General features: G+C 42.6%; 5 protein-coding genes across 6 annotated transcripts; 1 reads left to right on the top strand and 4 right to left on the bottom strand.

The window, feature by feature from the left end:
• Nucleotides 1–40,880: 40,880 nt before the first annotated feature.
• On the bottom strand, nucleotides 40,881–78,965 carry LOC144721280 (endosome/lysosome-associated apoptosis and autophagy regulator family member 2-like). The gene is made up of 22 exons (XM_078598777.1): nucleotides 78,694–78,965; nucleotides 69,377–69,497; nucleotides 68,681–68,867; nucleotides 67,801–67,948; nucleotides 66,337–66,426; nucleotides 62,214–62,325; nucleotides 60,619–60,768; nucleotides 59,898–59,986; nucleotides 57,587–57,767; nucleotides 56,340–56,468; nucleotides 55,648–55,738; nucleotides 54,544–54,643; nucleotides 53,938–54,075; nucleotides 52,555–52,821; nucleotides 48,742–48,915; nucleotides 47,225–47,405; nucleotides 45,427–45,526; nucleotides 44,958–45,059; nucleotides 44,411–44,537; nucleotides 43,487–43,665; nucleotides 42,667–42,832; nucleotides 40,881–42,101 (listed from the first exon to the last, which is right to left on the bottom strand). Exons 1-22 carry the CDS (start codon nucleotides 78,808–78,810, stop codon nucleotides 42,051–42,053), a joined length of 3,000 nt encoding a protein of 999 aa, XP_078454903.1. The 5' UTR covers nucleotides 78,811–78,965; the 3' UTR covers nucleotides 40,881–42,050.
• Nucleotides 78,966–79,991: 1,026 nt separating this feature from the next.
• On the bottom strand, nucleotides 79,992–84,481 carry MEIG1 (meiosis/spermiogenesis associated 1). 2 transcript variants are annotated; one of them, XM_078598775.1, is made up of 4 exons: nucleotides 84,374–84,457; nucleotides 83,773–83,898; nucleotides 81,989–82,128; nucleotides 79,992–80,348 (listed from the first exon to the last, which is right to left on the bottom strand). In XM_078598775.1, the coding sequence occupies exons 3-4, from the start codon at nucleotides 82,109–82,111 to the stop codon at nucleotides 80,220–80,222; spliced, it is 252 nt and encodes an 83-aa protein (XP_078454901.1). In that variant the 5' UTR covers nucleotides 82,112–82,128; nucleotides 83,773–83,898; nucleotides 84,374–84,457; the 3' UTR covers nucleotides 79,992–80,219. The 2 variants fall into 2 exon arrangements, with proteins under 2 accessions (XP_078454901.1, XP_078454902.1); XM_078598776.1 differs by lacking the exon at nucleotides 83,773–83,898 and having other exon boundaries at nucleotides 84,374–84,481.
• A 251-nt stretch (nucleotides 84,482–84,732) lies between these two features.
• On the top strand, nucleotides 84,733–96,834 carry DCLRE1C (DNA cross-link repair 1C). Its single transcript, XM_078598773.1, has 14 exons — nucleotides 84,733–85,220; nucleotides 88,602–88,653; nucleotides 89,373–89,457; nucleotides 89,581–89,640; nucleotides 89,758–89,813; nucleotides 90,207–90,308; nucleotides 90,557–90,629; nucleotides 90,721–90,861; nucleotides 91,362–91,463; nucleotides 92,626–92,762; nucleotides 92,874–92,928; nucleotides 93,012–93,100; nucleotides 93,233–93,330; nucleotides 93,504–96,834. Exons 1-14 carry the CDS (start codon nucleotides 85,112–85,114, stop codon nucleotides 94,382–94,384), a joined length of 2,040 nt encoding a protein of 679 aa, XP_078454899.1. The 5' UTR covers nucleotides 84,733–85,111; the 3' UTR covers nucleotides 94,385–96,834.
• On the bottom strand, nucleotides 96,790–107,783 carry SUV39H2 (SUV39H2 histone lysine methyltransferase). Its single transcript, XM_078598774.1, has 6 exons — nucleotides 107,514–107,783; nucleotides 103,758–103,903; nucleotides 102,879–103,568; nucleotides 102,227–102,373; nucleotides 100,746–100,875; nucleotides 96,790–98,423 (listed from the first exon to the last, which is right to left on the bottom strand). The coding sequence occupies exons 1-6, from the start codon at nucleotides 107,533–107,535 to the stop codon at nucleotides 98,032–98,034; spliced, it is 1,527 nt and encodes a 508-aa protein (XP_078454900.1). The 5' UTR covers nucleotides 107,536–107,783; the 3' UTR covers nucleotides 96,790–98,031.
• A 4,064-nt stretch (nucleotides 107,784–111,847) lies between these two features.
• Nucleotides 111,848–124,191, bottom strand: HSPA14 (heat shock protein family A (Hsp70) member 14). The gene is made up of 15 exons (XM_078598772.1): nucleotides 124,090–124,191; nucleotides 121,880–121,960; nucleotides 121,508–121,590; nucleotides 120,887–120,935; nucleotides 120,483–120,588; nucleotides 120,285–120,375; nucleotides 120,067–120,171; nucleotides 119,190–119,351; nucleotides 118,446–118,601; nucleotides 117,957–118,059; nucleotides 116,601–116,666; nucleotides 115,817–115,966; nucleotides 115,307–115,480; nucleotides 114,356–114,426; nucleotides 111,848–113,026 (listed from the first exon to the last, which is right to left on the bottom strand). The coding sequence occupies exons 1-15, from the start codon at nucleotides 124,144–124,146 to the stop codon at nucleotides 112,948–112,950; spliced, it is 1,533 nt and encodes a 510-aa protein (XP_078454898.1). The 5' UTR covers nucleotides 124,147–124,191; the 3' UTR covers nucleotides 111,848–112,947.
• Nucleotides 124,192–124,790: the final 599 nt, after the last annotated feature.

Genomic DNA, 124,790 nt, shown 5'->3' with positions numbered 1-124,790 from the left:
AAAGATAACACGTGAGTGACACGAGGAGGGACCTCAAGGGCAGGGCCGGCTGAACTTGTGTGAGCGCGTCCATCAGAAGAGGATTAGTGGCTCCGTTGCCTCCAGTTGTTGCCCAAGCGCGAGTGTTTGCCGCGTCTGCTTTGAGGGCTCTCACTTTCTGTCTGCTCGCTGGCTCGCTCCCCTCTCTCTCTCGCTCGCTCGCTTGGCTCGCTGACGCGCGTCCTCCCCTTGTCCATCTCCGGGCTAAGTGCGTGCGTGTGGTGTCTCTCTGTTTGTCTGTTGGGCCTGTTGAGTGTTTACTGCGCACACTCGTGAAAAGCTTTTGAGTAGCCCGTGAGCTTATGGCAAAATGTTATCCTTGCTCAATGAATAATCAGTGTGTCCCGCCTCACCCCCATCTTCCTTTGACAAACATTTGGACAAAAGTATTTTCTTTCACATTTTATGTTTCGCAACATGTGGACTCTTGCGCACAATTATAATTCAATCCAGTTTCCTCCTCGGAGAGTGGCCAAGTGGGATTATCGTGATTCATTCAGTGCTATTTTGGCTTTTTCAAAATGACTTTTGGATTTTTTCGTACATTTGACTTGGCACAGCACATTCAAATCAGCTGATTTCTTTCTGCTTAACTATGTTTTTGCATCACAAACTAATAAAACGAATGACAAATGCATGCAATTGTTCACAATTTACATTCAACGTAAGAATGCAAGTGAAATTACTTAATGCGCTATTGAACGATTTGATAAGTGATGGATACGAACAAATACACATCATGAGATTAGACATAACTCAGCGTAAATTTAAACTATTCCATCACATTTTAGTTTAGTGCAATGTCATTGATAGCACAGCCGAAATATAATTTCCACGTGGTATTGCACACATTTACCCTTTTTATCAGTTTTTTTATTGGTTGCTGTTGCAAAAAAGAAAATGCGTAATTAAAGACAACAATAATACGCGTTGTCGTGATAGTTTTCACCTGGGTTTAAAGCACACAAAGCCTTCCATTCACGGGCGCAGGATACAGGTGTGCAATTCTACCTTCCCGTCCTTCAAATTTAACCCCTGAGTCAGAGATCTAAAAGTCAAAGGTTACTGCACGCTCCGGTGTACGTTTTACATTTCGCTCTAAATACTAACAGTCCAGCCCTTGAGTGCATTACTTGTGTAGCTACTGGTAGTTGGGTCGACTGGCGTTTGACATGCTACTTAGGGTAGCTCAGGTGAATTCGATTCTCAAAGTTATGAAGCAATGCTCTGGTATATTACCAATTTGTGTCATCTGTTGTAAAGTGGATACGATGCTATTGCCTGCAGAAACTCATTCTGGAATGATAGGATTTTTCAACTTAACATTATTAACATGTGAAAAATATGCACGTAAAGAATGTCTACAATATGTATCTTGCATTTGCATCTATAACACGAGTTTTTTTTATTCAAACCTCTTTTAGATTATACTCCAAATGTAAAGATTCAAACACACATGTGACAGCTATGAAAATATCCCTATTCGTACAATACTGTAAACAAAGCTTTCGTAAGAAAATGTTATATACACATGACTGTTTTTTTTTCAAACGAATAATATCAACACGTACACTTTAGTATACGTTGCATTGAGTAACGTGGTGCCTTATAAAAGCGATACATTAAATTTATGGAATATTTTGGTGGTGTATAATTTTTCCATATCCTCTCATATGCTTTAAATGTCTCTCCACTTCCTGAGCCAACGTCTACTCTTTTTTTAAATGGAATTTTTCTGAAACACAAATGGACACCAGAGGACATGATAATACAGCTATGCTAAATGGTCTATGAAAGCTGACAAAACAGTCATCACCATATGCCAAATGAAGGGCTCCCCTGCCATCACCAATGACTTGCCCTGACAGAATCCAGCTCACTCCTGCACGTCGGCTGATCTCATTGCTCCATCTCCATGGCAGAAGTCCTTTCGTGCACATTCATTCCCGTGGTTGCAATTCCCTAGCAAGTCTCATTGGAAACAGACGTAATTTCTTCCAGTAAAGTGTCCTGCTCAAGGCGACTAAAAACTTTCACTAACAGACGATATGATGTCTCAAATTTATATTTGTCCCATGCTCAACGCAACGTGCCTCCTCTTTCTGTCTCTCAATGTAATTTACAAGCATGCATCGCTCAATTCTTCTACAATATCTCTCAACTTGTCTGTGTCATGTTGCGATCTACACCTTATTGCAAATAATACATTTGTTGCTTGGCATGAATTTTATCAAGCCCAATGCCGCACTTCTGATTATCACGGTTGGCTACATACGGTGCAAAAGAAGTTCAACATGTATACGTAGCTGACAAGACGCAATGATTGAAAACTGTCCCCTGCAAGCACAATGATGACATGCTACTTTTTATTATGAAATTCAGTTTTCCCAAAAGAAAATCCATCGTGCTCCCATGCATCACTGTTTCTGTATTTATATATCTGGCTGTTATTAAAGGTATATGTGGATCAAGATGATGAAACGGAGACTAAACATTAATATGTCTACAATTAACAAAAGCCAGGTTCCTCAGCCACTGACTTATTGTTCACCCAGTTTATTAAGTGTCATCAATCATCTTAGATACTGCAATGAAAAAGTGTATTTTCGGTGGCTACACCGTAGATTTTCTTTCGTGTGTTTTCTTCAACCATTTTTCATCACCCCCCTCCCTCCTCCCACCCCGTCGACTGCACAATAGCCCAGGAACATATGCCGCATCATTTATGATCATCCATCAGCGAGCGACAGTGCGAGAATTCCCCTTCCCCTTTCCGTGGCAAGGTGAGGGATTGTTTCTCACTGGCCTGGGAAGGGAGGTCTCTGATTGGTGTCAATTGCATCTGTGTACACACAATACTGCCATCCCGATGCTATCTAGGGTACAGCAAGATCGTTAAGTGCTTTTAAACGCACGGGGGCTGTCTGTGGGATGCGGGAGGGGAAGACATCACGGTCACTGCCACATTTGAGATGATTCTGCGATTGCATTGCATCCTAGAACTTACATTGCATGCCCGGCACAGCAGATGCAGCTGCAAACACTATATAAGCTAATATGGTAATTGTATTGCAACTAAAGTGCACATCGTAAATGAATTCCTCGTACTCGAACAATGTATTTTACCTGTATGTAACAAGAGCATCACATTTTAGTTGTTTTTCTCGAACATTACATCAAATGAGTAATGTATTTAATTATTGCTTTTTAATTCATAATTTTCGAAACTGCACCGATCAGGTCCGTTTGTAGGTATTGCCTTTAAGAACTATTATCCAGACGTATACAGACTTAATTTAATGGGTGATTTACTCGTATAATAAACTTCTGATTTTGATTTCGCTGCGTTAATTTAATGTTTTCAATATTGGTGAAATTTACCTGTAATTGCGCTAAGGATGTTTTAAATAAACAAATTTGTGCAATGATATTATTTATACTGGGGCAATGTTGGTAAAGTGGTTAGCACACTATTCATTTGCCAGCTAAGGTTAACAAACGTCTGTGGCAAGTGATATCAGAACCAGGATTGAGCCCAATGTTTCCAAGCTGCACTCACCAGGATGGTGAAGTATGGTCAAACAAACCCCATGCTATGGGACAATATACACACATTCTCCTATACACATTGTAACGCAATCCCATTTCCACAGCGAGTAGTTTTGTGTCATGGAAACATAACTGCTGAAACATAACTGCACGGAATAGTTGATATGTATGTGAAATATAAGCGAGATTATATCTATGTGGAACCTGGACGCAGCATGTCATGGAACTGTGTACTCTATTGAAGATCAGTCAGCAAAGCCTGTCATGTTATGTGACAAAGTATTCGCTGTTGAGTAGTGAAAATAAACTTCTGTCGGCCTCTATCTTGTTACCAAAGTGCAATGTTGACCAAGAGGTTCTGTGCTCAACAACGAGGAAAAAAGTTGGACAGTGTCTCGTGAAAAATACGATAATCAAAATTCTAAAATGATTATTTACAGTCCTAACTGTGTCGGACATGGACGGTTGTTTGGCCATTCTTTCTGGTCAATGCAGGCGAGTAAACAGGAGGCTCCAGGACATTACAAAAACCACTTTGTCCTGGCCAGGAATCAAACTCAGGTTGCCAGGTTAATAGGTCCGCATGCTGACCGCTGCGCTACTGTTATTCTTTCCCTCCCCCCAACCGCACTATAAAAATACATTCACTATTTAAAGATATTCATTCATGAGATATGCAAAATTTTTGAGTAGCAATATTTAAGTGGAAAATAAGTTAATTCCATCATAATGAGAGTGAGTAAATATTTAAACAAAGCATTAATTTTGTATTTGATTAACTTGTTTATGATCCATGAAGCAGTCACATATTAATTTCCATTGTCAGCCACATGACACTCCATGCAAATCCTCGAGTAGAGACCTTTTCCTTTTACAAAGATAAAAATTCAAAACACGTGGAGGTCACTTCTATTCTGACATAGTTCAAGAAGCAGCAGAAAAACTGATTTTGATTGACAGTTCTTATTTCGGGTTCCTAACCCTTGTTCATTCGGGTCACGGACACGCGTGTATAACTGATATTCTGCAAACAGCAAGGGCTTGCCAGGTTATGGATGGATGAATGAATGTGCCTGTGTGTCTTGTCTGTTCAGATTGACGCATAAGTTCGAGAAGAGCATTTTAAATTATAGTTGCAAATTAAAAGCATCTGTCCGTATCAGTACAGGATGAAGCGGTGGCGCAGTTGTGAGTGCACCGTGGCTCTGAACAGTGACCTGAGTTTGATTCTTAGCCATGGCTAACATCAGTGGTGAGTGATATCTGTAATGGTTTTGTCCCTCGCATCCACCCCTGTCGCTACCCCTCCCTGCTTCATGAGCATATAGTATGGTCAAACAATCCCCATAACCAACACGGCGTGGAGAGGCCTTTATCCAGCAGTGGATTGACAAAGGGCTATAAATTAGTGATTACAATAATAATCCCAATTCCACCACTATTCGGACAACATGTCACGGGACAATATTTGTGTATATTATTTAATGACAATAACAACAGTTTAATCACTAACATGTGTGTAACGTCCACCTGAATTTCAAGGTGCTGCTGCGGAGAAAGGAGTCTAAAGCGAGGTATTGTAAGAACCACACGTAAGCGCTTGGCCATTGAGGGAGAGGAAAAAGTAACAAATATAAGTGAAAGTGCCAGCGGAAACATCAACGCTTGCCGAACAAATATATTAAAAGGTCGCGTTCATTACACACGAAGTGCTTGCCACAAATGAACCACAAAACCCTCGCTGCTGATCTCGTCAAGGACAACAAAACCCTCACGCGCACTCCGGGCATCTCGCAGTGGCTATCCGGCTGGCCATCGAACAAATGTTGCACACTCGAAATGAAGGACGTGGGCAGGTGCTCCAAATCGAGGGCAAGCACATTTATTTATTGTGGTTAATATTAATCTTGGGAAGAACAGCACCGTCACTCTGTAAAATGCAACAACACGTGTGTTACCACCAGCCTTGCTCCCGAGCCGCCATTAACCATGTGACTGGTATACATGTACGGTTATTCATTAACCCTTTCAGCCACCTACAGGCCCGACTCAGTCATCACATGCTGCTGTACACACATGCATTGATGCACTGCACAGCACATCAGGACTTTCACAGAACCACACTTTACTCCCTTGCTGCACAAGGACATGCTTAAAAGAGTGATCCATTCCTAATATGCCACACAAAGGCAATCACTGCATCCCATGGCCGTCTGGAACGCTCTTCCTTCCAATATTAGGAAGTGACTGGAGCTATGCACTTTTAAATCTAGATTGAAAACTCATTTCCTTAGAATTTCTTTTGTATTTAGTTGGCCATAAAAGACGTCACGCGATTTTGGACGATTTTTGACCCCCCCCCCCTCCTCGTCACACGGCGTCACAAAAAGTCTGACGTCACAAAGCTCAGACCCCCCCCCAAATATATATATAAAACATGCTTCAAATCGCTTTAAACTATTGTCATTGTAGTGCGTATTTAATGTGCCGCTGCACTCTGATGTTATAGGAGAAAACGTTTATTTTAAAAGTATATTTAATTAAGTAGAAAGTGTTGTCTATATTTATTTAAAGTTGCGCATTTTTACGTGACGTCACATTTCTCACCACCCCCGTCACACATCGTCACAAATGTCTGATGACCCCCCCCCCCCCCAGGTGCGTGACGTCATTTATGGGCGGCCCCTTACGCACGGTGTGAAAGAAGTTCAACATACACACGCGCCGGCGATATGCATTGTAAGCGACTGACAGCAGTTGGGAGACCGTGGAAGTTGGAAGTTCGCCAACCTTTAGCAGGCCTCGACAACAACCAGAAAGAGGCCCAGCAACAGCGAGAGGCAGGACAACTCTGCTCAAGCTGGTGTTCGGCTTGCGTCTATCACAATAACAAAATACAGAGATCACCAGTTAGTCTTAGGTTTTTTCGGTAAAGTCACGTAGGTAAAAAAAATAATAAAAGTAAAATAATAATAAATGAAAATAAAATTTACTTTTATTATTTTTTACCTACGTGACTTTACCGAATAAATCTAAGAGTATGAATCCTTGCAGTCACGAAAGCTTCAAATCTAGAATCACCAGTTAGATTTGATCTCACGGTGCAGAAGTTGAAACAGTGGACACGTTTTTATTTCATCCTCTTACTGTCCACCAGGCAGTATAAATGGATACATCACAATCTAGATTTGAAGTTTTCGTGACTGCAGGGATCCATACTCTTTGGTTCTTTCAGAAAAAAGTCACGTAGGTATACAATTATAAGAACCACACGTAAAATAAATAAATTTATTTTATTTTATACCTACCTGACTCTACCGAAAGGACCACAGCGTATGGATACAGCACAGTTAGTTGTGGTGTAATAAAGTGTGGCTAGTCCCACCTCTTCCAAGACATCTCGCCACTATGGAAGAGTTAGTGAAATAGCCTCTTGAGGGGCTGTCTGGAGCTCCCTCTAGCGGCAGTAAAATGAGCAATAAAATTCAGGACGGCACCCTCCCTACTGTTAAGAGGCAAGCGTCCAATGTTTGTCCATCGGTGAAGTTTCAAGTTTTTGTCTTTCTTGAAAGTGTCTTCAGTTTTTCTCTTTAGCTTTCTTGATTGTCTTACAATACAAGCTTGCTGTTGTCATTGTTTCCAATGTATTGTGTTTGTGCATATTTACAAATAATAACACCAACGTCAGACAAAACTGATCATTTTCATTTGGTGGCCGCAGATAAGTAATCATCTTACATCTGCCTATTTTAAGCCATTGTAGTTTGGGGGAATGAATTATTTTAGCAGAATGCATTACCCTACCGATGTAAGCGCTTCGCCACAGGTTTAATGGTTTTTAGGTCCATTCAATCAGAATACATCACATTCGACTTTTGCTTCAATTGCAGTAATATTGCGAGGGGGTATTACACAGCGGTGAAACGGCATTACGCAGGACATTTCGTGAAATGCTAATTTCAGGAATGGGCCACACGACTGATCCACTGTAATTTCCTGCTAAGGCCACAAACTCAAGCGAGAAACAATCTCGGCTGCAATGTTTGCGAGCGCTGTTGCGTCCAGCCAAATTAGAGCTTCCTGCATGCACTCATTACAATTCCACTGTGGATATTGTAATGATGGCCAGCAATGCTGGCACAAATGGCATGCCCTGTACACAGTGTGTACCTTCGTTTATATTTCCATTAGCTTGGGAAGCTAAACAGAGCACACGTGGGATTTGGAACTCTCCCTCTCTCTCTCTCTGGGGTATGTGTTCATTAGCACGTTCAATTTTAAACGTAATATTATCTTAACGTAATACGCCAGTTTATAACGTGCATTCTTTTGTGACAGTCACACGTTGTGTGTGTTTTCTCATTTTAAAGTGGTAGAATCTATTTGATGAACGCAGGTGAAGGTGCAGCTCGGGAAACATCTAAATTCAAAGGGCAACGCTAAGACGCGTAAGAGCCGCAGCAGAGGTTACCGTTAATAATGGTGGCCATGAAATGAGCAGCTGCTGAACAATAAAAAAATACATTCTGAGAGCTTGTTAATCCGTAGCATTAAGTGAGGGTATTAAGTGGAGAGAAAAGAAGGAAACCGAGAAAAAGACTCCAGGTCCTCGTAGTTTCAAATGCATTCTATGACAGATTTACCAACCGATGATCTCTGTTCTAACACGAATGCAAAGTCAGCGTAACACGTAGGCTTTCGCGACCAATATCATCCATAATAAAGGTGTTTTGGGTTAGATCGTGTAAATATATAAATGTGTCGTTAAACCCGCCACCACCCGAAACAGCCAACTAGTAAGGTTTGTCACGTAAGAAGAACGTGCCAATTCGTCACGAGTACAGCACACCGGTGTGTTGGAGAGCCAAGCCACAACATTCCCAATCTGAGTACGACGTTTCGCCAGTAATTACAACTAAACTTCATCAGGACGACAACCAGATATGTGTAGAAGTCTATCTGTTTCGTTCCCTATATATGCCTCTATAACTATATAAGGCAAGGGGCTTCAAACGGACTGTGAGCGAGATGTCCTTCAACAGCCACTCGAGCAGAATGAGATGCACGGATTCCACACTTGGCACGGATCCAACACAGGCCACCGGAGGTGCTGAGCGATGCCCCATCCCAGGACCGGGCTTGTCCTTTCCAAGGCATGCAGCCACAATTAAATAGATCACTCGTAGACGCCAACGAAATTAAACAGAGCCACCGAAACAGTTTACTCTAGCCCATGTTTGACTGCATTTAATTTCAAAACATTTATAACTGTTGTTATCATATGAACGTAGTGGTCCTGCTTTTTAATGATTTTTTTTTCTTCTCTCGCTTACATTTACATAAAACAGACACAAGGTTCACGATGAGAAGTGGGCTCAGTAGCTAAGCGCACATCTCTACAAACTCAGTGACCTGAGCGTTATTCCTGGACACGGCTAACATCAGTGGTGAATGATATCTGAACAAGGCTTAGCCCTTACCCGCTCTCCCCATTCACCAACCCGCACTGACCAGCATGGTGAAGTATGGTCAAACATCGTAATATTTTTATTTTATAGAATACTCTAAATTATGATTATTGTCTTTTGCTAAGAGTATGTACTCGATTGTTTTAATTAAAGTTAAACTTGTTCACAATGAAAAGGAGCACTCTTGTGGCAACATTTGTAAAAAAAAACTCCAAGTCCTTGATGCTTAATCTTCAGCGTAACTGAAAAGCAGGAATGTCAAGTACAAACCTTTCCTGCCAAGACTACATTGCAGACATACGGCCATGTAACTGCCTCCACTTCTAACATTGTCTGGCATTGTGTTTTCAGCCTGAACGCCACAATGACAAATAATGGTCTGCCCAAACCAAACACGCTCATAGCCCCATCTCTGAGTATTAAATTGCATCTCGTAAAGAATGGTCAGGCGTGGTGGAGTGTCGCGTCTCCTCTCAGGTGCCTTATCCCCCTCCCAACCCCTGCCGCTATTCGAGTGACTTGTCAAATATTTCTGAATTCGCCGAATGCTGCTCCCTCCGAAGCACTGCACACTTGTGACGATCCAGCTTCGTGCACACAGCGTCGTGTGGCCACCACGCCGTGGATTCAATACTGATAATTCACCGTGCAAGTTTGTGTAACCACATGCATATACAATGGGAAAGCAATAAGCAATGTACTTCATCTTCTTGGTTCTTTCGGTAAAGTCACGTAGAAGGGAAATAATAAAATAATAAAAACAAAACATAAAAAAATAATTCTCACGACGTTTCGGCCACAACGCAAGCAGCCGTCCTCAGGTGAAGAACAGGTCTGTCAATCAGACGCTGTCTTTCCGACAGACCTGTTCTTCACCTGAGGACGGCTGCTTGCGTTGTGGCCGAAACGTCGTGAGAATTAATTTATTATGTTTTATTTTTATTATTTTATTATTTCCCTTCTACGTGACTTTACCGAAAGAACCAAGAAGATGAATCCCTGCAGTCACGAAAGCTTTAAATCGAAATTCAATGTATTCAATTACAAATGCAGTTCTGTGGATTTCAGTTAAGAGTGTGGTTCTCCAACTTGACGACTCAAGTGATGCTCAGGCAAGCGTTCCCTGTATTGTTTTTTTTGTTCCCTACATGTTAATCGGTGTAAGTGGACAGCTTGAAAAGTGCAGTGATGCGTTATGTAGAGTGGAAGGGTGGTGCAGTGGGAACACTCGTGCCTCACATCAAGACGCGCCTGGGTTCGATTCCCAACTCGGATGCCTTTCTGTGTGGAGTTTGTGTGTTCCTCCTCTGTTCTGGATGGGTTTCCTCCAGGATCTCTGGTTTCATCCCGACACGTCTCCATTCATTGTGTTGAGCACTACGTGCAGTCTTTGATCACCGCTCCTCCTCCCTCCCGATACGTTTCCATTCATTGGCTACCACAGCCTGATAAGCTCTCCACCCCCCTCTCCACCTCCCTTCAACTTGCTTATAAGGGATTACATCTTGAATCATTGCTTCACTTGATGCAGCTAATTCGGCTGTGACGGTCCCACCTGATGACGGAGACTTGTGTTGCCTCCGAAACGTCGTGAATTTTATTTTTTTTGTTTTGTTTTATTTTACTTTCATTAATTTTAATGTTTTACCTACGTGACTTTACCGAAAAAACCTAAGAATATTCATCTCATAGCTAAACAAACAACCCCGGGTAATGTAACTGGTATTGGCCAAAAACATCCCAATGCTACAAATTACTCAATTGGGGTCACACGCAACAATATCGCCCCTCTACTGTCAAAACTTGGCAGGACTATAGACACAGTGAAGCTTTCTTGGCTAAACAAGTCTCGTAGTAGTAGTAATAATAATAATGGTTTCGCTTAAAAAGGAACTGCTCATATAATGAGTACAATCACTTTTAACTACGATACATGTTTTATTTATATATATATATATATTTATATATGTATATAACGTTATTTCATCTGCTGAACCACTATCTTCTTTGAGTAAAGCTGCTTATTTTTTTCAAAGTGCCACGATTTCCCGTTGCACAACTGTCCCCAGTGTGCAACACGGAGGGACAAGCGTGGCGCGACACACCCTGATTTGAGCAACAACAGAAAAAATAATTCTCACGATTTCAACCTTCTCACCACAGGGCTAATCAGGACTTCCATAAAGCAAGCAAACAAAACTAACACGGCTTCCATAACACGAACGGGAGGCATCTTCTTGGTTCTTTCGGTAAAGTCACGTAGAAGGGATGTAATAAAATAATAAAAATAAAACATAATAAAATAATTCTCACGACGTTTCGGCCACAACGCAAGCAGCCGTTGAGGCCGAAACGTCGTGAGAATTATTTTATTATGTTTTATTTTTATTATTCTATTACTTCCCTTCTACGTGACTTTACCGAAAGAACCAAGAAGATGAATCCCTACAGTCACGAAAGCTTTAAATCGAAATAAAACGAACGGGAGGCTTTTTGAAGTGGGTTTAGACACTCCCGTCGCAGCATGCAGAAGGTGAATTCTTGTGACATTGCGAGTGCAGTAACGTATATTCATTTTCAAGAAACATTCCGTAAATCAGAGCACATCTAACGTGCGGCATTTGTTTATCGCATTCCGCTTTGCTCACCATCTGCGCGCCCGTCGTATAAAGTCATTGTTTATGTAACTGTATAGCATAAGCTTGGTGTTACCAGGTGTTTTTATGCTCATGTTAAAGCACCATTGTAACAGCTGCAACCGTTAAATGTTCTCTTTATCTCTCTCTGCTTTCTGGTGATAAGGATAAGCTGGCCCACGTGCGTCTAATGTGGACACCGTGAACAAAATGCGGACTAAAAGTTGTAAACATATTCTCACTGCCATGGTAACGAGCGTACGTTTCAATGCAAACATATTCTTCTGTAAAACACGCTCCACAGATTATAAAACGAGCACACACACCCCCCCATTGCGATTCTGTTGACATTTTGAGTTTCTTACGATGGAGGTTTTCGCAGTTGTGCTGCACAACTGTCTTGTGTTTTGCGCGCTGTCCGTCATTCCCCTCCGCGTGCTGGGAGCTTCTTCGTGAACTGAAGAAGCCCCTGGCACGCGGACAAACATCGGACAAATCATACTAAACTGCATCATAACCAAAAGCCACTCGGCACAACGCGAAAACACACCAGAGCGCTGCAAAAATGTATTGTTTACAATCTCAGCAAAAGAGCATCCTTGCAATTATAAAACAAATTAAAATATTACGTGGCTGAACATGTGGGGGGACCGCAGTGTTGTTTGCAATCAAGTTTTGGTTTTCTGCAAAACACACGCAGACCCTGGAAATGTGGCCTTCCCCGATGCGCATCAGGCATCGCACTGGCGCCTGTACTGGGGCTCCTGCCCCACCCCGCCTGCGGAAACCGGCCTCTAGCTACTTGCAGACTGCCCTCCAGCCTTTGATGTGGCGAAAACAAGGATGGCTGACGTGTAATTGATATTCCACAAACAGAAATTTCCCATGCGCGTCACATTAGACCATTCCCCACCCCGCCCCACCGACCTCCACCATTCAGCACACCGCTTTGCCACGCTGCGTCGTAATGTTTGCGCAGTCGACCTCGGCGTATATAACCACAACGTAAGATTGTGGTAGCGTACGCTTACAAGGTGTGTCAACGATGAACCGGGGGAGATGTTGAGAGATTTTTTTCTTTTTAAAGAATGTAAAGCTTCCAAATGTTTTATTCAGATCTTACGCTTCCGCCGTGTGGCTAGAAGGTCGGGGGACTGCGTTGGAAATAAAAGTTGAGAACTGGGAAAAAATTGAGGGAATGAGAAGGAGCGGGAACAAACTAGAGAGGCCATGGTTAGAAGTTGACAACTAGGACATGAGGACATGTGGCGTGACCATGGAGGTGGCTATGGATCAAAGATCAACGTTTGGACAAAGAACAGGATAACTCCCCTAATTAATAGCAGTCTCATGATAGTTATCTATCCCCGTGTTACATAGAGGAGACGCAAAAGTACTGGATTGAATATGTTTTTTTTTTCTGAATAAAAACTTCGTGTCCGTAGAATGTGTAGTAGCATTGCCCAAACGAAGAAAATTGCACGCATTGCTGCAGGTAAATGAGCTGCTTGCCCAGCGTTTACATTTAAAAGGGTTGCATACATTTTTACCGGGTGCCTGGAAAAACAGAGTTGCACATTACTTTCATTTATGAGCCCACAATAAAATTCTGGCACCAATGTTGCGTCTGGCGTAAGTCAAATTTGGGCAATAACGGTGGAAAAATCAACACGGGATTGCAAGAAAAGAAATAACAAATGTCTAGAACCCAACTGAGTCAAAAATTATTCTTGCAAAATGAACACAAAATTGTTCATGATTATTTCCAAAATTGCAAGACAGTTACAAATTTGCAGGTTGCTTTTTATTCTGTGGGAAATACCAATTTCTATTTTAAACTACTTTCTTCATGAAATACTGTACTTAGTTTATCATCATGATATATATTTGCGAGCATCAAATATCAACGTAACTTAAGGCAATTTAGTCGCTTGTAAAGAGCAGTGAAAGGTTGTATAAAATGTTTAAAAGGCAGAATAAAAAATGAGGTACAGTGCAGTGAATAGCCAAACACTTTCCAGAGAACTACGTTATCAATATAGTTAGCACGTTTGAAACAATAATTAACTAATCAATGCTTTGGAGAGGGAGATAGAGACAAAAAAACCGCAGCCGCAACAAAAAAAAAATTCCTCTGAGATTTGTCCAAAGCTACGCGTCATGTCATTATCTCATGGAATGGTGTCGGCAGAGGGACAGTCGTAAATTCGTGACAGTGACACTGACCAGATTCCTGGGCACCTTTGCCAGGAAACTGGCCAATGGCGACGTTAAAACCTATCGCTGTGCGCGCAAGCTTCCGTCATATCGTACAAGACAAATATGGGGAAATTAGCTGGGCTGGGAACAGCAGTCATAGCCGGTTATTTCAACTTGCTTCTCTTCCTGTAATTAAACCGACAAATTACCACCCAACCCCCAGAGCACTTAAGATCAATTGATAAGAAGATAGCACCTTATAAGGGGTAATTTGTGTCCACTAGACAACTCTGGTGGTCTGGAAGAATGTACAGTAATTTTGTCTGTCTCTACTTTATGCCAACTATAACTAAAACGTTTTCGTATTTTGGTTAGTTCTATTTTCATATCAATTCTGAAAATATAAAATACATTTTGCGTTTCGCACACGACTGTCAAAAGGTGTCCCTTTCATGAATGGAGTTGCTGAATGTGTAAGTGGTTTAGACTTTGTGGCGTAGGCAAATATTTTTTTCAAACAATTTGCAATAATAAATAAATTAGTTAATAAAACCTCTCCCTGGCTCCTTGGGGAAGATAAGATTTTGTAGTTTTACTTGGTTGAATTCACACGTGGAAATAAACATAAGATGCTTAATTTCAAATGCAATCGAATACTCAAGTTGAATTGTTATTCCTCTTGTATTTTTTATTTGTACAATGTGTTGCACGTTAAGTGACGCATGGAAGTCGTTATGTAGGCAGTGTCTCGCGTCTCGCACCGTCTGCCAGAAAATGAGTTCATACGGTTTATTGGACCACACCATCGAGATATCGAATAGAAAAATGCTTCTATAACAAAACCTAGACACTTAAAACAATGAAAATAAAAAAACAGGCTGTACACATTTCAGAAATGCGGCAAATGCTATAATAATTATGATTGTTTTGACAGCCCTTTGTTAATCCACTGCTAGACTTAAGGCCTCTTCTATGGCATACCGGCCGCGGTAGTTGTCCTCAGGTGAAGAACAGATCTGTCGGAAATACAGCATCTGACAGACCTGTTCTTCACCTGAGGACGGCTGCTTGCGTTGTGGCCGAAACGTCGTGAGAATTGTATTTTATTACGTGTTATTTATTTTATTTTATTATTTCCCTTCTACGTAACTTTACCGAAAGAATCAAGAAGATGAATCCCAGCAGTCACGAAAGCTTTAAATCTAAATTTAAGTATGTAGACACATGCATAGGTATAAAGTTAAAGGCGCAACCCTGCATTTGCTTGCTCGAGGTAGAACCCCTCTAGGAAGGTATTTGGTCTACTCTTCCACGCTAGCCAGCATTCATTGTCGACAAAAACGAGCCGAAATTTGACGGCATTAATAACAATAGCAATGTCAATAGCGGCATAAAGTCGCAAGCCAATACAGCACGAGGGCGTTACGGACCAGTGTGCATCTTCGCAGCCACCGTGGCTCAACAAAGCAGGTCAACAAAGCAGGTCAATGTCTCTACAGGGCGCTCCTGGCCGCACTCCAGGCTCGGGGAAAGGGGATGCCACTCCCCTTGATAGAGCCTCCCTCCATCGGTGCGATATGTGTTTCTGCGCCTCGCTGGCTCTGATGTACTTACTGAAGCGTTGCAGGTCCCCGGGCAGTTAGCCAAGCGGGGAGGATGGCTGTAGCCAAGAAAACAAGTAACAACGACAATGATAAAAAAAAATATCCAACCTTCAAAACACAGCGAGATTTTGGCTCTTTGCATGGCCCCTAATATGGATTTGTCATTTCATATTGAAAGTATATTGTTTTATTTTAAACAGATGTTATACACACGCGCATTTGATGTATTATGTTGAAATCGCTTGTTTATGTATGCTAAGTGTATTGCTGAGAAAGTCTGTGTTTAGATTGCTGAATTGGCAAGGTGTATGCAAGATAAGTCTAACGACTGCGTCTCAGACAGTACAGCTTCGCAACATAGTATTGTAAAAATAACATTTGATGTCTAACGATCGCTATCATCATCATCACCATTATAAATATCATCAATCACACTAATCAAGATTTGCACACCAATTCCAAGCCCATAAAAGTTCAACCGTAAAAAGGCCAAAGTGACTGAACATTGCCGCGTTCACTTATTATGTCTTCATTGCTTATAAGTGCATGTGTACGCTTTTGTCAACGCACTGTTGGACGAAGGTCGCGGGGGTTATTCCATTGTGTGGCTTCACTACGCTGGTCAGTGCGGCTTGGTGAAGGTGGGAACACATACACAGGAGCATATGAATACAGTACAACAATGCATTTTGCTGCACTGGCCTCTGCTGCCCTTATTATACACCGACAGCCAATTAACAACCTACTATGCATCCAAGCACTATCTAAGCTCAACGCTGCCAAGCGTTCCACGATCCAACGAGATCGGGCACATTCCAGGGGGTATTTGGTCATAATGCATAACCTATATCATCATAATCATCAGCAATGATTAATCCATTTGCCGGATGAATGCCTCCCCAAGTCGCCATCATCTCGCATGATTCATCCAGCAATTGTACGTGAATTGATCTTATCGCTCCATCTCCTCTGTTGATGTCCTCTCGGTCTACATTCCTTGACTGCCACTCCATCACTGTTCTTGACCATCCTTCATAACCCCTTCAAGCAGACGTGTATGACTCAAGTCCACATACATGATTTTTTCTTCTTTGGGTCTTTAGGTATTCCCCCTGATGACGATCGAAACGTCGTAGTTTTTATTATTATTTTTTTGTTATTTTCTTTGAACCTATCTACGCGACTTTACCGTAAGACCCAAAGAATATGAATTCCTGCAGTCACGAAAGCTTTAAGTCAACATTTTTTTCCGTTTCGGATGATGTTCTTATCCTGCATATGTTCTCTAATGTGCAACATTTTGATGATGCGAGATTTGTGGAAATTCTTATGGAAGAGTACGACTGCATGCGAAAGGCACTTTAGTTGTTTGGACCATCATTTTATAACAGAACTGGAAAATCGCTCATGGAAACCACCACTGTTTTAAACGTAAATTTAAATTACCACAGATCACAAGTTGCTGACCATTTAACAGCCATATGGTGCCTGTGCTTAACCAAGCCGTTAGAACGACAAAAAAAGAACGCATAATAAAGCAGCATTAATGCCAGCGTGTCTTGATGTGGATTGAATCTCACTGATCTCTTTAAAGAGGCCTGCCTGAAAGAGACTGCAATTATTATAAAGCAAACACCACATAATGAGCCGATGATTAGCAGGGCCCCCATTTGATATACACCATCTATTTACCTATTGTCTGTATTATAAAACGCTACCGGAAAAGTAGGATACGAATTTCTCTCACTTGATACAGCTATCGTGCTGTGACGGTTCCACCTGAAGACGGAAGCTTGTGTTGCCTCCGAAACGTCGTGATTTTTATTTTATTTTACTTTTATTAATTTAAATTTTTTACCTACGTGACTTTACCGAAATAATCTAAGAATATGAATCCTTGCAGTCACGAAAGCTTCAAATCTAGAATTAAAACCCGATGTGTTGTATAATTGGGACAATGGAGTACAATGGCGAGCCGTCTTTCAGAAGACGATTAAGAACGGCCAACTATTATATTCTTGCATTTGCCAACGTGTTCAGGAGTTAAATCCCAGTGTCGAGGTCTGCTAGATACGAGAGGGCCTTGAGGTGAGTGAGCTCTTGTGGCGTGGGAAGGACGATGTCTTGTGGAAGGTTACTCCGAATGCCTGGTGGTGGTCGTCTTCTGTTCTCTGCAGGGTAGTAATGTATTGCTATCGAGAAATGTTTTGCCAGAAAATGTTCTTATAAACAACAAGATTAAAACACGTCATTCGAAATACAATGCATTCTCTGGATCATGAAGCACACCCCCAACGCTTGCTTGAAAATACTGTGAGAAAAAAAGTGTGTCTTATGATCTGGAGAATACAGTATTATTTTGCTACTTCTGAAAGATAAACGAAGGGAAAGCTTAGCTCGATGTTATCCAGCGCAGCATATCACCTGCTTACAATTACGGCGGCGCTAACACAAGGCTAGCACACACACATCAGTGTGTCCCATTTGGGTTATTTACTGGGAGCTCCACTGGAATGTCTTCTGCTCATAAACAGCACGAGGTGGTGATCATGAGCAGATCGGCAGCCCCGTTTCCGCTGTGCAAGACACGTTTCCTGCAATGTCGAAATGCAGGGCGGTACGAAGGTGCAGCTTCCAGCATTCAATGAAGACGTAGGGGAGATTTTTTTGTTCTTTACAAAAAAAGTCGCAGATGATAAATTACAAGTTTAATTTAAAAGATAAAGTAATTTACTTCTTTATTTTTTAATAATAGGTTTTACCCTTTCGGGTAATAAAACAGGTATTAAGATATTCTTGGTTCTTTCGTTAAAGTCACCAAGAATATGAATCCCTGCAGTCACGAAAGCTTTAAATCGAAAGGTATTAAGATGCTCAAACACCAAATGGATAGCCTTTGCAGTGAATCAAGTTGCTGCGTTAACCACACTGGGTACTTGTGGTGAACATGCAAACAAACACGCTCTGATATGATGCATTGTCTGTGAAACCGATTGGCCACCCTTCTTTGTTATAATGATAAGGCATATACTGTAGTAATACCTCACACAAAGAGAATAGTAAGCACATTCATATTAATCCACAGGAGGGTATTTTTGCCGACATTTAGATTGTCGTTAAATACGGATGGTGGTTTTTTTTTGTTAATTTAAATCGGTAGGCTCTATTTTTTTTTTCACAGGAGAATAATAATTTCACCTGGGGTGAAGTACTGTCAAAATGCTATAAATGCTAGGAACTACCACAGGAACTGCTTATAACATTTCTGCAGTGTGGGGAAACATGATATTTTGGCAAACATTCATTAGTTTCTTTTATTTATTTTTCTCCTGCTTGTTACTTTTCAGGTTGGCCCTATTAAAATATGCTCGTGAACGATGGGAAGAGCCTCGAGCCAAATATAATGTTCAAATGAGCCACCCGTGGCTTGTAAGCTGCATAAGCAGGGACAGATCTGACTTCGGTGATCTGAGATAATTGAACTCAAACTTGTGAGCTGATGTACCGACCAGAAGTTGTTTCTCCACAGTGTGCGTGCATTTATGTTCTTCAGGAGTTTCTGTGCATGCGAGAACCCGAACAAAGCAGTCAGTAAAGTCACGTAGGTAAAAAATGAACAAATGAAAAAACAAATAAATTAAATCACAGTGAGTTTGGCTGTAACGGTTCCACCTGCAGACAGAAGCTTGTGTTGCCTCCGAAACGTCGTGATTTCATTTAGGTTGTTTTTTTCATTTATTTTTCACCTACGTGACTTTACCGAAAAAACCCAAAGAGTATGAATCCTTGCAGTCACGAAAACATCAAATCTAGAATTCATAGCAGTCAGATTGTCACTTCGGTATAACGTCGCGTATTCGCCCTGACCGATTAATCGCCCACACCCAGTGCAGTATTCTGTAGATGTTCACAAATCCAGCCTTTTCGCATTAAGCAACGTGTTATTCATCTGGCGTAAATTCGCTCTCTTTTAAAGCACAGTGAAGAACTTTCCAAGGTTTGCACTGTATTTGTTTCCAGTAACCTATTTGTGCACGGTATGCGCAAAAGTCATGCTCGCTAGATGTTCACATATCTGACCTTTTCACATATAGGCCAACACTTCAGTCCCCAGCAAGTCAGATATGCGGCGTTGTACTGCACTTTGATGCCCGTGCATATATAACGAACTTCCTTTGGCCGATTTTCACGAGGTAATACATTAACTTTTATTACGTTTTTTTAGGACTACTTCCTAAAGCAACCCAACGGTCTGGGAAGGAGCAACTTAAACTGTAAAAAATGTGACACTTAAAGAAATTACACACGGTTGCAACTCTTCACAGAAGACAAAAAACGAAACATTAATTTTAAATCTAGTCTTTACACTAGCTAACAGCGTAAAATATGCACGCACGCATGAAAAGAAGATTCTAATCTAGGATAAGAGGTGAAACTAAATAAGGTTTCTCTGCAGTAAATGTGCGTAAATTCAGTAGGGACAAGTGAAGAAATGCATGGTGGGTTTTTTTTTACTTTATCAGAGTCAAATCGCCACGACAATGAATGCGTTCATTCATTTGTGGCGCGGCGCTGTGGTGACGCAATCGACTTAACGGCAACGCAAATATGGCGATCGTGTGACTCCTCATCTCCATCTTCGCCCTCGTAATCTACCCCACGGGGACCGAGATGTTATAGCTAACAGGAGCCCGCGAGCCCCCGTCGTGCCATCGAGAAGTACTTTTATCTCTCGACGTTCGACTGGAATTACATGCCGAGGAATAGGCAGTGCCGTTTAAAAGCCACGGCCAAATGGATTGCACGGTGCGGAATTTATGAGTGGAATTCTACAGTTGTCAGGGGCCACACAAAAAATGCGCGTAATTTAGTTCGTCGCTTAGCACTTCCAGCAAACTTTAGAAATCGTGGACGCACGTTAAGGAGGGTGTTGAAACGCGACCGTTGGTGCATTTCAGCCGCCAGGTGCTTCTCTTCCTCTTGCGAATGGCAATCTGGTCGAGGGCTAAATGCCAGTGTCGAGGTCTACTAGCCACGAGATACAGTAAATCTGGCTGTGACGGTCCCACCTGATAACGGAGACTTGTGTTGCCTCCGAAACGTCGTGATTTTTATTATTTTATTTCTATTATTACTTTTATTAATTTTACATTTTATTTTTTACCTACGTGACTTTACCGAAAAAACCTAAGAGTAGCCACGAGAGGGCTTCAGACGACATTTATATTTACGGCGGTGTCACAGGGTGTCTTGACTCTTAAAATATGTCTTGACTTAAAGCTTTCGTAACTGCATTAATTCATATTCTTTGGGTCTTTCGGTAAAGCCACGTGGGCTATAATTCTGCTCACCTGCAATCTGGCCGCACACATGGATAAGGATGTGCATTTGTAGTGGCGCTTTGTTTAAACGCCTCAGCAACTCAAGGCGCCTTACATCATCACACCTCGTCTCAAACATTCCAGACGCCCTGTTGTAGTGTAGCCATGCGGTAGCTCAGTGGCAGCAGTCCCTGTGCGGCACAAGGTGTTCACAGCGCCGGTCTGCAAATGGCGATATTTCTACATGGTATTCCACAGTGAAGTAATTTGTCAGTAATCTATCAAATTTGACAAACGTGGATCATAAACAGACATATTAGCAGACAGATATTACCAAGATACATAGCGAGAGCAACACAAGTAACAGAGAGGGGTGATCGTCTCTGTGTGGTGGCCTTAAATAGACAGAGGGGGGGCGGAGGCAGAGAGGGAGGGGGGTTAGAGAAAAAATTAGCATATCAATATGGTGCTGCAAGAACGATTACACGGCAAGCAAGCCTGAAAATCAGGAGAAAGACACACTAAAATTAAATAACCTAGTAAAATATCGAAATGTAATGTAATACAACACAGAGGGTCGGTCAACACACAATTGTTGACCGACCCTCTGTGTTGTATTACATTACATTTCGATATTTTACTAGGTTATTTAATTTTAGTGTGTCTTTCTCCTGATTTTCAGGCTTGCTTGCCGTGTAATCGTTCTTGCAGCACCAATTGATATGCTATTTTTTTCTCTAACCCCCCTCCCTCTCTGCCTCCGCCCCCCCTCTGTCTATTTAAGGCCACCACACAGAGACGATCACCCCTCTCTGTTACTTGTGTTGCTCTCGCTATGTATCTTGGTAATATCTGTCTGCTAATATGTCTGTCTATAGTTTTCTGGTTAGATTTTATGTCGCTATTTCATTATACCTGATGATGATTGCTTGTGTTGCAATCGAAACGTCGTATTATATTATTTAATTTAATTTATTATTTTATCTTTAGACGTGACTTAACCGAAAGAACCAAATAATAATTCCTGCAGTCACGAAAGTTCTAAAATTAAGAGTGGATCATAAAGCCAGCGCACATCGCCTACTTCTTGGTTCTTTCGGTAAAGTCAGACCTGTTCTCCACCTAAAGACGGCTGCTTGCGTTGTGGCCGAAACGTCGTAAGAATTATTTTATTATGTTTTATTTTTATTATTTTATTATTTTCCTTCTACGTGACTTTACCGAAAGAACCAAGAAGATGAATCCCTGCAGTCACGAAAGCTTGAAATCGAGACATCGCCTACTCTTTTTCGACTAAAGTTATAGGATCTTTAACGTCCACTGTGTAGCAGAGAGCGTGCACATTTGGTTCATACACCTGGAGCATATGAATCATATTAACCAAGGCAGCTATAGCCGCTTGGCTGGAGCTGAAAACCTCTGCAACAAGCACGAACGGAGGGACACAGTTCAATAATCTCACGAACAAGCTAGGTACTACCGAGTCGCCGGTCCCACGTGCAAGACTCATCAGTTCCATGCCCATTGAGTGGAGCAACAGCTACGACTGGTGATGTTAAGATTCCATCACTATGGATTTTTTTATTTTACCAGGTAAGGCCCACTGAGCTGTATAGCTGTTTTTTTCAGAAGTGACCTGGCCACAAATGATAGCTCAACGAAGTGGCTTATCACGTGGAAATTGATTGGAGCCAAATACTCTAAACGCACGAATCTAAATGTGGAGGAAAAACTCGGAGGATCCCGATAACAAAAAATACACACGACCACTGGGAGAACATGCAAACACCAAATAGACAGGCATCAGGGTCGGGATCGAACCAACAAACCTCCTGTATACCAGGAGAGGTATTTAACATCTCGCCACTTGATGATCAAAAATCATCTCGCCAGTTTATGATCAAAAATAATATTTAAAAAATCATTTCTATTAATGCAGAGAAGTTTTGGTTTTTAATGTCATTGAGATTTACAGATTTAAGTTGGTTATGTCTTTTAAACTGTGAAACAGTATTTCTAACCTGCTTAACTACTCTTACCAATGCAACAGTGCGTACACATTCCTAATTCCCATCAGTCACAGGAGTAATATATTTGCATAGCACGTGCATGGTTGGACCAGCAAGAAGTACTGGCAAAAGTAAGACATGCATTCACAAACTTTTAAATAAGCATACCGAGTGGAGTATCTAAAAAGGCCACGTTTTAACAGGTGGGTGAAAACCGTTATCTTCCATTGGCGAAAACTAAATATTAAAAGTAGGAGGCAGTATAACGAAAATAAACTGCACTTGAGTACGATGACTAACATATGTCCCAGGAAAGAGCCGTGACCTTTTGAACCTTTTATAGCTTCTCCAAAACTACTGTATACAAGTTGAACAAAATATATAAGTAACCCGTTGCGACCCACAATGCCACTCTTAACACGTATAATTGGCCATGAAATTAGAATTTCATGCCATAACACTAACGGGGACGTAAGGAATTCAAAGAAAAGCGTGCCTTCATTTGGCCGCTATAACTTGGCTAAACACACATAATGTTGAACATATGGACATTGAGTCTGACAAGCCTTTCAGCTGGGGCAACAGACTCTCCAAGTTGATTGGTGACCCACTGACCGGCACGGACACATGCAGATGTCATGACCCCCCCCCCCCCCCCCGAAAACGTGGGCACGGCAAGTTTCCACAATAATGGTCATAATTGAGCTCCAAAATGTGAAATAACAAGCACGTGTGGATCATTTAAATATATACAATAGCGTACAAAGAACAAGCTCTCGCTGTTCTGATTCAGTTGCTGAAGCTGCTTGTTAATTCAAAACATTCATAAAGGGTTTTCACAGTTTAGCATGTTGTCTTTACATTGTTTTGTGGAGATCGTCACATTATTTGAATGGAATTTAGGTGGACTGGTGTGTTATTAAAAAGTGCGCAAAACTATTGGGCAAGTCACGACAATGCTAAACAATAACGATATTTCTCACAATGAAAATATGTTTGAATACTTAAAAGCTATACAATGATTTTAAATATTCTTTTGGTGTTTTGGTAAAGCCACGTAGATAGAACAAATAATACAAAATAATAAAAATAGCAGCGCTCCCACCTTAGCAGCTCCCACCATATATTTGTTCCTGCCCCAGCAGTTATCCCGCTATATTTTTCACCTGATGACGATTGCTTGTGTTGCGATCGAAACCTCGTGATATTGTTATTATTTTCATTATTTGTTCCATCTACGTGGCTTTACCGAAAGACCCAAAGAATATGAATTCCTGCAGTCACGAAAGCTTTAAGTCAAGATTGAATTATTTGTAAATCCCATCCAAGAAGAGCACCAGATGTGACAAATATATACGCAATAGAAGCACGTGATTAAATATTAAATTAGGAATGCAGTTTAATAAAGCTTCAAGCGGGGCATTGCACTCAAATTAATGAAATATTTTCCGAAGTAAAACCTGGGGAAAGTAACGGCGGGAGACCACCAACCATCCTTCCACAAACAGGAACAAACAGATTTGGATTTTAAGCTACGCTGACATACTCTGGACACCTGCTTCCTAATATAAGTTACATGCGTTAACAGTGGGGTTAGTCCACAGGGTGTTCCTGTGCCTAAATGTTTGATGTAAGCTAATTTTTCACTTCTTTTCACAACCTTGGAAAATACTCATTGGGCTTCCAAGCTGCCTCCAAGTGGGGCGAACCTTTTCAAGTGGTCTAAAGCCAAGGTCATTGTTGCTTTTGCCTTTAACTCTTACTGCTAAGTTTAGTGTATTAAAATGTCTTGCAATGACATTAAAATATCACGCTTCTGTATCAACGCTAGTTTTTTATTTCCTTACGAATTTATAAAAAACTAATATTTTTTGTAGATGTCCCACCCAAAGTTAACATTCTATGGCGTTCCCTTTGTACTCACCTACAAACGAGCAGTAGATACGTGGGTAGTTTAAACTTAAACTAATTTTCCTAGACCTGCCCGAGTTTGTTTATCACCTATCTCATACTCAGGATGCAATAAATACGTCTTTCACAGACAAGGCAGTAAAAATTGTTTCCCGTGAATGTATTCACTGTCAGGGAACTTCAAGGAACTAAGCCAATACATTTAGTAAATGACAAGAGCTTCAAAATATTTAGACTTTTTTCATTTTTGTTATCATCATTTAAGACAAAAATCAATTCCGCCTTAACATTCTAACTCCAGTTACCAGACTATAGCATGTGCAATAGATGTACGAATGTTTAAGCCTTTACTGTTTATTTATGCAGTTATCGGTTACTGGGTCACCTTTGGGTGGCTGGGTGGTCCAGAACTCAAGCTCCCTTGCTCCCAAGAATGTTGGGTTTACCGGTTCAATCTCAATATCAGTGTCACCAAGAAGCCCGCCCCCCCCCCCCCTCCATGTACAAAATAATATATTACAAAGTGACTTTAACACGTAGGCTTTTGCAACCGATATTATCCATAAGAGGTTTTTGGATTAGATCGCATAAATATAAATGTGTCGTTAAACCCGCCACCATCCGACACAGCCAATTGGCAAGGTTTGTCACTTAAGCAAAATATGCCAATTCGTTACTAGTTCAGCGCACCGGTGTGTTGGAGAGTAAACCCACAACATTTACAATTCGAGTACAACGTTTCGCCGGTGATTACAACCAGCCTCATCAGGCGACAGCCAGAGTTGATGAGAAATCTTTCTGTCTCGTTCTTAAATAGAGGGATAAATGTGATGTCGTCACTTGTGAGCCAATGTTTGTTGTAGTACAGAGTTAGACTGATGGCCTTCATCTAAGTTGTCTTGTGGTTGTTGTTGGTTGTTTGACTTGCATCCCACTGGGATTTTTGCACACGGCGTTGGTGTACGGTGATTTTTTTCTGCAATGTTTTGAGGTCTTTTCTTGGATTTCTGTTTGCACTTAGTCACATATTCACTTTAAGATGTTTTTTGTTAATTTTTTTGTTTTTTGTTTGTTGCGTTTGCACCCGATTCAAGAGCCGAATGGCTCACAGGGCTATACCTAATAAATGAACTTGAACTTGAATCAGGTGCGAAGACCAAATGTGACTTGTGTAGGTTGTCGCGGTTGTGCTGTATAGCTCGCTGGAGTAATTTTGGGCTGTAACGGGTGTTGTTTGGCATGATGTCCGACGTTTCGCTCCACATATCTGGGAGCTTTATCAGGAATATAATTCAAATACATAGTTCTCCAATGTGTTTTTTTTATTGTATTCCTGGTTGTTCAGAAAGATTTCCAACGTTTTGGATAAGTTTCACATGCTGGAAGCTTACTCAGAAACGGAATTGTGTTCTTGCAGTGGACCGAAACATCAAACAAGATATGGTACATCCCGAAAACAAATTAGAGAGCTGCATTAAAGTGGTGGTTTACAGGACAAGGCACTCAGATGAATGCAAATGAAAACACCTACTCAAACTCGTTTACACACTATATAAATAAAACCTCACAAATTAGTTATTTGATATAATATGTGTGTATGTAAGTTGAGCTTCTTTCACACCGTATGTAGCCAACTGCGCCTATCAGAGATGATGGTAAGGATAACAAACACAAACATTTTTTCTAAAGAAATGAGGTTTCCATCTAGATTTAAAAGTGCATCGCTCCAGTGGCTTCTTAATGTCGGAAGGAAGAGCGTTCCAGACGGCCGCAGAAGCGCATCTGAAAGCAGCCGAGGCATTGAAAATGCTTATATAAGACAAAAAAATACCATTCGGATTTAAAATAATCTCAATACGACTGCATTTCAAGATCCTGCAGGAAGTTGGGGGTGGGGGGGAGATGTGTGTATTGAGATTGAGATATCTTTTATTTTCAGAGAGGAGGCATTAAGTGGTGCAGTAGTACGGGGCAGAGCGGAAAATGAGAATACAGTCTGCTAAAGTGGAACAATTAAGGCACTTAATAGCGAGGGAGAAAGACGGAAGAAAAAATAAAGTCCTTGAGCCTGTACTTGAACAATGCAAGGGAATTAGTAGTATGAATGGCCGGAGGGAGGGAATTCCAAGTGACAAGGGCATCAGCAGAGAAGCAGTGACCTCCTCTTGAGTAGCAGTTGACTGGAGGCTTTTACAGAAAACCTTGGGTTGCTGGAGCAGAGAGCATGTGGAGTGGAGTCGACTGAGACGAGAGGGGGGATGGAGGAGGAGAAGGTGAGTTTAATTAAAAGTAACTGCAGCATTCTTAACTGATTTCATACGAGTGTGATATACGAATTGAAATTATCATGCAGCTTGCAATTGTTGTCCCATATCATTGAGTCTGAACTTTTAATTCAGTCACTTTAATTAGAGTTTTAATTGAAAACGGAAAAATGCAATCTGTAAGTGCCACAAATTTACACGAAAAAAGTAAAGTAATTTAACCTCGAAAACAATAAAGCTTCCTCTTTATTTTCCCAACAAAGTCTTACTCACTCTCAGAATCCATTTGCAGGAGGGTCCTGTCTTTGGGACCCAGTGGGACGAATTTGAGTGCCGTGAATCCCGCCGACGCGTTGTGCCGTGGATTAAGAGACGAATTCACCGCTCCCGAAAGCGATCCCGAAATCCGCAACTTTTTTCGTAGACTTCAAGATCGACGGTCCCGTGGATTTCCGGAGGAGCCGCAAATCCGAGGGGCAATCTGCGAATTACGTGGTCGTGGAGGTTATTGGATCGCGGACTTTTGGAGTCGTGCTGTGTTAGGACGTTTAATGAGTGCGTGTTAAATGAGTGTAAATTTGAGTACCAGAAACAAAGTACCATCCATACGAAAGGATACATCAAAGCTCCGCACATATAGCATCCATTGTTGTATTACCATATCCCAGAGGTCGTAATCGGGTACCCGATACCCGTACCCTACCCGATACCCGGCTACCCGTACCCGGCCGGGTATGGGTACCCGTTTGCGACCCTGGTGCGGCCGGGTACGGGTACGGGTAGACCGTGAGTCACTGGTGAGTCACCGTTTGTCACTCATTTCCCAACGTCTTGTCTCCTCACAATTCAAGTTCCTAGAATCAACCCACCCGCGCCTGCAACATGGCTTCATCCCAGAGGTCGCAATCGGGTACCCGTACCCTACCCGATACCCAGCCGGGTACGGGTAGCCGGGTATCGGGTAGGGTACGGGTACGGGTTCCCGATTGCGACCCTGATGCGGCGGGGTACGGGTAAGGAATCAAAACCCGATTGCGACCTCTGCTGTATCCTGACCAACTTCGCAGCCCAGGCAGTCTCCCATTCGAGTACTGACATTAAAGTACGGTACTTGTTTAGACCTCTCAAGTGGATTCACATTCCATAACTGCACATCTCCTCATATTGACACGTATATGAATGGACATGCACACTACATTTAGTGCTCTATGTAAAGGACTAACAAGAAGAGAGATATAAATTCAACGCCAATACTGAAACAGCAAGTGGTACACTATAACAAGGTAAAAAAAATCCTCGTGACGACATTACTACCGCGTTTGGTGATATTGAAATGTCTCAATTTCACTTTCAAATAACAAGTCTACCTCCGATTTATAGCTTTCGTGACTGCAGGGATTCATATTCTTGGATCTTTCGGTAAAGTCACGTAGAAGGTAGTAGGTAGTAGGGTAGAAGCTGTTCTTTAGCGTCAATATGCTAAATTCCTCTGTTGATATGTAAACTCCTTTGTCAAGGCTCTCTGCTCCTCCCACCAAGCTTAAAATACGCTGCCAAGCTTAGCAGTGTTCATTGGGACGCTGTCTTTCCGACAGCTTTGTTGTTCACATGAGGACGGCTGCTTGTGTTGTGGCCGAAACGTCGTGAGAATTTTATTGTTTTATTTTTATTATTTCAATATTTCCCTTCTACGTGACTTTACCGAAAGATCCAAGATTAAGTCTACCTCCATTGCAAAAATGAGCAGAGTATAATTTCCTAACTGTACACCACAATAAATTATTACGTGCGTATATTAACAATAATGCTATTTACACAAAAATAACAAAGTTTATTTGTATTCTCATGGCACGAACAAAAATAATGAGGCGCGTGTTTGTGTGGCTACCCTATGGGCACAGTACAGAGTCAAAGGACTCATTTGTCATATCTGAAGCTGGCAGAGTTTCGTGAAAGAAATTGGCACAATTAAAATGGCTATAAATTGGAAGCATTACTTTCATCAAAAGGCCACTGTTTCGTCCACACTGTGTTTCAATCCCAAAACAATGCTGGTCTGTACTGTGCAAAATCAAGTTCACACAACCCATATCAACATAGACAGGCACATATGTTGTATTTACTCACCTCCGTGAACCTACAGTATTACACAACTGTCCACGAATATACAACTTATCATAAATGTTTTTAAACAGCCACAGTAGCTCAGTTGCTAGATCGTTGCAACGCAATTAAGATGTTGTGGAATCAAAATCCTGCTTGGGTTAATTTGGCCAATTATTGTTCATGTGGAGGAGGCCATTGGCTCCCAATCGGAAGTCACAGACTGACAATAACAACAACAAACCAACAACAATGCAGTTATAGGGCGAATAAAATAGGTACCACCTGGTGAGTAATACTTGCAGGCAGCTAGGCAGTGTTTTTGTCCTCAGCAAAGATTGCATGTATGTTTGTTTAACTTCTTTCGCACCATACGTAGTCAACCGTACTAATCGGAAGTGTGATTAGTTGCGCAACTGCCAGTCAGTTCGTGTTAAATGGAAAGTCAGATGAATACACAGGACTCGAATTCCAATAAATAGTTCAACACATTCAGCAATAACACTGCCTTAAAAGGAACAAAAATTCTACAATGGGCCACATTTTGGGAAATGTCCATATACATAACGGCCATTACCCAAAACGTCACCTATTATATACACCAATGTGTTGTTTTTTTATTATTTGTGCTTATGTACCACTGCCAATGTAGCATCACCAAATGATTTACGTCGTCTTAAAGATCCTTTCAAACAAAGCGTGTTACTATTGAAAAACAATGTACTACTGTATGGACATCTGTTTGTGTCAAAAATGGCAGCCGAATTTAAAACAGTTTAGAAAGATGCCGGCAGTCAGGGTTTATCAGCCAACAAATGCGAAACAATCTCCATACATTGTGACACATTGAGACTTGGCAATAGCATCCCTGTAAAGTTGCCACAGTTGTGATCGTTGCCGTTCATAATATCTCTTCGGGGATGTGGTGACCAGCCTGCGTCTTACTCAATCAAACGCAAGAGCAATGAAAATCCGTGAGAGGATGGCATTTGCACAACAGTGCACACAACGAACGGGAGTAGAATGGAGCAAAAATCCCCCACAATGTACCGCTTCCACACAGGACCATATTGCCTAAATTAATCAGTCCCTTTATTTACTGATTTATTCATTTTTAAAGACTCCATTCATAGAGTGAAATCAACTGACAGAGGTTGTCATTGGGGAGTGCTGCAGTGGCGAGATGTTAACTCCCTCGCCTGGTATACAGGGAGGCTGTGGGTTCGATCCTAATCGTGGCACCTGCATATCCGGAGTTTGCATGTTCTCCCCGTGGTCGTGTGGATTTTTCTCCGGGTCCTCCACGTTCTTTTCCCTCCACATTTAGAAACATGCGTTGACAGTATCTGGCTGCGATACATTTCCATGTGATAAGCCACTTCGTTGAGCTATCATTTGTGGTGAGGTCGCTTCTGATAAAGAGCTACATAGCTCAGTGGGCCTTAGCTGGTAAAATAAAACAAAATAACAACAAAAATCGTGGTATAATTGTCATGAACACAAACGCAGATGATAATAACATTGCAAGTCCTTCGCTGCTACAAACTCAAACAAAAAATTAACCGCGAGTAAAATAAATAAAAAGAAGCGCATATTACACAATGGAACGTACAGTTATAGTCTTTACGAGGATATGAAGTCCAGATCAGTGTTGGAAACTCGGCACCATCGTAGTTGCGATGAAAGAGACAAAGCAGAGGTTATTGGAACCCCTAAGGAAGCCTCGCACGGCTTTGATGCCATGTGCAGCGCTGGAACCTGCAGCCGAGCAGCCTGGCAGTGACTGATGGTGCATTTCACAGATGGGTGTTTGCTTATTTTACATGAATCTCGTTGGATTTAAAGCACTGATCTATGGGGGCACTTTCAGAAATTCCTCAAGCGTGCTCGCTCATCTGCTGTTATTGCACATTGCATTCCCACCGAAAAAGAAAAAAAAACAGGGGTCATTTAATTTACGTAACTCTCTTAGCGCCAATTGGTCACGTTATTTGAAATGCAATATCCATCACGAATTAAGCCGTTCCAACGGCAAGTTCTGCAGCAGAGCCCCCCCCCCCCCCAATAATATTGTTCTCAACATCCGTGCACCTCTTACGTAACTTGAAACATGTGCGGCAACTTTAATAAATAAAGTCGAAGGCCATGTCCTGCTTAAATGAGCATTGATGTGGTGGTCATCTCTTCTTTACAGCCCTGAGCCAGTGGTGGAAATTCAACGTTCCTATGGTTGAGGCAAGTCTATCCATAGAGAATAACATTGTGATGTCCCCACAAAAGTGGTACCCACTTGATCAATTCCAGTGGGGTGATGGGGCCAAGTCAACCCCCAGACAGGATTTCAACTCGTAAGCTTCCACCTGCAAGATGTTCCCGCCACCGATCAGTCACCGGGCCGGATAATAACACATTCTTGAGACGAGTAGTCTCCGTTCAAGCAATATTATTCAAAGGCACCAAAATGTTGTTTTAATCATAGTGCAAACACCTGCAATGAATATACTTGCATATATGATATGCTCTCCCTCGACGGTAAAAAAAAATGGTTCACTTATAAGTTTGGAATGCCCTGCACTGCCGATTCTCATGCGGCTTCAAAGCTTTTAACGGTGCGTACAGGTGAAGTCAATAAGTATACAGCTATGAACGATCTCCCTACTTGAGGGGCCAGGGCATTATGCCATGCAGGTGACTATAATATTTGAGGAAGAGGGCGATGAGCCATATGCAGATGGAAAGCAGTGCATCGCATGCACATGTTTATCATGACACACGTGTTATGAAAACAAATAAAATACAGTGGCTTGATGGGTATTTTCTGTGAAGGTATTCATGCTATGTATTGACACGTTGACGACTGTTGAGCCAGAAATGAAGCTATGCAGACGACTTGAAAAACATTCATCAATCGGATTAAGTGGAACCATAGCACGCTTCGGATTAATGAATATGCCTGGTAATGCAATTTGGTTTTGTTTACTGAAATTATTTTGAAGCCTCAATAATTTAGCTAGTCAAATAAAAAACAACTTAATGGCCATATTAACGTGGGGTTTTCTATGCCACGTTCTTAATATTCCAGAGCAGAGTACACCTATTGTGTGGTCCTCAATTGTATGTTGCCTCCTGTATAATGTGCCACACGTAACTGGTATAAGTTCTTTATTTTTTTTTTAAATGGCAAGACAAGTCAAGTTTTGTTGAAGATTTTCATCAAGTTTGAGGTAGCCAGCTGGTTCGAAGGTCAGAGCATTGAGACGGTACGACCGATATCCTGCATTTGAAACCGGGGCAGCCACCCGTGATAAAATCTGGCTCTGAAGTTTAGTGACCTGGTCTCAGCCCAGTCACCAAGGACTGTACTAAAAAAAAGGCCATCGTATTAAATTCGGTTTGCCACTTAAATTGGCAAAAAAATCCCGCTGTGATAATGAAGCATATCATTTTCACCATCGTGCAACGTCCTCATGATAGAGATGAAAAGTGTAACTCCTACTGTGTAAAAAAAAAGTGGCACGGATCAAATGGTTTGGGAGAAGTCCTGGGAACAAAAAAAATATATATTATGCAATCATGACACATGAGGCACAACACTAATATTTACAAGTGGAACCTTCAACTCGTGACATGACGCTGATAGTGCAGTTGGAATAATTTGTTGCGGGGAGAGAAGACAACGATTTAATAAAGTCTGAATGAAAGGGAGCATCTTTAAATATTGACTTTTCCTGTGGAGGAATAAAATGTAATCGCAATACTTCAAGGGTATTTATTTTAATCTAAAGCAACATCCCATGGGTACACATTATCCTGAATGGGAGCAATGGGACACATATGAAGAACCTGTGGACTATACTTCGGGGTTTAAATTAATGTTAGAGACAGATGGCTGCTTCAACAATGCAGCAAATTATACAGCACCTTCTTTAAATTGCACTGGCATGCGCAGCACTTCACAGTCTATCCCAGTACCGAAGGCATCTCAGGGTGAGGGGCAGTGTCAGGCATTTCAGATGTCAGCACGCCAAGGAGCAGCGTCGATAATGGTGCCACTCTGCATCACTGTGAACAAGCTCGCGTTTCGGATAAACATTTCAGCCCAACCAGACAGAAGTGATGATCACTGGATCATTAATTTTAGAAGGAAGATAAACACGGCTAGAACTGCAACGGTCATATTATCTGCCCTGAAGTTAGACAATAGTTTACATTTTGCTGTGCCGTGATGAACACATTCCGGTCCTATTTTTACTCCATTATTTGTAAAGCTGCATAAAATATGACACAATAAAAGTAACTGCATTGTTTGAAATGACCTAATGTGATGGCATGCGCAAATTGTTAAGAAAAAAATACAATTTAAACCAATACACGCATCAACCAAAGACGATGCGGCCAAATGCATCACAATGCACTCAATTGTGTTTCTTCGTTGTTTTTTTTATTTGTTAGCACGATTAAAGTAACACAAAAAAATTACGTGTTAAAACAGGTGGCCAATTTTCCGCCGATGCCTGTCCCTCCGAAGAGTACGGCAATAAAATCCTTCACAGCTGTAATCGCTCGGGACGACAAGCTCGACGTCCCGTGAAGGCAGAGGTGTCACGCAGCGTCCATGCCTCGAGCAAAGCTCCAACAAAACAAGTCGTCTCGCACGCACGCACGCACGCTCGCTCGCTCTACCTCCGAGGCCTTTCGCCGCCACTAACCCATGTCGGCCAAACGATTATGTCGGCAGCATGTGCGCAGCCGACGAGAAAATATACGAAGCTGGCATCCGATCAAAGGTGCGCTCTTCGAAGCATTGCAAAATCAGTTCGGCGTGCGCAGGGCAGGTCAAGGGTCCAGCACTCATCTTGGGTCAGCAGCGTACTTAATGAGCTGCTCTCGAATGAAATTATTCAGAAAGGTAAGTGTGACCGTGCAACTACTTACGGCAGCGACGACAACCCAGGGCTAGCGATCGTACACGTTTTTATTGAATAGCATCTCTCTATCTCTCTGTCAATAAGTTTTCAAATGCATATACAACGGTTGGTTTTGAACTACAAAACTACGGATGAAAAATAGATTTATAGCTCATCGGATTCCTCTTGTCTCAATAAAGATTCTGATTCTGTGGTTTCATTCACCATTATGAGAAGTTAATTAAAAGTATTACATCAAACACCTATTATACCAACGGGTAGAGTATAAATTGCCATTTAAGTCATGTATATTTCTATCAAACTGTATGTTGATTTAGTTTTTTCCAAAGACAGATATGAAAAGCAAAACAATGCTCATGAAAATAGTTTTTTTTTCCAATGACAACAAACTCCAGATTATCACGTGTTATTAAAACCAAGTGAGATCCTACTGACAAAGCTCGTCTCTCTTCTGGGAAATGTGAAATAAATACAAGATGTGTGCATAGTAAATGGGTAGTAGACATTGCACAATTTTGCAAACATTACAAGTACACATGCATCGAGATACTAATGCAACCAATGGGCATAAATTCACGATGTCAATTACTAATATTCAGTATTGCAGAGGATGAAGGTGCGGCCACCAAATGTCTTGATAATGTGACTGCTGGCAGAAGGGCCTTCAACTACAAGGCGCTCCAGAGAGCCCCACGAAAGGACATTTGATCTACACTTCCACACTGTCCGGACGTCTTGGAAGAATGTTGTTGGAAGTACCCACACCTTCCCCCATCACAACCAGCCTGCCGATCGATTCACAGTGGTGTATCCCATTTATACTACTGGCTGGACAGAGTTGTCGAGGGAGGGGGGTTGGGAATTTAATGCATTTGTCAATTTTTTTCAACTGCTCCGCTGGAAGAATTGCACAAAATATGAGGACATTCATGGTATTTATGTCTATATGAGGTAAACAACACAGCAGTTCTCAATTCAAATAAAATAATGTAATGTACTAAATCATGGGTAACTCCATGGTGCTGCTTACAAAAAAAATCCAAGTTTTAAATGTGAATAAGTTAATGACAAGAATATTTGGACAAATTAATATGCCGATCAAGTACCGTGAGATTTTGAGGCGAAAAAAACAAAGACATTGGCAGGAATTGTCCTGGACACACTCCATCAAGTTGTTTTTTTCTTTTTCCCCAAACTCAGAAAATGGCCACAATGAGCAGAGATAAGAAATGAATGAATTCCAAACCAATGAACCAGTAGGTATCACTGTAAGTTTATTTGAATTAATTTAATAGACATCTGTTAAATGTATATAACTAAATCAGACCGGTTGAAATGAAATTCCAGAATGAACACTACTGTAGCATTTCACCGCTATTAAATTTCATGAAGGTTTTACATGTTCCTTATCACAACCAAGCAGTCTTGATTGGCAGTAAGTGGCCCTATATAATCCAGAAGCTTAAATAATCTGAGCCAATTCACAAAATAAAGCGCAAACATGTCGAGGCTTAGCTACCATGCAACCCGAGCAGGAATTTGTAAACACCTGGCCCCATTACCTGCGTTTCAGATTCAAACTACGTGCAGGTTTTTTGCTACACATTTGAAACAGCCACATTTATATCCGTGGGAAGAGGGATTTAATTGGGACCATTATAAAATTGGTGTTATACAAAACCTGTTTGGAGAATGCTTGTGGAGGTTTTAAAGTCTCCACATGGCCAAAGCCAATAATGTATGCACATACCCAGCATGTATTTTAGGAGAAACTGATGTAACAGAATTGAGAAAATCTTCTTGGTTCTTTCGGTAAAGTCGCGTAGAAGAGATGTAATAAAATAATAAAAATAAAACATAATAAAATAATTCTCACGACGTTTCGGCCACAACGCAAGCAGCCGTCCTCAGGTGAAGACCAGGTCTGTCGGGGAGACAGCGTCGTCGTGAGAATTATTTTATTATGTTAAATTTTTATTATTTTATTACTTCCCTTCTACGTGACTTTACCGAAAGAACCAAGAAGATGAATCCCTGCAGTCACGAAAGCTTTAAATCAGAATTGAGAAAACTTTCGGGAAAATTCTGTTCGGTTTTCCGCCCCCAAATCAAATGATGCATACCATCTGAAGTCAGCAGCAGTTTAAAGGGACTTGTAAAAAAAAACCCTGAGCAGGAATTCTGGAAAGCACAAAACAATACGCCAGTGTGGCGGCATGTCTCCCTCTTATCCTGCCGATTGACCCCAACTTCTCACCAGAAGAGAGAGCTCAACAAACGCGGCCTCTCCCGTCAACACCAGCTCAAGGCTTAAGACTTGCTTTTTGTCCAAACCGTTTTGTGCAAAAAATATAAATATATGCCCATGCACTGGGGTCCCTTTGGATCCCCCGTGCGCGATGAAGGGCCGAGATTATGAGTGTGGGACGCTGATAAATATCGCTCCTCTGTGAAGCTTTGCCCTGGTGGCCACCAGCCGATTGTTTTATTTTCTTCCTACGGCTTTTTTGAGACGAACAGAAGGCATGTGAACGTACGAACGTGCTGTTTCAGGCATTGCAAAACGCACAGCAACTTTTAAAGCACATTTACTGCTCACAAAAAGAAAAAAACACACACGCAAAAACGTATGTTCCTGTCTTCAATCTTAACAAGGGTGGACAGCCCTATGAGAATAGGAAGCACAAAGCTTGCTTATAATTTACGATGTGAAATAAAATGAATCATTTGAATGCATGGGGCAGCATATAATCCAGCGTGTGGGAAAACAGTTTGACAGAGATTACAATCCATTTGGGTTTGAGAGTCATCTTTTGCGCTTAAATAAGACTTGGCAATATCTCATGCGGAATTTCACAATCTATTGAAACAACACTAACATATTTCATTGAAAATATAACTATACTAAACACATTGCCGAATTAGTAAAATACAAAACTGTAAGTAAAATTACTAGACTAAAAACAATGCTAAATACAGTTTTTTTAAATATTTAATTCTACCAAAAGAGGGAGGAGGAGCACAGTGATTAGTGCACTGCGCTATGAACCTGCCTGAGTTGGATTCCTGGCTCCGTCTAACATCAGTGGGGGCCTCTCCTTCACCAATCTGCAAAGACTCGCGCAGTGACGTTTGTTCAAACTATTTCATACGATTGACACAATGTGGGTAGGCCCTCAGCAAACAGTAGACTGACAACACTACTGTAACTCTACAACAACATCTAATGCGGGTTTCTTTTTAAAGCACGTTCCCACAGTTTAACAAATTTTTGAAAAACAAACAAAACAACAACGAATTTAAATGAAAAATAAACAACGTAAACGATGACTTCCAATTGAAGCGAGCTGTTTTGAAAACAAACATAATCTAAATAAGCCTGACAGTAATGTACAGAAAAAAACGGAGCAGTTTAGAATATTTGAGTTATAAATTAACGCGCATCAGACCAACAATGGCGCTAAAATGCTTTTACAATTATCTGCAAAAATAAACTCGATCACAGACGGGTGCCAGGATAAACAATACGTATAATTGTGTCCCGATAATTACAGAGAAAGACACGGACATCTACAGACAGCACAGTTTGTCCACATTGCTTTTATTGTTAAGTAAACAGAACGTTTAATGACGTGGAAAAAGGCGCTCACACATTTATTATGAAAACCAGACAGGGGTGGTGGGGTCAAAGGTAGATGTTGAATGACGAGCATTGTTTGGATAATGAGACGGTGCCAAAAAACATTAATCTGTCGGAAATTTTTAACAGCGAAATATTGTACGACATTAATCATGCATTAAAATGTTTCACAATAACATATATTGTATCATCCTCCATAGACCACAAATATTAATTGTAAATGCATAACTACATTACAACGATATGAAATACCAACATTGCTAAAAACAGCATTTGCTGCAACATGCTTTTATGTATTTATATAAAATATACCTTTACCAGGATTTTTGTATGACATATCTGCGAGGTAGGGGCTTAAAAAAACACGTGTATTTGAGTGTTCCATGATGACGCAGTGCCGCTTGCTGGCTACTTTGCAGAAGTGCACAAAAGTTGGTGCTTCAGGGAGTCGGGGCGGGATGAATGATGGGGCACATCTTTGCAACTCAGCAGTGGCATAGCCATTCAGTGTGCCCCACAGACTGGAGGGGGCCCAACGTCGCTGAGATTCAGGATATGAATGGGAAAGGGGGCCCCGATTGAACCCCTTGCACCAGGGCCCATGCCAAACAAGCTACGTCACTCAGTCACGATTTGATGCAATAATCTAATCTGTTTTGTTTTACATTGTTTGTGTAATGGTGGCCTCTCTCTAGTGGCTGCAGGTGTGATGTGAATCCGCTCATCACAACACGTACCAATCGAAAAGATTCGATCCGCACGTCGTTAGATTAACAATCAGATGCAATCATTCTTCGATGCAATAGCTTGATTGCTATGCACGTTGTTTCACTGCGATATGCTCAGCAAGCAATGCAGACTGACAAGCCAAACTAGCTTGCTAGCCTTACTGCATTCCAAATTTTCCTTCAAATTAATGTCCGGGGTCTTGGGGATTCCCATAAAATATTATATGGGCAACGAAGCCCTGATTTGAGTCATATAACCTGGACAGGTGTGGCAACACCTGGTATGGAAACATTGATTCGTATTAAAACTGCAAATATAAATGAATGTGTGAACTAACATTAACTAATTCAACCCGCAGTAGGCTTTCGCAACCAATGTTATGATTCATTGTTGAATTTTGGCTCAGATCGCCGCATAAGTGTAAAGTGTGTTGTCATAAACCCTCCCCCATCCGATACAGCCAGTTAATATCGTCACGTGATGACCAACGTCCGTGTATAGGAGCCATATCCCTGTTGTAGGTACGCAAAAATCTGTCCAAACTTGACCCCCCTCCCTCCCCCACCTGCGTACGAACGATTGACCCCCACCCTCAAATCCTATAGAACGGCCGATATTTAATCCACGCTGTAACGATCAAGAATTAATCATATTAATTATCAAACAGTCCACCGCCGGCTGCATTCAATAATTAAGTTGCGTAAGTTTAAAACATTTGTCTGGTGTCTGCTCGGTTCACCTGTCTGACTGAACCCAGTGAATGAATGTGTGAACTAACATTAACCATCTTCTTGGTTCTTTTGGTAAAGTCACGTAGAAGGGAAATAATAAAATAATACAAATGTAACAATAAAATAATTCTCACGACGTTTCGGCCACAACGCAAGCAGCCGTCCCTTCTACGTGACTTTACTGAAAGAACCAAGAAGATGAATCCCTGCAGTCACGAAAGCTTTAAATCGAAATTTAACATTAACCAATTCAGTCGGATAGGTGACGCGTTATAGGGGCTTCGCCAACAGGCATTAGCAATATAATAATAAGTGATTTATTACTTTATTTCTATTTTTACTTTTATTATTTTTAATTTTATTTTTTACTTACGTGACTTTACCGAAAAAACCGGAAGATGTTGGCAAGTTGGTAGAGGTCTTCCGGAAGATGTTGGCAAGTTGCTAGAGGTCTTCCGGAAGTGTTGGCAAGTTGGTAGAGGTCTTCCGGAAGATGTTGGCAAGTTGGTAGAGATCTTCCGGAAGATGTTGGCAAGTTGGTAGAGGTCTTCCGGAAGATGTCGGCAAGTTGGTAGAGGTCTTCCGAAAGATGTTGGCAAGTTGGTAGAGGTCTTCTGGAAGATGTTGGCAAGTAGAGTGGCACCAAAACTGACACCTTTATACAAGGGATCATGTTTGCAAGGGATCATGTGGCAAGGGAGGTCTCAATGTAAATGCTTACCCCGAGCTCTCAATACTCTGATCGTGCGCTGTTTTTGAGTTGTGCGCCTTTTGGCGTCATCTGGTCCAACACCATGTGAGACGAGGCTCTAAGAAAATCCGTCTCTCGGGTGTGGACCAATCAATTTCAAGGACAGTGCATACATTATCAGAGTTGTCTCTTTTTGTTTGCATTTTGACTGCAGGTGTTGTGGTTATTGCAAACATGATCCCTTGTATAAAGGTGTCAGTTTTGGTGCCAGATAAAAGGGTAAACACATATTACAATATTAAACCTGTGCAGGTATATTAATTTTTAATATTCACATTGTCTATTACAGGTACCACAGAAATATCCCCAATGTATGTGAAAATTTACCTTGTGGGGGAACCATTCTTGACTTACACCACGTATGATGAACAGCCTTTCCTGATTATAGCCAAACAATGCTCAGCAATACATAGTGAACTTGGCTTACAAGCTCACACGTACAATGTTAGTTCAATATCTTAACTTCCTTGTATCATACCCCAACAAAATCCACGGTACCTTGAGTGTAAAAGTATAATAAGGACCATAACAATAATGTTTTAATTCATGGTAAGGCAGCAAGGATGTTTTGGGGAAAAAATAAACTCTCTCATGACTTTATACCAGATGGGTGTTAATCCCACCGTAACATTTTACTGGGAAATGCACTTATCCTATATTCCTAGTATTGTTCGGCATATGTCAATTTGTTTCATATGCCAAGCAATTACGTTCCACAACCCGGTCGTATTGGAGTGGAGCGGTGGTGCAGCGGTTAGCGCACTGCACCGCTAACGCAGTGACCCTGCGCACTGCACCGCTAACCCAGCGGTTAGCGCACTGCACCGCTAACCCAGTGACCCGAGTTTGATTTCCAGCTGCGGCGAACGTCACCGGCGATTGAAATGTCAACCAGTCTCGAGTCCCCGCTTCACGAACCCTCACTGACCGCCGAGGGTGAAGTATAGTCAAACAGTCCCGATGACTGACATGGCACAGAGAAGTCATCCAGATGCGTATTGACAAAGGGCTGAATTTTTTTATTAATTTAACCAAGCATTAATTAACATTACGCCCATAAAATATGCAAACACAATCCCACAGTAGAGTCAGTAGTTACCACCACACCCCACCCCACATTCTTTACAATGGCTTAACATTTGCAATAACACATGTTATAATATGTGTTATTTATCATAAACACCACTGTTTCGTACAGACTTAACAAGGGTTTGTACAGACTATGATACAAATAAAAACAGTGCAACTTGTCCATCAGCAAACCATATAATATATCCTCAGGACTGACCATGCTTGATCTTGGCTATAGATCTAATTTATTTATTTGTTAAAGGGGTGCCACGGTGGCTAGGAGATGTGAGCTTCCTCGCCTGGTATGCAGGAGGTCGGGGGTTCAATCCAGACCCTGACGCCTGCTGATGTATATTTGGAGTTTCCGTGTCTCTCTCCCCGTGGTCGCGGGAATTTTTCTCCGGATCCTGTCCGTTTTCCCTCCACGTTTACAAACGTGCATTGCGATTCTTTTGATTATTTTGGGGCTATAAATGTCCAAATGATGGGCAACTTTGTTGAGTTATCATTTGTGGCCAGGTCGCTTCTGAAAAATAAGTTAATACCTCACTGGGCTTTGCCTGGTAGGATGGGGATGGTTTAGTATTGTATGTTTGGGTTGATTTGTTTATTATTCTTGTACTTTGCACTACTAAAATGTTTTTGTACTGTTTGTTGTTGTAACGTTCGTATCCGCCCCTACCGGACATCTGTGAAAAAGAGCTTTATAGGTCATCGGATTCCTCCAGTCTAAATAAATATTCGGATTCTGATATTCTGTGTGTTATTTATACACAATTAAAATACAGCAAACTTTGCACGTATGAAACACACCAACAATATACAGCTTACAAACCACCCTACATTATTCTCTAAATCGTTTAATGGAATTATAAAGTCCCACCTGATGCATATATCTAGTAACTCGATTGACCGTGAACATCAACCTTTGATTGTGTAAAAAAATCTGCTGTTAAGAGTTTTCACGCTGCAAGGCATGACATGACAACGTTTAACAAGGCAAACATTCCGATGCCGTGTACTGCAATGGACGAACCAATGGCAACTGACAAATACAAATTGCACACCTTTATGTAAACTTGCAAAGCACCTATGACTCAAGACTTCAGTTGCAGTTGCACAGACTGAAACTCCACCTCTTCTGGATCCTGTAAAGAAACAAAAAGTTGTGCATGTTAGGCCCACGATTCTGGAACGGAAATGTGTTTTTGATCCGTAAAACTGAGAAAATCACAACGGCGAGCCCAAGATGATGCTCAGCTCCCATACAAGAGGTTGTGGTGGTGAATTTGTGGTGGTGGTGGTGGTCAGTGATAGTGAATTTCACATTGTGATTCAAAGTACAATTTTAACCACAATTTATGAATCACCAACCACATGAAATTATACCCTAAATAAATAAATTTGAAATAATATCCTTTATCCAGAAAAGTGTCAATGAGTCACAAAGCTTTTAACAAAGGGGCTGCATTGAGTCTTTGGCCAATTGGATTTGCGAGTACACAAACTAACAACATAATAAGCTATTTAAATGGGACGACACAAGCAAGTATTTTGTGTAAAACATTATCCGCTTAAAGAATGAAAACACAAGTATTTTGGACTTGCCACACAAAGCGCACACTTCTAAGCTACGGTGAGAGTATTTACTTTCGCAATGCTTACGAACATATCAACGCTAAGTTTGTGAATTTTCTGGTGGTTAAAAGGCACCTTCTTCTTGTTCATTAATTTCCCAAAGAAGGATTTGCTTTTCTTCTTCGCGAAGATGACGTCCTCCTCCTCGCCCTCCATGATGGCGCAGCTGTCCACAGCAGGCAGCTCCCCGCCGTCCTTGACACTGCCGTTCATCAGCAGACTCGAGTACTTGTACTCCAGCCTGCGCGGGACGGACAGCACGGACGTGCCATGCACGGTCTTGCGTTCATCACGTCCACTCAAGTGAAATTCTGTGAGAATAGTCAATCGACCCTTTTCCGTTTCGATGACGTATGCGTACGTCATCAGTTTTTCTTCCGATTACGTTCCGAGGACGTGCGTGTACATCATCAAAACTAAACCGGAAGGAAAATTTTAATAAATCACTTTATCGGTACCGAGGCTCCCACAAGGCCATGTGGGAGGGCGTGTTGTGCAGGCTATCATAGAGTGCGGTCGTGTCACTGCAGTTCTCTGCAGAGAGGAGAATATCTTTTTTTAAACGGCACTACGCTTGCGTGTTCCGAGATTCGTACCACGGGTACCCGTTTGCGATCCTGGTGCGGCCGGGTACGGGTAGGCCGTGAGTCACTGGTGAGTAACCGTTTGTCACTCATTTCGGGTAGGGTACGGGTATGGGTAGTGTACGGGTACCCATACCCAGCCGGGTACGGGTACCCATACCCAGCCGGGTACGGGTACGGGTACCCATTTGCGACCCTGGTGCGGCCAGATACCGGTATGGGTAAGGAATAAAAACCCGTTTGCGACCTCTGGCGGACGCCCTATCGTACGTGGGCCGCGACGGCGTCTCCCCCTGAATCGGAGCACTCACTTCTTGTTCTTCTTCCAGAAGAGGCAGGTGAGGAATACGAGGGCAACAGCCACGAGGATGGAGCCCCCAATGCCCACCTTGAGCCACAGGCTCAGGTCCATACACACGTTTCTCGTCTCGGGCGGAAGTGACACTCCGCCCGTGCAGCGGCCTGGTGCCTTCCACTCGTAACGTGTTCTCTGCAAAGACGAGGGTGAGGGTGAGGGTGCGAGATTGAGGTTTCCTGAGTCACGAATTGAAGTCACACGGATCGAGGTTAGCGCCTCCCATTAGCACGGTTGGCTACGTACGGTGTACAAATTCAACATACATTGACACGCGGCCATAACACGCAACGTTATGACCGCGTGTCTATGCGTGTTAGATTTGCCGCGAGCTTTTCTGATGACTTCACTATATTGGAAGTTATTCAAATGTTTGATGTTCAGTATGTGATAACTGCATTCGAACTACAGATGGTAGAAAAAATTACAGCCTTTCGAACCAGTGAATTATTCATTGTTTTATATAAATCGGATATAAAATTAATGATTTAAAAAACACTCCTCTTCACAGTCTAGAGACCTTTGCCGTGGTTTTTAACAACCTAGTGTGAACTTGATGATGAATACCTCAAATCATACATTTGCAAATTAGCCCATCAATCTAGATTCATGTTCTGCAATTGTTATACAAAATAAAATATATTTTTCAGCAAGTAATAAAATACGATCATAACAAAGCACAAGCGTTCTTGCATATCTGCTTCATTTTAGATAGTTCCCCTTTATGGCTTATTTTGCACTCTCAAAACTAAATGAGCCTGGTTGTTGACACTGCAAGCATCCTAGGCACACTTCAATAGAGTGTATGGAGACGGAGGGTTTGAGACGGCCCTCCCAGAGCACAGGGGTATTGCTTTAAGCAGTGCTAATGTCGCTTTACCTCTGTGCCGCCCTGGCAAGACTCGGTGACCTTCTTGTAGTCAACCTCTCTGCAGAGCGGGCAAACTTTTGGAGTGGTCCACAAGAAGTGGAATGTACATCCGTCACAGGTTCCTTCAGGGCATTTGCTGAAATACACAACAATGCAAAATAAGAACCAAATATCGATGCAAAAACTGCCCTGCCCCCCCCCTCTCCCCCCCAGGGATATAATCTGCAATTGCACTTTGTTTGTTAGGCATGGAATGATCCATCGATCCATTGATTACGTTAATTCATGTGCTCACAATACGTACATGGAATCGCGCATGTGAGAATCAGTTATTTACGGTTCATGCAAACGAGATTCAAGTGAAATGGTAATCGAAAATATAGCCTAATGGATTGGGCAAACCTGTCTTAAGCAAGGAATAAAACAAAACACAAAAATTTTACAAAAATGTATTAATGTTTGAATGTACTAGCTACGTCAATTATGTCACAATTCATAACATTGCTGAGATGGGGAGGGGAGGCTAATTTATAATGTGCCCATGTTTTGTTTCTACCTTGGCACAGCGATGTCATCAATCTGTCCGCTTTCCGGGCTGCATCGTAGCCGGAAGGTGGTGACGCGTCCATCCGGACAGGAGTTTGTGGTGTCCGACGACCTGCAGGAAAACAGCTCTAGGTCATCATGGCCCCCACCCCAATCTGTCTCGTAGGCCGCACTTCTAATTGTGGCTTAAAGAGAAACACGCAGACCGTCGGCTTTGCAAAATTTCCCTTGCAAACTACATCGCACTTGAAGCGTCACAGCCTCCATGCCGGCAGACCGCCTCGGTTGTTGTTTTTTTGGTTTCTCGCTTGTCAGCCTGGTGACCCGGGTCACTCTTGCAAATTAAACTATTCTGGTCTCGAGGTGAACTATCCACCTGGTGAAACAAAACAACTTTTTTTTTAAACATCTAACCCAATGCAACCCATCAGTATAGCCATGAGACACAGCAGAGAGGACATAATCCAAGTGTCTGTCACCTGTAGTAATGTATGATGTCCGGGATGGAGGGGTAGTCACTGGGGGGAAACAACTCCAGAGGCACATTTATTCCGTCAAGTGTAGTCTCTGTTCTTGCCCCTGCATGACAATAAAATGGTAGATACAAGACCTTGGATTACACTGTTAGGTTTCAAAACAATTAATTATCAGCAGCCATCGTATCTTATCTTATACAGATTTTCATCGTGCCCTATTCCAAGGCTCTTTCCAGCAGATGATAGTGGTTGAGATAAAGGGCGGGGTTATTAAAAGTGGTGGTGGTGTTGTTATGGTGAACAGGTGGGAGAGGTTAAGGAGGGGTGGACGAGTGATATTGGTAGTGATACGAATAGTGATAGTAGGGTAGTGATAGTGATATTGGTAGTGATCGGGGTCGGGGTAGTGATAGGGGTCGGGGTAGTGATAGTGGTAGTGTGGCACATTCGAATGAAGGACGTGGGCAGGTGCTCCAAATCGAGGACAAACACATTAATTGTGGTAATCTGTAAAATGCATGTATGTCACACAGCCATTTTCAATCGAGTCGCCATTAACCACGTGACTGGTATACAGGTCAGGTTACTCAATAACCCTGCCAGCCACCTACAGGCCCGACTCAGTATCGCATGCTGGTGTACACAACGTGCATTGATGTACTGCACAGCACATAAGGACCTTCACAAAACCACACTTTGCTCCATTGCTGCACGAGGATATAATTAAAGGGGTGGTCCATTCCTAATGTGCCACAGTAGTGATCAAGGTAGTGATTGGGGGGTCGTAGGCCAGGTTGGAGCTGAGGGGTGGGGGCAGGGAGCAGTTATTGCCACATCTCACTGTGACAATAATCCATCAAGCTATCGGCACACAAGCTGATATCATTACTCGATCTCCATGATGGATATACTTCCAAGTGTGTTCAAAACAGTGGTATTCGTATTATCATCATTATCGTCATAAAATACGTAGCCCCAGTAGCAAGTAGTTATTTTTCATTTGGAAGCTTTACTTTGCCATAAAAATTTTGAAAACCAAGTGATCTGCCTGGGTTACGGTGGGAAAAATTGCATCCTCATAGTTGCGATCTTAGCCAATGGTCAACTGATCCTATTAACCCTCTGCGGCTAAAAAAATAGGAACCATTTTGTGGGGAAATCTCCTATGGACAGAATTGGTCCCACAGTAAGAATGCAGAATTTCTACCACCGGCTCAGAACTAAAGGAGATGAACACCACTCCAAAGCTCAGTTTAGCAGAAAACCACACGATGATAAAAAACATTTAAATTGAAGGATGACTTTCATTGTGTTTAGATACAATATTCAGAAGATATCACTATTAAAAAACCTTAACCTGTGTTTTAGTCCTCAAAACAGGTGTCAAAAGAACAAAACCTATTACCAATTGCAATTTTCTGGTAATAAAAATCCCACACACGTGTGTGACCATATCACACTGAATTTGCCTGATCTAATTAAATGCATGACACAGGCAGAATAGGCTGCTGTGAAGCTAAAGGGTAGGTAGTGCCGGACAGTGCAACAAAATCTATGTACTTCTATGCTTCCACATATATGCTCCCCGCTTTCACCAACCTTCACTGACCACCAAGGTGAAGTATGGTCGAATAACTCCCACACCCTGTACGGAGTGGCCTGGCCCTCATCCAGCAGTGGATCAACAAAAGGCCCATTACATGCGCAACTAGCATACCCGTTTCAATTTTTAACAACTGTAAAATAGTGGTGAAGATGGATGTGTTTAGCATACCTATGCTGAGCGTGTGTGCACGCGTACCTATGAAGCGGTCGGCCAGGTTGAGTATCTGCGAGGATACCGTAGCCCCGATGCCGCGCGCCTCCGACGTGATGATGGTCGACCGGCACACGAACGCCTCCATCTGCGTCCTCTGACTCTGGTCCTTCTGCGATAGCTGGGCGTTCGTCACGTTGTCCACGCACTGTGCCTTCATCGCGCCCTTGGGAGGCACAGCACACCGAACGCTCAGCGAGTGGCCCCAAAAACTTCAAAGTGTTCGTCGAAGCCTCCACCGGTACAACAGAGCCGCACCAGGGCGGCTGTGCCATGCTAGCCCCCTCGGGCGGCGCCACTTTGTTCTTTCCACTGCAGCAGCCCGGCGGTGTTGGTGCTATCATGTGCGACCGAACGAGTCGAGCTGCATAAAGATGATGCAGCGGAGTTTCCGTTTGAATTGCACCGACTGATGTCACGCGCGCGATGACTGCATCGTTAAACCGCGTCACTGGCCCTGCTTGGCCCCAGGCCGTATTCAGATATTCTTGTGAGGCCAGTGTATCACGTTCTGTTTTCTCCGGCTCGGCTAAGAGTCACTGGAAAAGAAGCACCGGTAACGCGAGGGCCCTGCGTTTGCCGAGCCAGTGGGGTACGAGTCTCGTGCGGCTGAGAGCTCACTCATGTTAGCGTCTAGCTTAGTGAGAAAGCTTGTTTCTCACCACTTGAAACAGCACTGCGCTACACAAGTTAAGTAAAATGCAACCCAAAAATAAACAATTCTTGTCAATATGCAACAAGGTTTAGTGTCCTAGGCTGTCCAAAACATGTGCGAAGTAAAATTTTTAATTGAAACCCCCTCTTCCTCGGCCTCTGTCCACCCAGCAATACAATGAGTACACCACAGTTAGTCCATCGGTAAATTGCGTGTGGTGGGGTAGAGTGTGGGTTCTGCCACCTCTCTCAAGATGTGAAAGAGTAGGCCAAAATACCCTCGAGAGGAGCTCTCGAGCTTCCCCTAATGGAGGCCCTTCCACCAGCAGTGGCACGAGCAAGAAATTGCAAGGCCACACATTTTACATTATCATCGCACTCCTCTTACATCACTGCCCTAACGTTGCATTCAATCATATGGGAGTAGGGCCACTAACGTGCCATAGTGGCGTGCTTGCTCATAACCTTACCATCTATTTTTCCATTAACTAATCATCGAGCTCACGTCGAACAACATTGGTTTGTGCATACAAGATGGCAGCTGTTTGGTTTTCGGGTTCCTCCTCCTTTAAAACGGCTCGGCGATGTGTTTCCGGGTCGTACGTCATGTTGTTCGCAATGATGTCCAACGTTTCATTCCACGTCCTGCAAGCTAATTCTGGAGCTGAATTCAGTTGCTGAAGAAGCTCCAAGCATGTCAGGCATCGTGCAAAACGACATGTTGTACAAATAGAATCCGCATCGGATAGCTGTACAGCACAACTGAAAAAGACCTCATTCAATAGTATTATTTTTAACAAATCATATGGGGATTCAATGTCTATGAGAGGCACTGTGGTGGCGTATACCTCATTGCCGCAGAGGCTGATGTTGTAAACCAGGTTGTACATCGTCCCTTTGGCCGTGAAGCTGGGCCCAGTCACCTTGCTCGTGGTACCATTCAGACCGCCGTAGTTGAACTCGAGCACGCCGCTCTCAGTTTCGTATGTGAACGTGCAGTCACTGTAGCATGCCGAGTGGCTCTGATAACAATACAAAAAAAGCATAGACAATTACATTTTCCATATGCTACCTTGTGACAGTCCGGGCATCAGGATCTGTGCTGCGAGGGACTCATCAGGGCCTGAAGTTAAATCTTTTCATGGGATGAGATTTTAAAGTTTTGTTAATTTGTACCTACTGTTCGTACTTTAAAATAAAAAGCATACTATGACTAAGCATATTTAAAATAGATTTTTACTTTTTTTTATGATGCTCCAATTGTGCTATCGGTATCGTATCGTGAGATGAGCAAGTTTCCAGTCAAAACTCTCGCGGCTGGAATTGCATGACCCTGTGTCGGGGAACAGTCCAAAAGATGATACACCTCTAAATCCACAATAGAGGCACACCTTTTAATACCCCGATTACTTGTTGCACGTCAATCAAGCCTCAATGTTTCATTCTTAAGAGTTGAAATGAATAAAATCAATGGCAAAACAATGTAATGTTTATTTTTGTGTGTGCGTGCGGTCGTTGGTGACCAAATGGAGACCATTAACTCGCTACACTTGAGAATCAGGTTTAATCACAAGTTCCTGCCGGTATTTTAACCCATGATCTCAGCGGTGTTGGATCAGCACTCAGACTTCCGTGTCATCTAGCCATCTCAAATTAAGCTTGTGTAATTATATGCCACGTCTAGTATTTTCACATATTCCGATTACTAATTTGCAAATATCTCATCATTACAAGAAAACACATGAAGTAATATTAGAAAAGTTAAGATCAAGACAGTGTCTTTTGAAAGGAAGTCCTGGGGGGAAGAAACCATGAAAATATGAACATCTACTTAAATGCCTGCATTTTGACTCACGCAACAATACATTCATCTATCTATTCGCGATGGAACAGTTAGCACACTGAATGCAGAACCCGGCGACCTAAATTAAATTCCTGGCCACAGAAAACACCAGTGGTGAGTGATGTCTTAACCAGTCCTGCGCTCCCCCACAGTCACCAACATGCACCGATCAGCATTGTTCAATACAGTCAAACGCATATGACCTACATGACGTAGTGAGGCCTTTGTGCAGCAGTGGATTTACAAAAGGCTGATGATGTATGTATGTTGAACTTATTTTGCATCGTACGTAGTTAACTGCACTAATGGGAGGTACAGGGGAACGACAGCAAACTAAACACAAAAAAACAGTTCGGGAGAAATTCGTTTTCAATCTAGATTTTTAAAAGTACGTAACTCCAGTGGCTTCCTAATATCGGGGGGAAGAGCATTCCAGACAGCCGCAGAAGCGCATCTGAAGCTCGCGATCCAGTGACCGTCTTCATTTCTACATTTATATACAACATAAAACCTGTGCCTCAAACACAGCCTTGGAGCATCTTCTCCCATCAACGGCGGACAGGATGGCTGCGCTGCCCCCATTACGTTCACACGCGCGTGACTGCTGTACGGATCATGGAGCCGTCCTCATTCCGCCGGCCCAGCAGGTGCAGCGGGGAGAGAAGACGCCGACCGGCTGACCCCGCGGGCACTCGAGACTCCCCACGTGACTCCCCACGCGACTCCACAAACGACTCCACAAACGACTCTCCACGCGACCGTGTCGCCGGGCCCAGTGGTCTAACTCTCTCTCGCTGTCATATCGCCACGGTCATCGTGCACACTAACGTTGCCAGCAGCACGCGTTTCCAACCGATTACATCATTCCAATTTGTTAATTTCAGCCCAGTGATGTTATCGCCGACTCGTGCATCAGAGATGATTTTTGCTGACGCGCGTAGCATGGCATTAGTTTAGTGTCTAGTTTGTTTTCCTTCCCCCCGCACCTCTGATTAGCTTGGTTGGCTACGTATGGTGCGATAAAAGTTCAACATACATAGATACATGGCATTGGGCTTGATAAATTGTCTGTCATGCAATGTTAGAAGTTTCAATAAGTTTGCCTACTACAGTATGGAAACGTTAAGATTAAGGGTCATAATTTGATTTAGTAATATAATCAATATTTTTTCTTGTAATATCGTGAATGTAGCACCTCAAGTGGCTGGAGGTTGTGCATGTCCTCATCAAGTATAAAGTGCAGCTCTTTATCATCCCACTCCTGGATGAAGGCCTTCCCACACCGTGTTGCTCTTGGGGGGTGGTTTTACCGTATTTCACCGTGGTGGTCAGTGCAGGTTGGTGAAAGGGTGGGGGGTCAAGACCGGTTCAGATATCGCTCGCCACTACGAATTAACCTTGGCTGGGAATTAAACTCAGATGTCTGCGTTCATCGCGCAGTGCGCTCACCTGTGCACCACCGCTCTACCCCCAATAACAGATCAAAATCAAAACCATTTCCTGCTCCAATGAGCATTCAGCATTGAGGTGCTCATTGGAGCCCCTCAATGCTAATTTTATTGACTCCCAAGAGATAATGGGCCGAGGTAACCCCCTAAACCAGGACTTTAACTCCCAGCCACCTGGCCGGATTTTCTCAACACAAAGTGCAGACATACACACACATGATCGATTATCACGCTGGTATCCTAGATTGAAATTAAATCGAGACTGAAAACTCATTTCTTTCGAACTGCTTTTTGTGTTTAGTTTGTTGTCCTTCCCCCGCAACTCCGAGAAGCACGATTGACTACGTATGGTGTGAAAGAAGTTCAACATAGACCCACATCTGTACATTATTATACGCAAAAATGTCCTTTTTTATAGTTTAGATCGCGTAAATATATGTTACGTTAAACCCGCCACCACCCGACACAGCCAATAAGTAAGGTTTGTCACGTAAACAGAACATGGCCATTCGTTACTAGTGTTGAGGAGTGGAGTGCTGACGTCAGGTCACACTCGCCTCGGGGGGAATGCCGTCAAGCAAAAGTGACGTCATGCCACCCGGGGTATTTGAGGGGAGACCCGTGACGTAGACGGGGGTCTTCGCGGTGAGCCAGAGGAGTGAGTGTTAGGGGAGTAGGGGGCTCCGGGATAGAGGGTAGAGAGCCAGGCTAAAGGGGCTGCTTTACCCGGCTGGCCGAGTTGGCTGAACCCTCGGTCAGTGCTGTGGGAAGAGCCCGATAGCCTGGTGGGGTGTAGGGAACTCCCAGTACCCTTCCCCTGGGGAGATTAGTTACTAACTCCGTGTTAACCCCTTCCTCCGAGTTAGGCGCAAGCCCTTAAATAAACAGTTTGGCGTCAGTCCCTACACGGCTGGCTTCAGCGTCTTTCTTACCACACAACACTAGTACAGCACACTGGTGTGTTGGAGATCTGGTTGTCGCCTGATGAAGCTCGTTGCGATTACTGCCGAATAGTCGTACTCAGATTGTAAATTTCATGGCTTGGCTCTCCAACCCACCAGTGTGCTGTACTAGTGACGTATTGGCACATTCTGTTTACGTGACAAACCTTACTAATTGGCTGTGTCGGGTGGTGGCGGGTTTAACGACACATTTATATTTACGCGATCTAACCCCAAAAAAACCTGTATTATGGATGATATTGGTCACGAAAGCCTACTACGCGTTAAACCGTCCCTTGAATCGATGAACCGTCCCACTCATGACACCACTTGTGTAACCGCGGCCGCACGGACGCCGCGACCGCAGCCGCCTGCCACGCCGCCGTTGCTGCAAGCGGGTGGCGTCACTGGCGGCGGTGGCCCACCCACCGGGTTGCTCCTGGCCGCGGGGCCGCAGGGCTGGCAGGAGTCACGGCCAAGCGCGTGGCGGTCGGCCACCACGGTGTTGTCGGGGCACTCGACGCAGGCGCGCCAGGAGTCCTCGGTGATGTAGAAGCCCGCGGGGCACGGCACGCAGTCGGCGTCGCCGGAGCCGCCGCCCTGCGCGCAAGGCCGGCAGTGCGACGACACGCTGCTCAGCGCGTTGGTCACGTTGATGGCGTAGATCTTGGCGATGTCGGTGACGAACTCGCGGCCCTGGACACGAGTAAAAAAGGATACGGCGTCACTTTAAGCAGCACGTCAATATTACCGGCGCACGATATTACCGGCACAGAATGTTACCGGCACACGATATTGCCGGCACAAAATATTACCGGCACAGAAAATTACCGGCACAGAATGTTACTGGGACACGATATTACCGGCACACAATATTATCGGTACAGAATATGAAATGTTACTGGCACACGACATTACCGCCAAAAGATAATTACTGGCACACAACATTAGTAGCACACAATATTACCAGTACATTCCGGACAACACAGAAATCCACCCAATATCCACAGAGAAAATTACTTCCCCTTTCTAAAATGCAATTTTAATTTGAGAGGCATGACCTGAACTGGAGAGTGGGCACAATGTTTAATGGAGTGATCAGTTGGTTGTGATTTCTCATGATCGATGGTTATTGACAGATTGCTGAATTACAATATTTTTAATCATCACACAGCTATTGTTAAAGTGCAAGATGTTGGTGAATCAATTCCACTTTTATGACCGATGAGCTTCTGTTGTATACTGTGGTTCTCATGTGACATTTGTTTGTTGTGGTGAGATGTCGTCAAAGCTATAACAACTATTATGGTGGAATAAAATTAGGTAATTAGATCATCAGCCTTCCAGAAATATTACTACTATTAATACGTGGACACACGATTGAAAGAAAAGCCACGAAAGAATATGTTTAGCTCCCTAAATAACCTTGCATGCTTAATCTAGAAGAAGTTAAAAATTTGATGGACCCTTGATATATAAATCAAAATAATTACTTGCACAAGTTTCCAGCATTCTCAATTCTCATTATACAGTTATTTTGGTGCCAAAATTAACTTTCTTTTCTTTGACGATGGAATACAAGCTTGGCGCATTCAAATCTCCCTCTGGACCTTCTCTTGCTGTTCATGCATCTGTCCCCAAAAAAGGGGATTTCAGCTCAAGCAGCTGACGAAAAGCAAGAAAAACGTCGTCAGGGGAAAGGCAACAGCGTGGCCGAGTGCACTGCAGCCACGATGTCATAGGGACCCCATTGCACGTGGTTGACACTCGCACAAATAATGAGTGGGGCGGGGGGGGGAACACGAGGCTCACCGCCTTGGGGTTTGAACTTCTCTGGAAGGCCCACGTGAAGGTGGTGGTGAAATTTTCCGGCACTATGTACGTGTACACCTGCTTCTCCTGATTGCCCTGCCATGAGTTCTTCACCCTGGTCGCCTTCCTGTTGGTGTCCTGCAATGATCCCGAACACGCACAGACACCAGCTAAGGGAACAGCCGTTCAGCGATCACACATTTTATTTAAGGAGGAAAATTAACTGACTGAGAAGCAAAATGACTCTCCCTATTATTATATTTTATATTTTGAAGCCGTAGTTTTTTTTGTCAGACATTGAACTTGTGAGTTAGCCAGAAGATGGCTTTATAACAATTGAGTAAATCTGTCTGTGCACGATGTTAAATGTTATCCCGCTCATTATGGAATCCTCGCACGTGCCAAACATTTTTGTTATGGATTTGACCAAACAACCCAATGCATGCGACTCAGTGAATCTTTCTTGAGACAAATAAAGAGTACAATTATTAATATACTTTCATGTAAGAGTATGTGTACTAGAGAGCAAAGCAATTTGTAATTGTAAATATACCATCGAAGTTTTCCATTGTAACTGTTAATGTTGTTTGCTTGTAGCACACTTACCACCATGAAGAAGAGCTCACATTGAGAAACACAGTCCAACTCGAAGGCAAAAGTGACCCTGGAAACCTCAATGGACTTGCTATCATTCTTGGTCTGGTAGCTGAGGAGGAAAAAGATTAAGGCCGGATAGACCAGAAGTCAGACCACACAGAGATTATACAAATTGCAATGTGAATAACATATATGCTAAACGATCTTGGTATTGTGATCAAAAGTGAGCCATTTCATGCTAAAAAATAACAAATGGTCAACGTATATGAGTTAATGATAATTTACAAACATCTCACAGGCAACCATATCTCAAAATACCCTACAAAGTAATCACACACAGTATAGAAAACTATAAGAAAGAAAGATAAAACGAAACTAAAAGCTGGGCAGATTGAGCAGCGGTGTGACTCTGTATAGACTTCCCCATCTCCCGCAGTCCCACATTGATGGCGATTGTACACTGCAGTATGAAATGATCGAGTGAAGCAGAAACAACTTTGTTTGTTTTGCAAAGTGGAGGGACATGAACCGGGGGAAAGGGGAATGGGTAAAGATGTGGACATAGAAGGGAAGGTGCAGGGGAAACATTGGTGAGAAAACTTATCAGTAGGAAAGTCGGTCAATAGCAGAAAACAGAGGTGATCTCAAGTCTGGACTTACATGTGGGGAGGGAATCAATTGAGTGGATAACAAGAAGAAAAAAACTTCCAGAAAATAGTGAAAACAAAGGAGAAGTAGGGACCTCCCACAGTTTAAAAGTTTATCGTGGCTTTCACCTGGCTTCAGCTACTAGGCCACGAGAATGAAATCCACAAACAAGGGAATAGAGGAATAAGAGAGGAGAGAGGTAGGCCAGAGCAAAACCATTAAGGATATTAAAAATTGTGAAGGCATTCTTAATACTCGTTCTTGACAGAAGGGATTTGAGAACTGTTCCGACAATAATTGTCAGCTAGCTAATAAATATGCAGTGCCTCGAATCAGCCAGGGAGTGCTCCCCATTGGCCAAACCAGCGCAACGTTGTTGTAAACGACAAAACAGAAGAGATGAATACAAATGATTATGGATGACAAGTTGCTTCGTGGAGAGGCGTGCTGTGATCGGTGGGCTACCTGTAACCAGGCACAGAGAGAGAGAGGATGAGGTAGTCATTGTCCGAGGCTCCCGTGCCAGTGACGATGTGGTCCTGTGCCATCAACCAGCCTGTGACAAGAAGGACATTCTTACTGCCACCTTCACTCGCGTCACATCGACTGGCCAAAATCGGCATCTTTACCCACGCAGCAGCAAAGCAGAACAGATACTCTCCTGTTTTTTGTCTCTACACCTTAACTATGCCCACTGTGTAGCATATTTAGATGTGGTCACATTTAGACGCTATCTAAATTCACGATGTCAAATATTCAGCTATTTTCCCCCATATAGGACTCTAGAGAAAGCAGAGGTGAGCATTACCTACATTATACAGCACAGGACATTTAACAGTAAACTGCACCCAACATCCTGTCCACGGGGTGGCCCTATAGCCAAGGTTCCGCATTTTCCAATATTTGGCGAAATTATATTTGAGTGTTTGGCTTTTCAGTGGGAATCCGGAGTCACCTGCAAAAAAAGCAACCCCGCGCATATGAACGCAGGTGTCGACCCTACTAATTAAACATAAGCAAAGGTGTTTTTTGTTTACGATCAACATTGTTTTTTATTTCCAGCGTCGTTACTTTTCTTGATTTCTGCCTAATCGCTCATTTTGGCTTGCGGGCCAAAGCCGTGGGAGGGGGGTGTGTGGAGGAGGGGGGTAGGGCACCTTTCATCTGGTCGCAGTTGGTGTTGTCCACGTTGAAGCACGACGACTTCATCCCCTGCGGGAGGCTGCTCCACCACTTGTACTCCAGCCCCAGCACGGGCTCCGTGCCGGCGGGGCACTGGCTGCACTCTGCCACAGGGCGGCGCACGGTAAACGTTACGGCGGTGGTTGTCAACCTGGGGTGCACGCAACCCCCTGGGAGTGACAGATGCCCTTTCTGAGAACCAAAGGGGTTGCAAGGCTGCAGTAATGGTTAAGAACCACTGCATTACGGACTTCCATTACTCACCGGCCTTCTTCGCCGGCAACACTCCTGTTTTATCTTTGTTTCGAGTGGACCAGGACCGTGGGCCAAAAATTGCCCGAAGACGAACACCGCCCGGGCAAAATGAAACCTTGGGAGTCCCCAAAACCAAGTGGCGGGAGACCGTAAAGAACGAGCTGGCAGCAGCGATCGACCTCTCTTTGGGCGAGGCTCAACACGTTGCCGAGGACAGGATGAAGTGGAGGGAACTCATTGAGCCGTCGTGTCCCATAGGGGATGAAGAGGATTAACTAACTCACTAACTCTAATTATAATGATTATCTTCGAGCACATTGTATATTTGTGCCAGGCTATCAGAAAGGATCACACCGCCGGTGAGTACGGTTGGCTACGTACAGCGCCAAAGAAGTTAAACGTACATGCGTACGTAGGATCGCATTATGTTTCAGAGTATGCCAGCAAGGGGGCAATGTTACTTTGTGGTTGAACCCCCTTAATGAATTAATTGTCTCTAAACTATATCACCCAGAATGCACCCAATTCAAGAACATAGTTTGTTAGGCATGTAACAATGCCCGCCACCCTCCCTCACTTCGTACCACACCACCCAGCGATTTAATAAATTATAAATTTAGGGTCATGATTCAATTCAACAATCCATTATTTTCTCTCGTCTCTGTCACCTCGTTTGTATTGTTTGTCATTGTTGGCGTCTCGTTTGCACAGCCAGTGTGGCCTTCATGTAATTAGAGCATAATGTCCCAATATAATGGCACCAATCATAATGAATAGTTTCTCACACGCAAAACAACAACAAAGCAGTCTTTTTAATTTATTCATGACCGATAAACCAATTAATGTTTCGTTACACGCTCCAATTTACTTGCCCGTCCACGGGCGGAAGGCTCCACAAACGGGTGCGTCTGCTCGCCTGGGCAGGCATGGCTTTGCTTGTAGACGTGGCTGTTTGTGCTGCGTGTACCGGTCGTGCCGTTGGAGAATGTGCCCTGGGGACAAGGCAGGCACTTGGAGCCGTCGCTGCTGAAGTGGCCCGGGTTGCAGGGCGCGCACTGCTGTTTCTTGCCCGGCTGCGGTAGGCTCACCGCACCCTCCAAGTCCTCCCGGCACACCATCGGCTCCACCCAGCTGTACTGCAGCTGTGTCTGAGGCCGAAAGGACACACACACAAACAAGAGGAGCAATCAACTACTGTTAAAATACAAATGGTAAAAAAAAAGGTGGCTTGTGCCATTGGTGGTGGAAGGGTCTTTCCCGAGTTCGATTCCCGCTCACGGCCAACGCCAGTGACGATCATCTGGACAGGTCCTGGGCCTCCCTTAGGTTGACTCAGCCTCAAATGAGTACCCGATGTGGTGTGTAAACATCGCCACTGGGGAGACAAAGGCGGCTGCCCATGGTGCTGGTCACCCCACCCCCTCGTGTCTGCCTTCATAGGTGTTCGCAAACAGCAATTGCCCCAAAAGTCTGTTCAAGCTATACGGGGGATCTTTGTCTTTGGAAGGGTCGTCACTAGAGGGAGCTCTATAGAGAGCCCCTATAGAAGGTATTTTGGCAGACCCTTTCACACCGACCAGACGCCTTCTTCGAAGAGGAGGGAGTACCCACACTTTACCCCATCACACATGACCTGTCGATCGACTGTGGTGAACCCATATATAGGTCCAGGTGGACGGCAGTGGCGTGGGGGATTTAAGAAACTCGCACCATTGTTTCAGCTGCCTACGCGGGAGATCGAATCAGTGGTCCAATGTACTCTCTGCAACATCGTGACAGTATCGCTTTTAGAGCTGTAGGCACAAGCGTTAATGACGTGTTTTTTTTTTTGCGAATGCTAAAGTTCCGGACGTGTGGCAACCATCCTCGATATGACACGCAAGTCGGTTTATTGCATGTGGTGTAAAGTTCAGTGTGCAATCACTGCTACCCAGTGAAATGGCACGCAAAAGAGCTGCGGGCATCACTTATCGTCGTGAGAAACAAACAAGAAAGGAAAGCAACGCTATTATGCATAAACTGCGGCGAATGCGATGGCGCAGTGGATTGCGAACTGCGCTGTGAAAGCGGCAACTCGAGTTCGATTCCCAGTCATCACACACATCAGTGGCGAGCGCTATCTGAACTGGTTTTGGGCCTCCCCCATTCACCAACCGGAATAAACTAAACGGGGGGAAGTATGTTCAGACCCGCAATGTATTTTCAACCTTACGTGTGAAGATATTTCGAAAACCCAGATCTAGAATCTGTAAACACGAGTTAGTGCATCACTGTATTACAATTCCAGTGTGCAACCTCGTCCACTCGCCAGAAGCCTGCAGCCTCCATGTGTGGTGTGGCAACGTACCCTCATCTATGTGTTAAGTAAAAGCCCTTATGAAACAATGTGCACACATTGAGGTGGCCGGGTGGTTGAGGATTCAGAACACTGAGTCAGCACTGCTGAGGCCCTTGATCTGAATCCAGGCAGTCACCAATGACTTGAACGGGTTTTCAAGTTCAGCGAGTTGATGGTCACAACTCAGCGCCAATGGCCACACTATAAAAGCATAAAATTCAGTTTTTTTCATTTAATCTGCTGCAAAAAAAATGTATCTGTCAGTTAAAAATTAAATGTCAACAAATACCTACAGCACGGCACGTGAGAAAGTGCAGTGCCACCTCGTGTGGATATGAGGTCACTTTTATATATCTCACAAGTAGTTCTGTGATGTTAACTTTCCTTGGGTTATTCTCAAACAGAGTTCCAAAATACACTGTCTCACTGCATGACACAAAAGGATCAAATTTTTATTGGAATAAAAAAAAATAAAGTAAAATTACCAATCAATAATAAACAACGTAGAACAATTTAGTATTTGAGCAAAAAACGTATTACCCTTTGCAACATTTTCACCTGATTCTTGTAAACAGCTGTCTAATGGAGAAAAGGAATGAATGTACAGCAATGAGATCTAACCCAAAATACCTCTATTGTGGATGACACAAATTATTAAGGGACTGAATTTGCAATGCTGCACAGGTGTGAATTATAAGCCCTGGCCACATTCGTCATTGACACTGCTTTGTAATACAAACATATTTCGTGCAACTCAAACTCTCCGGCTTCTCTGCGTGCTGTGAAAAATGTCCATTGCCAGAATGGTCACCACTTATATATTTTTCTTTGTAAGGTAGTGTTATTTTAAGAATGCGTTGAATATTTAGTAGGCTGATGTTTCGGTCAATGGACCCTGTCAAGAGCAAGAGGCCTGAAGCACTTTCTACTTTTTTTTTACCTGTCCTTCCTCATCACAAGCAGAGTGCGTGAAGATGTAGTCATCTGCAGTGCATGGCTCCTTTGGCTTGCAATCACTTGACCCAGGATCTGCGGTGTGTGGATGAAAATAGAAACTGAACGTGACACTTTTTCGTCAGGTGTCAAATGGAAACTTTGATATAATTCACTGTATGAAGCCACAATTATTGCATGCAGCTTTTTCCGAAGTTAAAACAGCATTAGCTGATTGAATTGCTATATTAGGCAGGGTTACCCCCATGGGTTAATGTACAGTGAAACAATACGTGACAATTAACATATTTTATATAAAGCATACCAAACAACAATGTTAAGTGAATTCGCTGCTAAGTATCTCTTGGCCCTGGTTAAACGCTGCATTTTTGTTATTTACATTTTAAACTTCTCAACTGGTTTACTAAGAAATTCGGTGGCACCCCTACATGAGAACTGGTGTTTTGAACGTGGCTTAATCGAACAAATCATTAGATAAAGGCATATAAATGTATATGCAGAAAAATAGTGACCACATCTTAAGTCCAACCAAGAACAAAAAGCATGATTGGAAAGAAACTAAGCAATCAAAGCATTCGATGAAGTTTTCCAAAAAACTGAACCAGATAAATCACAGCAAAAATATTAATATAAATGTAGATATATGGTGCAGCCAAAAACGAAACAAAAAGCATGGCTATAAAGAAAATTACAAAATGAGGGCATACCTGAGTAGTAGTCACGCTCACAGAAGGAGCACATGTATGAGCCTTTCGCTGCGTAGGTGTTCTTGGGACAGAGCTGGCAGGAGCTCGCCCCCTCGTCCTGACTAAACGTGCCCGCCTTACACGGGAAACACTTAGACGTGTAGGAAATTCCTGCAATACAAGGGGGCGGCATACACCAGTCGTACACACTTTTAATTCATGTGCCGCCCGTGGCAAAAACATCACACAAAGTATTCAGCAGATGACAGCCCACGGAGGGTTGCCAGCTGTCCTGATTTTCCCAGGATGTCCTCTTCTTGACTTAGCTTCGCAGGACTTTGAAAGTTTACAATTTGTGTCAGTTGTGCAAAAATACACCACTGAAGACAGTGCACTGACACGTCGTTCTCCCCTCTTACAGTATTTTTAAATCCTTTATATTAAGTTCACTTGCTTGCTTGCTTGCGCGCTTACGACCGTGCAAATCTTTCGGTCGTTTTTTAACCCACTTCCCGTGATCCAATCGAGCTGACATTTTGCACACAGACTCGTTGTGCGTGACAATTTATTTTCGTGAAATTCTTTTTCAAAAATTTTACACTTTTTAGGAAAAAATAAATTATATTTAATTACCAATTGCTTAATGGTGGCAGGCAATCATCTGACCCATAGGTGGCAGCCATCTCAGGCCAGAGGACGAGAGGACTCTAGCCGCCATGCATATAAAGGATTTATAGTGAAAACTTTGTTTTTACGGGTTAATTTTTGAGTCATTCTTCTTACAATTAAAAAGAAAATCCTGGTTTTATTGTACCACAGTTGGCAATCAAGAAATTTCCTGCACCTTCAATTCACACGATTGGCTACGTACGGTGAGAGAGAAGTTAAACACTCACTTACATACATACGAGTCCACTGACGTTACCTTTCAACCGAGTCCCACTTTACGGGAAAAGATTTTGGCTTTACAATGGTTTTTTTTTTGTCCAGGTAATGTCCAAATTTTGCATTGGGATTTAGGCTCCGATAAAGTTAAAGACTATTGAATATCCAACGTGATCCAGACGGTGATTCTTGACTCCATGCAGACAAGCCAAGCGTTTAGCCAGGCAGTGATGACATACTCCTGCAGTCCAGCACTGCGAATACGAGTGCTAGATTGCAGTTTTACAACATTTGCGGACGGCACAAATGTTGTAAAACGCTCTTCCTGTGGACATCGAGTTGCCCTACTCTGGCTCACCAGGTGACGCAATACAACAATAACGTGGACTCCACTTGTTCCATCCGAATAGGATAGAGCGTTGACCCCTCAGATGCGTGGATTTTTTTCCGGGTGGTCCGTTTGTCTTCCACACGTATTCATTAATTGGGCAATAACACCTTAACATATAGAGGACCGCTGAGCTTGGGAAGGAATTTGGTGGCAGCTCACTGCCTGGCAACCGCCTTTCCCGCTTGTCTGTGGTTCGTCGCGCCACCGAGTGGTTCTCTCACGAAGGAGAGAGCACACACTGTGCGGAGCATTGCAAGCCGAACTTATTATCGTCATTGTTGTTCCATTCGTGCCGTTGAACAATGGAGAGTGCGGCCGTTGGAGCTGCTGCTGCAAACACCTGTGATGTGAATGCTGCGCATGCGCACGGGCTTGGGATCTTCATTGTCCTTGTGCATGACCATGCCCGTTGTCCTCCAGTACAGCACATTGCTCCCTTTCGGCAGTTTTACCTGTGCAAATAAACACAAGACACACGTGACAATTCGCTCCCCACCGGTCATTCGATGAACTGTCACAAGTAGAGGTCAAGATGCGATTACTTTGTTCTGCCCCTTGTGGTAAACGTAGAATCGATACAGTTTAACACGTATGCTTTCGCAAGCAATATCATCCATAACAGGTTTTTTTGGGGTTAGGTCGCGTATATATTTAACTGCGTCATTAATCCCGCCACCACCCCGGCACAGCCGATTCGTAAGGTTTGTCACATACCTGATGTGCTTTTGTTTGTGCTTTTACAGCACTGCAAATGCAGCATCACCAAATAATTCACCATCGAAGCATTTCCCAGAATTCCAGTTATTACCACCGACCAGTCCAGGAAAATTGCGTAGGTCAGAAGGTGCAAGTGATGTGAGTGGAAGGAAAGAGATCAAAAGGAAGGCAGAAGAAGAGGTGGGGGGGCGATGTGGTGCGACCGGAGACGGTGGGTGGCCCGAAGAGTGGAAAGAGAGATGGCGCAGGACAGGGCAGCGTGGAGAAGGTTGGCAAGGAGAGCGGAACACCCCACACATGAGTGGGACAAACGCGTGTGGAAGAAGAAGAAGACCACCGACTCGTCCAAAGAAAATTAATCTGTGACACATTGAGGCATTTGACAACCGGTAAACATGTCCACATGGTTTAACACGTAGGCTTTCGCGACCAATATTATTCATAATCAACGTTTTTGGGTTTAGATCGCGTTATTTATAAATGTGTCGTAACCCTCCACCACCCGACACGGCCAATCAGTAAAAAAAGTGTCACATTGACAAAAGACAAATAGTTCACTACTTTAGCCCACCAGTGTGTTGAAGCGTGATACCACAACATTTACAGTTATTGTAAATGTTGTGGTTTCATGCTTGTTGTGGTTTCACGCTTCAACACACCGGTGGGCTAAAGTAGTGAACTATTTGTCTTTTGTCAACGTGACACTTTTGTTACTGATTGGCCGTGTCGGGTGGTGGAGGGTTACGACACATTTATAAATAATGCGATCTAAACCCAAAAACGTTGATTATGAATATCCACGTGGACAATGGTGGTGTGTGGTAATTACATTAGGGTTTCTCAAATTCCACTCCTAGCACCCCACCATAGTCTCCCTTTCCAAGCGTTTTCAACTTCTATGTTCTATTTAAAATTGCGTACGGTAATTCGTTACACGCTAACAGACCCGATGATCTTGAACACATTCCCTAGCCATCCAATGTCTTTGTTTAAATCGGCACTGTCTCCATCACGTGTGGGGGGGGGGGGTGCCAAGAATCAGGTGTGTGCAGCGTGCGACAACTTAATTTGTACTTGAATGGGGATGATTGATTAACGTGAAAAGGCGGATCGAGGTGGGGTGTGAGGAATGGAGTTTGGGAAACCCCGAGCTCAGGATTGTGAATTCCCGTCCCACAGATATGTTGAAGATATAGAATACAGTACACCTTGTGTTTACATAGCATTCAAATGAAACGACATCTCCAAAAAGTCGCACGAAACAGGGACGACGACAAACAACACCAATTAGGAGATGAAACTATCCAGGGCGGAGAACGAGGTACACTAGCCCCTCATGATAGAAGAGTGTAATTGTCATCAACGCTTGAAGATCATCAAGCGATATTTACACCGCGATTCCCATGCAGTGCATCTCAAGGTGCCCTGTGGCAGTCTACGGGACAAGGTGAAAACAGCACTGGCCTTTTGAAGTGGGCCTCGATCTGCCAGAAGGGGGAGATGATCCTACGTGGATTTTCCAAATCAAGTCATGCGCAAGTACTGGTCTTGCTCAAATTTTTGGGACATGATGCCAGCATACATTTCCCGTTCGTTTTCGAATATCAACGGGATCTTTAATGTCCACCGAGAAGCAGATGGCGAATATTTACTTGTTAATACGCGGGCAGTTATAACTAGACAGCTGCTGCTGGAACAGCAAACCTCTGTAACAATCGCAAACGCCGCATCATTTGGGCCCTGTCAGCGCCAATGGACAGGAACTGCCCAAGGTGACCTTTATTTTTCCTCTATCGTGTATAAACACACGCACTCTACAATTGTATTAAACACATTCGTACTCTATGATGGCATTGTGCTGTATACAGTGTAACCACAAGGAAGTCGTTTTTCCCCCATTGTAAACTATCCATGAACACTATGGGAACCTCATTTGCCAGTAAAAAATATGATAATTGGTTCTTTACCCTTCTATCTGGCAACAAAACTGACACCTTTTTACAAGGAGTCATGTTTGCATAGACCGCAATACCTGCAGTCATAATACAAACAAAAGAACATAACTCTGATAATGTGCACTGTCCTTAAAGTTGATTGATCCACACCCGAGACAGCTTTCCTTAGAGCCTAGTCTCATATGGGTTGGACCAGATGACGCCAAAAGGCTCATACTCTGATGGTGCATTGTCTTTGAGTTGCGCGCCTTTTGGCGTCATCTGGTCCAACCCATATGAGACTATGCTCTAAGGAAAGCTGTCTCGGGTGTGGATCAATCAACTTTAAGGACAGTGCACATTATCAGAGTTATGTTCTTTTGTTTGTATTATGACTGCAGGTATTGCGGTCTATGCAAACATGACTCCTTGTAAAAAGGTGTCAGTTTTGTTGCCAGATAGAAGGGTAAAGAACCAATTATCATATCCATGAACATTCAGCATAAAGACAAGGCCAATGACATTAATTGCATTGAATAGTAATCTACTGCCCTTTGCCAATCCACTGCTGTATGAACGTTTATCCACGTGGTGTTGTTGGTCATGGAGGTTGTTTTAACCATACAGTACTTCACCATGCAGCTCAGTGCAGGGGGTGTGGGGGGGGATGAACAGGATAATTCAGATATCACTTGCCACTGATACTGGCTGTGGCGGAGAATCAAAGTCACGTCGCCGGGCTCATTGCTCAGCGTGTTAACCACAGAATGATTGCTCCACCTCCCGCATTACATTTGTATTCAAACGTGTACATTATTGCATATCAATGCTTGGCTTTATTTTCGAAGGGAGGTAATAGATACACACGTAATATTTAAAGTATCAAAGGGTACATAACAGCATACATTATAACCTTGGCATCATATTTGAACACTAAGAAGTGCAGTGCTTGTGGTTTAGCCTGCATTTAAGAAGTGCATGTATGTGGGGAGATGATATTCACCAATTACATTTCATACAATCCTAGATTATTCCTTTACCAGATTCAAGCCAAGGTACCAATATCGCACCTCGATTAGCACCGTTAGCTACGCACGGTGGAAAATAAGTTCAACATACACACATTCATTGTCTCTACGTCACACTCACATTACTCTCAACCGCAATAGCTCTATTAACGTATAACCCATCTTCAACCATTGACAAATTGTGTCCACATTCTACATCTGGTTACAAACATGAAACCTCATATGCATTGCAAATCCATTGTAATTGGAATGAGAGAAGAAAATAAATTAATTCGCCCCAATCTCCCCCCCCCCCCATTCTCAGAAGTATTTTATTTTTATTTTCGCAATTCAAGCGAACATTCAATTAACGGATTATTATTTTAGTTTTGTTTTCAACGTTTTTTTTTTGTATTGTTGCTTGTTTATATTATATCTTGTCCGTGCAGGGGTTGTAGGCTCCATTTGTCTTGTTGTTACATTAGCATATCATTGTGATATCATTTACATTAAAGAAACACACTAAAAAAACCTTACACGTACTATTTACGATGTGTATTCAGCATTGTATACTTAAGAATCGATTTTAAATCAATGCATCGATGCAGATTTTCACCCCTAACCACATTACAAAAAAATTATTTTACAAACGAATTGGATGTCCCAGAGCCAATCAAATTGTACCAAACATAATTAAGATATATCCAATAACGTGTTCCTATGTGAATGTAGTTCTACTGCAGTATAAGTTCATACATGAATAACTAAGAATCATTACTAGCAATGAAGAAAAAACAATACTTACTTCGTGTGAGACCCACTTGCCAGTTTCAGATATTGGCATGTATTTAACATTGCCTTTGAAGTCTGTCATTTGACACTGATCATTTTGTACCTGAAGAGGACATTGACATTTCATTAAATGCACATTAAATGGCTAAAGCATTAAGGGCTACCACAACTGATGTACAATAAAATACAACTTCCAATTTTCGATTTAAAGCTTTTGTGACTGCAGGGATTCATCTTCTTGGTTCTTTCGGTAAAGTCACGTAGAAGGGAAATAATAAAATAATTTTAAAAAAACATACAAAAAAAGACAGACGCTGTCTTTCCGGCAGCTCTGTTCTTCACCTGAGGACGGCTGCTTGCGTTGTGGCCGAAACGTCGTGAGAATTTTATTTTATTATGTTTTATTTTTATTATTTTGTTATTTCCCTTCTACGTGACTTTACCGAAAGAACCAAGAAGACGACTTCCAATCACAATCGGCAAACAACTTGAAACCTGGCTTACCTGTGTTCACCATGCAATCTAATGACCAAGTCACATTAAATGCATCTCAGCTCATCAGCTCTTGTAAGCTAAGCAGCGTTGGATCTGGCTGTTTACTTGGATGGGTGACCACCAGCTCTTGGCAGGTGTTGTAAGCCGTGGGGTTACATGTTGTGGCTCGGTGATGGCAGTGCTCAGGGTCACATGCCAAACACTCAAATAATTGCAATAGCAAAACATCCCAATGCAGGGCCCTCTTGAATACGAGTCTTTAGGCTCAAGTGAGGCTTTCCTGGTTAATCATTAATATTATTACGGATGCAACTATGAAATGTAGCAGAATAATCAGCCCACCAGTTCCATCACAGTCACTTTCCATATCAAAACAATTTCACACAATTTATACTAGTAGTTAAATAAGTTTTAAGATTCCTGCACTTGTATTAAAAGTGTATGCATAGCCATGTAAAAACAAATGCATTTTAAGTAGTAAGGGTATTGCAGTCAACAATACATTAAAAAACCGCATCAGTATTTTTTTTCCTGCATTGTTCAATGACACCATCTCAAAGAATGTTTAATCGCACTTGTGGGTTTACATCTTCCTTGTGAGCCAGGCACACTGTCTGGTTAATATGAAAATAAAGCATTCCGTTTTTAGAACGCATGTTTTACAAGAATATGTTTGAAAATATTTGAAGAAAAAAAAATACCATCACAAATTATTATGAACTGTGGTCCTATTGCCTGGCGTGCATGTAACCTTATATAACCTTGAATTAAAGACCACAGTGCAATTGTGGACATGCAACCCAAACTATGGATCATATAGAAAACCACTGTCATCTGTATTCCTTCAACGGAGGAGGAATAGGAAAACTCCACAATCTCTCTCGCGCTCCTGAAACCCTCTTTGTCGTGGCTAGCAGATCCTCAACATTTTAATGTAGCTCCCGAACACATATCGCCGTACGCAAGAGCAGAATATGCTTACAAAGAATTCAAAGAACATGTTGGAGTCGGTGTATTGGTACTCGAACGCAATGGTTCCCTCCGTCTTGAGATTCACTCGGTAGATGAGCGAAGCAGAGCAGTCATCTCTGTTTGACTCAATATACTGATCCTTTGGAGTCCAAAGTGACCTGAAAATAAAGTTAAGCATCAATTTAAACCTGCTGTTAGATGATAATAACTTTAGAAAAATATTATTGTGGTTCTACAAAGGATGTACGGAGTTTAAAAAGATGATATATTAACTGCTCGGGTATGTGTATAAATGAAAGAGCAAAATTTGATATATCATCAGTGTCTGGAAATATACAGCACTTTCCCTTACATTTGTTCTCTTAGATCGTAAATGTAACTTTTTCTAAATCAGTTGCTTGAAAATATTACATGTATAATGTACACTGAGTGACCAAACAGTTTTGACCTTTAACGATGTTATATAAACACTTTCATTATTGGATGGATTCGTCTATAAATTATTTTAAAATGCATAACTGTGCCCTAAATTGCATTGCCTTTAATTCAATTAAGTAGAATATGGATATGCGCACACCCCTTGGGATCGCTTGTATCAGATGCTGCTCCTTTGCCTTTCTCTCGCCAGTATAAAGTAGCTGCACTATACTGCATTGGTTACACATTGTACTCGGTTCAACATGAGAGAATGAACACATGTATACATTATCAGAGTTATGTTTTTTGTTTGCATTCCGACTGCAGATATTGAGGTCAATGCAAACATGACTCCTTGTAAAAAAGGTGTCAGTTTTGTTGCCAGATAAAAGGGTAAAAAACCAATTATCATATTGTGCTACTGGCAAATGAGGTTCCAATGGTGGAATGAACACATCGACGCGACGACTCACTGGTTGCAGCTGTTGACATCCGATTGGGGGTTTACGGTCTGGCTGCTGGATGCAGCCAAGAACCCAGTGGGAAGGGCATCCCACTCGTCAAAGCGAACCCCAGAGCCGAGGGAGTAGGTCCCAGGTGTACACTTGATGCAGGTCTCCGTGGGGATGTTCAGGAACTCTCCCGACCCACATGAGAAAGCTAAGTCCAGGAAGCGTCATTGGGTGTCAGAAACCAACATTATGGTGGCATGAAGATGAATAAATGCTGTACCGGTGGAGCAATAATAATTTTAAAAAATGTAAGCGCTCTTCTGCGTGGGTTATCACGGGGGCGCGTGCTGTACAACTCTCCGATGGGTTTTCGCTTTGTACTGCGTGATGGCCGGCAAGATGTCCGACGTTTTAATCCACGTGCTGAGAGCAATTTCAGTTACAGAGTTCCTGAAAAAGCTCACAGCACTTTGGAGTGAAACGTTGGACATCATGCGGAACAGCACGCGGTACAACCAGAAAACAGATTGATGAGCAATTAAACTGCTTATCGTGCAGTGCACACATCACTACGCCACTACCCTCCCGGTATAATTTCAGCAACTCTGTCTTTATGTACGCTTCCGCCAACTTCGCACGGATGTGTTTTGCCACCACTTGCACACCCGTCGTCTCATTGCGCATAACGATGAGTGCGAGAGCGTGATGCTTGCTCACAGCATTCTTTTCCTTGCGTGGGTTCTGGAAATCCTAGGCAGCTGCCGGGTATGTTGGGTATAGCCACCCTCCATCGCGAGTTGGTGCTGTCGCACTCTGTGTACTCAAAGTGGTAATCCACCTGTAAAAGACAAACAGAAGCATTAAGTACCGTAATACTTCTTTGGTTCTTTCGGTAAAGTCACGTATAAAGATAAAATAATAAATTAAATAATAGCATACTACGACGTTTCTATTGCAACACAAGCAATCATCATCAGGTATAAAAGAAATAGCAACACAAATCTAACCAGAAAACTATAGACAGACATATAAGCAGACAGATATCACAAAGATACACAGAGAGAGAACACAATCGGCACAAAGAGAGAGGGATCGTCTCTGTGACAAGGCCTTAAATATAGAGAGGGGGCTGAGAGAGGGAGGGGGCAGAGAAAAAATTAGCATGTCAATGAGTGGACGACGACGTGGTACGGTACGCAAGCTTGAAAATTAGGAGAAAGACACACTAAAATTAAATAACCTAGCAAAATATCGAAATGTAATGCTCTTCCACCTGCAGCAGTGCCAATTACTGCAGTGCATTACGTGTACGATTTTGCATTCGTAAATATCAACAAGGAAGCTATGTAGTGCACCCTTTGACGTTTCTCCTCCTGCACTTAAGGATCATCATGAAATTGCTTTAGTTTCGCTATTAGAGCCTCTGGCATCTATACTGAAATTTGGTGTAATTTAGGCAACGTGCAGAGATCCACATTTTTGATACACAGCTTACGAAGGCGTTTCTATTCAATTTTCTTAACTAATAATTGTCAGTAGGAGTAGTTGTATTTGCATGCCCATATCTCATTGTGTGTACAAGTTGCCCCAATGCTCCAGGTCTTGGGTAAATCTCTACACAAGCACCACCAGTACATGTGTGGTTGTCAGACGACATACTCTGGTGTATAATGGAATTTTTTAATAGCTCATTTTATTTTTTCAAAGGTACATGTTACGGGTTTTTTTTTTAGTACATTGACATAATGAAGAGGTAAAGCACTTACATTTTATATAAACCTTATAGAGTGCATATATATAGATGCTTTTTCAATGTCAAAGGTTACACACGTCTGGGCTAAAAGCGAGGACAAAATGTGGAAAATGGGGCAGCAAAAATAAGAAACAATACAATTAACATTGTAAAAAAATTAACCCGCAAAAACAAAGTTTTTCACTCTAAATCCTTTATATGCGTGGCGGCTAGAGGCATCTCATCCTCTGGCTTGAGATGGCTGCCACCTATGGGTCAGATGATTGTCTGCCAGCATTAAGCAATTGGTAATAAAATATTTTTAAAAAAATTCCCTAAACAGTGTAACATTTTGGAAAAATTTTTTCACGAAAATTAATTGTCACGCACAACGAGTCTGTGTGGAAAATGTCAGCTCGATTGGATCACGGGAAGTGGGTTAAAAAACGACCGAAAGATTTGCACGGTCGTAAGCAAGCAAGCAAGCACGCAAGCACGCAAGCAAGCGAACTTAATATAAAAGATTTAAAAAAATAGCTGGCCACGTGGATGAGAGCTCAGAAAGCCGAGCTTGCACTGCTGAGATCCTGGGTATGAAAGGGGGAAGCTACCTGTGGTGAAAAGCGTCATATCAAGAGTAGCAAGTTTATGGTGTCTGCCCGGTCAGCACAAAAAAACATCCATCACATTCGAATTTTTTTTAGCTAAATTCTATCCCTGAGGATTTTAAAAGTACTATATTTCGTTTGTCGTGCGGCTAAGAATCTCATAGCAGAGCTTTATGTGAATATGAGCTCCTGAATGTGCTTAGAATAAAATTGTCACTCGAAGTATGTATATATTTTTTATAAGTCTTGCTGAAAATGTATTCCACGTGCCTTTCTCCCATGCACGTGGCACAATGCTCTGTGAGATGTACAAATGTATTCTTCACGTCACATCATGCCACTCATAGTGAAGTTGTAGTAAATTGGTGCAAACGCCTATATGTTATTTGACGAAACAAACCGATTCGCTAATCGAATGATTGTGCCAATCATCAAATCACTATGGGGTGTATCCTTACAAATCCATAGTGGGGACTCACCCAGACGCTCTTTAAAAGTCAAAGGAATTTGCCTTCGCAGCACTTGAAGATACATTAAACTCTACCTTTTAAATATGTCTCCTTTGACAGTGTTTAGCCGCCAGCTATATAGCAGATGTGTTGAATGTTACAACTTATAACCAAATCAGTGGCATTGCCCTCTTTTATAGTTTGGAGGAGTTCTATTGTAGCCTTTTCTGTCTGTGCTTTGTTGCAAATGAAAAATGTTCAATTTCCTCCAATCCTTCATTGTTTATGGCTCATAAACCTAAAACTTGGTATCACAGTCCCTATTCTTTGCGGGCTTTGTAAGCCGTATTATCACATACGGCGGCCACCGAGACTAATCTCGCGTGGAACGCATTACAATGCTTCGATTCGTGTCGCAGCTTTCGTTCAGCGTCTCAATTTGACGGCAGAGATCACCATGGGGGCTCTCAGGGGTTTCCTGACAGAGCACATCCCTCCCCAATAAAGTATAGGCTAAACGATGATGCACTTGATATGTTTGTATTTTAATTAACTGCGTCACTTATTTTAAGTCAAACGCTATAGTGAGTGTAAAGTGAATGTTTGAAAAGAAACCGAAGTTTTCTGTTGCCTAGACAGGATTTGAGGCAAGGCTAGTGCTCCCTTTCAAGATAAAATGTCCTGCTGTGCAGCTCAACATTCAGACTCCTGGCAACTTCTAAAGCTGATAAATACCACGATGAAGTTAAGAGGATTGGATGTCTAAAAAAAAACCACCTCTTTTGTCAGCCTGATGATGGTTGAGCTAAAACGAAACAAGACCACAACACTGTGCTGCATTATTCTGCAAGTACTGTCAAACACAAATTAAACCACGTCACCACATCACCATTGAGAATTTGCGAGCACACCACGCATACAAAATACCCAGGAAACTTTTCACCGAGTCTCAGACTTTATTCAGGGCAGTACTGCGTTGAAATGTTTTGGGTTATTTCATTCACGGTGTCGTATGCGAGGAAAGTGCAGAACCTGGATAAATGTTACACATATGACGGTTTGAAACTCAGAACTTCCATCTTCAAACCACCTCACAGCCCCACTCCTACAATACAAAGCAATGCATTGCTGCACCTGAAAAGTCCTGGTGGTCACATGTCTACTCACAAGGCTCCAGTCTGGGTAGCTTCCAAAATCTGATGAGTTTGAGTGCGTTCATGATGATCATGTCTTTATTTCCAAATCACATCCGGAATTTAGTTTTTCTCCCAAGATCAACTTGGCAAGCTTCATGGCCCAATTTAAAACAAAGATTTAGTGAACAGTGGCCGATATACTGTACTGTTTATGTGGAGGTGATAGTCGAGTGGTTTTAATCTTGCAAAAGCATTCATTCTCTTCGTGAGGAATGTGAATGGCTCAACAGGTAAGACCAGTTCTCTCCACGAACAGCTTTTGGCGAGTTTTGCTCTTGTGTTGAGGTGTGTGCTTGCATGCGAGGCGTTTTTAACTCGTGCAGAATTTCTCTCTCTTCATTTAACTTTTCCTGCGATGACAGAATCGTGGCAAAGCATGCCTACCTTTCTCCCGCCCACAGTGCCACACTGTTTGCTGTCTCTGCCTGGGCAGAGCATGACAAGTGTAGGTTCTACGAAATCATCAAAATGGTAAAACATTTACTTGAGCAAACAAAGCCTCACTGAGTCACAGGACACCTTTTCAGGAAGGTCTCGCATCGGAGCCGAATCCATGTAAGTGTTTGTGGCATTTCAGAGGAAACTGGAGTATCCTGTAAAAATAACCTCTTGTTACAAGCAGCTCTTTTGCCTACTTCAGCAATTGTTTCTTGCTGTGGTTGTCCCACCTGATGACGGACGCTTGTGTTGCGCCCGAAACGTCGTGATTTAATTTATTTTGTTTTATATCGACGTGACTTTACCGAAAGAACCAAAGAGAATGGATCCCTGCAGTCACGAAAACTTCAAATCTAGATTGAACTTTGTATTCACTCCAGCGGGCACATCACAAATGCCAAAGTACGTTGGCGAATAGCAAATCAGCCGGTATCTGAAATAGCCAAGAGCCAGGAGGCTTCGGATCTTTGAGCACATTGACCGTGCTGATGTGTTGGCAGATCACACGAGAGCTCTGCGTCCGATCATCGACGGCCTTCCTGAGGATCAGGAGGACCTGCTACGCATCGGCTGGGGGCCTGCGACTGAGATCCCATCGACAATGTCTCTTGTGACATGGGAGACTAATATTGGGGGAATTATTATCCACGGGGTTATCCACGAATTCACTCCTCTTATCCGTAATAAAAATTGCGGGTTATCGGACACCGTTCCGCATCGGTTTATGGGTAAAGTCGTGGCTAACGGTGGATAATTGGAAGAATAGGGCCGTGGGTATATAAAGTGCATGGACCCTAAAGCTTCTGTGCTTAACAGGAGTCGCAAGTAATAGGGTGTCCAAAAATAGATGTTCTCCTGTACAGTGCAGTAAAAAACCGTACATTTTCAATGTGGAAACAAAGCCATGCAGGAAAGACTAAAGAAAACATTTGAGTACTGCGCTTGAGAAATGTTATAAAATAACTTTAGAGTAAATATTACTGTATATAATGTAAAATAAAACTTTAAAAAAATAAAACCCCCAATGTATGAACATCCAATTAAATCTAAACAAATGCTGTATTCAATATAATATGCACAAAATCACCATGCTCACTTAGATATTGACAACTGTATAATAATGTAATTGTGTTCTCAATATGAATGCTGAATGAATGCAAAAATGAATTGATGAAAAATGAAAGCGTGTTTGTGTGTATATTTTATGAAACAAAAAAATATAATCATTATATAAGTGTTAAAAAAGAATGATAATTCCATTATGAGCAACTCAGAGCTGTTTGAAGACAATGAGCTCCGGACAAAACAGCTTAAACAAGGGGAAAGGACTTCACAGATATTTTGACTGCAGGTCACATTCGAGGCCATTGTAAATATCCGCAAGTGGAAATGGAAGGGCGGGCTACTGGGTTGGTGAAGGAGTGGGGGGGGGGCAACTCTGCTTCACATCGGCAGCTCGGTGGACTCTTTATGGAAAGACAAGGCCCACTTCGTGGCAGTAGAAAGACGCAGTTGCACTTTTGCTAGCCAATTCCCGCTCACAAATCCATGAAAGCCTCGATCAATCTCACGACTTTTTTTTTCTCTTTGAGCAGGGCCCGGAGCATTGTTTGGCCAATTTAATGAGTGATTTTGCTCGTAGGAGGAAATCAGACTATTGTCACAGTACCGTATGAAGAGACAGAGCCCAAGCAAATCATGGGATAACTAAATTCAAGGTCCACATACCGACAGGTTCACAACCCTGTTTTGGTTTATTTGCTAGGAATTGCAGTGAATCATGAAATTTAAGTAATGCACTGTTGTTTTAACTACCATATAAATCAAGTCGGTGGTATATACTCTTGGTGGATTTGTATTTGGGTCTTAGAATTGTAGGGTTCCAACAATGATGTATTCATTTACAGTACTGTAACCTGTGACGTTTAAGCTGTAGTATTTTACTTTCATTTTCCATAACATGGACATCGGCACGGTATCACATCTTTTAAAATGAATGACATCTCAATTCAGAAACTATCTATGGGATATTTTGGTCTACTCCGCGCTGGCCAGAAGTTTTGGAAGAGGTAGGAGTACCGACACTTTACCCCACCATACACAGCCTGCCCGATCGAAGGCAGTTTTCCCATTTACACTTCCGGTGGACAGAGTTGTAGGGGCGGTAAAAAAAACATTTCCCATTGTTTAAACTTCCACGTCGAGATACCGAACGGGTGACCTCTGGATTGCAAGTTAAGTCTGCTAATTATTACACCCCGGTAGCATCCATATATTCTATGATTCACTGTACAGTACTGTAAACGTAAGTAAACAATTGATTTGCAGCACAATTTGGGTGACAATTATTAAACCGTGGATAGATGTCCATCTATTTCACAGCACAGCACTGTATACGGTTGTCGTGTTCTGGAATAATGTACCGGGCGGTCCAGATGTCTTGTGACACCCATATCATTCTCTAAAACGTAATATTTGTTTTAAGCTAGCTTAATTTAAAATACAAATTTATGTACAAAGGGGAAACTAAAATGAGGGGTCAATTCATTGGGGGGTCACAAGACATCTGGACCACCGTGTACAACTCATACTTGCAAAGCAAGTCTTCTGGGTTTTAGGCCACGTCAGTATTGCACAAGAATGTCCTCCTTGAGCAAGTTGTCATCTCCCTACGGCAAGTTCCGAGGTTTAAAATATCCCACTCCACTGACAGATTTTCAAGTAAAAAAACCCCAGAGGTCCACATAAACTTCACACTTTTAATAATTTATTACAAACCAAAATCAGCAAACCTGTTCCGTGCATATTTTCACTCCAGCCACGTTGGTTGACCTTTACACGCAAACTCGGGTTGCCACCTCTTCCACAGACCAAAGCCCGACATATTTCTTAGTCAGCTAAGGTCTTTCAGAACTATGCAGGACATTGCAATAAAGTTTTACATAATACAGTACCGTCAGATATGTGATACAAATCAGTTCCTGCCTCCGAAAAAGAGATTCCAGGGGTGGTAACCCCAAAGTAAAGGGAATTGTTTACAGTAAAGCAATTGTGCCATTGCATATTGTCGTAAACGGTAAATCGGCACGTAGATGCACACTGTATAGTCCATAGTACATGCCGAACAGTGTGTTTAACATCCAATGCAGAGCATTCATGACTGCAGTAAAACATAATTAAATGCAATTGTTGGGAGCTATGCTAAAATGTTCTCTTACAGAAACAAAGCGCCTGATGCCAGTGACATGATTACTTTTTGGACATCTGTGAAAAAATAGCTTTATCGCCCATTGGATTCCTCCAGTAAAAATAAAGATTCTGAGGAGGTAACTTAAATCTAGATGGCAATACTTAAATTGCATATGTTAAATAAGGCGAATTAAATAACTCGAGTACACCAAGTGAAGTATTTATGGTTTTCTGACTGCCTGCCTGATTGAAGCGAGCTTTGTAGACATAGGACGGGCATCACTCTTTCTTGAGCCACGCACTCTTAGTAACAAAGACTCGTGTTGTGTAAATCCCAACGCAAACGTCGAAATAAGAAGCTAATATTGACTATGTGTAGATTAAATTTCGATTTAAAGCTTTCGTGACTGCAGGGATTCATCTTCTTGGTTCTTTCGGTAAAGTCACGTAGAAGGGAAATAATAAAATAATAAAAATAAAACATAATAAAATGCTTATTTTATGATAATAAAATATGTTTTATTTATTTATTTCCCTTCTACGTGACTTTACCGAAAGAACCAAGAAGATATGTGTAGATTGTTTGTGTGCGTCTCTGGAGCTATGCACTTTTAAATCGAGATTGAAAACTCATTTGTTTAGAACAGCTTTTGTGTTTAGCTTCGGATGCGCTTTTGCGGCCGTCTGGAATGCTCTTCCGATATTAGGAGCCACTGGAGCTGTGCACCTTTAAATCATTTAATATTGAAATCTCATTTCTTTACAACTGCTTTTTGTGTTTAGTTTGTTGTCCTTCCCCCCCTGCACCTCCGATCAGCACGGTTGGCCACGTACGGTGTGAAATAAGTTCAACATACATCATCGACCATTTTCCATCTACTGCTGGATAAAGGCCTCCTCGTGCTGCCACTATCTATTATCTCCCTCCTGGCACAATGCGCTGATCTCATCGGTGATTGAACTCTTCGGTGTCCTTGGATTGTCACTCCATCGGTGACACTATGTAACACAATTTTTGTTCCTGGGTACTAAGTGTTATTTTTTAATTGTTTATGCCTAAAAGTATAGAAAATGTCTATTATTCCCCACAAACTTTGCTTTTGTGACCAAGACTTTATGTGAACGAAAGACACAAATGCACACGTTTGCTCATTGCAAATATGTAAATATAAAAATATCACTGTCCTGGTCACAAAAGCAAAGTTTGTGGGGAATAACAGAAATTTTCTGTACTTTTGAGGCATAAGCAATTTGGAAATAACACTACCCAGGAACAACATTTTGTTCCACAGTGATAATCATTCCTTACACCAATATGTTCTGCACAATCCCAGCTACATTGTGCACTTGTTTTCGTTATTGTTGCATTTCACTTGTCAGTGACCATGTTTCAGTCCCACATCATATTACGCAATATGCACACATTGAAAATGTTCTTCCTTAGACGCACTGTTTTGCTGCTTTTCGTGATTATAAAAATACAACAAAGCGTATATACGTACTACTCGTATTGCAAGACCTCGCTCGTTTATCAAATTAATATTTATTTAAAAAATTTGCTTGTCTTGCAAAACACTCGCAGACCAAGTTACTCGCAATCCAAGGTTTTACTGTATATGGCTTTCGAACAGTACTTCAAACTGCACTTGCTTTGCCTTCATAGTAGTGCATCGTCTTGATCCCAGCTCGCTTTTAATGGTGTTCTACGTTATCCCTACTCTGCTTTGGTTTAGTTCTGTTCCTCTAACATATACCGCATAGTAATTTATTTCGCGAACTTGTGCATGGCTTTACTATTTTAATCATATTAATTCCGAGTCCAACTTCGCAGCCGTCTTCACGAACTTAAATAATTTCCTGCAGTTCATTTACATTTGCTGCACTCGAGTAAACGTAATCACACGTCTTGATGTGTGTCATGTGCAATATACCGCAGTGCACGTTACATAATGTAACACTTTTAAATAACGTGTAAGCTGTATCAAAGCATTACAATATAAATCCACGTTGTGTTGATACGTCGTCCAGAGTGTTTAAGGAATTCATTTCCTGTAGTTCCTGTTCTAAGGAACTGAACGCATTGTTACATTTGCCTAGCGCCACAATTCATAAGTAAAACTCAAGCAATGTAGCGTCAAAACTGATTAAACTAGGCTTGAAGATTTAAAAGTAAATATACATTCATTTGATGATAGTGAAACGTAACCAACCACCTTTCTTATTAGCACACACAATACATAACATTGACATTGATACATTTAAATGTGCTGCATTTTAAATGTAAATGTGTATGTTCCGTAGTACAGATCAAGACTGATAAATCGGTGAGACGACGTGAAAGACACAAATAATCACACGTCTTCATTACACAAATTCGAAAGTGACATCAACAACTAAAAACACGAGTTCCTTTGCATCTTACCGGTGAACACACGGACTGTGCTGAGGCCAGCAGTAAACGTGAAGTTAATAAGAAGGCTCCAACAAAAAGTCCTCTTTTCAGACCACAGCAAGTGGAGGCAGCCTGTTTCGTCCACATGTTGGTGGGACCATTCACTTCCCGGCGTATCACACGAGTGGTCGGTCTTCAGTCAAGTCAGCTGTTTCATTCAACGTTTAAACGAACACGCGTACCACCAACGCGGACCCTTCTTTCACGTGTTACTGCGCCTCTTCCGTGGGGCGAGGCTCTTCTGTAAGTGGCTGGAGGTGGAGTTTGCTCCACCGAAGCCAACTTTTCTCAGCCAAATTTTCTCAATGAACACCCCGCCCCCCTTTTCACGCTTAACAATTGCCATAGTGGCCACCGTGTAGTACGCTATCTAAAGTCCTAAACCTAGACAAGTTATTTGGTGATGCTGCTGCGCTGGCAGTGGTTCCCCTGGCACAAATAAAAAAAAACATTCGTCGACAACAGTGGCCTTAAAATCGTAAATGGAAGACTTATAGCAGCTGACGTTTTGGTCAACGGCCCTTATTCATAGCATAACATGGTTTATATTCCTGAGCCTTGCAAGCAGGGTAGAGGAATTTATGGGAGCCAATTTAAAATTAGTTTGAGTGTCCTTTTAACATTTGCTGTCCAATATTACTGAGAAATCAAATGTTACGTACATTCATGTGTTCCATATATTAAACAAAAATGATAAGGTTTGTCCAGCAGTTATTTATTCAACTATGTATTAAGTTAATGTGAGGCATTCATCCCGTCTTTCTGGCTGAACGGTATTCAGTTTGAATGAGATGGCCTTCTGTCCTTTTGTTGCTGTCATTTCCACCATAGAAAAAGACATTCACCATGCACGGACATGCTACTGCAGTTATGGTCCCCACTGTTGAAGTGACACGCCACTGCTTTGGGCATATTTCCATGGCTAGTTGATAGAAGATGTTGGACACATCGAACGCCAATTTTGCAAAGGCCACAGTGGGGTTTTCACGTGATGATGCAATAAGCCAGATTGGTGCATGTAAACGTAGAGTGTCATAAATTATGCCATGGGTGTTTTGGTCCATATATCAGTTGATGTGAAGATACACATGTTGCATCTTCTATGGTTACATGGGGAGGTGCCAGGTATGCTGTTGTTATTGCTATTTTGCATAGTGGTGTGTACTGTACTAGTAGATCGCTGTAACCACAAATGTTTTTTTTATTGGTGGAGCGCACATGGATTGATGATAGATATCATCACGTGTCGATGAAAAATACACATTCAATAACATTTAAGTATGAATTTATTAACAAGTCACCATTAGTACATGCATTATTTATATCAATGAGGTCAACATAATCTGTAATCCACATTTTAAAAAAAAGCAAGTGAGATTCGCTAAGGCAGTTCTACCAATGATTCTAATAAAAGCATTTCACATTTACATTACTTCAAAGTAGATGTAGAGGCAATCAATATGATACATGGAGCTGTCATGAAAGTAGACCCATTCTCAGTAGGCATACACCTTGACTTTGTGAACCTCCTTGTCCTCACACTCCCTCTGGCGGTTGTAGTAATAGAACGTGTTGTCACGCCTCTGAAGTTTTTTCACGTAGCCTGTGTCTGGCCAGCGGTCCACCTGCAAATATTAACACAAGCGTGAACCACACGTTACACGAATGCGTCTCCATTGTTCAGCACCTGGTGATGGTACCAGTGAAGACGTGCATCTCTTTTATACCGGAATCTTTCATTTATGGAAAATGCAATGTAAATGACGTCTTAAATTGTATGTGAAATATGACACAGTACTGTATAATTTAATACAACTGTGTTGTATGGCATTCGTAGTGCAGTTGCAACTAATGTATTAGTAATCAGAGGAAGACACAACACATGGTTTGTATCTTGTAAATACTTACTGGGTGTTTGACATAGGTATGAAGCTTCGAAAATTAGGTAAAACGACTTAAGTCATAGTCAAGTGCTCCAGTGAGGTCATTCAGTTGGCGCATACAATTTAAGTGATGAATTATTCAATGGTGCGACTGACAGCCAGTTATACTTTTTACTAATTAACGAAGCTTACAATTGTGTCAGCCCAGCACACACACCAATGATACGCACATACTAAATAACAGCGATTAGTTTTTTTTTGCCTATTTAATGACAATAAAAACACAGCACATCAGTCGGCCGGAAAAGGTGGGTGTAAGCCAAACTTGAAAAACACATGGAAAAGTCTATTATAAATCGCCCTCACCTTACTCAAAAACCTCCCAAAGGCTTGCTCCAGCTAACTTCTCTGCTTGCGTCTCGCTCTACCACGCTTAACGTGCTCTTCACTTCAGCAAGCAAGACCCTTTCACGAAAAAATAACTTCAACCACAGTTAGATGAGTGGCTGGTGCTTCTCTGCTGCTGCCATCATGACCTAGAATTCCCTTCTCTGGCAATCCGTGCTTCTGACTCACACTGCCTGCCTCTGTTCAAGTCCTTGTTATTGTGTTCCCAAATGTCATATTGCGCTTCGTCATCTATGACTGGTTGTGTTATATAAAAGTGTCGTCATTTATACCTTAACTTAGAAATATATACCATGAACCTGCTTCATCAGTTGGCCCTATGCCCCACGATAACTGTATATCGTTTTCAGATGCAGTGTGTACTGTAATGCATACCTGTCAACCCCTTATAGCAGTGCCTACTTTATTGATAATTATCAGTGCCTACTTTATTACAGACCAATTCAGACCTTATTGGTCACCCCGTGCCCTTATAAATCTCAACGTTCATCCTCCAAAGTCCCATCACAAGGCAGAAACACAAATACACTAAAATAAGAATAAAATAATAAAAATAAAACATAATAAAATCATTCTCACGACGTTTCGGCCACAACGCAAGCAGCCGTCCTCAGGTGAAGACCAGGTCTGTCGGGGAGACAGCATCTGAATGGTCTTCACCTGAGGACGGCTGCTTGCGTTGTGGCCGAAACGTCGTGAGAATTATTTTATTATGTTTTATTTTTATTATTTTATTATTTCCTTTCTATGTGACTTTACCGAAAGAACCAAGAAGATGAATCCCTGCAGTCACGAAAGCTTTAAATCCAAATTTAAGACGAAAATAAATTTCCCGTATTGAAATGGCTGTACACCGTATGGACCTGGACACTAAATTTCCCTGCACAAGAATACGGGGGGGGTAACCCGTGTGGGTTTTCACAGCAATGGTAATGTATGTGGCAGCTTGGCTTGAGTGTGCCATTGCAGTTGACCTCGGCCACATTCCTGACGAGGCGGTACTCCGTCTCGTCACGGTAGCCCGCCTGCTGGAAGCGGTAAAGATCCTCCACCACCTCGCTCCACGACCTTGCCCGGCTCATTGTCTTCGGATTCATCACGGAACGACTTCCGCCTACAGAATATTCCAACATTCACACAAATATACACGATTACATTTAAACATAAAGAAAGAGCGATAACATATTCTAACATTTTCGTCGTAGTTCGTGAAGCTCACATTTAATTCTCCGTTCAATTCTGGGCCTCATAAAGCACCAATATGGTCCTAAGTACTATAGTATAGGAACCTATTTTGGGAATCACTAGATCGACTCAGTTAAACATCGGCACTGAGAAGCCAAGACCGGTAGGTTGTGGAGCTGAATACATAACCCCCTTCAATTCAGTTTCGTAGGTGATTGCAAACAGCACTTGCCCTGACAGGTTATAAGGGGGGTCTTTGTATTTGTATTTGGTGTTTTTAAAGGTATCTATATAGGTATCTATATAAAAGTAAAAAAAAAATTGTGGGTTTTTTGTGGGTTCATGTGTTTGCGCGCTTGCAAATGATTTGCCTCTACAACGGTGGGGTTACGTAAAACAAAAATAGCCAGGTACCACGCCGTAAGCCCTGCGGTAAGCAAGCGTTATTCCTTTTTCACATCCGTCAACATTAAATTAGTTTAATTAGCGATTTAGTGCGATTTTTGTGCGCTTACCTTTTATTTATTTATGACGCGTGCACGACCATACCAACTCACGCGCCTTTGGTGTGGGGGACGGTCCATGCCAAGTCGTACGCCTTCGGTGGGAGTGAGGGGGACATTTTCTTTCGCGTAAAAAATGCTATAAAAATACACTAAACGCTCACGTTAATTCTTCAGTGTGTGATGTCCCCCCCACCCCGATGCGTGCAGTTATTACTACTACACAGTCGCTACAGGCTACCACTATAGGCCCTAGATATTACTGCAGAGCGGCCGGGGAGATCGTGGCTGGGTGGGGGGGGGAGTCAGGGGTAGCAGCCCAGCCCCAGCCTGACAAGGTGCCACCTCGGCCGGCTGGACAATCTAGGCGAGGCCGGAGGCTCTGCATGGGACTAGGCCTCACCACGCCACTCTGTCAGGTCAGTACTTTGTGCTATAGAGTCGATAAATACTGCTATAGTCAGCATGTACTGCTGTAGTGATAACAGGTACTACCACAGTCGGTATGCACTGCTGTAATCATAGCAGGTACCACCACAGTCAGTACGCACTGCTGTTAGATTTTTAAGAGTACTTTTGAAATATTTTTTTTGGCCTGGGCAACGCCGGGTATTACATCTAAATACGGAATGTTATTATGATTGTTCTGGAATCTATATATATATAAAAGGCAAATTTGTGAATATGTGTCCGTTCGAAATGTTTAGCATACTTCCCGACATGCAACAAACTTTAAATTTGCCATGTGGGTACTTTCCAGACTGTACACCATGCTAAAATTATAAAAATAGACTTGTATTTTTTTTTTGGGGGGGGGAGCACAATTATGCATATATTTTGCACGGCAAATGATCTGTGACGTCACATCTGTCATGTGACCCATATGCGGAAGCGTCACGCAATGTGCCTGCTCATGTAACGCATTGGTTTATTTTTACAGTCGTTTACTGCCGTACGCACCCTGAAAGTTGTGAGTGTCTGCAGCAAGCGCGTGTATGTGTACCTATAGACGCGCGCACGTGTGTGTGGGGGCAGCAGGTGTGTAGTGATTAGCGCGCTGCGCTACGAACCCGGCGACCCGAGTTCGACTCCCGCTCACGGCCACCACCGGTGACGATTATTTGAACCGGTCCTGGGCCACCCCTAGGTCGACTCAGCCTCAAACGAGTAACTGGTGTGGTGTGTGAACATCGCCACTGGGGAGACAAAGGCGGCCGGGCGTGGTGAATCCAAGTCCCGGGCGAAGCCGGGTAGTTAAAGCTAGAATATATATGACAATGAATGATTACATATATTGTGAATCCGCAATTAAATGAATGCCCCTTTGCCACGCCTTGTCGATCACTGGGACATGTGAAGAAGAGCTTTATCGCTTATCGGATTCATCCAGTATAAATATTCTGACTCTTGTTTGAACATTCCAGCTTCACCAGCCACTGATGTTATCCGTGGCCTCGGATCGATCTCTGGTTCATTGCACAGAGTGTGTGTTGCTAACCACTGCGCCACCGCTCGAGTTTATTGACTTTATTACAGAGAGCGACAGTCAAACGCCATTGCGCGTTCAAAACTTAGCGAGTATAAACACGCGAGACAAACCAGCAACTACCACCGAGACATTATGAAGCTGTTCAATCAATCCAACATCCTTTTAATCCGAACAATGAATACCTTCCTTGACGTTGCAAGCGGCCAAATCCACTCGGGGAAGAGGGTCGCCGGTCGATAGGAAGCGCCGTTGTCAAGTTGTTTACGAAGCCGTTGCTAGGCGATGGCGGTAACCAGGGGCAACCTTCGCGCTTCGCCAATCGGGAGTCGCGTTGCTAGGCGGATTGGTACCAACATCAACCAATCGGCGTCGTCAGTACTTACGAGAGGACGGGGGGAGAGGGGAGGAGGGGCGGTTGTGACGCCGCCTTTGATTGGCTGACGAGCCCGCGCGAGCGGGTCGACGTTTTTGATTGGCTGACGAGCCGCGCGAGCGAGCCGATGTGTTTGATTGGCTGACGAGCCGCGCGAGCCGATGTTCTGATTGGCTAACGAGCCGCGCGAGCTGTGTGCTACCAAGGGGGCCCTACCAAATAATTGCCCGAAACTTCGTCGATTTCATACAAATTTTAATGCGATTTCACTTTAATATAAATTTAACGCAATATAATTCCGTTTTTAGATAGTCCACTTAGCAGCGTTCTCCATTGCAAGGCCCACGGGCCCTGCTCGCCTTTAGTGCGGCCAATACTGAACACGAATGTGACAACAACCCCCATCATCGTCTCACCACGATGGTTTCAAACGTGGGGGGGGCCTCACACTGATGATGTCTTGTGGGCAGCACCGTATCGATTGTAATCGATGTGGATGGTGGTGGGGTGAGGGTGGAGAGCGATTCACGGCCCAGGGATTTCCGCCATGAGTTCGTTCCTCGGCAAAACCGCGGAGTATCCATCCGTGTCCATCGACCGCTTCGACAGAGACAACGTCAACGCCAGAGCTTTCTTTCTGTCCCACTGCCACCAGGGTGAGTGGACGAACGAATTCGTTCGTCGAACGGAGACACCGACGGGTGCCGGGAGCGGATCAATGAGTCGATTGGGGGGCGGCTGCGGGGACACCGATAGGTGCCGGGAGCGGATCAATGAGTCGATTAGGGGGCGGCTGCAGGGACACCAATAGGTGCCGGGAGCGGATCAATGAGTCGATTGGGGGGCGGCTGCAGGGACACCGATAGGTGCCGAGAGCGGATCAATGAGTCGATTAGGGGGCGGCTGCAGGGACACCGATAGGTGCCGGGAGCGGATCAATGAGTCGATTAGGGGGCGGCTGCAGGGACACCGATAGGTGCCGGGAGCGGATCAATGAGTCGATTGGTGGGCGGCTGCAGGGACACGGATAGGTGCCGAGAGTGGATCAATGAGTCGATTAGGGGGCGGCTGCGGGGACACCGATAGGTGCCGGGAGCGGATCAATGAGTCGATTAGGGGGCGGCTGCAGGGACACCGATAGGTGCCGGGAGCGGATCAATGAGTCGATTGGGGGGCGGCTGCGGTGACACCGATAGGTGCCGGGAGCGGATCAATGAGTCGATTTGGGGGCGGCTGCAGGGACACCGATAGGTGCCGGGAGCAGATCAATGAGTCGATTGGGGGGCAGCTGCGGGCCTCTCAACGCCGAAGTCGCGTTCAGAATTGGGCAGAATTCGAATGTTCGATATTGATTTGAAGCGTTCGTGACTGCAGCAATCGATAGTCTCTGGTTCTTTCGGTAAAGTCACGTCGGTAGAAACATTATTGAGGGTTACGACACATTTATAAATAACGTGATTTAACCCAAAAACGTTTATTATGAGAAGGAAAATAATAATCGATCACGACGTATCGATCGCAACAACAAGCGACCGTCTTCAGGTGAGAGAATCGAACTGCTGTGGACGAGGCATTATTTATAGCAGTCTGAATCTCTCACCTCAAGACGGTCGCTTGCTGTTGCGATCGATACGTCGAGATCGATTATTAATTTTCTACCTACGTGACTTTACCGAAAGAACCAAAGAGTATCAGAACGTGTTATACTGGAGGAATCCGCAGAGCTATAAAGCTCTTTATTGCAAACGTCCAGCAGTGGAGCGCCTCTTATCCACGACCTTGTTCCTATGATCACTGTTTCATTGCTTTTATGGCTTTATTTTGGTGATTTTCGAAACGTTTTTTGGTTTGGTCATGTTTGTTTGTTGTAGTACAGAGTTAGACGGATGGCCTTAATCTAAGTTGTCTTGTGCTTGTTGTTTGACTTGCATCCCACTGGGATTTTTGCACACAGTGTTGGTGTACGGTGCTTTTTCTGCAATATTTTGCTGTCTTTTCTTGGATTTTCTGTTTGCACAAAGTCACATAGTCACTTTAAGATGTTTTCTTGTTCATGTTTCTGTTTTTTGTTTGTTGCGGTTGCACCCGATTCAAGAGCCGAATGGCTCACAGGGCTATACCTAATAAATGAACTTGAATGAACTTGAACCTCTTTATTGATATTATTCATCTTTGACGCCTCTCTTCCGCGACGTGAATATCTGTCCGTGGAAACTCGTGCTGTGTAACTACTCTAGTAGTATTGTATCATGTTCCTTCACCACCCTGTATTCGTTCTCTGTTACATGGACGTTTTCGTTTCGACTGTACTCAACAACATCAATAACGGATTTCCTTTGTCAAGAAAATTGCTAAATGGGATAATCCGTGTGGACATAAAAAATTAAAAACTCAGTCTGCAGGATATCTTTAAAGTGTTTCTTCCTGTTATCCGCGCCTGTTTCGCGGATATGGGGCCGTCCATAAATGACGTCACGCGATTTTGGACGATTTTTGACCCCCCCCTCGTCACACGGCGTCACAAAAAGTCAGACCCCCCCTCAAATATGACGTCACAAAGCTCTGCCCCCCAAAAAAATAAAACATGCTTCAAATCGCTTTAAACTATTGTCATTGTAGTGCGTATTTAATGTGGCGCTGCACTCTGATGTTGTAGGAGAAAACATTAAAAAGTCCATTTAATTAAGTCGAACGTGTTGTCTATATCTATTTAAAGTTGTGCATTTTTATGTGACGTCACATTTTCACACCCCCCCCCATCACACATCGTCACAAATGTCTGACCCCCCCCCTAGGTACGTGACGTCATTTATGGACGGCCCCGATGTTACCCCCTGGAAAGTGGTAGCGAATTACTATTCTGTTATCAGAGTTTATCCGCCCCATGGTCATTCTTATCAGCAGCATCAGATTCTGCTTTATCGCCACCATCATCAAGTTGGGACAGGAGATCTCGGGCCATCGCGGATGATGTCTGATTCTCTGCCAGTTCCGGGTGAATCCTCCAAACATGTCAACCCATACGGTTTAGCCCGTATTTTTGTCCATGGGAATTTAGTTTTCAGGTCCACACGGCGTACAGCCGTTTCAATACGGGCAAAAAAGTCCTTTTGTCTATTTGTTTGTGTTTCTCCCTTGTAATGGGACTTTGTAGGATGAACGTTGAGATTTATAAGCGCACGGGGTGACCAATAGCGTTTGAATTGGTGTGTAATAAGCTAGGCACTGATATGGGGTTGACAGGTATGATCCTCATCCGCGATACTTGTCCAGCAAATGACAGAATTCCCCGCGGATAGGTTCTGGCAGCAAATAGAATAGTCCTGCGGATAATAAATACTAACGATCACTTTTTTATTGTTTGAATGCAAGTGCGACTCAAGACGTAATGATACCCATAATGCCATTTTAACCGAGAAATGCCTCACTCAGTCGATAAGTCTTTTTTCAGAAGGGCCCTTCATTGGTTTCTTTGGACAATTGCATAAATCGTTGTTTCGCATGTATAAGGAAAGCGGGGAACCCATAGATATTGCACCCATGACAAGGGTGGAACAATTATTAAAGCATCAATTGCTGCACTTCCATCTGGCCACGTCACAGCCCAAGCCTAAACCAAGGCAGTCACCCATCCAAGTACGAACCAGGCCCAACTCTGCTTGCCTTCCAGGATCCAACCAGATCGGGCGCAACTGGTTGTAGGCAACTATGCAGAATGTACCGTCTATATATCTCTTAACAGGAGCTCCGTAAGCTGTCTACGAGTTTTAAGCTTCGTTAGGCACAATTTCACAAACGTCAGTTATATCAAAAACAGATTGTACTAACAATATTGTAGATGAAACCAACAATATATTTTTTCGTAACTGACCTAATATATTATGAAATTAAGACATGCATGTACATCTTAATACATGATGTGCATTATCATTTCATATCTTACTGCCATATCAAATAAATTACAGCAATGTTACTGTTTAGTAGTCACTTGTAATTGAATACATTGACACGTTGATGTATTTTTGTTTTTGATCCAGATCATATGGTGGGATTATATTCGGAAGCACTGAGAAAAAAGCTTGAGAAAAGGTAATTTGTATTACCTGCTCGATAATAATGCAGTCATATATGTTAATGTAAATCAGAAACTGTACTATGCTAACTTTAATTGTTACTAGTGTGACTGTTCCATTTTACTCCAACTCATGTTAACAACACAAGTTTGACACAATGCACACACATTGACAGATGTTGATTTATAATCTGAATGCAGACTTTTTCACGGAGATATTTCACTTTGATAACACTGGTCAACACACTTTTTCTGGCATAAGGTATTCCAACGGTTTTAAGTTAATTTTGGGGTGCTGATTCCAAATCTGGCATCAGTTTTTGTCTATCACATCAGGTTTTTGAGATATCAAATATTGCATTTTCAATAAAAACTGCAGAAGAAAAATATTAAATAAATGTGGATATCTACATAAAATGATATCATAAACACTATCCTAAAAATACAGCACCATATTTTAACACTAAAGCAGTCACTGACTCGCAACAACTTGCAATCATAAGTGACAGTTAATTTCGGGTAAAATCAATGAAAATGGGGTATGCCGATAGCATAAAAATGAGATGTGATAGAGCAAATCTGAGATCAGATTTAGAATCAGCACCCTGAAATTAGTCTAAAACAGCTGCAAAAGTCCAGGCCAGAAACAAATGTGTTTTTTTGTTGTTGACCAGTGTAATTGATGTGGTAATGCAGTTCAGCTCGGTAAAGTCACTCACCAGCCAGTATTTCTCAGCCCAGGTCTGCATCTCTACTGCTCACCCGTCACCCGGGAGCTTCTGCTTAGCAACTGGAGGTATCGTTTCCTTGAACAGTTTACGGTAAGTTAATATTAACGGCCACCATGCACGCACATTTCTGAGTTATTAAACGTATTATGGCACGTAAAGTACGGAAGTTAAACACTGACTAACTAATGCCAATTGTGCTGTGCATTGTTGAAGGTAGCAATTGAAGTGGACACTCCGACCCAGATTTCCCTGACAGATGATAAAACGAAACAAGTAACTTCCTGCAACTGCACACGAATCCCCCACCAAACACCCACAATAACATGTATGTACATTTGACATTTGGCCAGATGATTAATTTTTACTTAATACATTGTATTTATTTTTCAGAAAACAGATTTGGTGGTTACACTTCTTCCGGCGGGTCACTGCCCAGGCTCCGTCATGTGAGCGTTGCACATAGACATTCATAGTTATTACAATGATTATGTTTAAATTTAGTGCACTGTTAACAACAATTGAGCATTCGGATAGACCAGTCGTTTTGCGTTTTCACTTTTGCGCCAATTTGCCGGTGAACCTTACTTATTGCCACATGCTCATTGCAGCAAAAAGTAAATGTCACATTGGAATGTCTTCATGCCAATCACAAAAAACATTGCCTACATCACAAGTAAGATAATTATCTCTCAAAACTCTTAACCTTCCTTTTACAAAAGTTGCATTTATTTAAATATTCATGGTGTATTGTGCCTTGTTCTACCTTTGGTTCTTGATTTGTAAGTGGCATGATAGACATATCTCCATATGATCAATTGTACGGATCGTTCTCTTTGCAGGTTCCTGTTTGAAGGGGACCATGGGACGGTGCTTTACACGGGTGATTTCCGGCTGCCTCGTGGAGGGGTTTCCCGCATGGGGGCCCTGCACTCAGCTGGCAGGCAAGTGCTGTGCGCACCACACAGTGCTCCAGCATATCAATGCTGAGTCCACACAGCATTGTTGATGGGTAATGTTAAATTCAAGGGTTCCACAGCTCAATTGTGGCATTCACAAATATGGCTTATATTTATTTACTCACTTGAATTTAACGTGGATTTTTTTTATGTTTGATTACAGTTTTCTTATGGCTATTAACACTGATATCTAACATATCTAACGTGTCATTGTATTTCATTTTTTACTTCAGCATTAAACGTATCAAAAGCATATATTTGGATACCACATTTTGTGACCCAGTGTGCTACTACATTCCAAGCCGGGTAAGATATTCCCTACAATACCTATATTTATTACACTTAACATGTAAAATGTAAATTTGATGTAAAATGTAATTACATTATGTTTTTACAGGAAGATTGTTTAAAAGGAATTTTAAATCTGGTCCGTGGTTGGATTACACAAAGTCCCCAACATGTGATCTGGCTGAACTGCAAGGCAGCCTATGGCTATGAATACCTCTTCACTCACCTGAGCCGGGAGTTTGGTCAAAAGGTATGGGATTGATTGTTGTGGCATTCCTTATTAAAGCATTAAATAGATGGTTCACCAATGATGTAAAGTTTGTCTTTCAAATCCAACATTTTAACAAATCTCAGAATCCACTAATCTCTGACTTCACGAGATAGTACATGTCATACTTGGCATATATGGGGAATCTCGACACACATGTTAAAAAAATACGTGAAAATATCTTGACATATGTTTTTAATCAAAATGACACGAAGTAATAACTTCCAATGAAGTCCATTTAATTCACTAGACATAACGCTCATCCATTAACCACATGACGTTATCACTTTTATGCCGTTTCCATTCGATGTTGCATTGATAATTGCATTGTTGAAGGGAAAATAAAGATATGCTGAAGATACTTGATATGACATCGATAAAAAGACAGGTTATAACATCAAAATATAAGGATTCGCCTATTAAGCTTGATATTTCCTGGTACCAATTGTGAACTGAGACTTGTGTGTGTTCGTGTGTGGTAGGTGCACCTGGGGTACCTGGAGATGTTTCAGAACATGCCTGATATTTTGGATCATGTGACTCATGACAGCAATACTCAGATCCACGCCTGCCGTTTTCCAAAGGTGCCATACTTCAAACATCACCAGCAACTCACACCATTGGTACCTCATTTGCCAGTAAAAAATCTGATAATTGTTTTTTTACCCTTTTATCTGGCAACAAAACTGACACCTTTTTTACGAGCAGTCATGTTTGCATTATGACTGCAGGTATTGTGGTCTATGCAAACATGACTCCTCGTAAAAAAGGTGTCAGTTTTGTTGCTAGATAAAAGGGTAAAAAACCAATTATCATATTTTTTACTGGCAAATGAGGTACCAATGGTGTAAATGCTTACCCCGAGCTCTCATACTCTGATGGTGCATTGTCTTTGAGTTGTGCGCCTTTTGGCGTCATCTGGTCCAACCCATGTGAGACTAGGCTCTAAGGAAAGCTGTCTCGGGTGTGGACCAATCAACTTCAAGGACAGTGCGTACATTATCAGAGTTATGTTTTTTGTTTGCATTATGACTGCAGGTATTGTGGTCTATGCAAACATGACTCCTCGTAAAAAAAGGTGTCAGTTTTGTTGCCAGATTAAAGGGTAAAAAAACAATTATCATCACCAGCAACTGTTTATCAGGCTTACAAAAAGACTGCAACATCTTCTTCAAAGCAAGCATGTTTATGTAACCTGCGTCAAAAACTCGTCCTTACAAGTGTAGACTTGTTGGCACATTACATTTGTCATCGTCGTCATCAATTGTCTATCCACAGCAGGCCTCTCCAGCCCATCGCTATTCCTTGTAGCCTTGCAATGCCGCAATTAATCTCAGTCCTCAACATTAACTTCTCATTGCTCCACTTCCATGGTGAACATCCTTTTCTGTTTATTCTCTCCTTTGGTTGCCATTCTCCAACCAATGCAATCATTGCCCATCACCACTACTAGCTATGCATTGTGAACAAGTCCAGTTTCCGTAACGGTCGATATGTCTTCGATTCACATTCACTGTCTCATCTATGCATTCCTGTTTTTCTCAATGTAATTATAAGCATGTGTCTCCATACTTTTTTGCACTTTTCAGCTTTTGTTTCTTTTTACTTGGGTCCGTATTTCCAATCCATGTCATTGCAGGTCATATAACTGATTAAAATGTTCTTCAGGCAAGTTATTGATAGCAGATATGATTTTGTTAATATGAATTCTTGGGATTTTTAACAAATTAATTCTGCCGCGTTCAGGATGCTGGGTTTTGTGAAGGACGCCGTCTCCCGTGCAGAGAAGAAGATGCCAACGGAAAGCCACTTCACATGATGAGCATCAAACCTTCAACAATGTGGTTCACACAGAGAAACAAGAAGACCAAAATCATCGTGAGGTGAAAAAAAATATTTTCGATCATACAAAGGCAACAGATACATTTGGTTGTATATATGTATGATGTATTATGCTAATAATGAAAAACAATGACTTTTCTTTTTATTTGTAGGACTGGGGAATCATCATACAGAGCTTGCTTTTCATTCCACTCTTCCTTCAGCGAGGTACACAACATTCAGGACAAACATAGCTCAAGTAACTGACATGCTACTTGCATTGTGAACGAGGCATTTTGTGTTTTTTGCAGATAGAAGACTTCATATCCTACATTAAGCCTGCCAACATTTTTCCAAACGTCATTCCAAAGGGCAAAACTGTAGAAGAGATCAAAGAGATGTAAGCATTGTGAAAGCAGTTTTTAAACATTAACAGTTATTTACACACAGCACTTAAAATAAAGATATATTACATACAAACAATCATGCTTTCACACTAATGCAATTTCCGTTTTATTTTAACAACTGTCAGGCTACGACCATACTCCTATCAAGAGCCGAATTCCGCAGAGTCAGATTACCAGCCACTTGGATCGCTGGAGTGTGCAAAAAGATCTATCAGTGATGCAGGTAAAATTATTATCTTGCATACCTCTTCCGAATTACATACTTATTCCGTAATTTTATAACAGCAACATTTGTAGTGCTTAAACAAATGTGCAAGCCTCCGAAACAAATTAGTTCATGTAACTATATAATACATTGCACACATCATTACAATGCATTATGACTTTTCTTTTCAGAAAGTTGCCTCCTGGATCTTTTTGATGATACGCCAGAGCCACCTGCCCGTCGAAAAAAAGTACAGAATGCCGATGAACCTCCCTGCACCACACCCAGTGAAAATGCAGGCAGCACTGGACGACAGGGAAATGGAACCTGCAATGAAACATCGACCAAGGAGCACACCTCTGTTGTCCAAAACGACGATGCTCACTGCAAAGACGCAAGCAGCAATATTGCAACAATCAGTCCCGAACTTACTTGGGGTGCCTTCTTTTCCACAGTTGCTGCTCCTGCTGCTGTTGATGTTGTTGCTGAGAGTGGTTGCTGTCAATATGCAGACACAATGGACAACCCTGGCACCCCTGTACTATTTTCAGACTCGGACACAGATGATTGTGCAAGCAGCTGTAAACAGTGCTCCCAACAATCTGATTCTACACACATTTCCGATGTCACGGACACAGAAATTTTAAGTTCTCAAGATTTCAACTTCACGAGTGTTCGTCCTCAAAGTGAAGGAATCACCCATATGCAAGCTATGCATTCAGGAGCACATTTAGATATTCCATTAGACCACAGTGCAATGGCATTGCTTGCCAAGTCAGATATTGAGGACATCAAATGTGGAAATGTTAAATTATCAGAAGCTAAACAGTTGTGTACAACGAGAAATAATGGTCTAAAAGAAATATTACCACTTGAAAATAGTCAAGGCTGCATGGAGCATACAAACATTGCCAGCAGAGACTGTGTGTGCGGAAAGAGCTCTGTGCCACAGGACTCGCAGGGATCATCAGACTTTGAGATCTCTGCCACACCAGAGACCCTTCCTCCGCCTGAACGTGAATTATTAGACATTTACGTAAATCTAGCAAATGGGTCGCACAATTCATGGTGAAAATGTGCTTTGAAAAATTAATGTATTTTATCAGTATATAATGAACATAGTAATCCATGCCAAAACATATCCTGCTGTACGTATTTGGCATTTTTAACGAACCTTATACATATCCACATTTTGAAAGATACTGTAGACATTTTATATTGATTGCAAGTCTGGCTGAAGATGTGCCAAAAAGTGTTTTTCCACGACCTGTTTTTTCTGAGTTATGGGCATGGAACAAAAAGCACTTGAGGACTGCAAAATTCTAAACCCGAGAAGCCGAATAAATCACTTGTGTGCATCGCAAATTAAAATGTTTTGCTGCTAGTAGGAAGACTCGGCCATCAGTCTACCAACAGGCATCCCAAAAACAGGCATCCTTGGCAATGGCTGTCACAGGGAGTTGGGGAGCAAAGTGGGAGGTCCCGGACAGTCTGCATGGGAGGCTGGGATATAGTTGGCAGTGAGCGAATGAATGAGTGGTATGAGGTAAGAATGAAAATTATGGTAAGGATACGTTTTACCTGAAAAACTTGTTTTAATCTAAAACAAATCTGCGTATATGTACACCAAAGGACTTTGTCCTTTGCATAATCAAATGTTCTGCTGTTCTCCAGGCCATGTGTGCAAATGAGTAAATCTTTGAAGAGTGGCAGAATTGCATCGGTGAAAGAGGGAGGAATGAGTAAGTGAATGAGAGTAAGGGAAACCATCAATTATACAATGGGTTTTCTGTTGTGTAGTGTTCAGTCGCGCAGTTAAATAATGTAATGTACAGAAGTGGTGTAGTCTGTATCATAGTGGGTAATGTAAAGTAATACAATAGTATGGTGTGGTGTTTTGTGGTGTTTTATGGAGTCCAGTCGTTTGGTGGAGTGCAGTTGAAGGTGTCGTTTTGTGGATCTGTGGTATGGTGTACAGCTTAGTGGTGTAGTGTGTACTGGAATGTGCATTAATGCAGTGGTTTGGTGCGTGGATGTAATATAGAAAAAATCTTGATGTTATAGGTGTGTGGGTTTGGTGACTAATCGGTTGGTCTGGTGTATGGAAACAATGAGGCTGGTGGTCGGTGTCAAGTGAGTGGTGGGTGATGTTTGCTGCGTTCCAGCAAAGTAGTGTGGTGGGTCTACCAAATGGCGAGGTGTCTGGTTTGTGTCGTCGGAGTGGCAAATTGAGTCTGGTCTGGTGGGCGGTACAAATATGTACATTCGGAAATCCCTCGCAAACCGCGGGGGTTACGTTCCAGAAGACTTAAGGCCTTATTCGAAATGGGGGTTAAGGGCAACCGTGGCAGCAGCCACACTCGTCAAAGCCAAAGTTGCCCGTTTCTTCAATAAAGAAATGAAATGCACAATGACATAAAATAAATACATGTTAAAATAACAGTAAAAAAACGAGTAATGCTATTTACCTTTAATGCTGAGGGTTGAAGTCCGTGGTGGTGATGAAGATGACGAGGAATGAGTTAATGTGGAGGTGGTTGTGAGAAATGCTGTGATCTGTTGCCACGTCTGTGGTTGCGATGGCTGGGGGCTGGGTACTTTGTGGGGCTGGAGGCTGTTGACGCACACCCAGGATTGCTTGAGCGGTGTGGTACCTCCCCAAAAAATAAGGTAATTTGGGAACAGCTGGGTGTAATAATGGCATAATTTAATTAAGGGAGAGCTCTCCACCTACATAAAGGGGACAGCCAAATATCAAGGGGTCTTCCATAATACAGGGTTCTTTTGGGTTAGATCGATGGATCGATATTGGGTCGCGAAAGCCTAAGCGTTAAACTGATAAACTAATCGGGAGATATCTTGGGGAATGGTTGATCTGGTGCCTTGGACGCGGCTGCATTTTAAGCTGATTTTAGGATAACTTTTACATTCTTTTAAATCAAGAATACCTGGATACCGAACCTGCTGTGGCTGCTCCAATGAACACCGAGTCTCACCACCTCAAAACAGAAGAGGGGCTTTGCACACCCTCTTGGTTGCACGCTAAGGGCCATGATTAAGGGCAAAATTCATGCTAATAATTGAAGGTCTAAAAATGCTGAATAATGCGTGACAGTACAACGTCCACACACGACAACAGTCACTATGCGAGAGAGCGTTGGTGATGGAAGCTGGGAGATGAGATGATGCACGGAGGAAATACAGATGCAGGTGATTTTGAATTACAAGTGCCGGTCGCCGTGCTAAAGCGCGGATACGCAAAACTCCATCCCGCGGTTAGCAAATTGGTATGCCGAAAGAAAACCGTGGATACATAACTACCGCGGATGCGAAATAACACGCTTGGTGAGGGATTTCTGTATATAATGCACGTGTCCATCCTTCCGTTTGTCACACTTTGTATCTCTCGAACCGTATGTCAGGGGGAAAAACTGTTGCCAGCCTGATTAAACAAAGGTAGTTTTCAAATAAGTCTACTTAATAGCCACATAAAATTTATTAAAGTTGTCAAGTTCTACAAATGCAGTTCATCTCAGTCAATACTTACGGTACCACTCCAATAATACCTTTCATGTTCTACTGAATATTTCACAGCAAATAAACTTTAACAAGTGCTGCAAATCCATACAAAAGTTTTACCGATGCACAGGATTTGGATTTTGAAATATATAGCAATTATTAATGCCATTAAGTAACATTCAATATTTGTATATTTTATGTAGTTAAAACAAAATGGACTTGTATATTCTGTATTTATGGAAATATTCCAATAAGTCATAATACAAGTATCACATTTCTTAACGCTCTCATGCTAGTTCACAAAGCACATCAGTCTTCGAACATGAAGGAAATACACACGTGGTTAAAATTTGACAAAATACTTTCATTTGACTTGAATTCAACATTGACCCTCATTATGTAGCAATGAGGCTTAAAACCTTGACATTCTAATGACAAATCTCATTGTCACATATGGCTAATTAGTTTAGCATAATTTAAGCAATTAGCTGGCAAGGTTTTAAAATAGGAAATGCATTTCAAGAAAAACAAAGTCAAGACTCTTGATAATTGTTTTAATCTGTATAAACTTTCTAAATGTAAATTAAAAATATCCTCAGGCCAAATGGAATAATGTACTTAGCAATGTACTGACAATTGTTGATAAAAAAATATTTTCCACAGCCACAGCACTAAAATGGAAACTTTTATAAGCACACAGCACACATTTGCCAGCATCTTAGATGAGCCATTTTACTTCTGTAAAGGCAATTTAAGTCATGCATGGTAACACAAAACAATAAAAAACCACTTAGAAGCATAGAATTTCACAACGAATATTGCAATGCAGAATAGATTTTTGGGTAATATTGCAAGTACGTTTTACACCATCCTCCGCATTCAATTTATTGTTGTCACGTGAACAAATGTGCCAATGTACGCGTGCCTAAGCAGCATAAATTGAAACGTTTATAAAAGCAATTGGCTGTGGGGTGGGGGACGGTAAACTACACATTTTATTTATACAATCCGACCTAAAAATGTATTATGAATATAAACCACAAATCAAATCCTGCATTGATTTAATTTAAATAGAAGTGGAGTTATGATTTTATTTACAAAGCTGCATTAATTAGGTGGTAACGAGTTCAACATACCACTCGCAATAAAGCTCCTCGTTTTAGAAAATGAATAATTCGAACACAGCGGAGGTGATGGGTTTCAGTATAAAAATTTCCGACATGTACTTGCTCCACATTTACAGGTAATGCGGGCTCTCTTCTTGGGGCTTGTGGTCACAGTGGTATGAAGCGCAGTGTCTTTGTTACACGACTCATTTTGACTTGAACTATTTGAAATCAGATCATTTTTAACCAAACCGTTTGGCACCAGACCATTAGATATTGGAGTATTTAAAACCTGGCCATTTACAATATTCCCATTAGGGACAGATCCAATGGAATCTGGTGCAATTGAATAGGAAGCAATGGCAACAGGGCCATTGGTGACTTGACCATGCAAAGCCCGGCTACTGGAATCTTGGCATTTGTGACTGGAAAGTGGGCTCGCTTGAATCAGGCTATTGGAAGTATCAGCCACATCTTCTGTCATTTCTGAAACAAGAAAGATACAACATGAAACATGAAAACAGTATTTCTAAGTAATCATATCCAGTTATGACAACTATCTGCAAGCAGTTTAAAAATCTCAAGTTATAAAAATAAGGACTATTTGTAACATACGCTCCCCCAGTCAACAATGTTGCAAGTCAGTTTTTTGTTTGACCAAAACATTAAATTAATTACAATGGGAATATTTTCAGCAGGTGTTTTGCCAGCTCCTCCTCTTCCATTCAATAACTGCTGGTGAGAAACAATCATGTGCACAAGTAGATAAGGTATTTTGGGCTTTCCAGAGGCCAGAACATTCTGATAAAATGCAGCAGGTAGCAATTATAGTGAGATCCTAAGTGCTGTATGAAAAAAAAACATACCAAATTTCAAAGGAAATGTGTTTCCTAGTGAGATTGCAATTCTGTGGGTGAGTTGCAGAAGTTTCTCAGGGTTGTAATCACTGCCATAAGGAATACAACCCCATGCAACATGACCGACATGACATCGTCACTCCGTACACTTCAGCCAGCCTGTAGCCGAGCTACGTATATTCTTAGGTTTTTTCGGTAAAGTCACGTAGGTAAAACATTAAAATTAATGAAAGTAAAATAAAAAAAAAAAAATTCACGACGTTTCGGAGGCAACACAAGTCTCCGTCATCAGGTGGGACCGTCACAGCCGAATTAGCTGCATCAAGTGAAGCAATGATTCAAGATGTAATCCCTTATAAGCAAGTTGAAGGGAGGTGGAGAGGGGGGGTGGAGAGCTTATCAGGCTGTGGTAGCCAATGAATGGAAACGTATCGGGAGGGAGGAGGAGCGGTGACCAAAGACTGCACGTAGTGCTCAACACAATGAATGGAGACGTGTCGGGACGGAGGGCGAGCGGCGATCAAAGACTGCACGCAGTGCTCAACACAATGAATGGAGACGCGCCGGGACGGAGGGCGAGCGGTGATCAAAGACATCACGTAGTGCTCAACACAATGAATGGAAACGTGTCGGGATGGAGGGCGAGCGGTGATCAAAGAACAATGAAGAGATTACTGTTAAACACTGGGGATGTTAACACTCGGTGAAGTAAATTAAAATAGTGCCTGTCAGATAAGATGGTCCAAAAAGTGTAATTAAGTCTTTTTTGCGTGGTTAATAACATCTTTCAGTAATTAAGTCTTTTTTGCGTGGTTAATAACATCTTTCAGTAATCACTGGAAAGATGTTATTAACCACGCAAAAAAGACTTAATTACACTTTTTGGACCATCTTATCTGACAGGCACTATTTTAATTTTAATTTACTTCACAGAGTGTTAACATCCCCAGTGTTTAACAGTAATCTCTTCATTGTTCTTTGATCACCGCTCGCCCTCCGTCCCGACACGTTTCCATTCATTGTGTTGAGCACTACGTGATGTCTTTGATCACCGCTCGCCCTCCGTCCCGGCGCGTCTCCATTCATTGTGTTGAGCACTGCGTGCAGTCTTTGATCGCCGCTCGCCCTCCGTCCCGACACGTCTCCATTCATTGTGTTGAGCACTACGTGCAGTCTTTGATCACCGCTCCTCCTCCCTCCCGATACGTTTCCATTCATTGGCTACCACAGCCTGATAAGCTCTCCACCCCCCCTCTCCACCTCCCTTCAACTTGCTTATAAGGGATTACATCTTGAATCATTGCTTCACTTGATGCAGCTAATTCGGCTGTGACGGTCCCACCTGATGACGGAGACTTGTGTTGCCTCCGAAACGTCGTGAATTTTATTTATTTATTCATTTATTTATTTATTATTATTATTTTTTTACTTTCATTAATTTTAATGTTTTACCTACGTGACTTTACCGAAAAAACCTAAGAATATGAATCATTGCAGTCACGAAAGCTTCAAATCTAGAGCTACGTATATTTATGTTCGTCATATTTTTTTTATATTAGAATTAATGTCAACTTTTTTTATTAATTATAACTCACATTTTTGACATGGACAATCGATGTACAAGTGTTCCTGACCACCGCTGAACTCCTGATATAAATTAACTGATGAAATGAAAATAAATTGTGTAACCAATTTCTAAAACTCATAATAAAGGTTTTTGGGTTAGAGCAATTGTAGTGAGACCCTAAGTGCTGTATGAAAAAAAACATACCAAATTTCAATCTAAACCAAAAAACTCTCTTATGAATAATATTGGTCGCGAAAGCCGACGTGTTAAACTAATTTCTAAAACTGTGCAAGCAATTTTTAGAATTGCACGTGTCATTATGTACTCGGGTACCAGACTAAAATATTTGGCAGATAGCAGAACCACTCAGTGTAGGTAGCTCACCTTTGATGTTGTAATCAAATGTCAGCTCTTCCCCAGCTGCTAAGTCATCCATGGCAAAGAAGGCAATGCGTGGTTGACTGAAGTCATGGTTATTGATGAAAGTGCTGTACACCTGCAGGTTTGGCTCACACTGCACACAAAAGTAAAGCAGTCAATTGGCATAATCAAATTAAGTAAAAATAAACTTACACCCTTTTGTCAATTAATTACCGGATACAGGCCTCCCTACTCTGTATCAGCCATGGAAGTGGTTTGACCACCGACAATTGTTATAGCTGGTTGTAAATGCCATGCTGAGGCCTCAAAATGACTCGCGCGAGATTGTGACATTGCTTACTTTGCATCATGCTAGGAAACGAAACAGTGGTATAAAATGGGTGTTCAAATCTATAAACATCAAAGGGTTATTGGAAGAAAAAAGCTCATACCACTTAGTGATGTGTGCTTTAAAGAAATCAAACAGAGCAATCCCTTCCCAACTGGTTCTTTGCATTTGCGGTATTTATCGAGTCACTATTTTCCTTCGGCATGTACATTTTCTAACCGCGATGAATTTTGTGTATCCATGGTTTAACATGGCGACCGCCACTTGCAATTTGAAATCACCCAGCATCTGTATTCCCTCTGTGCATCGTCTCATCTCCCAGCTCCCACCACCACTCTCTTCCCACCACCAGGTGGAGGCGGAGAAAGAGGGTGGGCAAAGCCCCTCTTCCTTCGAACAACCACCTCCCCCCCATTACCTCATCCTCGTCACCACCATTGACTGGACTTCAACCCTCAGTATCAAAGATAAATGACATTATTTACTGTTTTTAATTGCTACTTGAACATTCGTTTTTTAATGTTAGTGTATTTGTGTTCAGTGAGGGAATAGGCAACTTAGTTGTGTTTTGACGTGTGACCGCGGCTGCAGTTGACCTAACCCCCTATTTACCCATAAGGGCTTAGAGTATTTTAAACCTATGAGAATGAACTATAATTGGGCATGAACTGTATTAAGTCACAAACACAACTGTTAGTATAGTTCCATGTAACTAAATTGTGGCAGAAAGCAGTGAGGGAAATACATGAGAGCGTTCGATGCTCACACATCTAAGCTCCCTGCTTTCATCAACCCGCACTGTCCAGCATTTAGTATGGTAAAAATAACTCATGATATACACAGCACCCTCCAGATTTACAAAAGATCAGTACATGTATTGGTAGTAGATATATCAGATATACATTAAAAATGTATATCTGATTGAAATTCATCAAACATAAATTAATCCTATACCAATACTTTTCAAAACAGACACATTAAATGTACCAAATAACACTAAGTTAGGACCTAATTATCTCAAATCTTCAAACTCAACTCTGTAACATTGGTATAACAAATAAATTCAAGATTCCTAACATCAAAATTGCCACAAGTTGCAGGTTTAAATATATGCCAAACTCTTTAACGTGACAACACAACCAAAGTACGGCCATACGCTGTGGTTGACAAAGTGGGAGATGTTGCCGTAGAAGGTTGCATCGACAGTGTAGTCATCATTGCAGAAGTCAAGATCGAAGAGGTATGTTGTTCCTGCCCTGTCATAGATCACACCACGCCGTTCAGCCTCCTCCGAGGGGATGAGCTCCACACGAAAACACACAGAAACACCAACAACTGACATTCAAAAATGTACACTATAATGCAAGAAATATTTTTTAAAGAGAAAACGGTAAAGGTGCAGTCCTGCAATCACTTGCTTATGCCAATGCTGGCAGAAGGTCCTCTACTAAAATAAGCTCAACAGCTCTTAGAGGGTATTTAGCCTACTCTTCCATGGCCAGATATTTTGGAAGAGGTGAGAGCAGCCACACCAAAATTTTCCCCACCACACACAACCTTACAATTGGCTGGTGCACCTATTTTTATACCGTTGGGTGTATAGAAGTGGGAGCATTTAAGAAACTTGCCCATTATTTTAACTGCTTCACCAAGAGATTGTATCAAACTGGCAACCTCTATGTTACAATTTCAGTGTGCTAACCATGAAACCAAAAGTAGGATCCCAGGAATGTAAATTATATTTACTGTTGAAAAGCATAATAAAATATTAAGATTTGTTTATATCAGTCCTTGATGACTACACCTACCTCTCCCACATACTCCATCACAAAGCTGTTCTTCTTGATCTTCTGCATAGTTTTTACTCCCCAGCCACGGCCGTTATCCGTGCGGAAGATGCAGAGTGGGAAGGGGATGCCTTTCTGCACGACTCTGTTCTTGCACTCGGGCCCACACTGGCACAGGGAGTTGCACTCGTAGATTGGTGTTCCGGGCTTCACCTTCACACGTCCAGAGTTGGTGTAGGCAAAGCTGGTAAAATTGATTGTAGGGCAGCATCCATTTCCCCGTTCTGAAAAGCAGTCCTTGCAGCTGCAACCAACCACAGGCTCTTTGGCCATGACAACACCATCCATTGGTCGGTACTCGTTGATGTATATAAAGGACGCTGGAGGACCCTCGAGGTCGACATCATTTTCCACTAGGATGAGAGCGCTGTGATTCTTCTTCCGGTTCAGGTCCTTCTGCCAGGCGGCTAGTCGTAGCCTCTGCTGACCTTTTAATTTCAGGTACTCGGCCACAGTGGGGTCAAGATTACGCACATTCTTTCTGGGCTTCTTTCCATTGACGATTTTAACTTGTTTTTGCCTCTTCGACTCCCTTTCCATGTCTTTGTGGAAGACATTCAACAGATCTTTGCATTTGAGATCTTTGCGTGATAACCAGCTATTTTCAGACTCTGGGTATCCTTTCCATTTCACCAGGTAAAACTCCATATCCTAAAAATGATAATTTAAGCGTATGGTGAAATGAGTTGTATGCCATTTAAAAACTGAAATGACACATCATTCCTACAAAGGTAAAGCTTTTGTTATTTCTCATTGTGTAAAGTCAAGTACAATTTGAATTAACATTTGTGAAAGTTGTCTAAAGATGGTGTAAATGTTTAGTGAGTGTGCATTACTCACCTCTTTTTTCTGGTAGTTGCACAAGTATTCCACTTCATAGTAGTTAATATTGTGCCGGGTAATGTCAAGATCAGCACACTTTAGCTTCTGCTGCCTGCAGATCTCCGACAAGCGATCCAAGCTCACCAAACACGGCACAAATATATCTGAAAAAGGCACGTGAAACCTTTACTAACATTTTTACAAAATGTTACAACATGATTATCGCGTTATCAAATTCTCGTAAATTTTAATTGTTCTTCATTTTTTTTTTGTGTTTTGCTGTATTTCTAGTATGAATATTATACAAATTCAACTCCAGTCCACTCAAGTTGTCAAATAGGCCAATTAATCAAGAAAAAAAATACTTTACGTGGTCGATTATCCAGGAACCTCTGAAAATGGGAGTGATTCAGAAATCTTGCTGAATGCTGAAAACCCCTCAAAAACATATGACGGGTGTGCTGCAAATGATGGCGATCATGTTACCAATCTCCAAATCGTCACTTCCCATCCAGCGGCACACATGTTAACAGGCGACACCTCAACAACTATGTTATCTTAGTCGATACATCTATTAATTCAATAGTTGGATAACCCAATCAGTAGCGCTGGAGGCACATGCAGTCAGTTGATACATAATTCAAATAATGACGGCATATAATCGCCATGCCCTCTACAACTCTAAAAATGTAAATGAGTAATTGGATATATCGTCAGAATCGGAATGAGAATCTTTAATTATTCTGGAGAAATCTGATGAGCTACGAAGCTACTTTTCACACATGTCCAGTAGGGGGCAAGTAAATATCATAGTACTGTATCGCCATATTGCGGCAACCCTAACCTTTGCTCCACGCACCCCTGGTTACAACTCACTTATTAAGCTGCGGAAGTCATCCATACGCTATGTTACCAACACGGACACTATGCTCTAAGGTCAACATCTTGGGCAAGTCTAGTCAACAACTGAAATTTTTGCAAATTACTGCTTCGTATGTTCATTCTTGGTGGAGCAGTGGTTAGCTCACTGCAATATGAACCGGTGGCCCGAGATCAGCAAACTGTCCTTCAAATTAAACTGGCACCCATTCTGGGATCGTGCGATCAACATAACTCAATCTCACCCAGATACAGAAGACTGGCAAACAGTCGAACAACGCAGACGTCAAGAATAAACACCTCGATACCCAAATATAGCACCTCCTTTGACATTGCTCAAAGACACTGCCATAACTATCAACAATATCAGAACATAAACAGGCCGATGCGCACACATCGTTAATAAATGGAAAATAAAAGCCCCAGTGCGATTGTGGCCATGAAACCCAAACCATGGACCATACAGAAAACCACTGTCGTCTGCGCCCCTTCAATGCAGTAGCAAAACTACACGAACACATTCCTGCGGAGGGAGCTGGTAGGAACGTTGGGTTGCTCGGTCAATGGCCAGGGTCAACGGCGGCGTGGTGTATTCCGCAAATATGCCCGACTGTGAGGGCGGGCACAAGCCGGCGTGAGTAGGTTAAACGTTGAGTTTTATAAGGGCACCACGGGGTGACCAGCCCCTCCCCACCCAGCCCCTCCCTGCACGACGGACACAATAATCCCCATGTAGGCTGGTGTAACCAGGAGGTTCCTACCAGTAAAATGCCTCTCTCATGGCTAGCAAACCTGAACGTAATGTCGTACGCAGTATTACAGTTGATTGTGGAAAGAGTAAAGCTCAATATAAAATCACTAACCCTGTCACGGGGCAAAAATACAGCGACAGTGCTATTAGTGCACTGTGCTTACGAAACCCGAGTAAGATTCCGGGCAAGTGACATGTCAAACGGCCCTGCTGCTGTTCCTTCCAAACGTTGCCAAACCGCGATGATGGGGGGGGGGAGCTCGTAAAGTATGGGTCAAAGATTCCCGAAACGGCGTGCAGGAGAGGTCTTCATCCAAGTAGATCACAAAGGGCTTGATTTAGTTTGTTTTAGGTCATCCTATTTAGTGAGAAATGTTATTTTATTATGGTGTATTTTTTATTATTTTATTATTTCCCTTCTACGTGACTTTACCGAAAGAACCAAGAAGATGAATCCCTGCAGTCACGAAAGCTTTAAATCGAAATTGATCCTATTCTGATTGCAGTGACCAGGAAACCAGATCTGACAACAATTTAACTCAACCATGCACACACTGTAACGGGAGTACAACTACAGTATTATATTTCCCTATACAAATTTTGTTTTTACTTTCATTAAAGTGTAATACACATTGATTTCAACAACTGGAAATCTGCATGAGAAACAGACACAACGCGAAACATCGATATGAATTGCGCTATACAGTTACAAACAAGGAACCGGAAAAGATAAGAGAGACAAGGGCTCTATGCAGTATAAGAATACCTGGACACGTGTTTTTTTCTGTCTGGTTGGCAAGTACTAGTTGCTGGGTCTGTGCAGGGCCGGATTTTGGCACGGGGGCTTTAGCGGCTGTAGCCCAAGGGCCTCCAGAGATTAAGTGCAAAGTTATTTCATTAGTGAATGCTGAATTCTATTTGTTGTTAGCCTTGTAAAATGTATCTTATTTTTCTTTAACTTTGTTTCCTATTTTAAAATATTAACTGGGGGCCTCACAGTACCTGGAGCCCAGGGGCCTACAACATATTAATGCGGCACTGGGGCTGTCTACAAAAAACAGAGGTGAGAGAACTTAGCAAGAGCAGCAGCAGCAGCAACATTATCAGAGTCCTTGTCGAAGAAAGCAGTGGTTTCACGAGTCCTTAAAGAGTCTGGGAGAGTATTCTTGATTATTTCGGTAAAGTCACGGAAGAAGCGAAATAATAAAATAACAAAAATATCTAAATAAAATTCTCACGTTTCGACTGCAACACAAGAAATCATCATCAGGTGTGAAATCCACAGCAAGAACATTTTCTTGCAGTCGATACGTCGTGAGAATTTTTGTTGTATATTTTTATTATTTTATTATTTCCCTTCTACGTGACTTTACCGAAAGAACCAAGAATATGAATCCCTGCAGTCACGAAAGCTTTATATCAAAAGTCTGGGAGAGGTTGAATATTCCCAAGTGGCTATACATTTTGCGCAACGACTGGCATTTCACAAGTGTGTGGTACATGCGGCCCAGAGATGACGATGATGATAAGTTTATATGAATGTGCAACCAAGCATTTTAAATATTAAAAGTAACGTATGATGATGTAAAATAGGCGGAGGTGGCTTTCACTCGTACGAGGTTTACGATAGCCGACAACTTTGATCACACACATGTTGACGTTTGCGTGAAATTGTTCTATAGATGCACCCTAACGTGGATTTAGTTGTTCTACAAGAATGATGTATTGCGATATGTTAATGTTAATAAGAGATTACGGCCCGTTGCAAAACACGCCAATGTTTCCGCCCCAGTCAAAAGAAACAAGTGGAATCACCAATTCAATTAATGAGCTAACCACGAATTATTTTTGAATGTTGTCGATTTGAACATTGTCTGACGTATCTCATTACTCTTAAATACATCAACACTTCAAAGTTAATCAACATGAACATCGCCCATCCTTTGATAACAGAGACCTCCATCGGCAAGCAACACCCACAACATTACCACCTCGACTTCGCTTCACCGCAACTCCTCACGACGTGTCAACAAACAACAACAAATACCCATCGCAAATATTTACACTTCTACGTGATCAACAATGCTTCATAATAACAATAACAACAGCAGCAGATTACATGACACATGGCAACCGTAACTCACCCCGCTTAGGCCCGAGCTCCATGGGCGCAGCGGAACGGCGACGGCCCTTAGCGTCGCCTCTTGGAACGCGGCCCTCCCCTTCTCCCTCGCTTCGGGGCTCTCGCCGCCTCGACAACAACAACAAAATACCACGAACAATCCCTTCGGTTGAAATGCCCCCGATCGCCCGGCAGTCTGCTGCTAGCCGCAATCACTTTACGCACCCTCTGCCATTTTCCCGCGAACCGAAAGCTCCCGCGCACTGATTGGATGACGCCGCGCACCACGTGACCGCTGTGGCGCCAAAAAAATGTCTTGGCCCCCTCCTCTCTCCCGCCAGCACCCCCCCCTCTACCGCCAGCCCCCCCCTCTTCCGCCAGCCCCCCCCCTCTTCCGCCAGCCCCCCCCTCTTCCGCCAGCCCCCCCCCTCTCCCGCCCCCCCCTCTCCCGCCAGCCCCCCCCCTCTCCCGCCAGCTCCTCCCCTCTCCCGCCAGCCCCCCCCTCTTCCGCCAGCCCCCCCCCTCTCCCGCCCCCCCCTCTCCCGCCAGCCCCCCCCCTCTCCCGCCAGCTCCTCCCCTCTCCCGCCAGCCCCCCCCTCTCCCGCCAGCACCCCCCCCCTCTACCGCCAGCCCCCCCCTCTTCCGCCAGCCCCCCCCCCCTCTTCCGCCAGCCCCCCCCTCTTCCGCCAGCCCCCCCTCTCTCCCGCCCCCCCCTCTCCCGCCCCCCCCCTCTCCCGCCAGCTCCTCCCCTCTCCCGCCAGCCCCCCCCTCTTCCGCCAGCCCCCCCCCTCTACCGCCAGCCCCCCCCTCTCCCGCCAGCCCCCCCCCCTCTCCCGCCAGCTCCTCCCCTCTCCAGCCAGCCCCCCCCCCTCTCCCGCCAGCTCCCCCCCCCTCTCCAGCCAGTCCCCCCCTCTCCCGCCAGCCCCCCCCCCCTCTCCCGCCAGCCCCCCCCTCTCTCCCGCCAGCCCCTCCCCTCTCCCACCAGCTCCCCCTCTCCCGCCAGCCCCCCCCCCTCTCTCCCGCCAGCCCCTCCCATCTCCCGCCAGCCCCCCCCTCTACCGCCAGCCCCCCCCCTCTTCCGCCAGCCCCCCCTCTCTCCCGCCCCCCCCTCTCCCGCCAGCCCCCCCCCTCTCCCGCCAGCTCCTCCCCTCTCCAGCCAGCCCGACCCCCTCTCCCGCCAGCTCCCCCCCCCCTCTCCAGCCAGTCCCCCCCTCTCCCGCCAGCCCCCCCCTCTCTCCCGCCAGCCCCTCCCCTCTCCCACCAGCTCCCCCTCTCCCGCCAGCCCCCCCCCCCTCTCTCCCGCCAGCCCCTCCCCTCTCCCGCCAGCCCCCCCCCTCTCCCGCCAGCCCCCCCCTCTCCTGCCAGCCCCCCCCTCTCCCGCCAGCTCCCCCCCACTCCCCCCCCCCCTCTCTCCCGCCCCCACCCTCTGCCCCCACCCTTTCCCCCCACTTCTCACTCCCCCCCCACCGGCCCACGTGACTACCACGTGCTCTGCCTCGACCCTCACTGACACGTGTCAATCATCATCATACACACGAGGGAATTGACCGGGGCTGAGCTCCGGAAAACGAAATGTGCACTTTGTTTCGCCGCTGGATTGGGGCCACACATTCAATTGTATTGTTGCGTACAGCGTTACCTTGACTTTCGTCCACTTGACTTTCGTCGCTTTGCTCTTTCGGGCGTTTTCAACTATCACCACATTTCAAATTTCGTGCAAGCCCTTTCCTCTTGCGTCCGATTTCATTCTGAACTTTCCACGACGTTCGCGCCACGCGCCACCTTTTTCGTTCAGTCTTTGAATAGAAGTCGTTCAGTGAGCATCTCTTATGTGTTTATTCATATATTATTAATACACTTCTGTGATTATACTGTAAATAATTCATATTTTTGTGATAGTATAATACTACAATATTTATTTACGCAAGAATAAAAAAAAATTCAAGGTATCATTGTTTAGTTTTATTTATTGTTTATTTTTCTTTGATTTATGCTTATTTAGGTTTCGCACGCATGTTATATAGTTACAGTAGTTATTTGCATGTTAGTTTTTCGCAGACAAAATACATTTGCAAGCTCAATAAAGGCTCTGATTTGACATTCGTCCATGCTCTGGTCCCTAACCAGACGAAAGTGCAAAGTATTCCTCCATGGAGATATGTTTTCGAAGCTAAATGCCAATAAAAGTCTAGGTATGCTCGCCACAAATAGCACGATGTACGTTTAACACGTAGGCTTTCGCGACCAATATTATTCAAATACATTAAATAAGATAAATTACAATTCCTTATAAGGGAAACAAACACTAACTGATTACTAATGTTGCATAATCACAATAAAACACATTCCAAATGATTACTAATCTACAACTCGCATCGTAACAATAGCCTGATTACTAATCTAGTATATAATTACAACCCCCCCCCCCTCAAATCTTTGCACCTGATGAGTTAATGATGACGTCACCCTGCTGCTGCTCTATATGAGAACGGGAGACACAGCAGAGCCTCACCATTCTGGCGAATTGCCCGATGATGCTGGATGCAATTACCAGCGAAACGTCGTACTCAAATTGTAAACTGTTGTGGTTTCACGCTTCAACACACCGGTGGGCTTAAGCAGTGAACTAATTGTCTTTTGTCAACGTGACACTTTTTTACTGATTGGCCGTGTCGGGTGGTGGAGGGTTACGACACATTATAAATAACGCGATCTAAACCCAAAAACGTTGATTATGAACGATGTACGTTGTAAGTATAGTTAGATGATTGACCAAACTTTGCAATTAACTTCCCGAAAAGCTGCCCTGAATGTCGACACCAAGCCCCCCCACCCATCACCTCCCGTCCAGTGGCACATCAATTATAAAAACTTTATAGAAATATGCTGCATTTAAATGGTGCTATCCAACACATTAATAATTATCAAACGTAGTAACAAATATTCTGTCATACTAAAGTTTGACTTTCCATCATGTCCCGGTGCTTTGTTGGATTTTGTAGTCGAGGGCCATTCTGTCACAGTGGCCAGATGTTAATGACCTCGCGTGGTATGCAGGTCGTGGGATCGATCCCTAACCCGACACCTGTATATCTGGAGTTTGCATGTTCTCCCCGTGGTCGCGTGGATTTTTCTATCCTCCAGTTTTTCACCTCTACAGTCAAAAACGTGCGTTTAGAGTATTTGGCTGCTATAGATTTCCACATGGTAGCCACTTCGTTGAGCTATAATTTGTGCCCAGGTCGCTCCTGAAACAGAGCTATATAGCTCAGCCGGCCTTACCTGGTAAAATATAGCTTAGTATACTTGTGAGTGTATGGTCATGTTAAATTTGTTTGCGATAGTTGACTCAATGTGATAGCGAGTTGTTTATGGATAGCTTATTTGGAGAGCTTGCCGATTGCAGCCTTTGAACAATACAGCATTTGTGGATGGTTACACAAACCATGCGGATTAAAGGTCTATAAGCCATGGAAGATTTTAGACCCAACACACGTTGATATGAAGTGCATGCTAAAACTTATTTTAGCCCAAATAATTCAGGCAGAAAATAAACTCAATCCAGTACCATGGAGGAAGAAAGTTCTGATGGTTGTGACCTCTAATCCATTTCAAAATAAGTTGGTCTGTCAAAAATATATAAGCCAGTTAAGTATACGAAAATACAGTTCAGTTACTGCAGAAAATGTAGAAAATATAAAAATGCATGCTTGGAATATAGTTTGACCGAGGCAGGAAGTGAAGCTATTTTAAAATGGCACGGTGGACGGCACACCACCTTTCATTAAGCTTTCTAAATGCATCAAAAAGGGAGTCCTGTAAGAGAGGGCCCCGCAAAGTGTTTATAATAATCCTTAACGTACGTGCAAATAATGGTTTCCTTCAGATTCCGTTCCGATTATGTACACGTATGTACACGAACGTCATCGGAATGGAACGGTAAGAAAAACTAAAATAACTTTATCGGCAGCAAAGCTCCAACAAGGCCATGCGGGAGGGCATGTGGCAGTTTGGCACTAGCAAGTGTGGTTCTCTGCAGCGAGTAGTATCTTTAAAACCAATGGCAGTATGCCTTTAAATAAAATGAACGCTAACTGCTTGTGTTCAGAGATTCAGCGGTGAATGAGACCCACCCTGAAACTTGCAGACGTCTCGGAACGGGAAAGGGTTAAAGGGGTGGTTCAGGTAATAAACCCAGTGACTAACATTGCACCCAGCAATACTATAATTAGAAACTCCTCTTAAAGTACAGGAGTAGCCATGTAGTGGCATCTATTCCTGTACTGTTGCTTGAGCAGTTATAGCCATAACAGCACACACTTGAGTAATGTCCCCCAAAAGGCTGTGTGATCAATGCATAATAAAACTCACATTTATTAGACATTCCTGATAACATGAAAACGTTAAAAAGGAGAAAAAAATAAAGAGGCACACTCTAAGACAAAGCTTGCAAAAGTACAGCAATGAAATAGCTGTTACACACAATGTCACTACACACAGTGTATAGAAGCACCTCGTGTGCTTTTCAACCTCCATCATCGCTGAAGTGACAACATCTTTTAGTTTGATGCCATCAAATTAAAACCAGCAGTCGTGCACGAGACCTTCCGTCGACAGGTGTGGTAAAGCTTCATGAACACGTTCCAAAAATGACGGGATGGAACATTTATTCGAGTACATCATGTAAACTGTCATGTGCATATTTAAAAAAAAAAATCTGGCTGTTACAAAGCAAATTTTATTTCATTCGCTCCTCGTAGGTGACACTGTTGTTAAATAAATCTTTGTGAAAGTTTAACTTTTCATTATTAAATAAATGCCCTGCCTTTTACACTCAAATTAAACAAGGTTGTTGGATTTATAGTCTATTATTTTCTTAACTACACATTTCAATTGTCAGGACTTTAAACAGCCGTGGCCACAACATTTTGTAAGCAACACTTACATGCATGGCACTTGTCAATGTCTAAGTCATTACTGAATGGAAGGAGTAAATACTGTACATGTACACTTTACAAAATATACCGTTAGAAATGTAGAGCTGTAAAATGTACTGTTTGATATGTAATAAGTTTATTTAGCAAAAAATGTATCACTCCATTATTTAAAAAGTAACCGAGGACAATATTCCATGAAGCATCTTGCCCCACACAGAATTACTCCTACAGATATACTGTACACCTGCACATTTCAAATATTATTGACTATTTCTCTGGGCTGCTGCCTATACAATGCGTAAATGTGTTTTTTTGTCGGAGGATGTTTTTGCTCAAGAACTTATGTAAAAAATATTTTCCATGCAGGCTGGAAAATATTGCCCACAAAATCATATTCTGTACTCTTAGTGGACCAACAACTCATCATAGATGGTCCTACCAATTCAAGTTTTTTTTGTAACGTTTACAAAATCAAATGTTGCTTAATTTATGCTACACTAAAATCCTCAAGGCATCATATCACGAAGCTGCTTCCACAGTGACGGTTTCAGATGTTCCACTCAGCTGGTCTGTGCAGGTGATAAGCAGCGATCCATCCCTGTGAATGAATAAACATAAATTATATTCTGTAAAAAAGGTAAAATGTTCTAGGTACAACCCTTAGAGTACTTTTTCACACAACTTCTGGCACAGAAGGGCCTCCACCAGTCAGTGCCACTAAGAGGGTGTTTTGGCCTACTCTTCCACGCTGGCCAAGCTTCTTACGATAAGTGGAAGCGCACCTAGATTTTTTTTCCCTGCCCCACGCAACATTACGATTGACTGCGGTGTACCCGTTTATTCTGCTAGGAGGGCAGACACTGTCAGATGTAAAACCTTTCCACTTCCAAATGATGTGCCGAGAGACCTAAATGGCAACCGCTGGATGGCAAGCCCAGTGTGCTCACCATTACACCTTGGCAGCATTTCTGAGAATCAAATATTCATAACTCATGCAAGTGATATGCTGACATTACATTTAGGCTAAAGTGAACAAAAACTGTAAATTTCTCATAAAATGAGAAACAATGGTTAGAGATCATAAAACTGAGACAAAATAATTTAGTGGATTGAATCAAAACCCTGAATTGTCAGTTCATCAAATCACTGCCTGTTAATTTGTTAAATGCCTAGTTTTTACTATGATTATCTAGTCAGTCACTATTGTCCACAATCATTCAACCTAATAAAGCCTCGCATTTTAAGTCTAGTCTGCTATTACACCACTGCAGCATCTCTATATACTGCACGTCAGAAATGTGTGATAATTACAGTTAAAACACATTCCTGCGGAGGGAGCTGGTAGGAACGTTGGGTTGCTCGGTCAATGGCCAGGGTCAACGGCGGCGTGGTGTATTCCGCAAATATGCCCGACTGTGAGGGCGGGCACAAGCTGGCGTGAGTAGGTTAAACGTTGAGTTTTATGAGGACATCACGGGGTGACCAGCCCCTCCCCACCCTCCCCACCCAGCCCCCTCTCCTCTCCACCCCTCCCCATTTTTGGATGCACGACGGACGGACACAATAATCCCCTGTGGGCTGGTGTAACCAGGAGGTTCCTACCAGTATTATGTTTTTGTTGCACAGCTATACGATGGCATGAGAAAAGAAGCACTGTATAATTAATTATATTACCATTACAGCTCTGCAACAAAACACAGTTGTTTCATGAGCCAAAGACAATTATTTAAAGATTCGACAAATATATTTTAAACAAAAAAGTAGGATGTTCTTTTACTGAAACTTCCTCTACTGGCTCAATGGAAGAACTTTGTACATTAATTTTATTCGGGCCTCATAGGAACAGTAACATGTTAAAATTAATATATTCTTGAGAAATGCAAAAAAAAAAATCAGGTTCTGTTTCTGAAACTGCAAATGCACAAACCTCTTCATGGTGAACACGGTGGAGATGTCACGCAATTCATTCTCTTGTTGTTGAAGGTCTTTTAACACCAGCTAGACAAATGTAGAATTCAACCAACATATGACAGAGTGAAATATTCGCAATCAGAATGAATATAATGAGAAAACAACTCAATAATTTACACTGGTAATGCTGCTTGTTTTGAAAAGTATACACGAAATGTTTCCTGTATGACTCACCAAGTCTCAATGCTCTTGTTCAGCACCTTACATTGGAATGCTTGCGCAATTTGTCTTTAAACAGAGTTTTACATGCCGAAGGAAACCAGAATACCCAGAGGAAAATCTGTGCAAACGGGTCCATGAAAACATTCATCGAGATGTTTTCAATGGGTTCATTGGCTGTACACTGCAATTTTATGGCCACATCTCAGCCCAGTAGCTTTGGGAATTATCTATCGTGTGAATTAATGAATTGTTTATTTGATTTTAAAAAAATATTCTCAAATTCAATATATGTGAACACCCATGTACAATAAGAAACACCCTGGTACAAATGCAGTGCTCTAAATAGAATACCGATAAACAAATGCATTATTATGGGCACAAAGACTTGCACAGCATTTTAGACTACACCAACATCTCATTCTTTGCGCAGCACTGGTATTGATATAGTGGTTAGTGCACGGAGCTATGAACCCGGCAACCTAAGTGCACTTCCTCGCCACAGCTAACATCAGTGGTAACATACTACTCTTCCCTGCCCCTCTTTCACCAACCCACACTGATCAGTTTGAAGTATGGTATAAAAAAACTGGATGAATGACACGGCTTGTGGAGGCCTTTAACCATCTAGTGGACTGATAATGGCTGGAATTTAAATCAGAATGCGGAAAAGTTTGGTCTTTTCCGCACTATTCACATGAAAGAAAGCATACGAGTTCCTCGAAGCCAGAGACCCCCCCCCCCTCACCTGAGCCAGGTGCTCCCCCTCAAACGAGCTGCCTTTCGCAACCCCTTCGTACACATCCACGAGCACCGAGGGCAGCGTGCCGGGCGCCTGGAACACGTGTTGGCGGCGAGCGGGCAGTGGCGTGCCGACCGGAAACACCACCGTGTAGCAGTCCTGCCCCGCCTCGTCCTGCTCCTGCCACATCACCACCCAGATACAGGGTTTCAATACGTACGGCGTGCTGGCCGACCATGTCAATTAAACAACATTTATTTTTTTTACAAAATATTAAGGGAATGCATTGGCAGTGGTGCGCAAATCGAAGTTACATTGTACGCCGAGAAGATGAACACGCTACACATAGCACCACTCAGTTGAATCACAGATGACTGTGTGAATTCAAACCCAGGATTGTCATCAGTGTCAAGCTCAGTGCTTTTGAGCTGCCCAAGCCGCCTGAACACCTTGGGGGGAAAACTATTAAAGAAGGATTCACAAACCAAAGGGAGGCTGCAAATGCATGCGGGTCACCTTAACAAGGATGTCGAGAGAGGCGCATTCAATGGAGAGTGCTTCGGGGTCGAACCGCACCGCATCGCGGCCCAGAAGAATCCCCGCCTCGGCAGCTGCACCCAGAGCGATCACCTCGTCCACGGGGATGCTGCACATGAGCTCCGAGCCCTGGGCCACAGCGGCAAACCAGCAAGGCACGCACATTGTATTTATTGTATTTGTGCTTTGCTGTACTTTCAGTACGCATAACGATTAAATTAAAGTTCTTACATCAGTTCATGCAAAGCAAACTGCCCATAAGAATTTAGAACCATTATCAACTATAATGCTTAAAATGCACATGCTGTCAGTGAGACTAAATGATGATGTCATATAATTGCTATGGCCTCAATTACTCCAGAAAACAGTTTAATGAGAATTTAATGACTAACAGCTATGCATGTCCAACTGCAATGAACGAGTTTGTCAATTCCTGATGTATTAACAGGAATTAAAAAACAATTTTGAAAAAAACATAATACAATCATCAAGAACTTTTTATCACACGATGTATTTATCACATTTAGAAACGTGCGCTTTGAGTATTTGGCTGCTAGAAATTTTCACGCAAGCCACTTCCACTTGTGGCCAGGTCACTTCTGAAAAAATAACTATATAGCTCAGTGGGCCTTACCTGGTAAAATAAAAGAATAGCTCAGTTTTAAAATGTAAATAAGTGATTATTCATACTGTCGCGATATCACAGCAACCCCACTGTTGAGCAAGGCGGTGGGTGGGGGGCAATTGTTGCGCCGACACGTACCACAAACTGCTCTTGCAACAGCTGCTGAAGTTTGGGAATCCGTGCGGAACCACCGCACAGCACCACCTGAAGCAAACGGACAACCGCCGGATGTTAATCTTATTCAACATCAGCCATCGCGCCCCCATTCATTTTTACTCGATGTGGTTATTAAAGGTTCATGACGTAAAAATTAGGACTCTTTATAAAGTTGTGCTCGATAATAAAGCACATAGCAATACACTCTCCCAGTGATATTATGCTGTGATTTGAGGTTGGATTTTGACTGGAAGAACAATTATTTTTTTTGGGCTTGTACCATCTTATTTGTAAAGCCGGTCTGGCAGGTAATGTGTTTCTCATGTAATATGCGCATCTCATCTGCCTCATGTGTCATCCCATTTTTTCTCGCTTTGTTTGATTTCAATTATCTCATTTTATCTTGTTTCATTAACATAAGCGTACATTGGATTTGTAGAAACTGTTAAAGAATATATTCTTGCATATAAGATATAATGTATGCATCATAAGCAAAATATATTTAAATTGATGCAATAATTGCATTCCAGTATAAATGTTATTTTCAATAGTCATGTGTCCTTTTAATTTACTTCAAATTTAAATACCTAGCAAATTACATAAAGTACGACTGATCACTCATCGTTTAACGAGCAAACTTTAAATCTATCTGTGCCAAGTCTAACTATAGCCACATTTCATTTTGAGAAGAGACCGGCCGCGAAGACAAGGTTTGAATGCTCCAAACCTGCCTGATTAATATGAAGCTTTCATCAGCAGAGTTCAACTCTAATGGAGCATTAGGCCAATCAAAGATCAACATCTTCACATCACGTTTCAACTCAGCTCTGTTCCAGACCTTATTGGCCAAGAAGGAGTTATTCATTGTCAATAACTCCTTCTTGAAGCCACCACTATACACACACACATTAAAATGCAATAATTAATTTGTGCACATTCATTAAATAAAAAAATGTGATTATTTTTGTTCCATCATATTTGTAAGCAGAGCTGTAACTATGCACGGCCGAAAGAATAAATATATATTCTTTGATTACTTGATTTTTAAAAATTGCGAGCAATTTTAGCGTAAATAAAAAAAATACTTTTGCAAACAAGGTTCAAATTACGATTACGATCATAATAACTATAAGTCTGACCGTGCAATAATACACTTATACCAACTTACACTAACTACATCGACATGCATCAGTAATAACAAAAAATTCTGACACGGATCGAATTCAGACCAACCACAGCAAAGTAATATTTGGCTTGGGAATAATGCGTACAGGTCAGGTCACGGTAGTATTCCAACTAACGGTAGAGCCTGCATGAAATGAATGCAACTGCTCGTGCCTTTTGGAAGTCGCTGGTGGTGAGGTTGATTTGCGTGAGCAGGTCGTGGATGGGCTGTAGAGACTGCTGGAAGAGGGCTGAGCACAGGGAATCAAACCTTGCCCTGCAGGCACAAGGGAAAGTTACTGACAAAGGCTAAATTGTTGACATTCAAACGACACACACAGACTAAATATTTTTCCGAATAAAAATGCTAAACAATAGCAAATTTGTAAACCTGGGTGTTTAGAACAAAATATTATCGAGAAGCATAAACGCTCCATCTTGTGAGGAAAATGCTCATTTCAGATAACAGCTCTTTTGATTGCATTGAATAAAACTGCTGTTCAATTTAACATTTTTCAGGGCAACATACGATGCAAGCTGCGCTTACATTATAATGCTGATATAAAATGAAAACGGTGAACCCATCATACAATGACATTCACAACTTGCTTATCTCCACGTGAAACTCAATGGGCTGTGTCACACCCTGTCACACCCCCTCACCTCGTGATGTTACATTCAAAGTCCAGCCCGTCGTGCAGCGAGTCAACAAAGCAATTGGAGATGGCCATGGTAGACAGCACGTGCTTGGCCATCTCGGCGTGTGTGTGAAGCTTCATCATTGCTCGACTGTTCCCTCGCAGGTCCTGCCGATGGAATCTGAAACGGCAAAACAAGTGTCACTCTCATCTTCGCTTTCCACCTCTGCTCAACTCACGCACCCCCTCGTCGACATATATGATCAGTTTTCGTATATTTCCAGCGATAAGTCTGTCCTCTTGAAAGCGTCCGTTATTTAAACAAAGCAATAGTTAGCGCGAGACAATCTTCATGCTGGTGAATTGGCGTAGCGCATCGGACTTCATCGATTCCCTCAATTTCATTTGTAGCCATTAAGAATACGATTACAATGTGAAGTTCGTGTAATATTAGAAATTTTACTTGATGTCACACCGATTTATAGTGACCCTCTTAATTTAAAAAGGCGATTATATACTGTGGCTTTATAGCTTATATAGCAGTTTTAATAAATATATTGAGATTAGTGGGAACCATGTAGAGGCTTTGAAAGAAATTGTTGTCTACGATTCCATATTATTTCAGTGAAGTACTTAACTTTGCACGAGATATTATGTCTATGGCATTGCATTCAAAAGGGGTATTCAATGGGGTTTTCTGCTAGTACCCCATTATAAAAAGTGTTGATAAACGTTCAACAAAACAGGCAAACACACGAGTTACCCTTACTTCTGAAATTCTGTAGCCAGGTATTCTGCTAGCGCGTCCGTGAACTCCTCTCCACCCACAGTGTCGTCCGACACCGATCCCAGAACACGATACAAGCCGCTGTTTACTTCAACTGCTGTCGCATCCGCACACGTACCTCCCAGCTTGTATACAAGCACTTTGCTGTACAGAGCAAAGAGAAAAACATATACAGACAAAACCTCAATTAAATGGGACAATACATAACGTGCTTCATATTATTGCTATAGGTGCTGTTCAGAACTTACTTTCTTACAGAACTGCTAAAGGAAAAGCCTCCCCTAGAGGGAGCTCTGGAAAGCTCCCCACGAGGGTATTTGGCATACTCTTAAATTTTTGTAGAGATGAGAGGACACTTTTACTCCACCAGAAGGCCTGCCAATCAAGTAACTGTGACGTGCCCATTTCTACTGTTAGCAGCCACACTGCGAGATAGAATTAGCTGGTGACCTCTGGATTGCAAGTCCAGTGTGCTAACCACGACATCACATTTGCTCTATTATTCATAATCAACGTTTTTGGGTTTAGATGCGTTATTTATAAATGTGTCGTAACCCTCCACCACCCGACAAGGCCAATCAGTAAAAAAGTGTCACGTTAACAAAAGACAAATAGTTCACTGCTTTAGCCCACCGGTGTGTTGAAGCGTGAAACCACAACATTTACAATTTGAGTACGACGTTTCGCTGGTAATTGCATCCAGCATTATCGGGCAATTCGCCAGAATGGTGAGGCTCTGCTGTGTCTCCCGTTCTTATATTATAATAGCCACATTACATTATAGCAGTGCATCACTAATGAGCTCACAGTCCAGCTTAAGAAGATCCGGATAAGAATTCTCTAAACACACAATACATACCATTTGCTGTGGGAATTTTCCTGCCCAATTCCAAATGCCAAGAGAGCAGCTGCTGGCTCGCTTAATATCCGTAGGACATTGAAGCCTGCCGACTCTGCTGCTTGCCTGTAAAACACGAGGACAAAGGCAGAACGGAGTATCCAATCATTGAACTATAAACATGGATAAACCACAGAGCAAATACTTCGGGCTGCATGTACCACATGTGGTAGTCGTACCTGATTTCATCGACCTGCTGTTTGGTAAAATTCAGAGGGGTTGTGATTACAGCATCCTTTGCGTCTGCACCGACTGCAAACAAGGCCGTCTCTGGAAGAATTAAAATAAACGAAAAAATATAAATATACATCCATGTGTCATAAATACCAATGTACGAATTAAAAAAAAACGTGGAGGAAATATAATATAAACCAAACCTTTCATTTTCTGCAGTATGAGTGTTGCTACTTCATGGCGTGTGATGTGCTTTTTAACGGTGCCATTATTAATCGAAAAAACTGGACAGCCGTCTTTCTCAATAACCTGTAAGGGTAAAAGAAAAATTTGTACGGATATCTTTCATCTGCATTATAAGCCTTATCATTATTAGTACATTCAAAGTTTGAACACATTGTAATGAATCTATTTCAGTATATATAAAAAACATTTAAAGAGTATTTTAAATCGAAAGGACAATGTATAATGAAGAAATTGCTTTTCACCATTAATATAAAAAAACAATATATTAAATTACAGAACCAAATAATTTAATAAGCCTTGGCTATTGAAAACAAACTTTCCTGAACATTATGCAGGCAAGATAACAATGCTATAAACTTACTGGGCAACTGCTGCTGGATATGTATTTCTGTACCACATCATCTTCAAACCTAGACATAAACAACACAATTTGCAAAACAATAATCAAAAGGACACCATTCTGATTGAAAAAACAAATGCATTAAAACTGTAAGTACACCGTTTACCGTTGTGCTTACACTCTAGGGGTGCACCAAACAATTTATGACTAGGCTGTCAAATAGCATATCCCTTAGAAGTATTCTGTGAATAGTATTTTTGAAATGTATATTTCAATGAACGGGTATATCTATGTCACCCTACGTCTCCATCACCCTCTGTCTCTCTCTCCATCTCTCAGTGCAGTGTGTACGCCAACACATTCAGCCATGTTTCATGCCTCGGCTCAATATTATCGACATTCACATGAAATAATCAAGTTAATTTACACAGAGTTTAAGATTAAATACATGTGTACCCTTTTCTAAAGCCCAGAATCCAGAGTGAAACAAATTATCAAAAGCAAAAAAAATCAGAACATATTTGGTGCACCCCATTTAAAAATAAATATTTAACCTTTTCCTTCTCCTCACTTATGGTGCAGAGGATGCGAATTAACACGTTTAAATTGTAGGAAACCCATTATTGTGACCGAGAAACTTACCTGTGTCCCAAAATTCGTTTTACACCAACTACTGTGGTAGTTGCATTTCGAATCCTGCCTTGTTTAGCCGCCAGTCCCACAATCTGAAATTGAAATCAAGCAATTTAATTTTCATACTGCCAATTGTTCAGAAAATGTTTATAATATTGTACTCTCAAAAAAACGCACAATTTATTTAGCTTGGAAAAAGTTAACACACTTGTCAATAATAATGCATTGCTATTCTTAAACAATGTGTCATTTAACCTGTGCATCCTAGAATATTTTAAGCAACAAAAAAAAACACCCACACATAAGAAATGGTTCAAAACACATCAATTGCGCACTGACTTTTGCCAATCATTTATAGATGCAAAAGACCCCTCCTCTCACCTTTTCACTGTCACGGAAGGCCACCATTGCTGGTGTAACCCGATCACCTGCGTCATTGGCAATGACATCGGCGCGTCCATCCTGCAACACATTGTGGACACGACATTATAGGATCAATTAAGCAGCTGTCAGTTCAAAACACTGCCAGTACTACAGAGTGCTGACAACAGCAATAATCATCATGTACCCACTATTTCTAACACTATACCACTCATGAAAATAATGTTAATAAGAGCAGACATGTTAAAATACCAACCATATTTATGCCAATCTCAATTTATTAAACAACTTTTTAAGAATATAATTAGAAATATATTCCGATTGTTTACAAAATGTGGTTGTAAAATGCAAGACAGCACTTAAAGGTGACACTAATGTTCGTGCAGATCCTTTTGAAGAACAATGAGGCAAGATTTGTCTACCACCGCACTAACATGAATCCGTCCTAGGTTTTATCTTCCAGGGATTAATACAGACTGTGTGCAAATATATTTTTTGCATTAATTTGTTGATTCCATAGTTTTTTCATGGATTTTCCCTACCCTACAAACCATATGCAATCCCTTTTATACTCATTAAAATACTTATTGCAGTTAAATCATCAGCGTTAAATCAAATGGGTTAGAATTATATATTGTTATTTGTGAATGTAGGCAATTGGTAACAGGTTTATGTTCTGACCAGTTCATAGAAATATTCTAAACAAACGCCACCCAGAGGAGGCAAGTGATGGATTGAAATGTAGCAGTACCGATCCTATGATTTGAAAAAGAAAATGAACAGTAGCGTCTCATGCTATCCAGCATGTGGAGAGAGTTAAGATGTTATACACACAAAGTTAAGGATGCTGAAATACACTCCTGCGTGCACACCATGGCACTACACACGTAGCCGTATATATGAGCACACTGAGTAATACAGTTCTCCACTTTAAGTGACCAGGCTCTCATCAGCTTTCAGCTTAGACATGGTGGTAAATGCCTGTAATCTAGTACTCAGCCAGTAGTAATTGATGAATCAAGAAGCAAACTACTACTTACAAAGAATGGCCACAAATTGCAATAGATGACGCGGTTGAAAAAGTATTGCAACCCAATAAAGACTTTCCTTGATATACAAATGAAAAACATAAATAACTTTAGTCTTAATCTAGAATTGAAGTTTTCGTGACTGCAGGGATCCATACTCTTTGGATCTTTCGGTAAAGTCACGTAGATATAAAATAAAACAAAATAAATCACTGCTAACAACACCCTGGAAGCTCTTCTCAACCCCAACACGAATCCCAACCGCCAGGCGATCAACTGAGACAAGTGAGATAGAATGGTGACTGGAAAGGAATCTGAGAGCAGGGGGTACCTGAGGGGATCAGGGTCAAGACATAGGGAAGACCTGGTAGGACTGGAAACACCGCGCGGGCTCGGATATAACAGCGGGGGGGACCCCATGTGCTACGGGGAAACCAGGTAGAGGGGTGACACGTGGGGATCATGGGAGACCAACCCACAGAGGAAACCACGGGGGGGGGGGGGGGTGGAGAGAGCTGCATTAACCCCGGGGGCCCAAATGGCTTCCAGCGGGGGGCCGAGGTTTCATCCAGTGGTGACCCAGACTCAAGCGAGCACCAGGGGAATCCACGTGGAGTCAAAGAGTGAACGAGAGGGGGCCTATGGTGAGATGAGGGAACGACCAGGGAAGACAGACAGACTAGCAGAAGAAACAACCAGACGAGCGGATACTCAGTAGGACCTGGGTGAACACAATGAGTCTATAAATGACTCAATGGCCCGGCGGAAGAAAAAAAATATATCAGAGGACACGAGGAGACCAACCAACCATGACGAACCATGGGGAGACACAGGGGCGCCCATTGAGGCTTGGCGAGTCTAGAGAAGGTTAAGAGGGACCATGAGATACCAACTCAAATGAAGGGGACAACCAGGGAGTCTGTGTCTGTCATGAATGAACAGCAAAGCGCGCTGCGGCCCAGAGGCTTGCCCGGGATTTGGTTCCTGTAGGGCGCAGCGCATGCGGCAGGGAACAGCTGCGCTAGTGTCTCGGCCCAGCCCAGGCCTCGGTCAGGGTCGCGTTTCTCTTCACTTCACAGACCGCACACCCCAAGGTGGTGAGAGGAGGAGTGGAGGTGAGGTGGTGGGGGGGGACGGCAACACGCGCACACAAACAAAACGCGACATTCGGCGACGTCTCACCTTGTAGATTGCCACACACGCACATGTGCTGCCCAGGTGCACACCGACCGCCGCCATGCTGCCCGCAAACCACGTGGGGGGGGGGGGGTGCCCGCCGCACTGCCTTGTGGGATAGCCGGCGAAAAGCGACCGCCGCCGGCCAATGGGAGGGAGCGAGTCGGTGTAACGAGATTGCGAACAACAATTATGTTTAAATCCGCGCGATGGAATGAATGATGAATTGCGTTAATGTTTTAGGCGCGTGTATGTGGTAATTGTGAGGTTGTGGGAGGGTTTGGGTGGTGGCTTTGCCCATACAAGGAATACTGGGCAAGGGAATCGACGTTGGGGTTGCCTTAATAATTCCTTGCATCGATTAAACGGGAATCGACGTTGGGGTGGTGTTTTTCAAAACGATTCAAATGCTCGATTAAACTGGAATCGATCTGGATCAAGCACCGTCATTCCTTTGACGCGATTTGCGGATCGAAATCGACGCGTTGGTGATCTACAGCGGACGATTTGTGGATCGAAAAAGCCCAGCCCCACCCGCCCCACACTTTAGTCCGCCCCTTGACGCCGATTGGCTGATTTCATTTCTATAGACAGCGCCTTTATTAAAGGCGCTTTACACGGGTTATGAGTGAGAGGATAAGCTTAAGGTGATGCGGTGAATAGGGATGTGGTATGGGAAGAGAGGTTTTTGCTGGTACGGGGATTAC

Source organism: Lampetra planeri, chromosome 11, assembly GCF_965212315.1.
Source record: "Lampetra planeri chromosome 11, kcLamPlan1.2.h2, whole genome shotgun sequence".
Taxonomy (NCBI): Eukaryota; Metazoa; Chordata; class Hyperoartia; order Petromyzontiformes; family Petromyzontidae; genus Lampetra; species Lampetra planeri.
The sequence above is the reverse complement of the archived record's forward strand: the minus strand, read 5'-3'. Positions and strand labels throughout refer to the sequence as shown.

Bases quoted from the DNA above. Each gene is read 5' to 3' on its own strand.
- LOC144721280 (XM_078598777.1), bottom strand. From the start codon at position 78,810: ATGTGGACGAAACAGGCTGCCTCCACTTGCTGTGGTCTGAAAAGAGGA. The intron at 67,949-68,680 runs GTGAGTCGTCGC...CTTTATTTTCAG, and splicing joins GATGTCAACAGCTGCAACCA to GTCACTTTGGACTCCAAAGG. The intron at 66,427-67,800 runs GTAAGCATATTC...TGTCCTCTTCAG, and splicing joins ACATGTTCTTTGAATTCTTT to GTACAAAATGATCAGTGTCA.
- MEIG1 (XM_078598776.1), bottom strand. From the start codon at position 82,111: ATGAATCCGAAGACAATGAGCCGGGCAAGGTCGTGGAGCGAGGTGGTG. The intron at 80,349-81,988 runs GTCAACTGCAAT...TAATATTTGCAG, and splicing joins TCGTCAGGAATGTGGCCGAG to GTGGACCGCTGGCCAGACAC.
- DCLRE1C (XM_078598773.1), top strand. From the start codon at position 85,112: ATGAGTTCGTTCCTCGGCAAAACCGCGGAGTATCCATCCGTGTCCATC. The intron at 90,630-90,720 runs GTAAGATATTCC...ATGTTTTTACAG, and splicing joins GCTACTACATTCCAAGCCGG to GAAGATTGTTTAAAAGGAAT. The intron at 92,763-92,873 runs GTGAAAAAAAAT...TTTTATTTGTAG, and splicing joins AAGACCAAAATCATCGTGAG to GACTGGGGAATCATCATACA.
- SUV39H2 (XM_078598774.1), bottom strand. From the start codon at position 107,535: ATGGAGCTCGGGCCTAAGCGGG. The intron at 102,374-102,878 runs GTAGGTGTAGTC...TTTCGTGTGGAG, and splicing joins TGATGGAGTATGTGGGAGAG to CTCATCCCCTCGGAGGAGGC. The intron at 98,424-100,745 runs GTGAGCTACCTA...TTCTTGTTTCAG, and splicing joins ATTTGATTACAACATCAAAG to AAATGACAGAAGATGTGGCT.
- HSPA14 (XM_078598772.1), bottom strand. From the start codon at position 124,146: ATGGCGGCGGTCGGTGTGCACCTGGGCAGCACATGTGCGTGTGTGGCA. The intron at 120,589-120,886 runs GTAAGTTTATAG...TTACCCTTACAG, and splicing joins TATCCAGCAGCAGTTGCCCA to GTTATTGAGAAAGACGGCTG. The intron at 115,967-116,600 runs GTACGTGTCGGC...GCTGTGGCCCAG, and splicing joins TGTTGCAAGAGCAGTTTGTG to GGCTCGGAGCTCATGTGCAG.